This window comes from Agelaius tricolor, unplaced genomic scaffold (genome assembly GCF_023055355.1).
Source record: "Agelaius tricolor isolate 1412-34295 unplaced genomic scaffold, bAgeTri1.0.p SCAF_1, whole genome shotgun sequence".
Classification (NCBI taxonomy): domain Eukaryota; kingdom Metazoa; phylum Chordata; class Aves; order Passeriformes; family Icteridae; genus Agelaius; species Agelaius tricolor.
In genome coordinates, this window is record NW_027269261.1 from 22311612 (window position 1) to 22433507 (window position 121896).

Genomic DNA, 121896 nt, shown 5'->3' on the forward strand with positions numbered 1-121896 from the left:
CATTCATTTATGCAAATCTGCCACTGAGTGTGATTTCAGTAAAATACCATGTAATGCGCATAACGTCAGAATTTTGGTTACAATTGAAACGTCTGCAAAGCAAGTTCTCTTCCTAAATTTCAGGCACATGCACTGTAATTCTGTTGCATTATGGATTTAAAACTCAGATTGCTTTGTCTTCATTTAAAAATGATTAGCAGTTTACATCGGATTTATGTGCTGGCATAGCCTTTGTATCATTGAACAACTACAAGCTGATTTACAAAAGCCCAGATACACTATGTGTATATCTATGTAACTACAAAGTAATATGTGATGGCAGGCATAACCAGCAGACATAATTTATAATGAAGTGATTAGCAATATAAGCCACTATTATTAATTAATGTGTAATGCTGACATTGTGCTTGGGGCTGTATAAACTACAAGTGTAAGGCAATCTCTGCCTTGGAGTGGCAAGAGGCTAAAATGACAGGCGAGGTCCCCCAGTCCCACAGCTTCCGGAGAGCTGGGAGAAGGCAGGACCCGGCAGGAGTCCTGAAGCTGATTTGCCACAGCTGGAGTGGCTTAGCCAGACACAGGCCACTGCAGGCCCCACAGCCACCAATACCCCTGAAATTACAGCAGTGGCAAAAGCTGAGAGTCCTTCTCTCTAGTCCAAAAGCAATGAACACCAAATGCATAAAAGCTCTCCAGCTTTTATAACCCTAGGAAAAAATCAGTAAAAGTACAGAGAAAGGCAGACCTGGCGTCTTTGCCTCTTACTTGATGGGGAGCAAGTAGGGAGAAGTCTCTTTGGGAGCTGCACTGATGACCTTTTCGCCACTCTGTCACCCCAGAGCTGAGATTGACTCTTGAAAGCCAAAACCTAACCATGCTTCCTAAAAGATCAAGAAAGATTCACAGCATATAAAATCCCCTTAAAACCCCAACACCCAGTTCTCATGAAAAAGCACCTAATGCACATCTGCACAGAAAAATAGTAGTTCAGAAACACAGTCTGAAAAGTGAGATGCCACAACCAGAGAAGTTAATCAGGATATGTAGGAGCACAAGAACAGTCACTAAATATTTGAGGGAAACATGACTTTCCAGTTAGAGCACATATTTGGGGTTGATCCTTTCTTTCCAATTTAGATTGAGATTTTAACAGGAGCAGCACATAAGAGAGCTATTTCTAGTTCACAGCACTCACAATATTGCTCTGGGAGTAGTCACATTTCCTTGAATTCAGAAGGCCAAAAGATATGAAACTTCTTGCCACAAATCAGTACAGCTCCAACAATGGTAAACACCCAAGAAGGAATAAAAATCTCTTTCCATATAAAGAAGGGCAGAGAGAGATTTTAATACCTGCCCTACGAACTAGCCAGGTGAAGTTTTCAGTAACTAAAATTGGGGTCAACATCTTTTTTTGGGGGGTAATTAGCCTTTGAAAAATAGGTCTAACAGATACTGCCACTAGTTTTGAAAATCCTCTGCTTCTTTCATGCTCAGCATCTAAATGGGAAAAAAATCCAACTTGGAAGTGTCCTTCATCATTATTTACATAGAGCCTTACCTGCTCTTTTGTTGATAAATCGAAAAGCTGTATTTGCAGCAAAATAATGATAATATCCAGCTGCATGGGCAGATTACGAAAAGCCAAGCAGCCAGACAATTATTTACTGTGCTGCTATAAGATAGACACTAACTTTCTTTACATCAACAAGTTTTAAAACTGTCACGCAGCTTTTAATTGCCATTAATAAGGTAGAGATAAAGCCCTCTGGGTCTTAATCCCATCATCATGGTGTCGCAAGTTAATGATATGTTAGCCAGTGCTTTGTATCACCAGCTTACAGAAGGGTCAGGGGGAACATTTCATCCTAGGCCATCAAGACTGTATTCCATGGGTAACCTCTAACCTGTTGGGGCTGTCAATCAGTGAACACTACGCACAAACACCATGCTCCTGGTAAATCTCCTTTCACACCTAAGAGTTTTGTCAGTCATCATCCATTATTAACAGTTCTTTCAGTTGCTACACCTAGACTTCAGTTGCCAGATCTTTTTAGGATAGCAGCAGATGATGGGCTATTGATCTTATCTCAGAGAATTAGGGATCTACTCATGGGCTTGGCTAGCTGATGGCACTGTGAAAGGTAGAAGATTGTTTGGCTTGCTTTGAAGGACCTCAGAAGGTTCCAAGAATACAAGAACTGTAAGAAACCTGTAAAATATTGAAAGGGCTATCAAGGAAACAGCTTCAGATGAATTTAGCTAAGAGATGAACTGGGATCATAAATGTCAGGTCATGGAAAGTAGCTGGGCCCCAGTAATGAGCAGGACCTCTAAAAGGTATTGTCACACAGATAATAGAGATCTGCATCCAATCTACCACAAGATTCATTGGCACTTTGATCAGATCTATGTCTCCTGTATAGATAAGGGCAAACAAAGAATCCAAAGCAAAGGCCATTTTCCCTAGCTTGCTATTGAAGTCTTTTTACAGAAAAAAATACTCTGGAGACCAGGGGCTCTGTTGAATAGTTTTACATAGGAAATAGGACTGGAAGAGTCCTCCCAGGTCATCCCCTGCTACGTCTGACACATCATATCTCATTGATATCACAACATCACAATCTCATTGATAAATTTCTCAAGTTTTTTCTTGAAACCAGGTAGTTTTCTTGCCCCTGTGACTCCTATTGGAAAACTGCTCCAAAACTTCATGTTATTAAAACCTTCATCCCTTTTCCAAAGAACATTTATTCAGTTGGCTCCTATCAATTGTTCCTATGGCATTCAATACACCCTTAATTTAACCAGTTCTCTCTCACCACTTACCCTGATAATATATTTATAGGGAGAAATATATCTCTACTCAGTTTTAGTTTTGCTAAAATAAAGACACAGTCCTTTATCCCCCATTTCCTATCTCAATTTAATTTCCCTTCTTCTGGAGTCTGTCTTTTTTTGGACGTCCCCAGTGCCTTGTACAAAAGTAGTCAGGAATCCCACATGTTTCCTGGATATGCTTCCCCTGATGCAACATCCAGGAGAACATCTCAGGGAATACTTCCCTTCCCTGCTGTTGCAGAGCCCCAGCATTTGTCAATCATTGGGAGATTCAGCAAAACACTTCTCTCTTACTTCCAGCTGATGAGCTTCCTGCTCAGAGCAAAAAAACATCTGCATGACCTTGTGGTTTATTAGTACTTCATTTTATCCATTTTCCATTTCTCCTGTTGTCAGGGTCAGTCCTTCTCTGAACTGTCAAGGCCTCTCAGCTGTCTCTTTACAGACTTTGTATGTGCACAGATTTTCTGCTGCGAGTACAAATAAAAATGTTCAGATAGGTCAAAAGACTGATCACTAATAAACTTTGCTAGTTACTGCTCTTGTCCCTTGGCAGTTCTTTTAGTTCAGTTTTCAGCAATCTTTCCTTAGCCATTTCTTTACATTTATTGTGCCATATTTTCTCCAGCCCAAATAGTTTTATTCCGTATACCACTGTATTAAACGTTTTATAGAAATTTTGATGAACTAGAATTTCTACTATATTTCTCTTGGTCACAAACTCAGGGAAATCTATCACAGCAATGTAGCAAAATTTATCTTTAGTAGGTATGTATTGCTGTAGCATTTGTTAATCTTTCTTCCAACAGATCTACACAAAGTTCAGTGTCCATGTATTATACTGCCAAAAAAAGGTCAGTTGCCCCTAATCTCACTCTGCTAGAAACAAAGATCTTAAAAACTTAGTGACATTACTCTATGCAAAAAAAGATATAAGAACTGACCTGCCTTGGAACACGAGCCATTATGTAAACCCATAACAATAAAATAATTTGTAGAAATGGAAAGGATTTACCATCTCAAAATTATGACACTATTTATTTAGAATCAAAATAAGTTGAAATGTCCCACCAGCCTTTGATACGTTTTGAAGTTTATGACAGGGAGTATCATTGGTCACTGTTGTTAAGCTAAGAAAACACCATTTAATTGCATACAGCTACTTACCCTGGAGTGTGCAAACACAGTACAGCAAAATTTACTGTGTTGTCCTAAACCATCTCTAACTTTGCCTCAGCAAATCCCAGGTGCCAGCCCCTTTCTAGTTATGACCTTGTGTTCTGCAGGACAGTAACTTCAAAATTACAAACATGCACTGAGCCCATGCTGCTATGGGTCTTTTCAGTCTGCTACTCATGATGTTAATGGAAGCATAATAATATGGACAACTGGCTGAAAATTACATTCCTTTGTGAACTCCACTGTCTCACCAGGTCAATTTAATTATTCACACAAGATTGACAAAGAGAGGAAAAAGTCCCATCACTAGACCCCACACCATGTACCAACCACATCCTTCTGCCAGGAGAGAGGATGACTTTGACTAAAACAGAGCAGAGAGACTTCCAGTGGGACTCTGGATGTCCTTCATTACATTGGGTAAGTCATTTGAGCTCTTTGTGCCTCAGTTTCCCCACATGTAAAGTCTCCATCATGGCAGCACACATAATCATAGACTCATTCTGAGACTTTTAGATCCTTAGGTGAGAGCTGCTAGAAAGTATTATTGACTCAGTAAGTAAGTTAAGAAGCAACAATTCTGATCTTCAGCTGAGTCAATAAGGCTGCCGCTCATATAAAGCTCTCAGCATAGCAGTTCTTAAGGGTTTAAAGAGCCTGAGTTACAGCCTTGTTGAAGTAGCTTGGAAAAACAACAGCAATGTGCACAACATAGCAAGTGTTGACACACTTGTCACTAGAAGCCACTAGATGTAGGTGAACATGAAGGTGACAGCAGACAGGTACCTCAAACCCTGACAGAACTAAATGGTAGGAAATGTTTTAGCAAAGGTCTGGCATTTGCCTACACACCAAACACTACAAAATGCAGGGCACTGTTTCTATGACAGCCATTCACCTAACCCTCACTACTGATTCACTCAAAGCTGACTGAAAAGTCTAAAACATTTTCCTTACAGCTATACAATTTCTTTATTAAACTTCTCAGACCTGGGCTTGTATGAAATCCAAGAGACGCCACCAAAAACTCAGCATGTAACCTGCAGACCTGTGCAGTATGCTTGACTGTGTTCCTGCTAGGTGTGCATAACTCCTGTTGTCCAGCCTTCTCTAGAGAAAGAGGACAAGGGGAAAGTTCATTGTTTCCTCAACAATTTTCAAGAATATCTGAATCAAAAAATGAAGTTTTGTCATTTGCATGGCAAAGAGAGCAGGGAAAGAGAGGAAGTATTGTTAGGTATTGGTAATGTAAAAACATAAGTATGCTGTTATTTATGTAATTAGTTATTGCTTTCATTATGGGTACAGTCTTAATGGTTATAGTATTTATGTATAATTACCTTAATACTCACTGAAATTTCCAAGTAGCTCCCTAATTAACTGTCTCAAATATATAATTACATTGCATCTTTACGCAAGACTTGCCTAATTAATGTAGTTACACCACTTCTTTGTGAATGTGCATTATTAAATGCTCTTCGCATCATTCTTCTGACTTCTTGTAATTCACTCTTTACAAAAATTAAGGCCCTGAATTAGAAACCTTCACGAGCAACCAGCTCCAAAAGCAAGCGCCAGATGATCTTTTCTTAACAAAAAACAAATCTTACTAAGCCTCATTACCACTCCTTTCAACAAAAGCTTTCCATCTGGATCTGAAAGAAATCCCAGGTACAATTGTCTTTTAAGGGGGCATAGAAAACATGTTATACATACATTTAAAGAGGAGAAGACTTTGCTGCCATCAAGGGTCCAAACTCCTGGACTTCTAACTCATCCAACAAGCCCATCTAGCAGAGGGATCAGGTGACTGCTTGATAGCACCCCAATCACTTGACAGTGTCAGGTGACATTTTCAAAATACAAAAAAGTAACAAAAGATTTTGGGAGGCTGTCATTATACTCCAAAACCAGGCATGACTTGGTTTAAATCAAGAACTTTGAATTCCTTTTTCCCAAGTGTTCCACCTCTGTGCTTGGCACACTGCAAGCCACTCTCAAGTGCCTTGCATGTCACAAGTTCGCAGTGTCTCACAGCTTAGGGGCTCTTCTCTACAATTCAGCTCCCAGCTCCATGGGTAAAGGACTGAATGCCACCATCAACCAACAACACATGTGAAGGGAAAGTTTCTGCTGTGAAGAATTTAATTGCATTTATAGATTGAATTCCTCTGACCCTCAGCATCCTAGGCAACCCCTCTGGTAGTGACCAGAGAAGATTAAGAAGAAATTCTGGGACCTTTTTCTGTAGCAAGATTTTTCTCAGGGGTAATTTGTGCCCAGCTGAGGACATTACCAAGCTACTGAAGTGGCAGCAAGGTTAGGCCAGACACAGTTTCTCTAACCAGGAGTAGATGCACAGGGCAGTAGCAGAGCCATGGGTCAAACTTTGGATACATTGCACACAGAGAACCTAGCTGGCAATAAGAACATGACAAGCCTTACAATGTCCTCCAGTAGCAATGGACTCAACCATGTTCAGCTGGTTAAAAGGCAGCACATTTTTCACACCCTGTGTCTTTTGAAGAACAAGAGAGTATTCACCACAGACATTTTCCAAGCATGGATGTACTGGTTAGAGTTACTCCAACAGTTGGGATTTAGAGAAAATTTTCCCAAGTGTACTTGTAGACCCTACAAGTGCTTCAGCAAGTGACATCAGCTGTCAAGTGAGTGAAGTGGGGGAAGAAACATGCTTCAAGGACATTTACTCAGAAGATGTTCACCTGCAGAACTGAGGGGAAGGCTGACAGAACTATGACAAAGATAGCTGCTGTCAGTTCCAGATAACCTGGGTTTTACATTAGTTATCCCTTTCCAATGTGAAATTTGACTTGACACATATTCATGGCAACTGAATCTCAGAGGTAAACTGGCAAAACCTCTGGAGCTTAGGACCCAGGCTTATATGCACTTACCTTTGCAAAGTTTTCAGCAATGAGCTGTCAAATACAAGCACTACAGGTATGTAAAACTGAGCAGCTCATCCCATTTCAGCTCCAGGCGTAGTCTCTACATACTAGCACTAGGATACACCACCTATAAGCTACACCATGCAGGAAGAAAACCTGACCCTGATAAGTCTGCTTGGATACAGATATAATTACTTTGGTAAGCAAAGAGTTGGCATGGCTGAGCTTTATGAGGCAGGCTGATATTTTCAAGTGTAGAAATACACAGTTAGTCATCTTAATGGATAACTTGACTTTCAGAAGTCAGAATAAGACCTGCTGTGTACATCTTCAAATATCCTGCCCTAGGCCTGTGTATTTTGGCCATTTAATAAGTCCTAAACTACCTACATCAGACAAACCTGTGCCTAAACAGGTTCAAGCACTGAACAAATATTAAATCCATGATTGCCAGCAAATCATTGCTATTTTAAAAGAGCCTCTTGCTTTTCAAAATAGCAGATGCCAACTCATACCCTGAATGGATACAATAATTAGGCCCTTTGTATAGCAGTATTTTAGATAGATGTTTAACGTATCAGTTGAAAACGTTTCAGCCAGCGTGTGACACACGCATGGAAAATACGCTGTCATTCCAACGTGGGGTTTTTCCACTGGCCTTTTTTTTTTCAGTTTTGTAGGACGCAAAGAGTTACTGAAATAGCCAGCCATACAACATCTGGGAGAAAAAAAAAACACACACAGGAAAATGCAGCAGAAGGGCAAGATTCATGAAAACAGGAAACATTAAGAGGAGAGTGAAAATATGTCAAAACAAAGGAGGTAATAGAGTGTCAGAACGAATGAGTTCAGCAATCGGCAGAAGTTCCTCAAGAGCCTTCAGAGACCAGCCAGGTGACGTCTGCCACTCCTGACACAACAGGACAGCAACCTTTTTAACCTCCATTTTGAACATATATGAAGGATGGTGGTCTGCCCATAGACATGCTCATTCCACACAGAAAGGTCCATTTGCTAAGCCTGTGCCTCTGATAGGAAATGGTAGCATTTCAAGAGCACTGCTAACAGCAAACACAGATGGTCACAGGTGCCCAGCATAGGTGTTTGGACCTAGTTAAAGCATCATTTACAACATGCACATTGCAGAGGCCTTTTGCTTCCAACTGTGTCCATACCCTTTTCACCACTGTTGGCACAAATACCCTTTTATTTGCTCAAAGTTTTGCCAGTGCTTCTTCCCTTCCAGGCACACAAGAGTATTTATTTGCATTCTCCATCTTCCTTCATGTTTCCATTCAGAACAGTTTAGTCACTCACTCAGATGTTATTGGGCAGACAGAACATAATGTCTGTGCATAATATTCTGTGCATTGGGATAGTTTCACAACAGAAGAAGAAGTGGTAAATACCCAAAGTGAGCAGCCCTCATTCAGACTGAGAACTGTTCACCCAAGCTCAGGCAATGTTTCATTGACAAATACAAGTGTAGAAATCAGGACATGGTGCAACATGAGGAGCTGTGAAAGCAGAGGCCATTCTGCAAGAGATTACACAGACTTAAAAGCCTGTCAAAGCAAATCTCCCCCCGCCTTTCTGAGGGGACCCTCGGATAGAGGGAGCCTTTGTAAGACATCATCAGCTCTTGAATCTCTATAACTTTAGACAGAAAAGCAGCCAGGTATCATCTGTACAAAGAGAAGTTCCTTCTGTGGATTTTCTCAGTCTTCTTATCACAAAACTATCTAGGAGGATTTTGACTGAGGAGATGAGGTATCTCAATGCTTTGTAACAAACCAATTCCCAGCCTGTGAGAAATGAAGGATGGGAAGGCAATTTAAAAAACAAACAAACAAAAAAAAAAGACCAAAAAAACCCACAAAAAAACAGTTCAGTGTAGCCTCACCCATTGGCTTTCTTTATCACTTGCAACAGATATGTGGGCTCTACCCATTTCACAGTATTTCCCTCACACACAAAGGCCATTTAGATGTGTAACTCCTGTTGACTTTCAAAAGAAAGTAAGCACTTAAATGCATTTGTGCCTTCAAAAATCTCCCCCTAGTGACACAGCAGTAAAATTAAGCCTCCAAGACTTACAATAAAATGTGTTCACCAGTGCCCCATGAAACACCCCAAATAAAAATCACACTTGCTCATGGGAATGAAAGCAGTGCATGGAACAGAGCATTACTTTTGCTTTTCCAGCATATATAGCCCTCTGTCTTCACTGACAGGAAGGGGAAATTATCCTGGCACAGGATTTGCCCTGCCCAGGGCAAGGGGAGCAATCAGTTGGGCCCCACTTCTCCTTGGGGCATGATTCTCGTTGCCCTCTAGCACAGGGGGAAGAGTGGGGAAACCTTGGGACCAAAGCAACTGTGGGCCATGGGCACTGTGGAAGGGCTGAGGGGAGGACAAGGAGGACAAGATGGACACTGGCATCTGCGCAACAGAAGTTTTGGCCTAAAAATTCCATCAGCTTCAGTCCCAGACATTGTCATCTGTAGGGCACAACACCTCCATGAACCTGTATCAACACATGGCCTAAAAAAGGACTACAGGAGATAGGTTCTTTGGAATAGCTGCCCCCACAGGGGCAGTGCAAACAGTTGTTTGATGCCAGCCTTGGGAAGAAGTGTCTTCAGTTTATCTCCTTGGAAATTGTGAGCTTGAGTTCTCCCTCCAGCATTGCAGCTACACTGCCATTGCCATGGGTGTTTCACTTTACTTCAAGAAATGTTAAAGAGTTTCACAATCTCCAATTTTGGCTTCAAAGGTATCCAAAAATTCTGTGCTGTGCAGTCAAGATGCAAACACACTTGCAGAGTAAAGTATTGTTGCTGGGCATCTGTCAGGTTGCAGCAGATGTTGGGCCAAAAGATAAATGACTACAGACCCTGAAAGTTCATTGTAATCCAGGACCATGTCATATGACATAAAGACCTGCCCCTCTCTGCCCACAGATCCCCACAGTCATCAGGCAAACAAGGGATACCCCAACTGCCCCAGATGAAAGAGCAATAGCAGCTGCCAAGGCTGCCCTGTAAATGCACAGAGAGCAGCACACACTTCAGAGCCAGGCATCGGGACTTGGTGTGACCCCACTCCAGCCCCTGCGAGTGAGCAGTGCTGCGGAGCTGCACCGTGCTCAGCAGGACACGGGGAAGTGTGTCCCTAACCACACATCTCATTTTTACAAAGTTAATGCTAACCATTACCTGAAAGGCAGCTCTTCCACAAAGTGTTAATCATTCGCAACAACAATGAAATCAGGAAACATTCAGGGGGTTAGGAAAGAAAAAAAAAACAGAAAAAAAGCCTCTTAATTACATACAGTGCTGCATGACTTCACAGAGCAAAGCTTTTCTTTAAGATCTTAAGACCACCCACAAGCATAACACATGGCCTGGAACCTGAAGAGAATATCTGAACAGGGGTCTCAGCATAAGGATGGGAGGGGGCAGTTTTGCTTGGGCATATGCAAATGTTTGCTTCTATGGGATCAAATAAAAATTAACTATTTGTTGTGTCTGGTTATCATTTGTCAGAGCTGGGAGCTGCTTGGTAAAACAGGGAGAGATAAACCTTTAAAACCTGTGACACAGGAGGATTATTTGTCTGTGCAAGGCTTTAGTCATGGGTTTTGGTGGTTTATGTATGGATATTGTGCGGGAACAGGACAACAAGGGCTTTGTTCAACTTGATCATCTCATCAAACAAGGCTAAAAGAATAAAAGTTGGGATGCAGGACTAAATGGATATGATCTGAATGCATATTTGTGTTACATCTAATACAACTAGCATCATAGATGAACAAGATCAAATAAATGGTAAAACCTGACAAAGAGAAGAATAGATGGTGTGTGGAGCCATCTGTTTTGGAGGACACCCAAATCTGTCTGAATCAGGAAGGCCAAACTACCAGCTATTCTAAGATCCTCCATTCCAAGAGTGGCCTAATACGCAACTACACAATCAGCTTCTCTCACCATCACTTTGGCTGCAACTTTTTTGTGCAATTAAGTAATTTATTCCTTTCTTCATCCTCCTGATTCTAATGAATCCAAGCCACAAACAAGCCCCAGTTGCTCCTATTCAAGGAGTCTGATTGCATCTGGCAGTAATTGCTGAAAATCCTGAAGAGGAAACAGGGAAGGAAAGCATATTGTTTGTGGGGGTAATAGGTGAAGACCTGCCTCTCTTGACCTATAATACATTAGTGTCAGTGAACATTTGGCAGCCTTCAGATGATTAGCAATGAAGATGAATCAAGCAAAAAAAGAGGTAGAAATCTGCCTCATCTGAATCGCCAGAACTGCATAAATTTGCATGTTGATTAGCTGTTCTTTTGTCTGTGTTCCTAATTATTATGACACATTATGTCTTCATCATGCAAGATTCTGATCTGTCTTGTTCAAAATGCATGTAGAAAAAAGTGCTGTTTATTGATTCAACATGTAACTTTAATTTTTATGTTTGCTTTAATTAAATACATATTTGATTGCCTTTGACTGGTGCCTCCGATTTTTTTAACTCTTATTTACTTCATCCTGTTGACAAACAAACAGGTAACCTTTCTTTATTCTCAGATCACTTGCTGATTGAAAACCTCCCCACCCCCACCCTTGTCTTCACTCACAACAACCTTTGCTTCCTTGTTAGAGCAAAGATTACCAAAAATACTCCTTAGGTGGTGAAGTGTGATATCTACAGCACTGAGCGGGATTGCAAGGACCTTAAAAGCACTGACAATAGGAAAGAAGTGCACACACTACAGGGTCAAGGTAATTTTCTTATGCCCCAGATTCATCAGCAACAAGCCCAGGGAAGTACATCAGTCTGCAGACTTTTTTATTCCCAAGATTAGCTACAACAGGACAGATCCTGCACATACATTTTTCCACTGACTTTCATGGTAGCCAGCCCAAGCTCCAAAGGTCCTGAGCCCAGAGAAAGTGAAGCCCTCACCACTCCATTGACTCTCCTAACTGGTTCCAATAGTTGGAATATTTTATCTGTTTCTGGGAAGTGGGAAACTTGAAATTGACATTTCTTCCTTCAAGCTTTGTTCAAGGGGCTATAAGCAGCCAAATCTAATCAAAGCCAAATCAAAAGACAATATGTAATCATTAGTTGCTTTGACCTAAAATAAGTTTCCAGAAGTTTTCCTTTGTTTAAAAAAAAGCATTAGCAAAAAAAAAAAGCAGATTATACCATTCCAGCAAAAAATTTTATTCACTCAAAAAAGTTTAATTTCTATTTAACCTCTTTCATTTTACTTTTTTAAATAAACTGGAAGAAATTTTGAAAATGAAATAACATTTATAGTTGTAAAATCAAAGTGTTTCATTGTAGAACATATTGGAATGTTTAGAAATGCTGAAATGAAACAGGTTTTTGGCCTTTTTTTTTACTTTTTTTTCCCAGATTGAAACAACTCCCTACAAGCAGCAAAAATTCATTACTCTCTTTGTTTGATAGAAAACTGCATGTTTTAACCAAGAAATCAGTTTCAGATTAAACATTTGACCCTCTCTTCTGCTGGCTAATATTAGTTTACCTTCATTACATGTGTGCATATTGTGAGCTCTGACCTGTTTGTAATAGGGCAAACAATACTTTGCTGGAATTTTTGTTTGTTAAATATAAATAAACATAGTATTGTAATTTAGAAAACTAAATAGCTCACAGATTTTTTCAAATAATTCTTCAGATTCTGGGTCAAATATGAGGATCATCAGCATTGACTGACTTCCTCTAAATATAAACATTAGATAATTTTTAAATTTTTTTTTAAATTCCAAAATCCACCTATTGGACAAAAATAGTGAACAACCTACTAAATTTTCTCTAATGGCAATAGGAAAATGCCTGTCAGTGTACAGATATTAATCAAAGCTGTGCTGATAAAGATGCCTGAAGGTGAAAAACCCTGTATATTCAAGCAATTGATTTAGCTGTTATTTTTTAGCATCATACCCTTGCCAAACCAAATGAGATTTGAAACAACAGTGCCTGCCATTTTTCACTGTTAATGGCACAGGATTGGCTGCAAGTGTAATCAGTTGCTTGGTACCCACTAATCATCTTGAAACACAGGTAAATGTAAATCTGCATTTATAAGAATATAAACACGTAATTAACATGTAGCTGCAGAAAAAGCTACTCAGACATAAAGACTTAAAGGTTTTGACATTGATCCATAAGGTAGGAAGGGAAAAGTTGTTGCATATTCAGGCTCTCTGTGTTTATTTTTGTTCAGTGCCAAGTGCATTTGGTCCCAACCTGATGGTACACAGTAACCACCCCCATGGATTTCCATTAAATACTGACAGCCAGAAGGAACCAAAGAGCCAGAAGAAATCTTACACATAGACACAAATAATCACAGGGAGCTCAAATGAGACAGCTAATAGACTTTCTCCTTTCTGTAATTCTCTCCTTGAGGCACTTCAGCACACACTGATCTGCACAGAGGCACAAGAGCTCTGGGCTCACTCAGCTTCCACAGCAACCAAGCAAAGCCAGAACAACTCAGTGTGCTGCAAGCTGGGGCAAAGTGCAGTGGACAAGTAGCTTTTCTTTTACATATGGTCAAAGTTACCTTCATTTAAAAATCCTAGGAAGTGCTCTGACCCATTTGATCAGAGGGAAAAGTGTTTAGCAGTGGGCTGATAGGACAGGGCTTCTACCTGCAGCAACTACACCTCAGAACTCATTCTGAGTTCTCTCAGAACTCATTCTTGTCCTGGATTTAACCTGGCAGTGTTGTCGGGCTTCCTCATACTGCCATCTTCCCAAGATTGTTCTGGAGCCCAGCCCAGAAGGTCCAAGTCTTGAAGAGGAACAATGGGGAACACCAACTGGGGAATTACTAACACGTTGGGAATTGACTGTCACCTAGCCTTGAGAAAATCTACCCTGTGGATATGAGTTCTTCCAAATCAATATCCAAGAGTGTTCCCAACTACCAGGAAATTTCCTACAGTTTCTAGCCAAAGGGCAGCTTGAACTATACCTGCTAAATGTGAATCTTTTAAATCTGGGACAGTCTGGATTGAAGCCAGGACATGGAACTGGAGCTGTTCAAGTGGCATTGATGGATGACACCCTCCTGTCAGTGGAGAGAGGGCAGGCATCCATCCTCATCCTCCTTGACTTCAGCATTAACCATGAGATATTGCTGTCTCATCTGATGGGTGGCAGAAGTCCAGGGTAATGTACTAAAATTATTTTGAATCATTCCTGCTGGTAACACCTCCTGACTTGTGAAGAGGTGTTATCTCCAGCACTAGACGCCTCTCTCCTGTGGACTCCTGATCTGTATTTCTTGTGATGCCTCCCTGTTTCTACACGAAGATGCTGAGTGATACAGCATGGACTGAATTGCCAGGTGAAATACAGCTATACCTAAATTTCCCTGTATATACACACACTGCTACCACAACATGGCAGTGAAAGAAAAACAGCCGGTTAAATCCAAGCAAAACAGGGGTAAGACAGATGGGAGACAAGAAAGCTTCTCTAAGACCTTGTCACTTGTGTGCACTATGCGTGGCTGGATGGTGTATTTCCCCAAGTGGTGTGCTGGTTTCGCAATTTAGGTGTGCTCTTGGATTTGTTACTGGTGCCAAGTTTTCCCATGGCAACCTCTGCAAGAAACGCTTCTTTTCCATTGGTTAGGAGGCTCTGTGCCACTCTGGCAGGTGATGACCTTGTCTCTGTTATTCATGGCTATGTCACTTCTCAGCTGGACTATAGTCATTTGAAATACGCAAACACGCAGCATTCGTGCTTAGAAAAGTTCATTTACTGCTGCAATGCATCTCTTCAGTGACAAAGGTATATCAAACCTGGCATTGGGCCTGGGACCAGCTTCCTGTGGAATTCCTAATTGAGTTCATGGTCTTCATTCTTATAATCCTCATCACATCTAACACGGCATGAAGCTGCAGCGAAGGGAACATTTGACAGATTCACTCCACCAGCCCTATGAGCTCTCTGCAGAAAGAATCACACACATCTGTCCAGAGCCCTCAGCTTGAACACCTTCAGGGAATGCAAACCTTCACCAAACTTCCCCTCCATCATATGGCATATTTGACTTGCATAAATAATAACATCAGAAACACGATACTCCATTACATCCACTTCTCCCTTGGCAGGAAGGTGCGAGAGGGAATCAATGATGAATGGATACAAGGCTCACTGTATGGTTCAGAGAGCTGGCTGTTATGAGCATGACCCACATGAGTTCATTCCCCACCAGTACTACTGCCCTCAGCCACTAACAACACTTTCATAGGCCTCTCTCCCCGTAAAAGTCTCCTTGTTGTGCTGCATGGTTCCACCAGAAAAGCCTTTTCCATAGTGCCTGTTCCCCCTGAGACTCTGCCTGCAGGTAGCAGCAGTCCCACCAGCCATGCCAAAGCTTGGTGGCATGGTACAGCTGGCTTGGCATGACCCTGGCACCAGCTGTGCCACCTCTCCCAGGGAAGGGTAGGCACTCAGGGGGAACCAGTGTGCAGGGCACACCTTTGGGTCAGGAGTCCATGTCAGACCTATCGTGCCTGGGAGCTAGCCTAGATCTGACTGGAAAGAAACCAGATCTGTCCCACTCACATTGCATTCACCATTTCTATTTTTATTGGAAATATTGTTCTAGTTCAAATAAGGAGTTTGCATTAATTCTATACCTTGCCTGCTTCTTAGGATGGATATTATAATTGTTTAAACTGAGAGTTTATACATGCTTCTCAGCATATTAAACATGGTTTTAAAGGATGTTAGCAGGTCATCTGGCCTTTAAAATCATGTGTTTTTCTCTGAAGTATAAACTTCAATCCAAATAAGGCTTTTTAAAATTGATTTTTCAAGTGCTGCAGTATTTTTAAAGCATTATTGTAAATCCCATTTCAAATACTGAGTTATCTCTGAGTCCCAAAATCTGAAAAAATCGCAGCAGATGATGGTGAGATGGCAGTCACCCTACCAGGAAGCACATGGAAATTACTTACAATACAAGAACTTATAAATATAATGAAGACCTGCATAAGGGATGAAAGCATTTTGCTTAAAAGCACTTTTCACTGAAATTCACACTGATTAAATTATTGTGGCAACAGTCTCTTGTTCTTCCCCACAATCTTCTTCCCCACAGCTAACTTACAAGTCACTCATAATATAGTTCTTCCTAATATGTTTAGATCTGGGAAACTGAGTGCTGTATTGCACCTACTTTTTTGCTGTAAATAGTCTTTACCTTCAAGAAAGATTAATACTTGTTCCATACTCAGATTTCTATCAATGCAATGGTCAGTTAGACATATTAATTTTGCCAGTGTATTCAAACTGGTACAATTCCTAATGCACACCAAAAGAGAGTATTTACATAGTACAAATCTACTTGTGTTGTAAGTAAGAAATTACAACCATAAAGCATCTTTCTATCAACAAAATTGCACTCACACGATGGTGGTTGTGTCAATTTAACCAGGCTAACATGATCTGAGACAGATCATGCAAAGCTTGCTAAAGTCACTGCAGCTACCTGCTTGTGGTCTTCCTTGGGGAGAAGGTTCACCAAAGTTCACATTGGCTGAAGCGTTTTCAACTCTTTTTGTTAGTGTGGCTGGCCCAAATCTCAAAATCAAATGAGAGGGGGAAAACAAAAAGACCAAAGGACATTTTGTCTCAAAGGTGACAAGACCTGTGTTGAAATTTTGGAAAACAGGACTTGGCCAGAAAGTTTGCAGATATGGTCTATCCACTCAGTAGAAGGCAGCTCAGGGCCTAGTGGAGATGGCACTTCCTGACCTTCCTATATTCCTACATAAGGCCCTTACCTGGTTTTATCCATTTTTGTGCTGTCAGAATCCCACCATCTCCTGTTCCACTCCTCCCAAAACCTGGAACAGATCAAAGAGCAAGCAGCTGTTTCAGTCTCCTTATAATGTTGCTTTTATTTTTCCTGAGGAAAGATCTCCAAAAATCCACACCATAGTCCATGCCCTGCCACCCCTGGCCCTGAGGCAGAGGCCTTGGCCCCACCAGGGTGGGGACAACCCAACAGGCTCACCCACCCCCACCCTCCTTTTCTGAAGTTTTGGAACAAAAGGGAAAAACACAAACCTGAATCTGCTGAGGAGCCGGTGAGCACAATCACCACAGGCAGCTGTGCGGGGGTTGGCTCCAGGGCAGGGGCAGTTAAACACTCTGAGGGACAGACCCACAGACAGAAATATATGCCAAAAAGGGGTTGGCAAATTCCTTGAAGGTGAGGATTTGCAGGGCACTTCAGCTTTTCGGCTCTCATGGGTCCTGGGCAGCCCTGAAGTGAGGTCACTTCAGTGACCCACAGCCATGTCCCCAGGCAGGAAAGTGACAGTGGCATGGCTCTTGCCATCAGCAGCGGTGAGAGGAACACCACTTTAGGGTGCGGATTATTGTTCCTCGTATTCCTTTGTTTGCTATTGTAATCTCAGCAGTCATTCTCCTTGATAAACAAACAAGTGAAAAGATGCAATGAGGTGTAAGAATAGATTTGCACAGGGCAGACAACTGAACATTTAATTTATTTACCTCTCCTAACAGATACCTGGGGTGACATTTATTAATAAACGGCATTATCAGGTGTCTGATATGTAGCTCACAGAAATTAATTACCCAGCCCATGGTAAAACCATAACAAGCCTGCAGTGCTGTAACATTTGTGCTAATTGAAAATGAGATAAGTGCTGTGGGTGCAATTTGCATTCAATGCAGTGTATTAATTATCTTCAGTTCTCTTCATGATAAATATACCTGACTGAACCACTCTGCTAATTTACTGGGTAATAGAGTCATAAGTGGATTCCCTTAGGTGACCAGCTACAGGCATTGGGCTCTTTGGAACATCAAGGCCTTCCCCTTTCCTGAGCACTTATATGGGTTAGCAACCATGGATCACTTTTCTTGCAGGCTGGGCTGGAAATAAGTGGTAGGAAACGCTTCTTGTGACTACACGACCACTCAGTACAAAACTGGGAAACAACACCCCTCATCCCAAAACTTCTGCACTGAAGAGGAGGCAGTTTGCCTTTGTTGATAACACACCATGGTGTCTGATGGCAGCTCCATAAGGAAAGGATTTTCCCACCCTTCTCCTCACTTCCCCCCCCCTTCATTTCACAGTCAGGTTATCATGGGATTTAATTACATTTTGTGTGAAATATAAATTAATTGACTCTTGTAATACCCATAATGATCAGGAAAATTCAGATTTAAAGATACTGTGTAGTCCCAGTAGATTAAGGCACTAATTGTTCTGCTCTCACCAACTATGATTTATGTGGGGATCATGTTACAAAACCAATATGTGCTCAAGTTAAAGCTCTGTGGTACCATACAATTAGGGCTAAAGCTTTTTTAAATGGGCCCAATAATGCAAAAAAGCTCTTTGCTAATCCTGGTCTTTTAATTCAGAGGTCACGCATTGTCTAAGGCAACCGCTTATACTGTACACAACCACTGTCCTTTATTCACCCTCCCCGTGTAGCTTGGGTATCTGAATTTGCCACTAACCTTGGACGTGCTGTTACTAATTTCAGGGTAGGTGATGGCAATGCAAGAAGATCAGGGCCAGCGCTTTGCTGTGCTGCCCCCGGAGCAGGCTGGGCACGTTGTGACTGAGAGGTGATACTGCCTCCCCAGCTCCCCTTCAGTGCGCAGCCCGCCGATGGGGTCAGCCTCTGGGCTCTGCTGTCAGGCAAGCAGACATCCGGGGCAGCAGACGGATGGAGGTGACAGTCACTCCCACAGCTGAAGGGGGCAGGAGGTGGTGCAGGCAAGGAGAAGGGGCAGCAACAGAGGAGGGGGCAGCAACAGAGGAGGGGACACAGGCCCTGCTCCCCTTCAACCCGCCTACCCCATGGCCAGCAGCACTTTGTTATCTTCATGCAGACGAGTGCTTTTCCATCATTTTGTCCTTGTCCCTGGGGTGCTAAAATTCAGCTCAGTTTTCCCTGCTGAGCATTACTAGGACAGCTCTCCATCACTCTCCATCAAGTACTGGATTCCTCTGTAGTGAACGTGTGTGTGCTCACAGGGCAGGAGGTGGCACGGGACGAGCATGTGGTCAGCGTGCCAGAGGAACTAAAAGGTGAGAAAGATCAATTCAGTGCCACAAGAATCAGTCTGCTTTTTCAAAAAATCATCTAAGTAAGAGCAAAAGAACTGGAGATAAGGTGTGTTTCTGACAAAGACGGTTCACATGTTCCTCTTCAAGACAGAGGAAGCTCTCTCAGCTCTTACTCTGTTCATTTCTAAACACACCAACAACAAAAACCAGTTGTTTGGCTGCCCAAATACTCCTTGCTTCTGGGGTTTGGTCAATTTAATATGAAAGGAGCACTGTAACATTTTGAAACTATTTTTAAGGTGCTGATATTATCTATGCCAGAGACCTTAACAGTGACATCTACAAAGGAGGCATCAATTATATCTCCTCATCCCTTTCTTATTCTTTAGTAAGGAATTCTATGGAAAGATGCAATCAAAGAAATCTTACTTCTTAGAAAACTCTGTGTGTTAGCTTAGCATATCACTTGGTTCAAATGATAGGCCAAAACCAGATTTCTTATTTTTCCCTCCAGTGGGCAGAGAAAAGGAAAGCCTGGTGGAGTACTGGTTCTCCCAATCCAAATGCTTATCTCACTACAAGGACAAGGGATGAAGAGGGATCTTGTACGGGTGGAGTACTGGGGTAATCCTCAACCCAGAGCAAGGGCAGGGTAATCCCACTGACACCAGAGCTGTCTGACATCAGTGACTTGTGGAAACAAGCAGGCATGGGGCAACGTTCACTGCAACCACCACTGCTTTACCATCCACTCCTTTTTATCACCCAGGTCCAAAATGAGCTCTTCTCAGCTGTAACACCTCATATGGACTCCACATTCTTTTACTGGAGAAGAGAAAAAAGCTCTGAGGGGAAGGAGAGCCACAACACATCTGCAGTGCCTAAGGACCCCAGCACAGATGTCTGAGTGATGTCTGGCATCCCTGAATGAAATGTGCTGCAACACCTGCCTCTCTCAGCACCATGCAGCCCACCTGCATCTTTACCACCATGGAGTCCACCAGCAGCTTCAGCAGTGTCACAGCCCCTCCTGGGGCGAGCAGGATGGCTGCTGTGCTGTGCTGGGAGGGCGTCAGCATCCTCACCCCTTGGGCAAAGAGGACACAGAAGAGTGCAGGCACACAGCTTGCCCAGGGGTGCTTGGAAGGCTGCACCAGGGCTCAGGCAATGCCCTGCCCTGCTTCATCCTTGTTTTGCTCTCAACATGCCAGAGCTCACTGCCTTTGCACAGGTGCAGTGGGTAAACACTTTCCTGCTCTTTCAGGCAAGCCAGCACTGCACAGAATAGGATAGGAGATGCAATTGAAATCATGGCAGGGAAAACATGAACAAAAAAAGTCTTAACTTTTAGTGTGAAGCACACATTTGCTAAATACAATCCTAATGGCATTATTGTAGCTAAAAACAGAGACTTGAAAATGGTGTATACATTATTATGTTCATTATCTACCAACTGCAAGAATGCTGTACTAAAACTAACTCAAAACACCTCAGGTAAGGTAATTGCTACTAATGGATTTGAAGTGTGCAAAATTGAGCATTATTACACAGACATCACATTCTCAACTTGGTGAAGCCGTTGGATATTGTAGCTACCAGCTCACTCATCTCTCGATCAGGGAGAGATTTGAGGAAAAGGGCAAGCTCTCTTTCATGTGGCACTGGAAGGAAAATTCAACAACACGATATTGCAGCAGCCTGTTTGCACCTCTATGGTTAAGAGGGGGTCAGAGCTTGCTTTCTGAATCAATGCTTCAGAAAAACATCTACAAAAATTTGCTCCAGGATTCAATATCTTGGGAAGGACCTGAAAGTAGACTTTGCATTTATAAACTTTTACAACTTGTAGGTCAAAAGAAAAGAATGGCAGAGGAGCCTGCAAAACTATGAGGGGATCCATAGATCCTGTGTCATATTCTGATGCAAATTAAGGGCTGGCTCTTCAAGATATTCCACTCCACTATAAAGCCCTCCTGCCTAAAGCCAGAAAACAAATTTAATAGACTCCCTGCTATGCTAGGATATGTCTGTGGGTGAATCACAGCAAATCTAAACTTCAGCAAAGTCCAGGTGTGCTTGAAACAAGATACTCTATTCACCTGCTGGAAAAATCCCATATAACAATATAACTAATACATTTCGTTTGCTTGATATCTTGGTTTTAAGGGAGGGTATGATTAATTTTTTTAATTCATGACTCTGCATAAAAATCTATTATTCCAGTTTAGCTGTTTGTAGCTACATCAGTAGCCCCAAGGTTATCCTCAAAAGGCCCTCCCAGGAGTTTTGCTCTCTTTCATGAAAACAAAAATTGAACTCTACCAGAGCAGATGATTTTCTAATCTTTGAGAAATTAAGTTACTACCTTATAAATTATTTTAGTAGTAACACTAAAGCCATGAAATGGTGTTTGGATAAAATTATATAAAACATTGTCATTTCAGTTAATTTGTAGAAAATATATGTGGCCAGGAGCTAGTAAGCTTCAATTCCTTCTGATTATGTTGAGTAAAAGAAATTAAAAAGGCCATGTATGTTGAAGATTAAAGCAGTCTCTATCTGAGTACAGAAAGCACAAAGAAATTTGAACTCGCAGCTGCAACCGAAGGCAATGGGAGCTGTGCTTTGAACAAATAACAAACTAAGTCCTCTGAAAAATCAGACCATGCATCTCAGATAGGGAACTTAAAATTAGTGAATACTTTTGTACTTAATCTCTTTCTGCCTCAGTTCTTCATCATGAAATGGGGATAATACTACCACCCAATGCCTCACTGCAGTGCAGTGAAAATAAGTTCATTAATGTTTATGAAACATTCAGTTACCATAGTGATGAGTTCTATAGAAAAGCCCATGTGGAAATTAATATTTCTGTCTTCAGAGCAGGGTTTGAATAGAACACATTTAGTAAGGCCCGGGGCCACACAATGGGGAGAAAAGTAAACAGTAAATAACTTGCCATTGAAAGATAAAAACAATAATCAAATCAAAATGGCCTGTTAAACAAAATATTTTTTAAAGAAATCTTTTATTTCTATAAAGTGAAATTTTATTTTACAAATTTTTACCAGTTTCTTAGTAAAAAATCCCAGCTGTTTGCTTTTAGCTTTCACTACTCTAGTTTTCTGCTTTTGTTTTCCTAGCCTAGGAGAGTTTTTCTAAGGAGATTATTTAAATAATTTGGAAACAATTGTCTTCCACTTTTCAAAAATCAAAACTTTTACTGATTTGCTTTGGCAAAATACCGGAAAAATTAGTGACATTGGTGGCCTCAAGATTGCCAAGACAAGTTCCTGAACAATCCTGACCCCTTCAATCCAGCAATTCTTCTCACCAAGTTGGGTTGCAAAGTGGGGACTATAGGGTTTATATTTTGAATCATAAACCCAGGTACTTGGTTTGGATTGGTTGCAGGTATATCAGGTGCTGATTGGGCAATTAACACAATTATCTCTGAATTTGAGTCATTAACCTCTTGGCCATAAGTAAATCACAGACAAGCACAAACTGACTCTGCATAACCTGTGCAGATAAATGTGTAAATGAGAAGACACCCCATTTTAAGAAGAGAGCTGGTTCTGGCAGGAGAAGAGTCTTACCAAGAAACTGCCCCCATGGCCAATGGCAATTTCCTATGGCAGGTGCTGGGTGACCCACAGCAAGCACAGATCAGGGATAAATTTGCTCACTTTCCACCATTTCATAAGCTGCTTTTGAAACTAGATCCCCATTTTTTCCCTTCAAGCTGTTTTGCAGTCAAAGGCATTGCCTTTTCTTTATGAGAGAACTTTGCCAAAAAGCAAAGAAGAAAAATCTTAATACACCTACCTTTCATGGAAATAAATTATTTAAGTCTTTCTCCCACCTGTCTGCTTTAGTCATTGCTTTCTCACACATCTCTGCCATTGTGCCCAACAGAAATGTCACAGAATCATAGAATGCTTTGGGTCAGAAGGGGCCTTTGAAGGTCATCTAATCCAGCTGCCCTGCGATAAGCAGGGGCATTTTCAGCCAGAGCAGGTTACTCAGAGGTTGGAGGTTACTCATGTTACTCAGATCCAATGGGATCCTCAATATTCCCAGGGATGGGACACCCACCACCTCTCCAGGCAACCTGTTCCAGTATTTCATCTCTCTTGCTGTAAAGTCTTCCTTCTACCTAATCTGAAGCTCTTTTAGTTTAAAACCTCTACCCCTTGACCTATCACTACCTGTCTTTTTAGAAAGTTTGTCCCCAGTTCTCTTTTAGCCCCTTTAGGCACTGGAAGGTGCTATAAGGTCTTCCCAGAGCCTGCTCTTCTCCAGGCTGAACCCCAACTCTCTCAGGCTGTCTGCGCAGCAGAGATGTTGCAGCCCTGTGAAAATTTTCATTACCCTCCTCTGGACTACCTCCAACAGTTCCATGTTTTTCCTCTGCTGAATATAGTGGTGGAGCCTTCTACAGCAGCTTTATTTTCATTTAGCAACAATGTTTTTTTTCTGAAAAATGAAGTTTCAAAATGTTGTAGGTGACAAGATTGAGGCAGGGATAATAAACTGCTGGAATTATGTATTGTGCTCGTTTATTGAATTTGATACCAAGCTGGGTTGCTCATCTGCTTTTTTCTTTCTGATGAGTAACACTGTTGTCCTCTTAATTACCAGTTATTTTAAAGCTATGATTAATAGTTTTTAAATATATAATAACAGAATTAATATAATATATTTCTAATGTTCCTATGTAGGAAGCAAAGGAACCTGTTCACTCATGCAGAACTTCCACAAAGCTAAAACTTCAAGGTGTGTGGCTGCAACTGCTCTGAAACCCTTGTTGTCCTCAGCTGTGCTGGGTGGTGCTTCTGCTCCCTTCATTAGCATGGGGTGACTCTCCTACCATGCAGGAATTGCTTTGGAGCTGAGCCTGGGAGCCAGCACTCCAGGCAAAAGACAGCATTTCTAGTTAAGCACAGCATCAAATGGGCTTGTGCAATCCACTGTCACAAAATCCCCTTAAAACCAAGACATTAATGGGATTTTAAAAACAATAAATAAATATTTAAACCCCAATAAATTTTAACAACAGTTCAAGCAGATCTAGTTAAAGCTGTTCAAGTAAACAAAGGTATGACGGGTATAATCTTCCACATTTCAAAGCCAAGTCTGAAACTAATTGGACTTTGCAGGGAACTCCACCTACAGAAAATTATGTCATGGTTCTTTATTATAGAGATGCAATTCTCAGGCAGGCCTGGTACTGAAAAAGAATGAGGAGCAGGCACTCAGGGCAGTGAGCAGTGATTTTATTTCAGAATGCCTGTGTTTCTATGTGGCACCTAAAGCTGATGAGGCTGCAGCATCGCTGGTGCTGCGTGTTTGCTGGGACATGCAGGGGGAGAAAGAGCAGCTGTGCCCGGAGCCTTCAGTATCCTGTCACAGGAGTGGCCCTGCCTCACAGGCAAGGAGCAAACCAGCCCACAGTTCCAAACTTATCTTCTGAGACAGAGAATCATGCTGTCCTTTTTCACAAAGTTTAGGGAGCTGCACCAGGATAACATAGAAGCTTTCAGGTTTCCTTTAGGGAAAGCTCTTCTAAACCAAGCCTAATTATGAGACCTGAGTCTGCTACACAGAGCTCTTGTACCAGAAATGATGAGAGGGCCAATTGCCAGGAATAAACATTTACTGCATCAACAGGTGTTACATGTTATGCATCAATGAGGTGTACATCACCGAAACATAAAGACCCAGCAAGCCAACAGTACAGCTATCAACCAGAACAACACAGCTATAAAATCCTAATTAGCCTCATACACATGTTATGGACATTTTTATTTATTGACATGGTCAAATTAACAGGCAGCAGCATTTATTTTTAATGATAGCCTTGAAATCAGCCCAGGAAGAAAGTTAGCATTAATGTTCAGAATACTGCATGCCATCCACATTTTTCCAGATGAAGGTATATTTTAAAATAATAATTAAATATTGTCATCCTAATTAAGTTACCTTGAGCAGGTGAGAGAAATCCAGTTCACAGTCAATGCAAATCTTGTTTGTCCTATTCTCAAACTGTACAGGAAAACTACCCAGCAGGAGAGACTCAGCAAGCTCCATGGTTTTAAGTGTGCACTTAATTTAGGTGAATGATAAGCTGTGTCTGTAAAGATTTGTATTGGTCACCACGGAATGGAAGATTCCTGTGAAGCAGACAAGATGGAATTGCCAGTAAATATCAGTGCTAGCTTGGCCACACAACATTCACAGAGCAGGAGGGAGTATCTTGGTATATTTATTATTACAGCAGGGAATTTTGACAGTCACTCTAATCACTCTTTGAGACAGGTAAAGAGAAAGGAACTGGGCAGCAGCACAATTATCAGCTGGGTTAGAGAAAGCACACAGAGCAAAGGAGAATGAAGAGCATTCCACAAGGTATTTTAAACAGGTTTACATTTGGATGAAGATATTAGGAGGTTTTGGATATTAAGTACTTGTGGAAATTAAATCATTGCTTCAGGCATTTAAAATTTACTCACTAGAAGTGCTTCACAAACCAAACTGCCCACTTTAAAACTTCTGATCTACCCACCTTAAACAAGAATATTCCATAAATTGCAAAGAAAGACTGGGAAATGATCTGTGTGTAATAGCTGAACCAAGCAATTTGCATATTTTCATGAATTACTGTAATGTGTTCTGCTTGTAATTTCACTTGTGTACAAAGGATCACAGTTGCAAAAAGTACCAACATCTCATGTTCAAAAGTGATTCAAGAGTCTAATTTCATAGTCCAAAATGCTGAGACACTTAAAAATTAGAAATTGAAACCATGGTTCTCTTCATTGCACTGGAAAGTTTTGCACAAAATCCTTCTCAGTGGCTTAGATATGGGGTGAAAATTGGAGGAAGAGGAAAACCCTAAACCAGGACACACTATTAGAGGCTCCTTGGTTCTTTTGACTTGGCATTCACACATGTGCATGCAGATAAACCTGTCTCAATCTATTAAAAAAAAAGAAAGAAAAAGAAAAAAAAAAAAGAAAAAAAAAAGAAAATAAAAAGAACTAGAAAAATCAATTTTCATTGAAAGATTCTGGTTTGTTTCAGGGAAGAAAATGTCTGTAAGCTTACCTGAGAAAAAGTTTCCCCAGCAATTTTATTTTTGAAAAATGGTGATGAATGACCCACAGTGAAGGTAGGAGAAGGATCCAATTTCTACCCACAAGGGAGAAGAGTGAGGGCATGGTGGGCATCCTGGGCTGCACGAGCAGGCACAGGATAGGGCATGGGCATGCAGGGCAGGTGTCTGTAGCCCCTGGCCAGTCTCAGCCTCTGTGGAGTCTCTGAGTGGCTGAATTATTGTGCCCAGGGAGGTCCCCCCCATCCTGGCCAAGTCAGGATACATTTTTATAGCCTTTCCTCAAGTGATAGAAATATCAAGGGGAGGGCAAAAAATAGGGGAGGGGGGGAAAGGGAGGCAGTTTCCAGTATTTGTCATTATTATAGGTTATATATACAGGAAGAAAGTTAATTAAGCTTTAAAAAATCCATCACACATCAATGGGTGCATTTTAATGAGTACAAAAAGTTGAGATGTTTACTGCCAATTAAAGTGGTTTTTAAATAAGCATTAATTAACACGGAAATTCAGAAGAAAGTTATACCTTGTCAAAGAAAGGCCAGTGCAGTCTATGCCCACTTCTGCTCCCATTCATACTCAGATAGTAATTACCACCAACCCTATATTTTCCATAATAATGAGGAGAGGCTGTCATGGCTGTCAAACAAAAACAAAACAAAAAAAAAAAAGAAAAAAAGGTGCTGCACAAAAATACTCTCAATCTGAAGTAAACTTTTGTTTTTAAATATATAATAAAAAGCCACAGGAGACAGCAGTGTAGAGCAAGGCAGTGACTGGGGCAGTCAGGGAGCCATGCCAGGGGCAGCTGCACACACATGGCTCCTCCCTAGGGAGCAGAGACTTTGGAACTTGGGAGGAAGCCTCTCCAGACAGTCCAGCTGAAGAAAGACCCAAGAAAAGCCAAAACCAAGCAGTTGTTTCATCACTAGCACTGTAACTCATAGAGGAGCTGATTCCCCTGTTAAAGCTAGAGGAGCTGGTTTTTTCCACAACAAGTGCTGACAGACCAGCTCCATGCTTCCCAAAGTCAGATCAAAGCAACCACTGCCAATAAGTTCAGCTTGCATGTGCACTTCCAGCTGGTGCAACTGGTGACATGGAAAACAGTATGACCCTCAATTCTGTCACTTCTCCATTTTTAAGGATTTCTTAATAATTGTCAGGAGTTTCAGCTCTATTTCAGCTTGTGTCAAATCCTGAGGGGAGAGCAAAGGAAGTGATTTCTCCCATCATTAGTCAGGTGAATGTTTAAATATCTTAGGAAAACCTTCCCTCCCCCAAATGCATCTTAGGCACCAAGATTTTCAAACTGCCTTATTGAGAATGGCTTCTCTCCTCACTTCCTCAGCTGTGGAGAGATAAAAAACCCACTGCCTTTTCAGCCAACAGAAGAGGCAGGTCCCATTCCCAGTAGCCTAACAAATTTTAGACAAATCTTTGGTGTTGTGTTTTTTAACTTAATTTTAAAAAAAAACAACAAAAAACAGCAAAACACGGAAAAGAAGGCTGTAGATAGGCACAGACTCTTGTTCCTGCCCCTTGGCACGTCACTCAGACAATGTGCAGCCTCTCTGTAGCTTGTGTCTATTGGGGAGTATCTGGGAGCCTTTTTCCTACTCCATGTCCACAGAAAATATCTGCAGTGAAATAAAAAAGGAGAGCATTAAAAGCCATGGAAGTTTTGTTGAATTTAGCTGGACAGGGCCTTCAGATCTTGCACTAATCTTTCTAACATACCTGATGGCACTACAGAGGAATATTTTATTGCTAGAAATAGTTGAGCGATTACTTCAGAGAAAGGACGGACGTAACACAAAAGAGTTTCCAAGAGCCGACAGGAAGGAGTGTTGCTCATGCAAAATTCCACATTAGGTGTTACAAAAATAATAAAAAAACCACCGGCCCTTGTGATGTCTGAACTCCCTGACACTGATGTATGGACAGGGGAACAGAGGAGGAAAATGACAGGGAGAGCAAAGCAAATACACTGGGATGCTTATGAACTGAACACAGGAGCCAAGTGTCACAAGTTGACCCTCTGTGTTTGCACTGAAATTTGACCACTCCAGACAAAATTCCTTCAGTGGGTTTTACCTGGTTGGAGCTCGGTTGATAATGGCTATTTCTTACAGTATTGTGACATCAATGCTATTGAATCAAGACTTCAGAGGAGGAGTTACAACTTTAATTCCTAAAAAAACCATTGTAAGACCTTTATGTTTTCCTTAGAGGGAAGTGACCCAGCTCTGATTAAGGGCTGGAATAAATAAGCATTGTGCATAGAGTGGCACACCAGGAACACGGCTTGCTTTGTAACAAATGAGCTGCACACATCCAGGGCAAACGCTCTCTCCATGATGACTGCAGAAAAGCCTGTTGTATTCCATGCTAGAAAATCTCTGACTTCCTGCAGCAGAGCTGCCCAGTGCTCAGGGTATGTGCTGTATATCATCCTCTGGGACTCCCATGGCAGCAACACCTGGACACCAGCACAGGGGGTTCTTATCATTCAGGAGCAAGGAAAACAAGAGTGAAAGGTGTGGTGTGTGGATATAAGTCATTTACACCTTTGTTATTAGGGTGAGGGCAGCACTGGGCTGGGGGGCATCTGGGAAATATCAGGCACCTGAAGAGAGACTGAAGAGCTCAGTCCCAGCAGGATCAGTGGTACCAAACATTTTTTCAGCTTCAGCCCCATTTTTTCAGGCCCTCTGATGTGAGGCCATTAGAGCTGTCAGTTCTCTGGGGCTGAGAGTGTTCCCTCCTTCAGGCTTCCACATGGGTTGGGTGAGATTGCAGCATAAAGACAAAATAGTGCTACCTCACTGAAGACAGAACAGGATTCTTTCTCTTATCCATCAGACTTTTGGGTTGGTGTCCTACTCCAGCTGGTCCAATTCACACTTAGCTGGAATGGGGACTATACAAGCCCCACTACTGGCAGGAATTCTTGGTGCTTTGGGTTTTGCATAATAAAAAAAGTTAGCCTCCAGCCAAAAATCCTGTTCAAAAAAAACAGTGGGAACAACAGTCATACTATCAACAGCAGTGTTAAAAGATGGAAACCTGAAGAAACCCATTCTGCTTTCAGTCATCTTCTGGACGCTGTACTGACCCAGCTCTGAAGGTGGACTCTGAATTCAACTGACTGTCAGAGCTCTGCAGTTAGTCTCTTAAAATGATGAAAGATGAAGGACAGAAAGAAAGCTTTTGTTTAAAAAGGCCTAGCTGAAGGTTGAATTATGCTTTAAGCCAAAAGTGATTCTCATTCTTCCAAAGCTCCTAATCTCATTCAGAATATTGGGATGTTTTTAATATTTCACATTCATATAGAAATATTTTAATAGCCACATAAACTTGTACAGCTCTTGGGCCCCAACATACAAGATATAATGCTGTACTAAAAAGAAGGGAACATGCTTTTAAAATGTTAGAATGGAAAGAAAGCCAGCATTTCTGCAGAAAACCGCCCTTTTGGTGGCTAGGACCAAGTCCATCTAGAAAAAGACTAAAAAATAAATGAAAGTAAAAACTGTTGTCATGTGAATGATATAACCAACATTCAATGAATAACTTGGTTGCAAATGGAACCCTCTCAGGAGGCACATATATGGAGAGAAGAGGAGGAGATATTCCCTTGGAAGTAATGTAGGAGCTGTCCAGGCTCCTCAGGCTTCGAGTGAGGGTGCCTGGTCTAGCCAATAATCAAAGCTGCACCCTACTCCTACGACTGTATTTTATGCTGGGCTTTTTAGTTAAATCAATGAAAAAAAAACCTACCTGTACTCTCTGAAATCAGTGGAAACTTGATTTCTTTGCATGCTGATCTCTGCAGACTCATCAGACCCAGCTGGCCAGGTGAAGTGTCCTTCCATAGGGCACAATCATCATGACACAAGTGTAAATCTCAATATAACCAATGTCTTGCACCAACTCCAGGACTTAAAACTAAAACATCAGACAATGTTGGCTTGGCCTGGACTTGCCGGGAAACTGATAAAAAGTGTCAAAACCCAGCAGCACCACTGGGTTCAGCTCCATAAGTAGTTACAAATATAAGACAGACAGCTTGCCTGTACCAACCACTTCAAGCATGCACAGCTTTATTTGTGATCCTGAAAGAAATGCACATCTCCTTCACTGCCACATAAACATAGCAACCCATCTCTCTAAAAACCAACTTGACAGTTCTACATTTTTTGTACAACTGAGCAATAGGCTCCCATTTCAGTGAGGCCTTCTCTTTTGGTCCCCCCTCAATAATACACCTTTTGATTCAAAAATCACTTACGCACCAGAAACATTTTGAAAGGACTAAAGAGATGCCACACTGTAAAGAGGGTCCAAAGAAAATCTCCAAAGACATCTCTCTTTTTTCCCACTGACTGTGTGGCAGGAGCCCTGATTTACACCTCTCTACCTGTTCAAATGACAAAGGTCAACAGAAAATTTCCAAAACGGAAACAAATCTTTAATTTTAGATACTACATTTCCAGAGATGAGGCCAACAATGTGACAAGATAGTATGCTGCTATGAAGGTGGATATTATTGTGAAATGGGTGTGAGGTCAAAAAGCCACCCCTGAGCTACAGACAGGAGGTGACCAGTAGCACAGGTTCCATATCCCTGTGCCAGAAAAGCCAAACCAAAACATAAATCCTCACGTGCCTTTGCACACGTGCTGCAAACCAAGGTGTGGGACTCCTAAAGGGGCTGTGCAAGTGCTGGTGTCACATCGCAGACAGGACCTAAGGTCTGCCAAGAGAGCTGATACCTCCATTGTAAATTCAGCTTGCCAGATATTTTTTATTTGAAAACCAAAAATTATACACTTTCTAGAGGGAAAAAAAATGAGAGAGAAAAAGATTTTTTCTAAAACCTAATTGACCAAAAAAAAATAGAGTACTGTGTTTCCAAGAGGGTCTAAATAAAAACACACCCTGAAAACCTCAAGTGAAACAGCTCTGAGCATTTAAAGGTTTCTCATGCATTGTATTGTAAAACAGCAGCTCATTCTTTTCAGAGCAGCAGAGGTAAGAGCACACAAATGATTAAACAAGCAGGTTTAACTATCTTGCACTGACGAGGAATTTGTCAACATGAGCTCGGTATTTATGCAGCTCTGCAGCAAATACTGTGTGGCTGCAGGAGTCAAACAGCTGTCTGTCAATAAAGCTATTCTCCTCGCTGGAACATAATAGCACAGACTCAACATGACCCTCAGAGGCCTCTTTAAGCTGCCTGGCTGTCTCCTCCTTCCCCATCCCTCCAGAGTCCTTCACCAGCAAGCTCTGAATTAAAAGGGAGAGGGGGAAAAAAAAAAGAAAGAAAGAAAAAAGGTATTAGAATCTTTTCTATCTGTCTTAATATTAAAAGTGACTTAACCCTGGGCAAGTCAGTCTACACACACAAGCCTGAGCTAAAGCAAAGTTAGGGAAAGACAGCTTTGATTCACCGCACGTGAAGGGCTACTGACAATCCCTTTTAATAGAGCTTGCAACATTAATGTAGCCAGAGCCACATGTGACACCCATTAGGGCCAGGGAGAGCTCCCACGCATATATTTCAAGGAAGCAGTAGATTCCCCGGTCCCAGAAGCTGTCTTCATTACAAAAGTCTAATGCATTTTTTATTATTCAGCCTTCAGTGGAAATGTCACCTTTCTAAAGCAAGCTGTTATCGTGTGTTTCCCATGCCAAACACATGGCCTCTAAGGAGAGGGTTTTATCTCTACATTTTTAGTGATTTGTATTTCTCTTTCAAGGAGCTCCATGCCTTAAGGCACCTGAAACGCTCACAGCACAAGAAGGTGAGGTGACACGGGATGCTGCTGACGAGGACAAAAAAGCCCAGGGCCGGGGGCCGGCGCAGCTCCCAACAGCAGCCGCCCCAGCCGATAATTCACCTCCTTTAGCAGATTTAATTATTATCCCTGGTCTTGCTTGGGACCACATCCTCAAAGAAGCAGGGCGCCCACCAAGCGCCACCGCCGCCGCCTGACAGCGCGGCCAGCACCACTGCCCGGCGCCTGCCAACCAGCCAGATGCTGCCACATATTGGCATCTGGGGCCTGGAAAAGCAACTGCGGGCTCCGTTTGGCGGCCAATCCTGACCCCGACAACTGAAGGAGACAAAAGGAAGATAGACGGGAGCGGGGGGCGGAAATCTCTCCTGACAATTTCACTGGTAAAGATTTAGACAAAAACCTATTGTTTCATCGCCCTCCAAATGAATAAGTTTCGGAGAGGAGAAGAAAAAAAACCCGCCCGGCATATTCTAAATGCTGTCAGAGTGCAGGGTGCAAGGACAAGGGATTATTTATGAAAAGAAATAATGAGGAAACCAGATGCCTGCCTTTCTCAGCCCTCTGCGCTCCAGTCACCCTAACGGGGCTTGTGCAACCCTGCTCATCAAAGACTTCTCAGCCTTAAAACGCAGGGCAGGCTCTCAGTAACTCTTCCCTCTCTGCCACCAGGCAAAATGCCCTCCCTGTTTTATAGGGAGGCCCCCACAGTAAATCAGAGGCACATCAAAGGCTGAGGGAAGACTAGCAGACCTCACCCCGGCCAGGGAGAGTAACTGAACAGCCATATTAACTGCACCCACAAGAATAGCAAAGAAACCAAAACAACATTAAAAAAAAAAACCAAACCACAAAAAACCAAACAAAAAAAAATACACCATGCTTATTTCACTAACACCAGGACTGAAACTGCATGGGTGTGCTTAAAGTAGGAAAGCAAACAAGCTTTCTATACCTGTTTGCAATGAAATTGTCTTCTCTCTGTAATTGAAAGGTAAGCTCCTGACCCCAGAAAAGTCAATGGGAGAACTCCCAGTGATGTTAATGGGGCTGGGACTTCACACTGTGAGGTTACTTTACCCTGGGAAGGTGATTAACTCAGGATTCTGCAGTATCCCAGAGCACCTGTCAAGGGCCTGCAAGGAGCCAGAGCAGCCAGGGTCCTTCTCAGGGGAACTCACCTCTCACCTCACCCTATTGTGTTTGCTGGGCCTGGCAGGGGCTGGTCGCAGGGGAGTTCTCTGAGGCCAAAGAAGACATGATTCTGGAAAGGATGGAGACCAAGGCAGCAGAGTAGGAAATTTTAAAATCTGTAGAAAGGGTATGTGCCACTTGGCTCATGATCCATGCTGTTGAAGTAGCTCTTCTCCATGCCTGGTTTATAAAGGAAGATTAAGAGCTGGCAAGGACAGAGCACAAGCAAGACCCCAAGTGGAGCATGGCTGGCCAGAGCCATGCTCTAAATCATGGCACACCACCGGTCCCTCTCATGGAAGCTCCTTCCTCGTTATCCCAGCGCTGCGCGAGGTGCCGTAAAACTCTCGTTACTCACACACTGCTGGGGGAACCAATTTCCCAACGCTTTTACAATCCCTCTACTTTCATATTGTGGGAGTAATCATCTCTCTTTGCTTCACCAGTGCATGGGGATAACAGCTGCATTTAATAATCTGCTCCTGTGTCCCAGCATTTTGGGGCAGCATTTCAGAATCAAGGGCACAGAAAGGGCAAGAAAATCTATGACGAAGGCTGGAGTATGTAATACAGGACATGGATGGAGAGAGCTGAGGAAACCTAGAAAATACCCTGGAAATAAATGGCTCAGCTCATGGAAGGGGATGGGAGAAACTGGCACAAGTGAGGTTGTATCAAGGCAAAACATCTCTTCTCCAAGGCAAAGCAAAAAGAGGTTAGCAAGGCTCTGCTAAGGAAGACCGCTGACCTCAACAACTGCTTGTTCCCTGTCTGGTCCATCTTTACCCAGCTCCACCACTTGGCAACAGCCCAGTCTAGCTTATTACCCCCAAAAGACTTTTCTCAAACTTGCCACCCTTTGGATCTCAGCAGCAAAGCATTAAGGTGACCACCCACAGCCTACCCAAGACAACACCAATTCCTCACTGCCCAGAGCTGCACGTGTCCCCAGCCTTCCCATACATCACAGAGCCACTGCAGTCCTCTGGCAGCAGCACTAATCCCCCCTGATGGGTCCCTGGGCCAAGAAGATGGAGACAGAGCGGCCTTTGGAGAAGGAGAGCCTCTGATCTGCCAAGAGACAGTGAGGTCCTGTTGGGGCAGCACATCAAGCTGTCACCCGCTGCCAGGAGTCTGGAGCATCCTCTCTGCTGTGCCCTGATTAGCCTCCTCTGCCCCGCAGCAGGGGTGCAGGAGATTTCACTGCACAGCACCAGCAAGCGGTGGGATCACTTCCACCGCTTTGCCACTCACAAGTTGGGATTTTCTTGAGGACAATGCAACCTTTGGGCCAGGGCTGCCCAGCTCTGCTCATGCAGATGGCTCAGGCAGGAACCAGCCCTCCACCGGCCCTGAGGCACAGCAGCCAGCCCTGCGCTGCCAGTCTCAACCCCTGCTGCCAGCAGCAGCTGCTCGGCACCTTTTAAGCAAGTCCCATTCCCCCTCTGGGAGTTGGCTCTGCCACCCCTTCCCAAACGGCAGCTGGAGCCACGTGAAGCACCCTGTCCCGGGGGCTGCCAGCATCCCTGCTGCTGCCTGGCCCATCCCTCACTCCCCCCCGGCCCCAGACCCACTCCCCTAAGCAGGAGCTCACCCTTGCCACAGCCCTATCCCCATGCAGCGCCATGGTCTGACACCCACAGGGGGACCGGCCCTAGAGGCACAACCACACAGAAGGTCCTCAGGCAGCAAGGTGGCCAAAGCCCTAGATCTGGTCCTCACTACACCCCAAGCTACCTTTCATTGGGGGGCATGTGCCAAACAGCCACCATTAAAAATGTACGTGGTGCCACGAACCACCGCAGAGCAGGGCCTGTGGGAGGCTGCTGGGTGGGAGCGTGGCTGAGGGAAAGAACAGGCCCCGGCCATGCAAGGGCCTCTCCAGCGGCATCTCCCACAGTCCCCTCAGGACACCAGGCAGCAAGCATGGCAGTGCTCAGGGAACAAACCTCTGAGGGAGGGAACGGGCAACATTCAGCAGGGCGCTGCTGCAGCAAACCAATCCCACACACCAAACTTCTTGAGGCCTGCAAAGAGCTGTGGGGCTCTGATGTGAAAGCCACGGGTGGCTCAGCAGATGCATGGAGCTGAGGGCTAGCTGCCAGAGGTGCTGCTGACTGGAGGAAGGGGATGGTGCCCAGCCACAGGATGGCACGTGCCAGGGCCCAGGAAATGGCCCCTGACATGGAGCACAGGACCAGGCAGCAGCCAGGAGCCAGAGCACTCAGCTCACAGCACAGCCCTCACAGAAAGCAAAAACCCAAAGAAACCAACAATTGTACTTTTTCATTTTATTGCTAAAATCCCTACCATAAATCTCACTACAGAGGAAGTTTCTGTTTCTCCAGCTTCCTACTCAGCGTCCTTGAGAAAACAAATGATACCACACTCAAAAAAAAAAAATCCTATAGTGGTTTACTTCGCACTTCCCTGTACCTTGTTATGCTGAGTGCTTCATTTAGAGAGAGCTGACCTCCCCAGCCTTCTTCATCCCAGTGCCCTTCGCTGCGGGGACACACCAAGGAACAGGTTAGCACTGGCGAGAGGAGCCGGGTGGATGTTCCGGCACGGGTAACCCTGCCAACTCAGCATCCCAAAGGTGCGCCCGGAGTCAGCATGACAGTGACTGCTGTCTGCGAGGTGATTTTCACAGGAGACACAGGAGCTGTGCCACAAGAACAGAAGCTGTGAATACAGCCATTCAAAGTTATGTCCCTTCTATTTCATGAGATGCACTTTCTCCTATAGGTCTGGGTAGAGCCCAGGCTTACCTCACAGCAATTCTACCCAGGGCAAGCCTTTGAACATTTTGTATCCCAGTTTTTCTTAGTAGGACACAAAGAATATTACAGGGTTCAACAGGATGCAAAGAATTACCACTTTGAGATGCCCTAAGTGCGTAATCTGCTGTACCCGAACATCCAGAGGAGAATAGGAAAATCTATAGCTTTATTTTACCATGTTTTACATAGACTGTAGCTAATTCTTGTGGGGAAAAAAAGAAAGCACTGATTTGTTTTGCTGTTAGCTATTAGGTGTAACAGAAGAAAGCGGGAATGAACACTCATCCAAATGGAGGTGTGCATCACAGGGCTTTGTAACAGGCACCAAAAATAAGGTATCTAGAGCATTTCAACTCATTAAAGCAAAGGACAAAAAGCACCGATCCGGTAAGGTCAGTCTTCAAGAACTAAATATGAAGTTCAGAAAGCCAAGGTCTGAAATAGGTTTGAAAGGTTTTGTTTATTAAAGGAATACATGTAAACACCAATACAACATAATACATGTTCAAGGAAAAAATAAAAATAGAAGCAGGATTGGTTTTGTGCAATTAACTCCAGACCATGCTTCCCTTGACAAACAATTATCTGAGTCAGTGGTAATGTTACAAATACTTGTAGCATCTCAAAAGCTCATTTCTGGCAAGTCATACTGCCATTCCTTCTACTTTCCATGATCTAGATTTCCTCACTACTAACATACTTGAAAAAATATGTTGGTGTCATTAACTAAACCAAATGCTTTGCAATGAGAATGACTGATCATCTGGTTTCTGCCAGAACAGGGTTCTCCTGCTGCTGCTCACAGAAACCAGCCTGCGCTCCCGTGCTATCTTATCCTGCCTTTGCTTACAGCCAGCACACGAGCACAACCTGAACATGATAGCATTTCCAAGTAACATGGAAAATACTTTTTGTACAGTTATCACCAGGCAAATGCAATGGGACAGATCAACACAGGCAGGGGCATTATCTGGTGGCTGGGCTGGAGAGCCCCAGGGAAGGGGGGAGTCAGGTGGCCGAGGGGAGGGAGGCTTTCCTTGAGCGAGGAGCCCTCTCCAGAGTCCCAGCCAGGGCAGTGCTGGGAGGAAGCTGGGGATCAGCTTGCTCTCTGCATTAGAGATTTCCGACACAGGAAGTTGTTCCTGTGGCTCACCTGAGGGAGTTCCTGTTATGAAGCCAGAGGGTGGCGGGTTGAAACGCAGCTTCTGTGGGTGATGTAATCTTGGACAGCCCTGGCTAGGCAGTGATACTAGTGACCTGGTTACAACCTGCAGTGTTGTGACAGCCCCTCTGCTGGCCTGGTGATCACAAGAAAGGGAAGAAAAAAAAAATAGAGGGGAGTGGAATAATTTTAAAAGGAAAAAAAAAGTTTCCAGATTTCCTTTGTTTAAGTGAAGCATTTTCCTTTTCCACTTTATTTGAATACATCGACCTGGTGTCTAACAGATGGAGACTGTACAGATGCACTTTTGGGAGTGCCCATAAAATACACTGCTAAAATACAAATGGAAGGATACTTTTTTTTTTTTTTTTTGAGTTGTAAATTCAGTAATCGTTGCTGTCACCTCACTTTCCCAAAGGAATTTGCCCTTTGTTCTCCGGATAAAGCTGGGCAGAGGAAGAAAAGGGAGGAAAAAAGAGTGCAAGCAAAGGGAATATTTAGGAAAAAACCCACGGATACATAATCTGTACATTGCAGTGTACAGCGTTCGTACATCAGGAATCCATACAGGCATGGCTGCTTAGCAGCACTAGCAGCACTCAGCAAAATATTCTGCATGTCTTATATTCTTCTCCCATTCTCCAGACATTTCTAGCAAACAAACAGGTCAGCTAATTAGCTCCTGCCCAAGTCTTACCCACTAGGGTTTGCTCAGAGATGTCACTTAGTCATTTGGCATGAGCAAATCCCCGGCTTCTTCCTGTTCAAGCAGCAGAGTGGGTGAAGGCTTTCTTTGATTTATTAAGACTATTAACAAACAAACTGGGGAGTTCAGAAGCTTCCTCAAGCACAAGAACACGACCAGAAAGGTTTTTTTCCTGAAGTAGCAGCTAAAAATAGGACACTTAGAGGAAGTAAAGTTCATTAAGTGATAAAGCAGTGGCTGCAGCGATGAAAGAAGAGTTTTTCCTTTTTTATCTATATATTTATTTAGTGTTATGTGTTCTTGCTCCTTATTAGAGTGATAAAGCAGTGTTTATCCAGCTGAGGAAAAGAAGATTTCCCTTTCTGTAGTGACTTTAACATGTAGCTCATCAAATACAACAGTCAAGAGTTTTAAACAGACATTGCCAGCCAACAAAGTACAACACTTGACAGCATTATTTGCCTTTTATATGCTCTTTCCAGAATGGGAAATGATATGCTATTTTCAAGACACATTCCGCAGTATTATGCAACAGCTTTCTTAATTTTTAATGGATATATTATTTTTAATGTGTCAACTTTTGCATAAAGCATTTTAGTATTTTATTTAGTATTTTCTTTAGCATATACCGTTAATAAATTATTTGCTTTTTCCTTCCCTACCCCCCCAAGAGCTGCACTTAGCATAGGGAAATGGTCTATTGACACAATAAAAAAATACTTTCAACTGTCTATAGACACTTCCATCACAGGACAAAGTACCAGGACGACATTCCTGGCCCTGCTTATCTGGCAGAGCCCAACATGCTGCCCAGGAGTTGCCTCAAAAACCTTCCTTTGATGAAAGGACTCACACACACGTAGCAACCAGCTGTGGTAAAAATAAGCCAGCACCCTGTACAACCAGTGATTCCTGTTAAAAGTGTTCACTTCTGGCTCTGTTGCTCCAGCATCCCTTAGCCATTACGTCCAAGTGGTTTGAGACATCCAAAGGAAGCAAGTCAGGGTGCTCCTGTGCCAGAGAAACTTGTCCAGTTGACCTGAGTTTGTTCAGAGGGCACGTGTCTCTCATCTCTGCAGATCTGCCCATTCTATAAGGGCAAAAAATGGATGAGATTTGATGTCTTCAACACCAGCAACGCCAGCACCAAGACGCTCCGCAGGATTAAACTGCAAAAGCTTGACATAAAAGAAAAAAACACATGATTCAGTGAGTAAGAACAAAAACAACTGCTTAAAAGTTCCAGAAAGGTCTAAGGTAAGGGACATCCTACTGTTTTCCTGCTCTATGAATTACTTTCAAGAGTGCAAAAGCATACTTGAAATTCCTAAAATCCAGTAAATGGAAGAAGACTCTCCTTTCCTTGAGTATCAGTCTTACAGTCTTCAGAGACTACTGATCACAGCATGCAATTCCCTGAAGCACTGCACACTGGGACTTCATTTCAAGTGTAACCTCATTTTAAAAAGAGACAGCAGCAGCCAGAGCCTGCATCAGTAGAACTCTGGACGCTGCGTTTGCTTCATGTTAACCTTTGCTCACACCACTGTGGTATGGCTACATCAGGGATAGCAGTCTGTAACTTTCCGTTTCATAAATTTCGAGTTGGTCCTAAAATATCAGGATAACATAGCCAGCTCTCCATTTCCTAAAAAAAAAAAAAAAAAGTTTTGAAGAGTTCTACAAATGGCCTAAAACTGAAAAGTCAAAACCCCAGTGAAAGAAACAAAACAGCCTAATGGCTTCATGGAAATTTCCTGAAACTCAGCACCTCATTTGCTTTTTAGTTGTACATCACATGCTGAATTCATGTGAAAAGGAAATCACAATATTTACATCTGTTTAAAGATACCAATCCATATAAAAGGGAATGCATAGGTAAACTCCAAAGAGACTAATAAAGACACACAAACATATTTTGCAGTTTTCAAGTGTTTATACTCTATTCAATTACAGCCAGTACAAAGGCATGATCTCTTGCTTGCTTTTTCTGCAACAGCTAATAGGATAACTTCTCCCAGTTGTCACTTGGAAAAATGTGTATTCATATCTTGATGCAGTCAACATCTAAGTGAGCCTACATCCATAAACATAGGAATTTACACATTTTAAGATGGCTCTGCTATTTGCAGTCATAGTGTCACACAGTAAAAGTAGCTTGCTGACAGTGAATGGTGCTGCTCTGGTATCTCCCACAAGCCACAGATGCAGCCAGGGTGTATCAGTCTTCCCTGGAAATACAGGCAGCACCAGCACAGGAAAATCATGCATGGTCACTTATTTTCTGGAGTTTGTCCTTCCAGAATAACTTTAATCTCAGAAACAAATGTAAACTGAAACAGACACCTATTGAAAAGTCACACTGCATGTTTTGTTGGTAGTAGAACTTGAAGGTTCCCGAAAACAAAAGCCTGAGTGCAAAATTCCTAACCAACATCAAAAAACAACTTTATCTTTCAGCAGAAATAAACAGATCTCTGTTTTTCAGATGCTGGTTAAATGAAGAAGATGTTTACAATGAAGTCACCTGGACTGGAAGCCACAGCAGGAGACAACTCCTGACACAATTTTCTGTATAGCTGAACACTGATCCCAGAGAGTTACTCTGTGATGTTTTGACCTGTTTACCCTTGGCAGTGGGGGGAAGGAAAGTCACAATGACAAATTGCTATCCATGCCAAGAGAGCTCTCTTCCTTTTCCTGACAAGGCTTCCTCAACAATGAATGGCAGCTTCCTTGGATAGTCACACAACAAAAATGTGATTTACTGCTTCATATAACCAAACCTCCACCAGATAAGTCACCACCCTACACCAGACAGCTTGATCTAACAGGCACTGGGGAGACTGCTCTCTGAACAGACATGGCCTTGGAAAACAGCTGTGAGTGGCAGAAATACATTTGCCACTTAAACCCACCAGTGGCAAAAGAGACATTCTTTGGCATATGTGAAAATAAGCAATACATTAGAATTGTACTAATAGTAGTACTAATAACAGTATTATTATTAGTAGTATTACTACCAATTAGTATTAGTCTACAGCAAAAAAGAATCTTGCACTGGCAGGGACACATGGACTGGATGACTTCATTTGTCTTCTAGTCTTAATAGGAGAACTCCCTTCATTAAATGTGATTTTGCTTTCCTTCAGCTATTTGTCTTATGGCATCTGCGGGTGAACGTAAAAATTTGCTACCATCCAACTATATAGAAATGGGATTTTTCTTTAATCATTTCCCTTTCTACCTTTGCCAAATATGTACTTTCACCTTCAGTGACTTCATGTCACTTAGTCAAAATAGGTGGTGTCCAAACATACAGTTCCATTTCCACTAACCATTTCACCATAACAGCACAGAAATCAATCTGTCACTGGGTCTTCTCATTCACTGAATTTTCAAATTCTGTTTCCTTTGTTTTCTTCAAGAAATACTTTGTACACTCTGCTCTGCTCAAAACTACATCTAAGTCATGCCACTATTTATGCACCCGCTAGCAAGATCCTCTTCAAAGCTGAACAGCACAATTCGTCTATCTTGCTTATTCTTCTTAAGTGGAACAGGTCAGATCTAGGCACCACTTCCACAGCTATGTCAAAATTAATTAGCAGGAAGACTGCATTAATTGAATTTCAAGACCCTGTACTATATGTTCAGTTATGACTACGTAAAGCTAGAGTAAACTAAAACCATCAAACAGTACTATTCCCATTTATTTAAAAATGGTGTATCAGTCTGGAAGCTTGTCTATATATTACAATTTTGCCTTTTGTCCAACCTACCCACTTATCTTCTGACTACAAAAGTCATTGGATTCACCATTTAAAGTACTTTTCTTTAAAAATGGCATCCAGAATGTTTCCTGGAGGAGAGCTACACACTTTCAACCACAGCAAGGTCATAACTTCAAATCAGTGTGCTACAGGTTTCATAGCACTTTGAGCTATTCTGCTGAATTGGCATCAGTATTTTTTACTTTATTTCACTACAATGTTTCCATGAACATTTAGGGCAGAATTCCTAAAATGTTCGTGCATCACCAGCAGGTGTTTCCAAAGCATTTGCCAAACTTGTTCTTTGAAGAAATGGCAAAGCACTCCAGTTTTCTACAGACCCAGCTGGCAGCAGAAGTCAAAGTTTGCAAATGCAACAAGACAACTGGGCAAAATTCATCAGTGCTGATAAAAGGGCCATCCATGTTTCTACCAGCAGCTTTCTTGTTTTACATTTACTTCACCAGAACAAGTTAGGTACATAAGTATTTGTCCCAACCACACATGCACATAGAGAAAACAAATTCCCCCCTCACCTACCTGCTGAATCAGTGATCTGGCCTCCTTCGATACATGGTCTGGTATATTTAAAGAAGTATGAGTGTTTATTCCTGATGGATGACACTCAGCCAAAGACTGGAGGAGAAAAGGAAAAAGGGAAAAAATAAATCAAAGCAGGAAGGCATATTTATTGATTTCAAAACTGCAGTGTTGGATTATCTCCTACTGTCCATGCAAACTTAACACACAAAGCCAAAATTCAGTGCTTCCTAGTATGAAGTACTGGTTCTGGCAGGAATGCCTACAGGTGCTGAGGAGCTCCCTAAGTTAGAGCTTTAGAGCATTTACATCTTAGAGCTTCTGTTCTATTGCTCAAACTTGAAGAGCCTGGGAATTTGGTGGACTTTGCTTTCTTTGTGCAGAGCCGTCAACCAATCACCAGTTTGATTTGGTCGAGCACTCTTTGCCTCAAAATACTGAATTAATGTGTAACAACAATATATGGCTTCTACACAGTCTCAGGAAAGACTACTGGAAGTATTAGGGCAAAAGTTTTGTACATGTACAGATGGAATGTTAGAGAACTTGGATTTCACTGTAGCTAAGAGGGCAGCAGAGTTTTGGTTATTTTTTCAGTCCTTCATTTGGTACAGCTCTATTAAGCTGTTCTGCTGAAGGCTGAACATGTTTTGTTTCTCTGGTCCCATGCAGACTAAGCAAATTGAGAGTGCTCAGGTTGGCAAAGCTCATCAGAGAAATACAATCAAGGGAATCACACCTGGGCACACCACTGGTAAGAAATTACTGGCCAAGAAGTCACTTTTATGGAGTCACTTGCCCCCAGCCCTACCTTCCCAGTGAGGAGTTCAAAAAGAATGGCACCCAGGCTCCACCAGTCACAGGCTTCTGTCTCTTCTAGGATAGCACCAACCTCTAAACATGAGACATTTCAATTAATATTAAAAAGGTCAGTTGCACCTTCAAAATTAACATATATTTACAAGGTGACTGTTTAATGCTGACAGAACATATACTAAATACCACAGAGCTTTCATTATGCCTGCAATTTAGTTAGCCCTTTAGCCACCTACAGATTGCATTGTTCAAGCACAGCAACGCCATACATTTCATGCATAATTTGTATTTTCCATGCATACATAGGCACTTTCGAGACTTGTAGGCATTACAGTTATGATTTTTCTATTCTGGACAAAACTGAACAATGACAGACAGTAAAGCAAAGCATCTTTGAGATGAATTTTTGAGATGAATTCTCTCATCTTTGAGAGAATTTACGCTGAAGAGCTGGACATATCAGAGTGGCCTAATCCAGAAAAGCAGCACAAGGAGGGGTGCAGTAGTTTACTGCATGCCTTAGTTTTGCCTTTGAGGGTAGGATTTGTCTCATGGCTAACCCACACCATTTAATGGGATCCCCATGGGAGACCTCCATGAGCTTTTCACAATGGTCTCATAGAGAGATATCAAATCTGCTTCAAACAGCATAACCACAGCCAGTAACTGTGTATTGCTACAGCCCAGCCCAAACTGTACATTGGTATGAAAAGTTGCTTCCCCTTGCATCCAACCCAACAGTGTTATTGCTGCACAGGCACAAGGGAGAGCAGGGAGGGGAGAAGGAGGTGACAGTCCCTGGCCATACACAAACACCTATTCAGTGGCATGATGCATGCAGAAAACTTGGCCTTCACTGACTCAGGCTTTAAACGACAAAAATTATTAAATACAAACACACCACACTGTCTGCCCTAAAACAGGCAGAAAACCAGATTGCAATGAAGATGAAATCTTCATTTTGACTGTCAAAAAAATGCACAGGCTGCACTAAAATAGCTTTGGTGGCAAAAGCCACACCAGCTCCCCAGCAGAGGACAACAATTAGCATACAGTCACATAGCTGTTGCTGTGAAAAGCAGTGCAGCATGGGCAGAAAAATCCTGCTCATCATTTTATGGAGCTTAGCATGAGCATGGCCAAGAAGAGCTCCAGGTGAGTCCCAGCCCAGGGTCAGGGAGAGGGAGGCGTCACCCCAGAGCTCCCCAGAGGCAGGGAAGCACAGCCAGAGGCTGTGCTCAGGGATGTGCAGCTGCCACACAGCTGGAAAAGGCTCAGCCCCTCCCAGAACTAAGCTCAGGCTGCTGTTGCAAGAGCAACAAGGAAGGATGGCTCAGACATTGTCTCTTGAGGTAGCACATCCCTCACACTGAAAAGTTTACTACACTTAATGGCCTTGGAATGACCGATATGTCACTATAAGGGTGCCACACAGCAGAATTTGTTCCACTCCTTACAGATTAATGCTCCTATCAGCACCAAGAAACTTTTACAAAGATGTAACAGCAACTACATGAGGAACTGTATCAGGATAATTACATGCATTTTTAAAATGTTTTAAGATCCCATGCGAGCACCAGGATGAAGCTGAAGTTACAGTAAATTGAGAGAATTTGTGTAAAAATCAAAATGTGTTCTTGCAATTTAGTTTTAAAGTCCTTCAGAAAGTCCAACCTTCTAGGTAACTATCCTTTAAAGAAAGAAAAACAAAAAAAAAAACCCAAAGTTGGGCCTTTCCACACAAACCAGCTGGTGAAAGGTATTCAGAGCAATTCTTTGTGAAACCTACTAAATGGAAATGCCTTTTCAGTTCAAGGAAGCTTTCTTCCCAACAAGTGACGATTTTTATTTTTAAATTAAATTACACACTTATTACAGAATAAGGACAACAAAGCCAGGAATTAATAAGATTGACTACTACATTCTCAGTTCCACTAACTATCCCATATTGACACACCTTAAATTTTAGAAAAATGTCACAGAAGGAAATAATTCATTTTTCCCAAAGGTGTTTAGTGGGAATGGGCCTCATGAGTTACAGCCCAACTGAAAAAAAAAAAAAACCTAAATGTGAAAAAAATACACCAATTACCTAAATGTGAAAAAAATACATCATTCAGAGTACAGGGAAAAGAAATTCTACCAAAAAAAATCGGTTTTGCTGTTATTTCTCTTTATGCTGGCAATCAGAGATGCTGATCCAGTTCTCTAAAGAACCAAAGTTACAGTACCTCCTTTCACAGAACTGTTCATTACTAGGAGCACTGATGCAAATGGACATATATAGAATAAGAGTCAAAAAGCAAACCAGAGTCCACTTCCTCAAAATCCAAGCTCATGTTTTCAACTGGAAGAACACTTTCAATATATGCCAAGCCAAAACAAATGTCACTGCAGTTCTCTGACAAGAGCAGCACTGAACTGTTCCATCCACTTTTGGCCATGACCAAAATGACACGAGTGGAATAAATTAAGAACAGGCAAGTAACACGGATTTCTCCCAGGGCTGAAGGACTCTGCCTGGGCTCTCATGCACAAGCAGAAGCTGCATAACAAGTCATCTGAACCAACACAGAACACAAAATGGAAAACTCAGCTGAGGGCAACACCTGAGTCCCCTTCTTTACAAAAACTAAATTTTAGCTCAACGTTTTTCCTATTATGCAATGTCTGCCTTCCAGTTGCTTTCCCTATGTTCTAAAGTTTCCTTATTTAATGTTAAAATAAATGTTTTCCTTAAAAAAAAAAAGAAAATTTAAAATTCACTGTGTACACTACAAATAAACATATGTTGTTTACATTTCCTTCCTTTGAACAGGTCTCATGATTTCTGATGCAATACTGATCATAATAAGTCCAAGATTCCACATCAATATTACTGCATTTTATCTTGACTGAACATCATGGGAAAATTTAGAAACTGCAGATTATGAAGTGCTTTTGAGGGACACAGAGTAGCTGGCTAATGTAATATACCACACAGGGCATATGCTTTTTTTAAAGCTTCAATATTGCAATAAATCTGAACTACAATATCTGCCTTCACTAAGAAAACATTTTCATCTCAATCCATCAGCAAAGTAATTTAGACAATAAATGGTAGTGACACATAAGCTTAAGTGAATAACATGGGGATATTTGTGCCAAATCTTTCCTTCATGAACCTTGAAATCAAGGCCCTTACCCAGATTTGTACAAAAATAAACATGTGTACACATGTACACGGTGCTTCTAGGACTGGCAGAACAACATTTGCAGAAAAAAACATTCCTATCATCCTCAAATAGAAAATCAGAGAAATAATAAAGTAGGGTGAAAAAAAAAGTCAATAGCTCTTCCAACGTTACTGCAATTTCATTAAAGAGAGAGCTTTCCTCTTTCTCCCTTCCCAAAGCATGGCCATGTCATCCAGCACCATGAAGCACAAGTCAAGAGCAATGCTAAATTCCTGCACAAAGCAATTCCAATGGCAGCCACTGGGATAACTGAGGGGAAGGAGATTTGTAAAATGCTATCAGGTTTATACAGAGACAGATGGTGCAGGTAAACACCTTCACTACCCTGCACTGTCCTCCTTCCAGAGCAGCTGGTCTCAACTGAAAGGCCATTTCTTTATGGTTTCCATACTTATCTCAATATTTGCATTACACACAGCAATATCTTACTTCCTGATAAGGGAGACATAGCTGACAACATTTTGTATTTTAAACAGAAGTGCCAGTTCTGAAGAAAAAGCAGAACTTCACCTCTCCTGAACACACATTCTCAATAAAGCTATCAATGGCAAACCAAGGCTTTTCTCATTCTTTACACAGCAACTTGAAATATATACCCTATATATACCCTTCTTGCTGAAGGATTTTAAAGACTTTTGCTACAACACCTGCCACATTTTCTTCCAAACAGTTTCCTCCAGGGCTGACAATAATGCCTCATGACCAGCACAGGCAAACAGTAGTTAACATGGAAGAAGCCAGGCTTACAGGAGGCCTTAGACATTCTATGTGCAACTCAGGCCAGATGGCTCATGAAACACCAAGAAAAAAACTTCATCAAAAATTTTGTAGGACAAACAGTAATTTTAAAAAAAAAATAAATAAAAAAGCACCTCCAGTCAGCTCACAGAAAAACTGGCTCTAGGTGGATATAGTGCATCCCCAGACACCCAGGAATCAGGAAAGGCTTTCCCCTTACCCCACACTGCAAGCAGGAACAGCATACTCTCAAGTATCATTTATCAATTCTGCACTGATAGGAAAATAAGAAGACCCATCTGAACTACCATCAGGTATCTGAAAATGTTCATGAGAAATTGGACTTGTTCAACATCCTGAAAAGAAATACAATGTTTTCCCCTCCTGTGGCCATTAAGATAAACATTGCATGAAAAACCATTAGAGACTCTGGAAATTCTATTTACCTTACACTCACTTAATTTTAAAAGATTACTGTTTTATCATCTTTTGATATCTATATATGTAAAGAAACATTTGCAGAGAATCAACTAAAATAATTCCAACCTAATTCACTCGCAACAGACTCAGTCAGCCAAGATACCATAAGATACAGTCACTAAATAAAACATCCCACAAGCAATCTGGCTATAATGCTTTGCCTAAAATGCTTCAGCAATTTATAAAGCACAGTATTGAACCATCTATATTTAAGTATAAGAAGTTTATCATGGTCTTTAAACAATAAAGTAGTGAGGCAAGTCCAATGAACATTTGCTAAGATCAAATGGAGTATGAAAATAGGAAGTTTCATCTAAAAGTTATTCAAAAACATGAGCATCTATGTTCTTCTTTGGAAAAAAAAAAAGGAAAAATAGAGGGAACTGTGGTCTTTCTTTCTTTCTTTTAGCAGCCCAAGATGGAATCAAAACTTCCTCTAAAACAATCATGTGACGAAAGAGACAAAGTTTTATTACTGTTATCAAAACAAAGCAAACATTAATTAACCTCACAGCTAGCTCCGTTTATTTTCACAAGGCATCTTGTATGCTATCTTCAAGGTTTAGTCCCATCTGTAATGTTAGTACTACTAATAACAACAGACATAAATAAACACAGGTAAACTACAGTTCCTTCTGGAGTTAACAACTAGCTTTTATGACAGCCAGACTAAAACATCTGATTTTTACAAATCAACAGCTTGGGTACATCTTACTGCTTATTCTAGTTACAGAGTCTAAGAAAAACCACAAGACCATGTGCTTCACCTGAAACACACTGTGTACTTACAACAAGGCTGAGATCAGACTTTTTTCAGAAAGTACCTGATGCTCTCCCAAAACCTATGCCTTCAATTACCAGCTCCAAGTTTATGATATTTTGCTATTCAGGGAGCAGTCAGTTGTCACTGTTTTCTGTGGGACACTCTGGGGTCTCTAGAGAGCTGTCCCACTCCAAATGGTTGCTGAAAAACTGCTACTCCCAGCCTCAAAGGAATCAGTACTTTTTCTGTACATCCAGACCTTATTCACACCAGCCATATATTTTTCATGTTTGTGTTTGATCCTGTTTCCTATTGCCAGGGTTTTTCAAATCAAGCTAGCTCATTCATCTGATTTTGATGCCCAAAGCTCCTTCACCTATCCAGATATTTCCATTTCTTTTTTGGATAATCCGGAGACATTAATGTCACACAAAAATCTAGGACAGAGTCAGAGGTAAAAAGCAGGAAGTCCAGTCTTACACTATAACCATGAGACCAGCCCACCCCTCGACACATCTCAGGGTCAATGGCACTTTAATCCACCACAGTTATTTTGCTTCTTAAACAATCTACTCAAATTAAATTACTATAATACAGAATAGCAAATTTAATGAGTGCCTGCAAACTCCTACTGAAAAACACATACACAAATAATATGCAGTTTTTCTGCATCAAATGCCTATTTGGTAAACAGAGGCAAATAATCTTTTTCCTTATTCAGTAAATAAAAATTATAGCATGCAGGCTAATGATATCAACTAGCAATTTTTATTTTCATGCCATCTATTTTAGGTGACCAGCTGCACTTTGCATCTGTATTTTCAATTGTTTAAGAGCAAAAGTGATATCTTTATTTGGGAGTACAAAAATCAGGTTGCACGTTGAAACATTTTTGTCTTTTTTTTTTGGAACAAAATTCTTTACACACAATGCCTTCTTTTTGCTTAGGTTTTGCACTGTGCACAAGTAACAGCAGGTTACATAAAACCAAATTTACCATATATTTATTTGTAGGCTTCTGTGAATGCTACTTTGTGTAAATAAGACTTGATTATAGCACACAGTTTATGAAAGCCTCAGAATAATACGATGCATTACTGATGGCCAGTTTCCTACTTACATTTTCTAGGAAGCTAAGCTCCCTTTGGCTGTAGGATCTCAAGTAGCAAATCTCCAGTTTTTAGTAAACACAGTCTGGTGAAAACTTGTTTAAACAAGAAAGAAAAAAGATTCTAAAGGCAGCCCAGTTCTGAAACCTCGTCCTCCAAAAACACTACAGGGATGCAACAGAAAGCATCCCCGCTGCTGGAACAAGAACTCGGGGAGTGTAAATAAAACATCTCATTCACACATCATATTTACACAAGATGTCAGACCAGCAAGCTGCTTCTACAACATGACACTTCACAGGTTAGACTGAAAAAGTACCTTAATTCTCTTCATGAGAAAATCCTCAACTTAAATCTGCTTTACCCGAAGACAGCCTTGACTAGGCAACGGCTGTAGACAATTCTGTCTTTCTCACAGGTATTCTCATACTGAGAATGGCTTTTTACAAAAAAAGTTACCAATTTTGTTTTTTGAATTGTGACTGTCAACAATGGAATACAATTATTACTGTATTTAAAAGTTAACAACTCTTTATATTTAAGATCACAATGTTGGCAAAACCAATACTTAAAATAACAGAAGGTGATAATTTGCATTTCAAAATTCATCTATCTTGCTTTTCTCTCAATTAGACCAAAACATGTTGATTCACAGGTTTGTGTGTGTGTGTGTGTGTTTCTTTTTTAAACTTATTTATAGAGCAGAATAATGGCCCCCCTGCTAGGCTGGCATTTGCTCAAGTTTCTGTCCATGTAAATTGAATCTGTTACTGGAATTTTCCCCCCTTCAGAATACCAAGGCACATTAACCAAGAGATAAAGAGATACATTGCTGATACTATCAGCCACCAGGCAGGTGGATAAAGCAAGGGATTTTTTGTTAGTTTTCGTGGGGATTTTTTGGACAAATATGTGATAAGAGTTCTCAGGGGGCATGGAGAGCAAAGGGCTGTTTAAACAGAAGTGAATCATTCTCATCTGATCTGCTAATAACTTTGTATTCAGACATCAGCTGCTCAGCACACTTTAAAATGTTCAGAAAACAAAATTACTATGAAGAGAGGGAAAGTTAAAGGAAACAAAACACATAAACCTCACTATAGTCACCTTAGCCATATTAACACAGCACAAATTCTCAGTTACAAGCGCTAATTTCTTCTTTAAAAGCAAATAGGTCATTCTTAGCCAAACCTCCCGCAGTTTTACTAGAAGTGGCGTTGAGTTTATACGGTATGATTTATAATCCAACGTTTCCCTTGTGAATTAGAGAAACAACATTTGACTTATCATAGGTGAACAGCGAAGATTTAGTTTAGGCATTAATCAAAATATAGCACAGACACTACTTTAAAGCATCTGCAGACAGCTTTGTTGGTGCCAGAGCTGGTTCAGGAACTTTTGGTTTGTTTTTTTTAATTGAGCAGAACTGTACAGCAGTAAAGAGTAACCCAGCCACACCAACAGATCCAGCAGCACCGTAACACACCACGAGCTTACGAGCACAATTCTTGATATGCAAATAATTACAAATGAGCGGCATCTTCTGTCTCCAGTTCTTAGGAGAAGTTAAGCAAATGAGGGGCAGCCAGTGCAACAGCACCATCCATTAATGGTACAATGCCACCTCCCGTCGGCAGCGGGGAAGTGCCACTCCTGCAACACATGCAGCCCTGCTCGAACTCATGCACGATGCAAAACGACCATTGCTATTTCACACAGAACGAATTATACTGCTCACAGGGAGCGCGATGCAGCTTTTCAGACTGCTCCCTTTCCTTGTCTTTTTGACACTTCTGCATTTATAGGCATTGCAGTTGTTATTTTATATAGGCACTGCATAATGTCTTTTTGCTTCTCCACCTCTCCTAGGACAACAGGAGCTGAACAAATCCCTGCGCTTCACCAGGGCAGGGATCTGATCACTGCTGCTGTACCCACTCTGCCTTGCTTTACCTCAATGCAAGGTTACACTCTGGTGCACAGAAAGCCCTAAAGACAAAATCCTACATCCCACAAGCAAGTTTCGCACAGGTGGACCTCTATTCTCCCTTGGCCCTGCAAAGCTTCCACACTAATATATTACTATCCCCAGCCCATCCAGCAATTAGTTTACAATATATAAATTGTAGAATTTAGACTTCATGTTTTTCTTCAACAAATAAAACAGCTTAAGATTTAAATATATCTTCATGCACTTCACTGCAAATCACTTTATAACTTACACTATAGAAAAGCAACATCTGAAACCTCAACAACTGAAAAGTCGCAACTGTTTCAAATGCGTTTAAAATTTTCGTGTAACTCCGCAATAAAATTTCCTACCTGTTTTAAACAGAAGATATCCTGCAATGTGTTTAAATTTCACATTCATCCTCCCCTTTTTCTGCCTCCAAAATTTGCTCCTCAAAAATCAATGCAGAAAAAAAAATGCAGCCCTAAACTCATCTGTTCTCAGTCTCCAACAGCAGACCCTAAAAAGCAATGTTTATTGATAGACACCTTCCCTTTCTTGCATATGTTGAAAGTGGGCACTAAATTGTTGAAGTCAGGTAGAATACAAGTTATCATATCCAAACCTATTCTGTCTCAAACTCTGTTAAAAGCACACAGCAAGCCAAACACAAAATTTTTACAAGCCAAGTTTCACTGCATCCTTCAGCAGAAGAGAAAAGAAGAAGAAAGGCTCACTATCCAGAGACAGCACATACTCCTGAAAACACCAGGAAAATTCAAAATGAGATAAAGACTCACTTTGAGTCACTTATTTTAGACACTGTGTTTTATTACAGTAAGAAATCATAAGACCTGATAAAATTTTGTGAAGATAATTTTTCACCTCTACAAAAATATAGCATTTCCCTCAGAAAAAAAAAAGCAAAACCAAGTTGTGAGAAATACTTTATATTATATTAACAAGAAACTTAAAAATTAATTTTAAAACCTCAAAACTTGTTCCTAGTGTACTGAACTGAAGGACAAATATAATTTCAAAATCCTTATTCAAAGAAGCAGCTTGAGAAGCAATGCTTTCATGATAAAAGGGTTCTGGGACATGGTACACTCCTCAAAATGAAAAAAAAATTATCATCCAAATTAAGTTTTTTTGCCCCTGTAATATTGGAACCTAGAGAAAGCTTACTAATGTGATTATTGCTTTTAACACTGGTCAAAAGTTCTAAAACAACATTTACCAGCAGCAGTAGCCCTAAGAAAGCTGATGTGGACACAGCTTATACACCATTACTGAATCATTCCTCATAAAAGAATGACACTTGAATCCAAAATATATTTTGTGCTGCTAAATTATACCAAGTATTACTCTCCTACTAAAAATTAACATACAACAGCTACGCTAAAGTACAAGCATGCTTCACAGAGGTAACATTAAGATCAAGAAATCTGAAAGGTAGGAATCACGGAGCAGTACCAATTCATCCACCTTGAATACACCTAATACTTGCATTTGCAAATCCTCACCTTGCAGCCACACAAAGAAAATGCAGCCTGGGTAGGGCAGAGAGGGCAGAGAGGGGAGGGCAACTTCAGCAAAAAAAAGCCTGGATGGGTACCACACCTGTGCTGTGAGGTGGAAATAATGACGGTGTGCAAAACTTAATTCTTGTATTCGGGGACTTCTAAATATTATTTCAACTGCTCCCTAAACACTTAATTACTGTAGGAGTTGGCTGGTTGGGGCTTAGGGGGCAAAAAGCACCTCTCTTTGGATCCTCATTAAGGTACAGAAAAATTAAGCTTTGACTTTCACAGCTCATTAATGATGACAGGGTGGGAAAGGCTGCACTTCCATCTTTGCTAGAGCTCGACTGGGGAGCGCTCTGTTCGAGGCTGTGTTAAGGAGGCAGGAAAACACCTCTCTTAACAGGTTGTCACACATGTTGGCAACCAGGACAGCCATCTATTTAACAAACACAGTAATTGCTGGGATTCCCCAATTATCTTGTTCTTGAATAAAAGTGCCCTGAGGGTAGAACGAAGGTGTTGGATTTACTTTGATAGATGAAAAGAATTATTTTCTGTGATACCTGCCCTTTTGACTTGCATAGAAAAGATTTTATTTTTCATTTATCTCAAGAAGCTGACATTCAAAGTTTGTTGAGACCCTAACACCTTTATTCGCAGAGGCAGTTCCTTGCTGCATTTCACTTGAAGAACAAAAACACAGAAGAAACACCTGATGCCAAACTAAATTCAGAACTTCCATGGCTGGTAACTCTTATTTTAAATTTTCCTAAGCACATTTGCAGACCCTGAGCTTGAGGACTACCTGCGTGCCAAGTTGCAATGCCTGGCCAGACCATGCACTCTGCAGAAAGTTATGTTGGCATTTCAAGGTTGGAATGAAAATGTAGTAATTTCAACTCTTAGCATAGTTTTTATAAGTTAACGATGAAATTTTTAAACTATGAAGCTGTACATGAAACACCTGATTTTTGGTAGCGACAGCCAAATCACAGCCCACTATATTTGCAGAAAATAAACTGGAAAAAGGAAAAGAGGGAGATCTCAGTTTCAAGTGCCATCCTTCTGTAAGATCCCAAGAGATATTGATTTTATCACCCTCATGATTGATGAAAGCGGTTCTAAGGAAAGAGCTCTCTAAACTATTTCAAAGCCCACTGTAGCTCATCAAAAATGTCAGAGGCATCTCTGAGCCTATTAGGGTTGTATTTTTCAAACCTCTGTGGTGTTCTCCCCCCACCTCTAACAACCCCCATGTCCTTTGCATGTATAAATTTTTATATTTTTAAGGGTCTTAGTGCAACTTTTTCAGCCTAATTTGCTCTTTTCATTTACCAAGATGTACTTACACACAGGAAATAACTGGAAGAAAACAGAACATTTCTAACTTGCTTAAACAAGACATTCAGTACAATTACATGTTATGGAAATGACATAACAAACACCACCACAGTTCAACAATAAAGCAGTTATGAGCCCTGTAGCTTTTTAAGACATTAAGGAAAAGAAGCAAAGAAAACTCAGATATTGCATGATCTCAAACTGTATGCTACAGAGACAACATGAGAAAATGAAAGCTGCTAATCTACTTTCCAAGTGAAACATTGTAGGTGATTGCTCTAACCTGGGGCACAGTACATTCTCTCTATGGCATCGTTGTCACAGGAATCTTCAACCTCCCTCCACCTGCTAAAATACGTTAGCTGAATGTGTCCTAAAAACAAAACGACAGGAGAAATCAAAACATTTTTCCCTTCCATTTTCTGCAGAAGTGAACTGTAATTACTCCTTTTGTAGCTAAAAACAGTATCATTAAGAATAATGGCATCATTAAGTACTAGAAGCTATTACTGGGGGTGAATTTGCTGCACTGATAATGAAGCTCTAGACAGGAAATGAAGATACTAATTACAAGATAAAACGCCTACTCAGTTAATTGGAAGCAACAGCGAATAAAAAGAAATGCATTTGCAAAAGTTCCTGACCTCTATCATTCAATAAGATGTTGTTTGGGTTCAAATCGCGGCACACAATTCCTTCTCTATGTAAAGCATCAAGGGCTACCACCATTTCAGCTGCCCATCTTTGAATGCAATCCTCTGGGATATTAAACCTGGAGGTTAGCGCTAATCTTTCATCGAGGTCCTGAAAAATTTGATGTATTTCCTTCTGCCCTGCTCCTGCTGTTTTGTCTTCCTTCTTTGGTGCAGTCTTTTTACTTTCAGCTGCTGGTGATATAGCTGAGTCTGCCTCCTCTTTCCTGCTGTCTTCAGTTTCATTGGAAAACAGCGACACTCCTTCATTCCTTAGCACGTCTGTGTCCAAGCTAACCTCTGGAGCACCTGAGAGCGGGCTGGAAACACATGAACTTTCTTCTTTGCTTGCCATGCTTAAGGAGCAGGCCCCAAGCTCTTGGAACAGAGCCCCATCTTCTGAAGCACCTACCTCTTGGTCAGATGAAAAGAGGGTCCCAAGAGCTCCCTGAGTGACACCACTTTGCTCATTTGCTTCCTTGTGGGCAGGATCGCCCACTTCTGGTGCCACATGATTTGGCTCTTGATCAAATGTTTTGCATGGCTCTGTAGAATTATTTAATTGCAAGACATCAGGTGTTTCTAACAACTTTACTTCTGACATGTCCCTATCAGATTTTGTAAACTTTGTGGGCTTTGACACAGCTGGCTCCTCCATTTCATCAGACATGCCTGGTAAGTTTATTAGGAGATCAGGCCTTCCTTCATCAATGCTATTCACATCATCAAAAGCAGCATCCTTAAAGGAGATGACTGGCACAGAGTCATTTGAACCCCTGCTCACAGTGTCATGAGCTTTCACTCCCATCTTGCTCTCCAGGGCATCCAAGCTTCTGTCATGATCCGGGACAGAAAACAATGGCTTTAAAGGCTCTGATTTCAGATTATACAACTTTTCTCCAAACTCAAGCCCCAGGAGCTCACTAGTGCTATCTTTGCTGTCTATCCTGAAGAGCTCCATGGGGCTGTTCTTGGATCTAGTTAACGAGTCCAGTATCCTAGTAGGGCTGGCTATTTCTGACTCAGCATCGTCGATGAACAGCTTTCGTTCCTGAGGTGCAATCTGGGAGGTGAAGCTGTCACTGCCAACAACACTGCACCTCTGCAAGGAACTCCTCTCTTTGGTGTGCAGCCCTTCACTCTCTGCTTTAGCCACTGGTTCCTCACTTAGGGAGCCAGAGTCAATTTTTTCCTGCCCGTATTCATTGCACAACGTTAAATAACTAGTGGTGCACTCTTCTTCTGAGCTGGATGCTGAGTCCATCCACTTGGAACTCTCCTGACCATCTTCCTGGATACTGCTGTCATCCTGAGAGCTTGGTGTCAGGCTGCTCCTCAGTGGGACCACCTTCAGCATGCTCTCCCCATAGCTTTCTCTGGAATCGGTGCTGCTACCAGTTTCTTTAGGAGTTGGTGTTGGTTGCTCCAGGTAAATTTTAGTTGAACTGGATGTTCTGGATTCAGGAATTTCAAAGCTCTCTTCAGGACTTCTGTTTAGGAACTTACTGACATAAGACCACAGTTTCCCTCCTGAAAAAAAAAGAAAAAAGGAGGGGACCTCTTAATTTCACTCAAAATAGAATTTTTTTTTATGAAACAGGAAAATATCCTCACTGTCACTATACCCTTATGTCCACGGAGTTATTTGGATCCGCTACCCTAGCAGGAAAAATTACAGGGACCACAACTTGCTTTTCGTGTAGATTTGTATTATTACATAAATATTTAAAGAGCTGCATCTGAGATTAAACTGCTGCTTTTTTATTTCTAAACTTCAGTAAAGTCTCATTACAGAGCATGTCTCAAGTTGCAAAGTAGTCACTACTCTCCACCTGCTGCCTCAAAAGAAGGAAAAACAAAGGAAGATCAAATTGTTTAGTGCTCATCACCACCTCTATCTACCCTGAATAATTCTGTACCACAGCTCTAAACTCATCAGCAGCATTAGTGAAAATGGACTGAAAACTAAACAGCAAGTTCAATAAGGGAAATTACCATAGTAGCTGGATATTTTAAGGGTCCATGTCTGTCTTTGAAGAAGTTGGGGATTTTAGTTAAATATTGATATACTTCTTCTATTTACTTTAGAATTCAAAAAAAGGTTTTTATGCTTTGCTGCACCACACAAGGATTTATCAATACTTTAAGTTACACAGGCAAACAGCTCCTTCACAGCATCTAAGAAAGTGGGATCTCCAAAAATAAGTTACATTTAAAAAATACAAACCAGGACTCTTCATGTTTCCAAATGCTGCACATATTAAAAAAGCTCACAGACTTGAGCTTGTGATTTGCTAAAATCACAAACGTAATTTTAGCAAAATAAATCAGGAAGTTACCTTACCTCTTGTATGTGCCAAAGAATTTGGCTTAAAGCTAACAAGTCTCCTTTGATAACTTAGGGAGAAATGCCATGTCAAGACATTTCAACTTCAAAGACTGTACAGAAATTCTGGAAAATGCAGGAGTTTGAACAAAATCTTTGTAAAAGAAAAGATAAGTATCCATCCGACAGGGCATCTGCAAAGTTGGTGGGTTTTTTGTTGGGTTTTTGTTACTTATTTGGATAAAATAGAATTTTATATTTTTCCAAAATACATGCTTTAATAGTTTGGGGTTTTTTAACACTCTTTATCAGGCAAAATTCCTTTAAAAAGTACAATAAAAGAAGAAACTATTTATCATTGCCTAGGAACAGATTTTCTATACTCCCAGGTATTTCAAATAAAACTTATCAAAGACAGAAAAACCTTGACACTTTAAAAAATTAATTTGAATAATATAATGTGAAGTTTTCCTGCCCTCCATCCCCCTGGCTAAGACAAGACTTGTTTTTCAAGGGGAAAAAAATATCTTACTGGTTGTGGTGAAAGTAAGTATATTAAAAACACTAAAAGGGAATTCTAACAGCTTGAGTCCAATGGTAAAAATGAAAATTTAGGTCTGTTAATCACCCTGGTTTCTGCCCTAAGTACAAACAGAGCTAGCACCAGGTCAGGATGACCCTTGCCACCTTCTAGAATGCAGTGAGAAAGGATGCCAGGTAAAGCAACAGGAGCAAAGGGGAGCAATGCTCACAGAGAAAGGAGCAAGAACTGCTATACTGACCACTGCAAACATAAGCACTTTAAATTCTTACCCAGAGGTGCATTTAAAATATGCACTCAAATTGTGCCCTGCCACAGCAGCGAGGCACAGCCCCTGGGTCCCTCCGAGGAGAGCTGAAGGGCAGGGACTGACTCCGAGCCTGCCTGGGCACAAGTGACCCCAGGCCCTGTGCTGGTGACACAGAGGGCCCTGGCCCTGCCAGAGCTGCCTCACAGGAGGATTTCAGCCCTGTGAGAAGCAGGGAGCCCCTGCAGGCTCTTCAGGTGAGGCCACTTGCTTTAAACACAACAGGTCACACAGCAGCGCAAAGGCAGCCTGCCTTCGGAGCCCTGCAGCTTGCACAGCACTTCACGATTACTGCAGCTGATTTGGTGAAAATAAGAGTTGTCCATCCCATAATCACCAGCAGTTCTTTTCTAATGTTATACTTCTACATTTATTCATATTTTTGCTATAAAATGGCAGGGAGATTAAAAAACCAGAAAAGTGAATGAGAAAGAGAGTGAAAAAATACATAATTTTTACATATGTGAGAGTTTATCCTCTTTTCACACTTTTATCCATAAGAATTAATTTCCTTTAAAATTTCAATTAAATTACTTCAAGTACTTTACCCAATTTAATAAAATAATTATTTTTATTATAATTTATTTTTTAATAAAATAAATTTGCCCAGTTTATTAACTAGGCATGGAATGATTCATGTCCATTTCATACCAAACAATAAAATCTAATTTGAGAACCATCTATTGCATTTAATAAAACACACTATTTAATAAAAAAATTATATAGTCTCCCCATCCCACCTGCATTAATGATTAATTAGTACAAGCTAAATATTTTCATCTACATATTACTAGTGTTTAGTCACAAATTTATTCTGAAAACACAACCCTCAGGTGTCAAAGCGTGTTCACAGACCATGACCCATGAAGACTCACAGAAGATTTTTGGAGCTTTGGGAAGTGCCTGGCACAACACCACCTCAGCCTCCAGGTATGGCTTTAATGCAACTATGAGCACCATCAGTGCTTCCTCTGAAGGAAGTTGTAAGAAAAGGTCTTTCTAACAGAGGCCTGCCTTGAGCTTTGACCCAGGGAGACAAAGCTCAAAACCTTCTTCCTGTGCTCTTTTGTCACATCTTTTTCCTGTGTCATTATTGGACACCAGGTGGGTTTTTACATGTGACACCTGAATGGCTCTCACTGACCCGAATGTTTTGTACCCCTATACTGGTAGGGGATACAAAATAAGATAAGAAGGGGCTGGGCTGCCTACAATAGGAAGAATGCAAGAATTATCCTTGCACAACTGAAGTTTTTCACCTATTGACAAGTTCAGCTGCTCTTAGGACAACTCCTGCTCCCTCTGCCTCACTTCATGCAAGATTTCATGCAGCCTCCACTAGATTTGGGCTTCTACTTGGATTACTGCAGCTTAAAGGAGACCCAAGAAAGATTAAGGAAGGAAAAAGAGACATATTGGGATCAATACTTCAAAAATCCACGGAAAAATCACTGGCAGATTTGAGAGGTTCAGTAAACACAGAAGTTGCAAAAGACAAAAAAGAAATCTCTTTATTTTTACAGTGCTCAAGAATTCACCACTGTCCACTTGTGAAAACAGGGAGAACTGCAACAATTCATTTGTTTTTGCAAATCTATTATCTTAGGTTTTCAAAAAGAAGTTGTTCATTATTCATGACTTGTATTTAAAAACCACACTGGAAATGACTACTTACTGCAACTTCAACTTAAGAGTTAAACACAAGTAAACAAAACAAAACAAAAATTATGTCCAAATATGCTAAAATACAAATATTTCAAGACTGGCCTCCTGGTCAAGTGGAAATACGTAAATAAATGCCATGCAATAATTGTGTTCTATAGTGAAAAACAACAATTTCATTCCTTTTTGAAAACATTCAATCCAGGGTCAAACAAAAGTGATATTTGTATCTGCGTATGTAATTATGCCTTTATGAATGACATACTAATAATCTTTCCCCCTCTCCCCATGTGTTGTGTAAGATCAAGAAAACCCATTAGCAAACCATGCTAATATAGTATCAGGAATCTATAAAAACTAAAATTACAGAAATCAATCCAAACAAGTAAGCTTCAGTCACTGTCAGACAGTCCAACAGACTAAATACTATAAAAGCTACAGTATTAAGCTAAAGTTTATTAGTGTTTAATGCAATTTCAGAACTCTATTATTAACATAACTAATTATTACGTTTGTTTTCTTCCACCATGAACTGATTCTACAACCAGCCTAGTTCAGTCTTTCTGGTTTTATAAGCACATGAAAATCATCAAGTTCCACATTCTTCTGCAGTTATTCAGTGAAAAATTTCTTATAAGCAGTGCCATACTTTACCACATTTCCAATATTCTGGAGCTTATACCTTTGCTTCCAAAGGCAGAATCTAAAAAGTTAGTGTTCAAAATAATCAACAGGAAATTCAGCATAAAGTGACCAAGTGATGAAGCTGACTAGAAATCTTTTCTATTCTTTCAAACATTTCTGCAGCTTTTTTAATAGCACTTGATGTAGGAACACCAAAAAGAAAATACAGAGACTATATAGTACATAAGACAGAATAAAACAAAACCTAACAGATCAGCAAATTTGTCTCCTAAACATGTTTTTTGTTCCAGCTGAAAAATTCATGACCAGTTGGATTCTTCCTTACCCAGTTATCAAACACTTCCCATTTCAGTTTCACATCCTGAAAGACTGGCTAAGGAGACATATTTCAAAATAAATCAATAGCTTTTGCTAGCTTGGCCCATGAGATTATTCCCAAGGATGAAGTACTGCAATTCTCGCAGAACTGGAATGCAGCTCAGAATGCAGCAGTCACTGTATTTAGGAAATCCCAAACAAAGTCAAAGTGAACAACCCAGGCTTACAAATAATTGTAACCTGATAGGGAAGAAAAACACAGTAATGAAAGACATATGCTTGAATTATTCTCCAAAACTGGGCCCAACTCTCTACATCACTGCATAAGGATTTGTGTACGGCCAGGACTTCCAATCCTAAACCATGCACCTCGTGAGAATTAATAACCTTCCTTGCTGGAAAAGGAACAATTCCATGGTTTTCAAAGAATCATTGCCTCCTCTAGGCAACAGAGACATGCCTACTGGTAAACTTCACCATGCTAATGCAACGGCTACAAAAAGTGGGGCTTGCACAGTTCCTAGGCCAAAAGCAAAGCAGACACACAGGCACTGCCATGGCACAGCAATATTCCACAGCATCCCAAAGGCAGGCACAGTGGAGCTGCAGCTCCACACGAACAGGAAGCTGAGCTCCTGCCTAATCTCCAACATGACAGTAGTTACAAGCACCAGAGTCCTGCATCTGCAGTCCTGTATTTCCAGTGCTGCTGGTGAATCTCTGCTGCAAGGTTTGCTAGTTTAGGCAAAGCTCCAATGCACTTTGAGCAAAAGCTACTATTCCAAAGCAGCCTCCTGAAAAAGTCACTTGCCAAGGAGCATATCACCTTCCCTACATTTTCTGATTGCTGTCAAATATTTACAGCTAGCATTATCTCCTCTCCTAACAACAAATCCCCAGCTTTGCAAGCCAGAGCGCTGCCATGGTGTTGTCTATCAATTGCTGCGTGCAGCAAGCCTCTTCAGCAGGAAGTTTCTTGAGTGCTCTCCAGATTGATAGGAACTCCAGCTTGTTTATGCTTAAAGAGATTTGACAGCTTCTAACAGCCACTTAAACTTTGATGTCCCATGGAAGCCCCCCAGCCTATTTTGAAGCATCTGTTTCTAAAATTTCAGTTGTTAATAGTGCCAGGAAGAAGCGAGGCCTTATTAACATCAGATTGGCTCTCTCCCACACTAGAACTTGGCAAGTGCTTTCCAAAAAAGCTAGAAGATAACTTTATGGACTTTTGTGCTTCTGATGCATCCTTGAAGCCTGTCACTGTGGAGGGGAGAAAAATCTCTAAAAGAACCCAAGACCTCACTCACCAACTCTAGGCATGTTACACCATCATGATTTACCTCTGGAGTCAGTGGTCAAGCTTGCAAAATTCCACACAAAACCTAACAGTGCTGCTCTTAATAATGTAGTTAAAATCTACCATGAACAGGAAACAGTGAGCAGCTTAGCAAACAAATATTGTCCATTCATAACATCAAAACCTCTGAATTTGCTACAATACGAGCCACTACCCATTTAAATTAGTATTTTACCCTTCAAACTCACAGTGGTGTAGCTAACATACCTAACATCATAAATCAGCACCACTTACAAATTTGACTGGCACAATCTTATTGCTTACTAGAATTACTTGGAGTAGGAATATTTAGATCATTTATAAGTTATTAAATAAAATTTCAAGAGACTATTACTTAAGAAGCACAAATTTTTATCCTTTCCCAACATCAACTACAAGCACCTTCTCTATTCATATCTAGTCTGAGATGGACAACATTTTAAGATAGGTTTGTCTATAGGGATTCCTGGTGTTATTATCATTGTAATTTAAAGAATGAGTACTACTAACATAAGACTGATCTGATCAAGACCATCATCAGTGGGGTGAGCAAGACTACTCTGCAAATAGTGCAGCATAACTTCAGTCCTATTTTTATTTATCCTTTATTCACGCAGAGTTAAAAGCCTTTCTCCTGAATCCCTTTCCAGCATCAGTGTAACAGCAGGGTGAGGAGCAGTGGCCATTGCCCCAGTTTGGGATTTGCAATCAGGCCCTACATCTGCAATACACTTATTGAATACATTCTCAGGCAATTTACTCGTCACTGTGTACCCCAGCTACCCCTCTTTACAACAGAATATATCACTCTTCCTTTCCCTTTTGTGTCTTCTGAGCCCAGACAGTACGTTCATGAAAATGAAAGAGCTCTGTTCATGCAATGTCTCTATTTTTCTTACTGTTATCACAAAAAAATTAACACTTCCAGAGGATTGTCTTTGTCAGCTGCTCACATTAGGCCTTCCTTAGAACTTTTGTTCTTACATCTGACCGCTTCTCCCACAAAATTCCACTACTACTCCACTCACTTTTCCAGCTGTCTCAAGGAAGAACGTTCTTCCTAAAGAGAAGAGCAAAACTGTAGGACTTCAGAAACTTCAGAAATATGTATTTTAAATTATAATTATGTAATTATGCTAGTCTTAAGAGCAGCTGGTATCTGACAAGGGTTGTGGGTGAGATTTTTTGTTTGGTTTGGAGCTTCTTTGGTTGTGGGTTTTTAAAAATACTTTTTCTCTAAACAAAATATAACAGCTTATATGGAGACTGCAGCCCAGGTGAGAATTTCCCAATTATTGTGTCTATTATTATATACACACCTCAAAAAAAGTGCTGCACTGTACAGAGCAGCACTGTAAATTCCCAAGATCACCATCAGGCACTACTGCAATGTGAGGCTTTTCTTCCCGCATCAGTGCTCATGACAAAACCAAGTCACACATTGCAGAAACATTCATTCCTGTTGTAAAGCTAACTTTAGCTGGCCTCATATGACAAATTGTTCATGAAAAAGCCAAAATCTAAGTTATTAGGGGGAAAAAGAAATAATATTCAATGTAATAAAATTATCTTCTCTATCAGCCAGCTTAGTTTCTTCACATCATCCATTCTGTCTGAGTTATTAACATTTCCTAAAAAAATAACTATTAGCAACCCCAAAATTTATATTCTGCACTCATTCTAAACAAATATGGGTAATTACATTTAGGGAATATTTAAATCCAGGTGTTAGACAAAAAAATCAAAATGTAATTATTTTGTGCCACCTGTTCCCTGTACATTTAACAGGAATTTTATAAATAGTTTGAAGGCACAACTCTGTGGTTCTGCTTTGAACTCCTGTGTGATGCCACTAGCTATTTTCTTAAAAATCCAGATCAGAGCAATATTAATCAACAGGAAAATGTTCATGGTTTTTAGCAGAGCTATTAAATTCTTGTGCAAATACTTGTCATTTTAACTAGAAGATGCTAAAAAGATTTACTAGTTAAAGTTTATGAAAGCAGCCAAAGACTTCACCTCTGAAAGCTAACTGTAAATAATGCAGATAGTTGTTGCAGCCAAAGCACTCCCTCTCCTGTAGAAAATAAACAGTTGGAAGCCTTCAATACTGCTACAATTCAAGGATTTGAGGCCATTTGAAGCAGGAATCAGATCCACTGCAGAATGAGAGGTGAAAAGGGAGGGACAGAGGAACGGAGTGGGGTGTCTTACCTGACACCTCTCTGCCACACTAAAATATTTTAACCGGATGTATGAGAGATTCATTTGACAATGAAGTGCACCATTGATTAAAACTAAAAACCTTTGATTCTTTTCAACAATATGCTTAAAGGAGAGACAAACCTTCTGCATGCTGCAGCACAAGGAAGACAGACTCCTCAGAGATGATGTACTTGTGCAGACACACCATGTTGGGCACGCAGCGGGGGATGATGGTCGTTCTGCTCCTGCTGCACTCACTACTTTTCCTTAGACCCTGACAGAGAACAAAAAGGTCAGTTGTACCCTCAGTTGCCTTTGGAGCCTGCTGTGCTCTGTGTTTATCAACCAAACTAATCTATCCGAGTTACTCTGGGCTTCAGAGAAACCACTCATCTGCTGCTCTATGCCCCTCGGTCCCCCGAGGCTGTGCTGATGGCATCTGGCGCGTTTCCAGAGAACAGAAGATGGCACAAAGCTGCCATTAAAATCAATTACATGGGTCAATGTTTTTATTAGAATCTCTCTCAAACTAAGTCATCAGGATGACACTCAGTTATTTCCCTGTGACCTTTTTTTAAAATTTTATTTTTGCGCGTGACCAAAAGACACTATTAAAAAAATTCAATTCGAGTCTTAAAGACAAAAGAATGCCTTAGCCTCACAGGTAATCCTCACATTTCCATTTTACTTTACTAAAGACAGCAACCACCTCAATAAAAAAGGAAAGGAAAGGATTAGTCTCCTTGAGAGGCAATGATTTTTGGGAGGTAGTGCAGGGATGAAGTTGCCAGAAGTGAAAAAATTGATGTGGGAGGGTGGAAGGGAGGGGAGAGAGAAAGAGAAAAAAAATTATGTCAATAGTGTGACCTATTACAATATTGATAAACATAGGCAGTTACATGGGAAATTCAATGTTACCCTATCTGCCAGCAGATAATGTGAGGTTCTAATATAAAATATTCACAAACGAACCTTTATGAGAAACAAACAGGTTTGCTGTATCCTGCACATACAATTTCAAAGGCCGATGCACAAAGTTAAGGTGGGTTGTAAGCCAGATCTGAAGCAAAATGTTAACAAGTAATTAAAGCTTCATGTTTGGGACACAGCTTTTTTTCCATCCTTCCTGCCATTAGCAGTGGAATTCATGTCAAGGGGAGCCTGAAGTAAATGGCCACAAAAACAATACTCATAACTAAACCAATTGTCAGCATCACAAATGCTCTGAGTACATTGGGGTCTTGATCTGAACACTTACTGAAACATCAAAGAGTAATGCAAAAATTTTATTCTGACCAAATAACTGTACAGAAATGTAGTGGGTTATCTCAGTTATCTCAGACTACTGATGTAAAACATAAGGAAACAAATTTAAAGAAGGTCAGTTGTACATTTCATCCAGAACCCACTTAGGCCAGCAGGATATTCCTCAGTTAAAAAAGACCAAACACAAAGTGCGGTCAATGTGCTTAGATTAAGGAGAATTTTCACCTTTGTCAGAAGTCCTGAGCTACCAAGGCTTTAGAGATGTTTTAAAGCAGCACATGAAATGTGTGATTTTTTACCAAAGCCTGCAAAGGTGTTGGCCTCAATAACCAGAAGCATCTCAGGTGACTAAACCAGCACATCTGAGCACTAGGGATGTTAGAGAGAAAGGAAAGAAAAGGAATGCAACCAAACACCAACAAAAAGAATTCCAGGGCAGTTAACATATATTACCATAACAACAATATATTGCAGGGATACCTCTATAAATTACATACAAACTGATCTTTGTGTGCTGGTGTAATTTCAGAGGCCATAAAATAAAAGATTTTACTCACCTTCAATATAAAAGTCTGCTGTGTTCTAGTGTCCATTACAAGCAAAACCTAAGCAAAAAGTAATCAGAATTTATTTAGGATTCACAGGAGTAAGCGAACAAAACTTCTAGTTATAGTTCCTAAATCTAATGCTGAACACTCTTAAAAAGAAATTATATAATCAATTTAAAAATTAAACCCCTGCAGCATACAGACTTGACAACCAGTCTTTTTTTTTAGCAAAAAAAAATGACTGAGGATATAGATCTCTAAAATTAGAGTAACAACAACAAAAAAGAGGATTTATTTAAAGAGAAAAGTGTGGATGGGTTTGCTGCAGAGGCAAGAACACCTACAGCTGCAAAGAGCATCTCTGCTAGCAGTGCATCACCTCTACTGAAAGCACTTTAAACACAACAATGAGAGAAGCACTAAATAGCACCTACACTCCTAGCAAGCTCCATTTGGTTACGTGTTGAAAACAAACCAAACAAAAAGATACATGTGTATATACATTTAGGAAACTGCATCCTTAGAAAGCTGGAACCCTCTGCCTTCAAGTCACCCTGCCCAGGAATTAAGTGTTTTCAAACCCTAAGAACACAGATGTGCTTGAAAAGCACCAGCTGCAAGACAGCCACACAAGCAGCACAAGCTCAACCCTCCTCTAGGAACAAGAGTGTGCCCTCATTGTTTATTTACAGCAGACATTGTAAGCTTCCAGTATAAATATTCACATACAGTTATAGCAAAATATTTAGGCTGCAAAATCAAACTCCTAAAGGGCGTCTCTCCCTTGCTGGCACTGGGGTTACCTAACACTGGGTTGAACAGACAAGGAGCAGTGAAGATCAAGTCAGAGAGTCAAAGACTTCTTGCAGAGGAATGATGCATCAGGAGCAACAAGGCGTCATCAGGTGGCAGAAGGAGAACAGCACCCAGCCTCCCTGGGCTCCCTGCTGCCAGGGGCAGCAATGCAGCCATGCTCTGCTGTCTCTGGATGGCAGCATCCAAAACCTACTTCTCTCCCCATTGCATCTCAAACATCAGAAGGAGAACTGAAGTATATTCTAATCATTTCTCACTCACAATATTTCACCAAAATAAACGAAGTCACAGACTCGTCCCCATTTCAAAGACCTCCTCTTTTACTAGGGTTGCAGACAATTTTAAAAGCTTTCTGTATCTTTGAGGGGGAAAAAATATCAACAGAAGTTGGTGCTACTGAGATTCTTTTAACAAAGGAATGACACAGTTTCCATTTCAAGGGCATGGTAAGGAAAGGCAAATATTCCCAGTCTTTTGAGTTGGCCAACAACTTTTTAGGCCTCTTACATAGGGCTTCCAGAAACAGTGGAAACCAACTCAATAAATAGCAACTGCAAAACTGGTTTTGTTATCCTTGCTTAACCAATAGGTGTAAAATTAAAATTAAAGAAAAACACAAAACCACACCAACCAACCAAAGAAAATCAACAGAACAAGAGAAAAAATAAAAGCCACTTTACAAGAAGATGCCAAAAGAAGATATAAAAGGTTTGGAAACATGTATGTGTTTACAATCACTCTCCTTCCTCTTCTCCCAAGTTTGTTTGCAACTAGACACTGTTCACATTGAGGCAATAAATACGAGAACATATGTGATTTTTTTTTAAAATGTGCCCTTTGACTGTCAATATCTCCCAAACAGGTGTTGGCTAAATGATTATAAATTGGCCTCTGGATACACCTCTTCAACTGAGCCGTACAGGACTGGCGATAATATAATTAGACCTAAAAACATCAGGCTGGTGAATGCTTTCCATCTGTTTGGCAATAATGTTTAGTTAACAATAGTCTTTAAAAGAAGCACCTTCAACTTCAGTTCTTAAAGTTATTTATAGGGCCATTCTTAACACACCAGCACTCTTGCTAACAAGAGCTTTAGCCACTTGGAAATTATTAGCCATACAGCTGTATATGAAAAGGAATGGCAGCATTTAACATCTGTATCTCTCCAGATTTACAAGCATCAACCTCATTTAAAGTCATTTCTTAATGAACAGTTCCGTGGTCTGTATTAATATTATAGTTGCATGCACAAAGATCATAAGGAGCCAAACATTTTTTTAATACCAACAGTAGGCCAATCAGTAATGAAGCTGTCAGCATAAAGGACAGAATAATAGCTTCTTTAACCCTCAAACAGGATTTGTTCATTTGTAGAGTAGAAGACACCAATTTAAAAACTGCTCATGGGTTTGCTCACCTTTATAAAGACAAAAATCTAATTTGGTACTAATTTGATACAATTGTCTTTCCAATAAAAGGCTCCTAAAGCCATCTTTTATTCCATGATAAAACAACTGCTATAACTAAAACTGTCATGAAATAATTACCTTTGATAGCATACCTTATTGCACAAATACAATTAATGTATTCCTCCCTTTCATTTTTCACACTTGCTTATCAGCACTGTATTAGCATATGGTGCAACAGAAGAGATTACTGAGCCCTCTCCCCCTAAGTTGAGGTACAGAACCACCACCACCAAGGCCAATAAAGCAGGCAGCAGCTCCCTGTAGGGTAACTTCATCTGCTGCTATATTGCAGCATCAACACGAAACCAGCAGCTACACTTTTATACCTGCAATAACAACAACTAATATCCCTGTGCCTTTGAGGTTAACTACCTGCATGGACTATCCAGTGCAACTGACCAGCTCCTTTCTTTTTGCTTTCTATCAAGCATCCTCCCTTCCCAGAGTGACTAACTAACACCTCATTTACAGCTCCACTTCCTTTTAGGGACAATTATTTCTTTGTTGATTCAGTACCAGTCTTTGGCAAGACTGTTTACTTCAAAAGGGACTTCAAGAAGCCCAGGAAGAGCCTTGGAAGTAACTTCAGAAATTCATGTAGTGATGGTCCATTTGGCCCTGGCAGACTGCAGACTTTACAAATCAAAACTTGTTGCAAGGGAAAGCAGCCCACATGCATTATTACAAAGATGTGGTTTAACCAGTTTCTCCCAAATAATTAAAGGACAACATGAATGGGGAAGTCACCATCAGAAAGCTATTTCAGGAAGGGGTAAATCCAGGAAAGAGAGGGTCACAAGTATATTTGCTTGAATGTTTATCACTCACCCAGAGCAGAGAAAGGTCAGCAGCTCTTGGATGCATTACAACACTGCTGCAGAAGGGCACAACTGACCCAAGTGCCAACTTACTCTCCTCACCTCATGTTTTACAGCCAATTTATAGACAGCAGTGCACCAAGCCTCCTGTTTGCATTCCTTCACACTTCCCTCCAGCGGCAAAAGTGGTTTTGTAATTCTAAGATTCCTTTTTAAAATGCAAAGTGACAAGTCTTCACCTTAAAGGCAGGATGGGACAAAAGATTCCACAGAGCATCCCCTGGGACAGAGCTCTGCTATTCTCCAGAGCAATCACACAGAGATGCTGGCATTAGCCAAGGTTGCTTCATAGCTCACAGAGCTGACAGAACCTCTTTCACCATGTAAGTTGTAATATTTAACTTCTCCTAACAACAAACTGCCAGCTGTAACAATCACCATCCTGTCTCAGAGAGCAGGGAGAAGAAGGCACAGCAGGGCATTCCTGGGCACTGAGCAACTAGACTGTGACACAAAAGGAGACAAGGCAAAATCCTATTTGTAATACTAATGGATGAACAGAGTCAAGGTCCACATATCATGCTGGCTCTTACAGCTCTGTTGCTTACTCATTCTTTCTCTATTTTTTGCACTGATGACAACCTCAACACGGCCAAAAACACTGACACACAAATAGCAATCACCACAAATAAATATCTAATGTAAATAAGTGTCTTCAGCACAGACATCCTAATTTTGTACAAGCACTGGAGCTCTCAGGAACCTCCCAAAAAACAAGTGAACACAGCAGCGCTGCATGACAGCATCTCAGTAAAGTGCAGACAGCAATACCCCTCCATGATGCCAAATAGGATTTCCTACTTGTGAATTTTTTTTCCTGTCCTAAGTCAAGAGTTAATTCTGATGCTGACAGCAGCTACTTAAAAAAATTAGCTTCTTATATTTGATTTACAGTGTACCCAACAGCTTAGAGGAAAATAAATTCAATTCCATTCAATATAGTAGGTCCAATTAATTGGAGAAAAATAAAATAAAACCTGCTTGGTAAATAACCATAGTCTAGCTTTAAGAAAATTGTTCATTTTAAGATCCTTTAAATGCACAGAAATTAGCAAATGTTTCGGTATGCTAATTTTTTTTAATTAAAAGATATTTCTGCAGTAAAAGCTCTTTCATATGCACTACTGATTCTTCATCAAACGTTAAGTTTCCAACTTAACACCAGTATAGCCGGTGGCAGCCTGAAGGTTTACCATCTGCTGCCACCCAAAGTCACGGTGGCCACCTTCAGAACATATGCATCAAAGCCCTGAGATAAGAGACTGAAGGAATACTGCAGAAGTCAGCATAAGGGGGAGCACAGAGCCAGGGGCAGGCAACAGGCAAGGCACCAGGAAAAGAGAACATGGTGAACCAGCAGTCACCCCAGCGAGCAGCCAGCCAAGGTCACGGGGGACAGCTCTGCAGAAGGAAGGGCTGCTCTGAGCGCGGCTCTCCCGCCGGTGGCTTTAACACCAGCGCACAAATCCTGACACACATTTGTTTCCCCAGTTCCCCTTCCTTTTCTGGGATTTTCCCCCCCTCCCTTCTTCCCTTCCCTGCCTGATTGTTTTCCTAGTTTCTGTTCTTCCATAGCACAGAACATACCTGTGCTTTTTATTTACTGGAGCAGCTTTTAACGGTAATCAAAACAAACACGTCAACACACTTGCTTACAAAAATGTGACTTTAAGTTCACTAACAGAAGTGAAAAATAACTTGTGCCCGATCAAAGAAAATTGAATAAGATCTCTTACTGCAGAATCAGACAGCAGAAAGGTTTCCAAGACAAACCACAGCTAAGGGATTACTTTAAAACCAGCTCCATTTTGTTATTAAATTGCTGCTTTACACTGAAAACACATCATGTAAATATTGCCACCAGTGGGCCACCTATTAACTCTGGTCCTTATCTGCTAAACAAATGTACCCTTATCATAGGATAGACACTCTAGCAAAAGTCCTACAAACTTGAATATGCATCAGATGATAATCTAGGATTTTTTCTCTTGTGTTTACCCCACCAGCTGGAAAATGCTGTAGTGAGAGATGACAAGGAATGAGCCAAGTCATCCACCTGATCCCTGGCAGGAGTATTTGGGACTGCAAGAAAACCTCAGCCGGGGCTGGAGCTCAGCTGGGTGCTGCACCCAGGACACAGCTCTGTTGATGGGCAGGAGCAGGGGTGCAATTCCTCCTGCTCTCCTCAGCTGTGCCGGCTGTCACAAGGCTACCAGGATTAAAAGATCTACTTAACACAGATTTATTCTTGTCACTTTTCAGATTACACCACCCAGACTCTCACTCATCTCCCTCTGTCGTTACAGAAAGAGATTACATTTGGCTAATATGTACGAAAAATGTGATTATTCCTTATCCTTGTACCTGTGCAATATGAATTATCTTCAGTTTGCAATTATTCCTCCTTTCAAACCATTATTCTAAGGAACTTACAGCCTGTATATTCTATGACTTGGAATAATAGTGTACTTACAAGACAAATGGTGCAGCTTTAAATAATGAAAATGCTAAGAAAGCAGCATATATTCAAATTCGAATTTTTAAATACTTTGAGTCAGTTGGTAACAGAGAGGAAAGTCCATTTTCCTAAAGTAAACTAAAAACTGGCCAATAAATTACAAATGGTGAAATATTAACCTAGAAAATATAACTGGCAGGTTTTACTAATGAAAGCATTTTACAATATGAAATGCCACTGGCATCCCAGAGTAATTGCCTGGCACAAATTATGTATTAAGCAACTTAGTAACAATTAGGAAGACAAACTTATATAATCTTGGTTTAAAAGAAAATATCTCAATAATTTATTTCTTTCTGAAGGCCAGAAGACATATAGTATAGCCTACAGAAGAACATTCAACAATGTAATTTCTTTTTTCTAAAGGCAAGGGCAAAATTTGCATTACTCTACCAAATCTCACTCAAGTCAAAAGAAATTTTAGTGAGACAAACAGGAAAGAAGCTAGAGAGAAACAAGGGTTACAACAAACCCTGAGAAATGCTCAGATTTGTGTAAATGGAAAGATTTCAGGAAAACAAGTGGCAGGTGTTTGGGGGCAGGGAAGAAGGGACAGGACCCTTTCTAGCTGGCAGAGAGATTAGGTTTTAAAGTTGAGCAAGCTTTATTACTTGGGGCTTGAAACCTGACAGTAGCTTAGGAATAATCCCACAGCAGTAGGGAAAGGAAGTGGTGAGCCAAGAAATCACTTTCGACAATAACTCTGTAGTTGGTTTGATTTTGTAGGACTTGGCAAGCCACTTAAGAAACTAAAAGGTTATCAAAACATCAAACCAGCTCTTAAAAGTTTATTTGTATGAATAGTTACTATTATTACTCAGTTTCAGATTTTCAACGTTTTTCTACTGTTATTTTCCATTCTGCCCGGTTTGTATGTACATTCCAGCTCCCTTTCCCCCACACCTCTTAGGCACACACAGCCACTCAGTCAAATCTGTAAGATGATCTAAAGGTGCTCACAGAGTGCACCTGAGAGCCAGGGGAGAGAAAACATCTGCTACAGTCAACTCAGTTTCACAGCTGCAACAGTCTTTAATCTCACCTGACAATAAAAGGCTGAATATTTAAGTTCCTAACAAACACTAACAGGACATAGTTAGCTATGTCTGTTACTCAGGCACAACACCACACATGCTGCCATAAGTAGGGACTATTCCTACTACCCCTCTGATTAAATTTCAGTAGAACTAGCCATAACCTGTTTGAATTCAACCCTGCGTCTGCAGATCATGCATGTGAAGTTGACATATATTCTACCTATTTCTGTCTTTTGGCACTTTCACTCATTAAGCAGACAAGTAGTGATCACACTTTATAAATAATTAATAATATTAATTTGATTCTCCTGCGTATTTTTAAAGTCACTTCACCAAAATGTACAGTCACCAGAATTAGGAGTTCTCAGGACAGCATGGAAGACACAAAAACCCCCTACATTCACAATTAACAGAATTGCTTCCATTTTCTAAAAAACATTATCTATCTCAGAAACTCCAAAAATAATTTTACCACAAGGCCCTGATGAGAGTATGTGATTTTATTAGGTTTCACAATAAAGCTTAACAGTGTATTGAACAACAAGCTCAAATGCATGGACAGCTGTGGAAGAACTGAACACAGCCAGTGCCAGTACCGACAGTGTGCCTTGATGGGGTACTGGGGAGGGGATAGAAGAGACATAAAAGACAGCCATTGGTTACAGAGGCATAGTTATTACTTAATGCACTCTGCTTTCAAGGTGAATCTTTAAATTGAACGAATCTAAATAACAGAGGGTTCTAAAGAATAAGAAATTGGGTTTGAAGCAGCATTGTGAAGGTATCCAGCAGCACCATAACAAAGTCGTTTCTTCAGGGGCCGGTTGTAGCTTCAAAGGAAAGATTTGCCTAGGGCAGAAACTCAGCACAGAACCTGCAACCTTGATTTTTAATTAGGCAAATTTTGAAAGCAAAACTCTTCCCTACTCCAAAAAAAGAAGTTTCTTACTTTAAGGTACATGAGATGATAAAATAATTGATCATTTGTAGTTGGTGATAACAACAGCTACAATATTTAGCTATTTGTTTCCAATGCAGTACCTCTGGTAACATTAATAAGAGCCTTGCTGCCCAAACAGCAGCACCTCACATTTCACAAGGTTTGCAGGACAAAAGCCACCTTTACAATTAGATTACACCTCCATTTTCAGAAACCTACTCACGGGCAGGCTCTTTACATATTAAACATATAAAATACCTGCAAACACCACCTTGTTACCTTTTGACACCATGAAGTGAGCAAACACAGCAGCAGCAGAACTCAAAAAAAAACGAATGGCTTCCTCAAGGAAAATATAAGTCCTCTTTGGTCTACTAAAATAGTTAGATTTATACTACAGCCTTTGCATGAGAGCAAAAGCAGAAGGATGGGAGGCAAGGCACATATGGGCATACTTCCCTGAATTTTCACAATAATTTAGGGAGCATAATAATGCTAAGATGTCTAACTCTCAGTTTTAGCAGAAAAGGGTCAAAGCAACAAAAAGGTGGCAAGGAAGGTGAAAGGGCAGACAGGGAAAGAAGGATTGCACATTGGGAATAAACTAGCCTAAAATTAAGTATCTAATCATTCTGCCTAGTCTAAAACAGTTTGAAAAACCCAGAGTTTCAGGTAGCAACAAGCATTTTGTCCATGAAAATGAAGCCAATTCAAAACACTTGAAGAGGCTTCAAAAGAAGAACAAAGAGTGACATTACTCTAAGGGAAAGCACTGAACCTTTCAGCATTTGAATGAGGGAAGGTTAACAGCTGGTTTTCTCGAGGCAGCACTGTAGCAGGCAGACACCACTCTGGGCTTCAGCAGTGGGAGAACGAGTCTGCAAACCAACCAACACCATTTTAAGTCAGTGTGTTTAAGCCAGTCTTGCACAGGATTAGTCAAGCCAGCAGTTACAATGCCAGTGGCCCATTACTATCCACACCTATTTTCTGCTGAAACCAAAGCAGCTACCTTAGGGTTAGAATGGAAGATTATTTTCAGGCAAAACTCTGCATGGTGCTGAATCAGTTACAGCCTTGTGCCCAAAAGCATAGCATCTTCAATGCTGGCCCTGAAAACCAAAACCCATTTTAGGAACAAGCATGCTATGTCATCTACTTAGCTGCACCAAGGATACTTACACATTGACTGGATTTCTCCATGATGAGAGCTTTAGGGCATATGGAAGCAGAGAAGGAGGGAAATGACAGTGATGGTGAGGAAGGAAGGGAGATGGTGCTTTAAACCAAAGGCAGGGACATCATCTCCAGCTCACAGATACATCTACACACTTTTGTCTCATATTCATATGCATTTTGTGTATGCATTATAAAACCAAATAAAATATTCTCTGGGCTTAGAGCAGGTTTTCATTTGCCTCCCAATTTTACAGACCCCTAAAAATATATGCTAAAAAGCAGCATACTCAGGATAAGGCTAAGATTGTGACGTGAGAATCTGGAAGAAGGAATGCAGAGTACAAAGACACCTGAAAGAATCTGGCTCCCTTTTCTACACAATAATTAAACATGAACTCTGAGCCCTGTGATACTGCTTACACAGGAGCATTGCAGCTGTGTGCAGCTACTCCCTGCATACATCTTCAGCTCAGAGAATCCTGTGGTTTTGTCATCATTAGAACCCTGATTCTCCCCAATTCTGCTTCAAAGATCTGGACATGTTCAGCTCACACCTGGGATGCTTACTGAAACTGCTCAGAGAGAGCTAAGGAGACCTGGTACCACCAAGGGCTGCAAAAGCTTCATTCTGGTCAAGCATCTTTTCCAGTAGCTGTTCATTAGCACTACACTAGAATGGAGATATTGAGAAAATCTTTCTTGATCCATTTTCAACATCTCTGCAGGCTCACTCTGTCAGAATAATTCACAAAATCCATGCACACTGCATCCATTTAGTGGCTACTAACTTAGTTAGCACCTACTAACAGGTGCTACAGATAGGTGGTCTTTCCAACATGTCTCTCTGATATGTATACAGAGTGGAATACAGGCTAAATTCTGTACTTACAACTGAGGAAAGAAGATACAATGAATATGAAGTCAGAGCTTAGAAAACCTTGTGTGCTATAAAAACAACCATAATACCTAATGTATACAGCCCCCTAAGGAGAAGTTATCAACTTATGCACACAATTACAATGAAACAGGCAAAGAAAAACAAAAACCAGTCCCAATAGCTAGGTTCAGTCCAACAAGAAAAAGCAACCAAGAAATACAGACCTCAAGGGATGAGCCACAGGTTTTTGATGCACGTTACAAATGCATAAATTGACCATGCATCAGTAGCTCATGCACAAACTAGGGACTACATAAGGAACTATCAAAAGGCACAAGGGATTTGGCACAGCAAAAAGGAAACGAGCCGTTACAGTCTGCATTAGCCACTGTCACACTGCTGAATAATGCATCATCTTAAAAGTATTTGGTAAGGTGGTAACTAATCAGCATTATCAAAACAACCCAACAATTCTTCTGGTCTCTTAATTAGGCTTGCAAAAAAATCCGTATGGTCCTTTACTGTTTACAGACGGGTATTATCCTGGGATTCTGGAAGACATTATTTGCATGACTCCAAAATAAGCTTGGCTTCATTGCTGCTTCTCTGTCTTGGCAAGGGATTTCAATTCTGAATTCTCAGGGAAGGAGAACAGTCGTGTGTGTCCCCAGCTCCCATTTCAAGTAAGAGTTCAAAAGTAAGAATTTCTACCATTCTATATTTTCAGTATCCACCAGACTGTTCAACTGAAAACACATCAACTTGTCCTTACCCCAGAACAGCAACCATGATTTCATTTTTGAAAAACAGGCCCCCATCCTATTGAATGCTACCAAACATGTACCTTATCCTTTAGCTCAAATACATTTTGCATGACCTTACATGAATTGCTTAGATAAAAGCCTTTTTTTCTTCTACTTTTGTTATTTTAAAGCGCAGATGCATTTGAGTCATTTTCCCCTTTTGTTTCATATCCTTAAGATCCGCAGCTTCAAAGACAAAATGTCAGCATGCAGTCGATTTATGACTGAATTCTTGAAGAGACACTGAAGAATTACCTTGTCAATCACCCCAAGGACTCTGAAGGTCTTCAGTTCCTCGGCAGGGCTCCTTAGGTTCCAAGAGGGCCTTGAACTTAGTGATCCTGGAGGCTAATGGAAGATATCAAAGATTATACATCAATCAGGGTGGTACTTGAAGGAAGACTGCCTGCTGAAGCAAATGCCAGGCCGAAGGAAACTAAATTTATCATAAATCAGAGAGACTGAAGATGAAAGGAGAAGTTTTCTGTTTGTCCTTAGTGGGGGGAAAAAAAACAACTTGCAAGTAAATAAAAGTCAAGATAACACTGAAAACAAAAATTTAAAAAAGAAAAGAGCAATGAATTTTTATATTTTCTATGCTTAATGGAACCCAGAAATTGATTACTTAGTTCTTACCACATAATAATAATCAATCAAAGCCTTACAGGTATTCTGGGTACAAAATAATTCAGAGATCACTGAGGAGGAGAAAGCAAATTAGAGGCTTTTTAAGCCTGAAGAACATAAAATATAGAATTATAAATGGGGTTCTCTTGCTCTCTGGTGAGCTGTATGAAATCTTTTTAATAATAAGGTGCACAACAGAAATTATTCCTAAAGCTGCCTTAGAAAAAAGTAACTAGCTATGTATCATCAATCTAGAAATTACCACCACACCAAGAAAATTGGCAGGTGCTAACTATTCAAGTAGTTAATATGCTAATATACATAGATATTTGTCCATACTATGTTTTGTAGTTTCTCAGAGCAAATTCAAAGCTTGCATGCCAGAGGGGGAAACAACATTTCAATTGGAAGTCTTTTGGGACAAAGATCAACATTTTAAGCATCCCATATACCTCTGGCATGTGAACAAATATTTTCAGCAGTTTCTAGTTGCCAACTGAGAGAATTTATTAGATCTTCCTCCAAAAATTCAACATGTAGCTTCTAGTAGAACCACAGACCTGTATCTCTTCCTCACAAATAAGGCAACTTCATTTGCAGAGCTGCTGAATGCCAAACTCCTTTGAAACATAACCTGGCCTCCCCAAGCAGATTTCTGTCACACAAAGGTGCAAAGAAAGAGGGAGGTCAGAATTCTGAGGCAATATTTAACTGCTATGTCACAAAGGAAAATGGTTGGTAAGCAAATACACTGTGGATTAAATGCTTAAGTATCAGGAAAAATCAAAAATTTCTCCCTTGTGATGAGAAACTCCAAGATCCTGGCAATTTCCTGCCACCCTATTTTTCCCCCCTCAGACATCCTTACTGTGCTTTAGCCTCCAAGGCTAAAGCAACTCCTTGAAGCCTTCCCCATTCACTCAACAACACTCTCTCCTTCCAAATTCCTTCCTAAATATCAGTATGTATTTAAGTACTTATTGCCCACAAAATCCAAAAGAAAGGACCATAGACACATGTTCAAAAAGCTTGGAGAAAAGTGTGCTTTTCTGGGCTCAGTGTTTGGGAATTTCTTAGTTATTTTCATTTTTTTTGTATGGATCTAATAATTGTTTTGTCACATAAACCCTGCCAAGCAGGAATACCAACAGCAGTTAAGAGAAAACAGCCCAGATTCTACAATCTAAAACTAAAGGCTTTAACAGGAAGAATAAAAAAAAGAAAACTCTACTTGAACTTTTTTTCTCCAAACCTAATTTCAGTTCCACATTTCAGTGAGCTGTTGAAAGTATTTTGAGAGTAGGCAATTTTTCTGCAATAATGAAAAACTTCCTTTGAAACAAAGAGTTGTGCTAACACAGTTTATTCATGACAAGATTTCAAAAGCATTCTAAGGAAGACATTTAAAGGAAGAGAACATTTCCTAATCCTCTAGACTACTATAAAAGACTTTCACTTCTATCTGCTTGCTATTACATTTTATAACCATTCCTCAATAATCACACTTTTAATATTTTCTCTTATGAATAACATTTCAACCATGAATTAAGTTCATACATCTCTGCAGAAGTTAATAGTTGTCTAATAATGCTATACAATCAGATTTCTGCACCCATCCTGTCCAAAGAGCCAAAAAGACCCAGTACATATATTTTAGGTCTTTCTCTAAATGTGATCAGTGGTGGCAGAGTCGGTAATAGTGTGTATACACACTGATTTTTATATGTGTGCTCTACAGTCACTTCTTACCTTAAAGGGATTTACAATGACATCCACAGCTCCCAGCAGACTCTCCATTTTTATCAGTTTTGCTCTTTACAGTACTTTGGTTTCACTGTTTCAAAAGTCTAATAGAAGAGCCCAATGATGGGAAGGCACCACATTCTGTTGTGAAGCAGGCTGGAAGCAAACTCTAAATTCCCAGAACAATTCCCAAAACTACAGCAATTAAGCACTCTATGAAACAGCCTGCTCCTCTGAATAGAGTAAAAATCCAAGCTCAGCATCTAGGCAGCAAGAAGAAAAATAACTAAAAACCCTCACTCTCATCAAAAAACAGAGGAACAAAAAAATACAGGAAGGAGGATAACAAAAAAAAAAAGCTTCATTTGCCTTTAGAAATGAGACAAATATTCTGAACAAACTGTCAGGCTACCTCTGTCTGCAGAAGGCCTTCAGCAGCCTGTCCAAATGTTCAGCATGCTGCTCAGGTACCCCTGGATCTTCTCTGTTGTGGTCATGCCCTCTCTATTTCCAGACTACACTCTGAGCAGCACAGCTGGATTTATCCAGAGTTAGGACAGGCATCACCAGATCCTCTCCCACCATCACCTTTAACCATGTGTAGATTTCCAGAGGAAAAGGCTGATGCTGATTGTGATGCTCCTGCAAGGACACCCAGCAGCCTGTGGCCACTGCTTGCCTTTGGAAAGCTCTGGTTCTGTAAGCTACACGAGGAACATGGGCAGAGCCCTTGCCTCACTTTGGCATCACTGCCAGCAGGGAGAAGAGCAGAGGGAGACAGAGAATTCCACCAGTCAAGTAAGAGAAAGGGCATTCCATGTTAACCTCACTTAAGGCAAGAGCACTATCCCTAGCCCAGTGACACAAACACCATTTGATGGGAAATCATGGAATATCCTGAGTTGGAAGGGACTCACAAGGATCCAGCTCCTGGGCTCGCACAGGGAAACCCCAAAAACCACACCATGTGTACATCCCAGGCTGGGGGCACCCCAGCATCTGTGGTGGGGTTCCTTGCACCCTTTTCCTCCTGGAATGCAGTGAAACGTGAGGAAGGGTGGAGTCCTGGTCCTTCCTTGGTTGCTCAAAGCAATCCACGTGCTCAAGCAGTGATGCCCCTTGCACTGGTCTCTCAAAGCTTTCCCAACACAACTGCTGTTTTCCCTGGATTTCCCTCTAATTAAATATTTGATCTTTATTTTCCCCTCTTCATCCTTTCACCCAGAAAGCTCTGCTAATTTAGCTGCTAATGCTGCCACCTTTGACATCAGTCACCACAGATCCTCAGGATAAGAAAAGAGAACTTTCATGTACACCACCAGTGCAGATCTGCACATCAAAATCCAATCTCCCCTTGCCACTCAGAGATCTGAGTCTGATATTTCAATATCTGTCTACCAGTAGCATAGCCAGATCTTCACTTGCAGCAAGGAGATGCCTTGTTTTGATGCAGATACACTAGAATCTGCCTCATGGCTGTGACAGTGCTTCCAGCTCTCCTGGTATGGCAAACTTCCTGGCCTCTTCCTCCTTCTGCACCAGGAGAAAACCAGGTTGGTTTTCTGCCTGCATCTGAACCAGACAGAACTACAGTGTGCTTCAGGAGGCCCTCAGTGAGCACCAGCTGGGGAATGCACTTTTCCTGAAGCTGGGACACACCTTGGATGTGATCCTAGAAGTTGAGACTGAATCTCTTATGTTAAATTTATATCTCACAGAACTACAGCAGTGCATTTTCTTTACACTTCATGTAATTTTCATGCACATTTAATGAGAATTTTAGGAAGATATATTATGGAAACCACAATGACTGCTTCTTCTGTTCAGGCATCAGGCTTGCATGTACCTCTTGTTACTAAATTGCTTTGAAAAATCAAAAATAATTGACATTGAGAAAAAGACAACAGCTTTCATTATGGTGCAAAAAGAAACAACTCTGAATATGCGAAGTTAAGCGTAAGTAGAATCAGAACTTATTTCAAAGAGGGAATAAAAATACGCTTTATAAGAACGACCAAAGTTAAAACTGCCCCACAGCCTGTACAAGCAGCTGTGCTGGGCTTTGCAGCTGACAGCTATGCAAGACTCCAGCTTTCTGATGGTCAGGCCAGTGGGATTTAGAGGCTGTTGCTGCAGCTCCCACTCAGGCTTGGAGATGGCTCCCCAGAAACACTACTAATAAAGGGGGCAGAGGAGAAAATGCAGCTCGAGAATCTGCAAAATGACCCAGTGCTGCTCTTACACAGTGCTCTGCAGCACTTGTCCAAGACACAGCCCTTGAGGCTGCTGTGCTGCACCAAAGGAAGAAGAAGAGGACAGCATTTGCTGCAGGTTGTTTTTCCAGAAGGTTCACTTGCCTGTTTAAAAGCTCCAGAAGCTGTCTCCACATCTACTCTTATGGGTCACACAAGGCTTTTCTCAATGTTTACAAGACACTCAGATGAGTCCCCAGCTCAAGGGCACATCTGAGTCAGTTCCCTATCTTTCTTTTAAGCCCTCTACCCAAAACCTTTCTTTAACAATGCCAAGGATTCTCCAAATACCATCTTCTTGTGCTCCTCTCTCGACCACTTGAACTTGCAAGCAGCAGGGTGGTTGCTAAGGAGGCTATCCTTGAGAGCTGCACTGCTGAAAAGTAACAAAGTAGTTGTTCTTCATTCAGTTTCCATGACATCAAAGACAATTTTGCTTCTCAGCTCTAAAATACCAGACTTTTGCCTCTTTAGGGAGGTTTGGAAGAGGCGAGGGCCTGGCATTTCCAGCCACGAAAGAATGGCTCACTTCCTCCTTGCCTGGGCTCCCAGAGAAAAGCCAGGCTCTGTGCCTTATCTTCACCTGGTGTTCAGATGGCAAAGGGCACATTTAGTGGGCACAGTCTTTTGAGACTGCTGCAGGTAGCTCAGCACATGGCTGGCATCCCAGGCCTTTGGGAGATCTGACAGGCTGAGCAGTGCAGGACAATAACTGAACCTGCACTTCTGAGCTTACCCCTTCCCTTGATGGACAGTTCTCTGGCCTGATGGAGGAGAAGGAGGTAAATTTCCATGTTTAGGGCACCACAGGAAACACAAAACCACCTCCGGCAGACAGAGGCGACAAAGCAGTTCTGCCCCGTGACACAGGTCATGAACAAGAGCACTTTGCCCTAAATGCCCATGCCCACTCACTAGCCAGATCTCTTCCTCCAAGGTGCAAATGGTCTCAGCACCCCCACTCCCATGGCATTCCCTGCAGTGAACCATGCTTTCCATAACAAAACTGCACTCTGCCACTCCTAACAGGGGTCCAGGTACTGCACTAACTGTGCCCATCATGCACGGAATGTCTTTAGGAGACGGACACAAAGTATCTGCAAGTTGCCACTGGTATCTCCCAAGAATCACACTGCCTATAGATGGAGGTTCTTCCAATGCACTTATCACTGTCCATATGGAGTGGAATAATTCATGCAAACTCCAATATATACTATCTTGGGAAGTAAAAATAATAAGCAGTAACTTAAGTGCAAGAATTCAGGCCTGCTCAGCAACCAACACGTGGGAACAGTCACATTCCTCATTTTCCTTAGACATTCAGCAAAAGCACAGAGCATGCCAATTCTTTGTGGTCTCTACCACTACCTTCACAATAATTTTGGGAGTTAAGTCCTTCTCCCAAGTAACTTTCAGCTATGAACAAGAAACAAGCTGGTCCTCAACACAACCATCATGACCCATAAGCATGACCCATCCGCCCTCAATATCAGCAAATTCCAAAATTCTAAGATAAAAGTAAAGTTTATGCATTATGAAGAGCAGCAAATAAAGGACATTAGAACACATGTACAAACTTTTGGAAAAAACAAGGCTAACTCATGGCTGCATGGCCTTTTTTGTAAACAGGAGAATCAGCCAGGTGCAACATTTTGTAGAAAACAAGATTTGCCATGATTTGTCAATTTTGAGTTTCAACACAGAAGGAGAATGGTTTTTTATTCTATCTGCTTTTTTTTTATTGTCTTATCCCAATTAAATCTGCTTTTCTTTGGATCTGCAAAGAAGGCATGTGTCTTATTCAGTACAGCATAAAAGAGGAAATACTTTACCTCTCAAGCTCACACAGAAAAATGCAACCTATTTCTTCCTCCTTCTCAACCACAGTTAGTTTTTAAACTTATAAAAGGCAAAAATAGGTTGTTCGTGGATTTTTTTCTCTTGTTCTTCAGTTTCCAAACACACTGAGGATTCCATTCAATATAGCTTCTTCCCCATTTTCAGGGGTGTTTGACCCAAAGAAAGAATACCTAGTAGGAGTTCGTATCTGTCCAAAATATTAAATTGTTCAAAGTACAGTTCATAGCAACAGCAAGACTCCAAGCCTCACAAAATATATCCCATTTGGAACATCCTCAAAATTGTACTTGTGGGCTCTCAACATGAAATAATCTACCCTTAAAAAATCAGTGTCTTTGCTTTTTAAATTTACTTATTAGATAGACAGCTTTTAGAAGGCTTCCAATTTTTGCAGCAGTTGTCTCCTTAAAGCATTTTTAGATCTGTGCAAAGTAAGAAGCAATAATCTTCTATCCCTTTTGTTATCCCTTGATATTAGAGAGTCAGGAAGTTTGCAGCTTTTATACTTACTGCAATAGGGCAGTCATTGACAATAACACAGTTTAACATGACTGCAGTAAAAGTCTAAAGTAGAAATAGATAAATCCTAAAGGAACTGTTTAAGGAAGGGCAAGTTAGATATTTATGGAGGGTGTCTTAGAACAAGCTTTGTTTGTCTGTTGTACAAGCACAGATGAAGGTGTTCTGTTCAAGAAATTAGCACAGAAACTTCTCAAAAATCAAAAAGGAACTGATCCCACAAGCATATCCAAGAGAGACATTTCAAAGGATCAGGAAGAACCTTTGCTCTGTTTCAGACTTGTTCTGTGGAAAATTAATCTGATCCCCACTACCCTGTGCTTGACTCACTTGTGATACTTCACTATGTGCTAGGCTAAAGAAACCAACAGGATTCTCACTCCCCACAGGACCACCCAGCATTCTCATGGAAAAGTCAAATGAAATGTTACACTCTAGAGTGGTTTTTTCCTTTACCTTTAGATTCTTCAGCATGATGAAAAATGTCTACATCATCAACCGTGAGCAGTAGGAAAGCATATGAAAAGCAGTCCTGTGTTAAACCAAGCACTCCTCGTAAAATTATGAAGAATCAGAAAGAATGGCAACTTAACAGAAACACAAAATACTCCTCCAGCCTCCCAAAAGAGAAATTCTAGACAGCTTTTGAACCTTAAGCTAGAATATGCTTTGCTACTTAATTATAACAAATTCTGAAAAAAATTAATTCAGAAAAAAATTAATTAAAGCCTACCATAGAAACAGATGCATCTTCAGAGGTTTTATGGTAGAGACTGGAAATTTTTTCAGCACGCATGAGGTATTCTGCAGTCTTCCTTTTCACTGCTTCTCGACGAGTTGGACTTGATTCACCTCAATGGAGAAAAAAAAAGTCATGTTTTCTATAAAGAGAGAGGTACTAAGTAATCAAAGCACATGACTACTTTGAGTCTACCTTTTTGATTTCCTTTGGGTTATTCATAATCAAACCTAAAGATACACATCTTCTAAAAATCCAGTACTGTGATCTCAGAGTTCTACAAAAATAACAAATTAAGCCTTGCTATAGACTACAGTAAATCAAAAGCCTTTCCTAAAATTTCTGTTATTTGGTATATGTTCCTATAGTAACATAGATAAGAACTGAAACAAACCACTGATCCAAACCCTGCATTCCAAAATGCGAAATCAATTAGGAAAGACAGAATAAGATCATTACAACAAAACAACAAACTTATTTTTTCCTCAGGCTGTCGCCCTGTTCTTCTAAGCCTTCTGATGTTTGCATTTTTTAATGGAGTTTCTCACGCACTTTTCATGTAAATAATAACTATTTTGCACTACTTTCTAGAAGAGGAGAGAATTAATAGACTCTTAGTTTGACCAGTGTGGTCGGAGAAGTAGCAATTTCGTCCTCCAATCCATAGTTACTTTTAGAATTCTATAAATATCAAAGTCCAAAAATAAACGTGCTTTTTTGCCTTAGACATCTCAGCATGTGAGTGTTGTTCATTTCATGTCATATTGAGACATCAGGTGTCCAGTATGGACTCTCCTAATTATACATGAAGTCTAGAAATGCTATTGAAAGCAAGAAGGCAACTGAGGAGAGGCAGTAAGAACTCCTGCTCTCAGCTTTTCTATGCTAGACATTCCTTGACTCTTGTCTTGGGGTAACACGGGAAGAGAGCAATAAGCACTTGCACCAACTACTTCACTTTCCAGATGGCTAAACAACCAATGTATTATTTCTGATCTACCCTAACTCTTAGTGAGAACCACATGGCACCACACAAACACTGAATTCACTCTGAAGCTTTCAGTTTGGTTTAGGCGTTCACATCCTGAGCGGTGTATTGCTGTAACTGACTCAACCTGTGATGGCAACACCCAACCAACCTCAACCACCCAACAAAGATAAGAGACTGTGAGACACAACTGTTATAACAGAGAAATGAGATTATTATGCTGAAAAAAGACAGGGACAACTGTCCCAGAAGAAGACTGAAGGACCGTAGAGACTTGATATGGCCCTGAAAGTCTCTCCCAGCCCTAACTGAGGCCATCCAAGACTTGCAGAAACAAAGCCTTGACTGTGACAGGCTCTGCACTGCCAGGTGCAAGCCAGCACCTCTCAAACTGATGCTCAACAGGGCAAGGAACTGCAAGGATATCTGCCCAACAGCTACTCCACATGAAAGACAAGGCAAGGAACTGGAGAGGCAATAAATTAAACACACAAATACACAAACCCCAACCAACGGCAGATAACAGATATTAACAAAGACTGGAGCTCGTAAGACACTGATCACCTGGCCATGAAAGGAACCGAGTGTAACCTTGAAGGAGTTCAACCAGAAACTTTGTAACTGATAAGAAAAAAAACAGGATTATTGTGGGTTATCAAGAATGAGTCTCATAAAAAAGGGCAAGCTTATTATGGAACTTCTGATAGAGAACTTACTGTGTGAATGCCTGCATTCAGAAATTACTGCAGGAGGTTTTCAGGGGGCAATTGTGGCAATGTGTAAGACATTGTGAGATTTTCAAGGACAGAATTAAAGATAGGGGTCAAGGTGGATTGTTTTAAAATAGAGACTCCCATTCCTTTCATATCACGACTAGAGACTACCCAAACACACAGAACCATCACACCCAGACTCCATCAAGAGTAAGCAGAAGAGACTTTGGGTCTACTCCAAGTTCTGAGATAAGTGGTCGCTTGTAAATTTTACCATCCACCTCACAGCAGGAGGAAAAAGTGATTGTTCCCTCCTTGAATATAGACACAAGACTGCTCTGCAAAAACCTTTGTCTACACTTCGTTTGAGACAGACAGAAATTCAGTGCACTTTCAGCATACAATATTATGGATATTTATCAATATCTCAGTAATTTCTCTCATTCTAAAGGCCTAGGGAAATCTTGGTAGAAAGTTCCCTTCATAAGACTGTCAGTCTTATGCCCACCTAGGATAAAAAAAAAAAAAAATAGCATCACTCAACTCTTTGAAGTTGAAGTTGGCATTATCAAAAGAGAGTAGATACACAGTATTTTTTTCAATAAGCCTGTGTTGCAATTTCCTAAAACAGGACTAACTCTGGCTTTCATCTCTGCAGGTAGTGTGAAAGCACCACGAAACTTCTTCGTGCTGATGCACTGGTGAGCACCCACGTTCTCTCAGACACACCAAGTGGCAGCTGCTCGGGGAAAGCAAGACATCTGCACAGCAACAATAAACTCTGCAGCCAGCATTTCCTTCAAGCTGCTAAAAAACTGCTAGGTCAGTGTCTAAGGCTATCATAAAAGTCAAGCTTACTGCTTAATTGTTAGTTATGTGCATTTAGTTTGGATGTTTCTTGCTTTTCTCCAATGCTTCAGTAATTTTACAGTAATTAAGGCAAACCAGCTAGGATGTCCCCTCAGAGCTGTCTTTGTTCTCCCTACTTTCACAAGACATTAATTCCAGTTTTCCTTCTACTTTTCCTTCCCGAGTAATTTGTTAAATAACCTTTGCAAGCTGTTCCTCTCATTAAAATCTTCAGCCATAAAAAAGGGTGTGAATTCAAAAAAATAACATTTATTCAACAAGTTCTCACATTGTATTTGTGGATAAGATCATTGACAGTTCAGTCTCTGAATACTTTAACAGGTGGATGATTGAGAATTAGGTTCATGGAAATAGGATTTTGGCTTTTTATTTTTTTGCATTAGTTTAACCAAGAAAATGTAAAAAAATACATTGCAATACAAATTCCCATTTAAACAGCCAATATCTCACAAAAATCTGTAAATAAATACAGGATATAAATTTAATAAACAAGTAAATGCTACTTAAAAAGCCTCAAATACAGACAGTAACAGTAAAGACCCCATTAAGCTAAAAATAATCTTTAGCATTTATGCCAAATTCGCGGTCATAGAACTGTTCACTTAAAACCAAATAAATCACTAAAACACAGTACTAGAACAAATCCTTATATCTGACAGATGTCAAAGCTGTGATTCAGACTCCATGGGTTTTTTAATGCAATGTTACATTTTGCCATGAAATATTGGTTTTGGTTAAGCAAAATGTATTTTCAAAAGCATCAATTTAATTTTATAATAAGTCAGGAATAATCATTTATTCCTAGTTAAGAACTTTTGATTTAAATATTGTGGGAGCATACTGAGCTCCTATTTCCATTCTGTGGTTAGCTCACAATAATCTAAAGAGGTATCTCTCTAATTACAATTTAAACTTGAAAGGCATTTTTCTTAAAATGCCAGCAAACAGGAAATGTTTAAACTGTGTCAAAGCCTTTGATGAATCTTTACAACTGCTCATAAAAGCTCATCCTGCTTAAAATAATATTGATTTTTCATTTATTTTCCTAGATACTAGAAGATTTATGTTTCATCTGATCAGGATCAAAGCTTCTCCCCCCTCCTGATCACTGGGATTAAATCAGCAATGTCATTTTACACTTTTAAAAACTACACTGCTAAAGCAAGATATAAAAGTGCAGCAAGGCTGATCATAGGGACCTTAGAATAAAGACCCCTCAAGATTCCCCATTTCTCTCTCTCTGCTTTTGCTACAGAGCAGCTGTGCCTCACACAGATTCACATGAATGAAAATATTAAGGCGAGAAACCACCCACTTAGTTTATTTTCCATATGACTTTCCTGTAATTATTTTGTAAACTGTTCACACAACAATATATAAAAACATCTGCAAAAACAGGTAATTAATGTGTCAAGCCAAACTAATGCATTTTTTATGGTGTCCATGCTTCGTCAACTGTAATTATAACTCTTTTTAAGCAAATGATGATGTGTTTGTTGCAATGTGCAAGTGGTTATTTTAGATGCTCTGTTTACTATTACTGCAAACAGAATATAAAAACTCTACAGCTACTTTGTTGCACATATAAGCCTTCATCCACACACACAAGCACAAGCAGGCTGCTCCCTCATTTTCCAAAGGCTTTGCCTATTACAAAGAAGTAAAAATATCCTAAAATGAAAATTGGCTTTGGAAAGGCTGACCAGGCCACCCACTGACCAAAGTAACAGTAAGCCAGGATATCAGGACAGCAGCCAATGATTTAAAATTTGTTCTTTAATTTATATTTCTAAAGACAGCTCAGCTACAATATATTTACAAACATAGATATTCCTAACAACATTCAAATGATTTTGAGGGTTTGACAGAGGAAAACCACAAATATTGGAATAATTGTGCCACTGAGTTCTATGACTTGTCTGATTGTTTGCCCATAGTGCACTGATTTGAATAAAAAACACAAAGAAGAAGTACTTCCACAATGTATAGCAGAGGCATCTGGAAAACTAGCAATATTTATGTTTGTCTTCTGCTCAGAGTCTTCACTCACACTTCACAGTACCTCAGAAGAGGACATACCTTGGAGAGATCAGCTAACTCAATGCTGAAGTGTTCAGCTCAGTTAACTGCTCATTCACATATCAAATCTTCTGTAATTCTATCATATAGTAAAATTACCAATGCTTAGGTCGTAACAGCAAAAAGCTATTGAAAGGGGGCCACATTCAATAAACTTAGACAAATAAAAAAAATTGGGTCAGTAAAGACCATGGACAAAAATCTGTCCTTTTTCCTCAAATAATCTGGGATACTACAAGGAGAACACATCTCAGATGCATAGAAGTGCTGTCAAAATTGGTCTGGTGTGTAACTGTTCTCTTCCAAGGATCCAGGATGAAGTCATGGGGAAGATCTGTTTCTCTCTGGATGATAAAGATAGTTCTACTTGCCACTTGCTACTAACATGTACAAAAAAAAAAAATCATTAAATCATTATATGTAGCACCCACCCAGGAATTCTAGATATCCCTTCCTTTCTTTGTGCCTGACCAGTTCCAAATCACCCCCCTCAAGGTGTTAAGAGGTTTTCCTCAGCAAGAGTTAATCTGTCAGGGCAACACAGGTGCACTCCCTACTTGAGTAGGTGGGTGACCAGGACAGGAATATTTTCACAAAAAAAGTAAGGCCATAAAGTTAGTATTACCTGTCCCAATCCTCTGTGACCTCCTCTTCCTGCTTTTCTCTCAGACTTACTAAAAATATATGTGGGCTGCCTTCCTTTAAAGAAGATATCAGAAGAGATTTGCTCCAGGAAGGAATATCCTCTTGCAGAACAAGCTACAAGGAACTTGTACGAGACTGCCTGTTGTGCCAGCCCCAAACTCCACGTTCTTAACAATTTAAACAGTAAAACTTTCTCTAAATACTGAAATCTTCAATGAAACATTTATAATTGCCAAATCTAACAGCTATAATACCATTTTTTATTTTTAAAAGTTTCTTTATCTTCTTCACAGTCTTCCTGCACATATCACCCAGCTGGATTGCTGAATTTTTCAAAGAATTGCTCTCTATAAAAATGCAAGGGAGTAAGCCTTAAAAGATTTATTTCTTCTCACAATGAAAAGAGGTTTAGCAGCACCTTCCTTATTAGTGGGTAGCCCAGCTGTTATTTTTGCCTAATTGGTTCAAGAGGACCTCTGTTCTTCTTAGGGCAAACACTTCTTACATCATGTGAAGCAGACTCCTTTGTCCATATTAGCCAAACAAAAGCTCAGGCACACCGTAAGTGACAATGCGACTCATAATCCAGCACGGGTTTGTGATGACTTTGGACACTGTTTTATAACCCCAAAATTTATTTCAGGAAGGGGAAAAGCTGCTGATTTTGGAACGAGTCTCCACCAACTTTCACAGGAGGGAGGGTAACCTTTAATTTTCAAACAATTACTTAAGTGAAATGTGGCAGGTGCTGGGGTAGACGGATACTGCAGCATCAAGGAAAGAGCTATAGATTTGAGCAGCAGGTGGGGCTTGGAATTGTGAAATAAGACCACTACCTCATCAGCTCTAGTATGCTTTACATTATATTAACAGCGAGTTACTTTGAGGTGCTGATCAAATTCTGAAGCTGAAAAAAAACCTGTAAATATTAAATAATAAGACAAAGGTTAAGCCCATTATGATAAAACAGCTTGAAGTGATCTTTTTTCCTCTTTTTATTTTTTCTCAACGTTTTGAGAGAGACAGAATTTAAGATGCAACACATTTATGAGAACCATTCTTTCTTGCTTTTCTGAAGATTCAGGACAGTACTGCGCTCTATCAACCAAGAAGAAAAGCCACTTAAAAGTTACACCTTTCACACTAAAGCACAAATTTGTGACAGTGAGTGAATGCCTACAAATTCTTCTTCCAACTTTCCAGTGTGCTGGTAACTATTATGTCCATATGTTACTTACATCATCTTCACTGCAGGTTGCCTGAGACTCTTAGAGATCTATATTTCCTATGAAGTTACCAGTTCTGCATCCTGTAGAAAACCTATGGCTACACACCTGTCATGTAAATGTCTAGGTAAACATCTCTCTAGGAGAAAAAAAATTGTTGGCACATTTGCCAAAGTTAAGAGTACACAGAAGAATGATGTGGGTGAAATGTGTTTGAGTGACCAGTAAAGAAGGAGTCAGTAACACTGAAGATAAGAAATGTAACTAGCCAGAAATATTAACCAACAAACATCTGCTTCTAGATAAACTCTCATGTTAAATCCAGAAGGTGGTGGTAGCTTTTCATGTACCTGGGAAAAATAAAATGAATGGTCACAGCACCCAGCATTTCAGGGAGGAAAGTCTTAACTTCCCATCTATCTGCTAATACTTATAGTCTTAACTGTAGGGTATTTCACCCAAATAAGACTTAATATGACAAATATTCTTGAATGTTCTTCTGCAGAACTACACTATAAGTGTTTCAAGACAGAAGAACAAGCAGTGACATCCTAGCACAGAGGAGGGAACAAAATGGTGACAGCAGCAGCAAGTGCTCCAACACAAGCACCATTGGAACAGGGGAAGAACACTGACAGTCAGAGCAAGGAAAGACGTTATACAGGCCACCACCACGAGAGAGAGGAAATTTCCAACTTCTCTGCACTTCTTGCCTAAAAGGCCAAGTTCAAATTAGAATTAGCATCCACAAACATCCCTTGCTTCAGAGCAGAGGGAATCCAGGCACAGAGACACCTACCCCTTCAAGTAAGAACAGTATACTGCAGGGGAAAAAAAAGAAAAAGGCAGATTAAAAAAATGCAATTATGAGATTCACAAATCCTGACAATCTAATAGTACTCATATTTATGTATTAAATGCAATTCATATGTACTTTTATATACTCCTATGGGAAATGGTATCTTTCCCCAAGCACTCACAAGAATCTCTAAAACAGACGAGCCAGCAGCAGGCCTTGAAGAGATCAAACCCATACTAGTCCTAGACAGCTCTGAAGCTAAGGAGGCTATTTTAAGATACTGGAAGAGTTAAGAGGAAAAGAGGACAGGAAAAGAGAAAAGGAGGATGTAAAAAGAGAGAAGCTGTATATGCAAGAACTGTTTGGGAGAGAACCAGAGCACTGATTATCATGCAGCATCATGCCCTTAAACCTATCTATGCAATTTTTCTATTCCAGTAATTTGCCTCAATTCACCTACAGTGCCTAAGGCATTGAATTCTGCAGCCAGAAACTTCAAATTTCTCACCTGCGGACAGCAGCGGCACTGTACCCTAATCAGTCTGCCCTGTCTACCCTGCATGCTGCAAGAACTGTGGCAGCCCTACTGGGTCTTCTGATGGGAGGCAGAAACCCCACACAGCTACAGTCAAAAAAAGGTTCCTGCACTTTGCAGCTAAGTGTTGTGGCTAACAACAGCTGAGATAAAAGGCAGTGCAGGCTGGAAGAGATGTCTGTCAAAGAGGCCAGGCACAGACAGCAGCCTGGCAAGGAACTGCTATGAGGAAGGACTCAAATCTTGGAAAGGTCAGAACAGCACCAAGTCAATGGAGCTAGCTGTGACCCAAGAGGGAAGGAAAATGAGATTTCTAAGGCTCACTTGGTCATGTATTTATTAATTCTTTAACAGTGAATTAATGTTCACTGCTAAGTAACCACATTCAGAGTCATCTCTGCATCACACCCTACACACTGGCTTGCAGGTATTGCTACAATTCACTTTTACATGTATTGCAAGGCCCTAAGCTCTGCAGCATGTACTAAACCTCACACCTTTATCAGCCTCCTGGTGGAGAGAAGTCCTGCAGTTTAAATGGAACTCTGCCTAAGGTCAGGGCAGGGGGAATGACACTTGCATTGGTCATCCCATCACCAACCTTCCCTGTGGAGTTCAGCACAACTCTGAGGGTTTCCCTGCAGACATCAGCTCACACCCCAATTCACCTTCTCAGAAAACAGGTCTGTTGTTTCCTTAGAGACAGTGCCACAACCAGACACATCTGCTGGATAGCTCAGAAACTGTTAACATCAATGAGGAACACTACTCAGAGGCCTTCACGAGCGAAAGGAATTTAAAATAGCTACTATGTGGTAACAGAAGTTGTCTTCACAAGTGCCATTCAACAAACAAGCAAAAGGAAGCCAGAAATGCGCTGGTGGAATGCCATGGCTGTTTCCCTTTTCATAAAGTACTGTCTTCTTGGCATTCTGTCAAGCATGCTCCTGTTTGCATCCCTGGCTCCATCACAAGTTCAAATCATAGCCCATCATAATCCCAGTAATTAGACACAAGTTGGTTTGTTTTCAGTATATCCAAAAATATCGTCTAGTTGTCCAAAGTATTCCCAGCATTTCATTGTATATGCATTTCTGGGTTAAAAGTCAAAGTCATTTTAGCAAGGTTCCAGTAATTTGTGTAATTTTTGTTCCAGCTCTGTTTACTGGATAAACATTAAAATAGCACAGAGCAGCGCAAAACTGACATTCACAGCCTGCTTTCAAAGACACCCGCAGCTTAGTCAGAACTTGTGGATCCCTAACACAAAACAGAGGTACCTGGAAAACAGCTTGTGGCTGCTGACACTCCAGAGGCATCACATACTTCATGCAACAAGGTTCATGCTGCCTAAACTAAATCAATGTTCATTCTGCCCAGCCACAGCTGCTACACATGTGAAAATAAACATCCCAAAACTCCGACGGAGTAAATGGGTCGCCTCCCTTCAGATGTTAATGTGCAACATGGACAGACCAGCAATGAACACATTTGGTTTCTAAAACACATGGAAGAGATCTTGTACTTTTCTACATGAATTAGGCTGGCCAGGTTGTGCAGAATTCTTGCTTCTTCACATGCCTGAAGTTCTTGAAACACAGCAATAAGCAGCAGTGTTAACTCTGTTCATCACACACCTCAGACTGCCCAGACCCATAATGGATGTAACTAAAGAAAGGCTGCTGTTGTAAAAAGAGGAGCAGGACTCTCCTTCTTTATTACAAAAAAAACCTCTCCATAATTTCAGCCTCGTGATCTGCTTCTTCCTAACATAAACTATGCCCCATACCAAAGACAGGGAATGCACTACTTTGCATAAAACAGAGTTAACTTCCAGCTAGAAGTCGGTGGCTTGCTATTGATTAGTGCATTTTTTTCCATCTCTAGGCCTGAAGCAATGCACTGACCTCAAAGTGCTCTGACATGCTAACAAAACAAAGGAACAGCTATAATTGTGAGCCAAAGTTTCTATCAGTTAGCATACTCAGTATGCTTAAAAAGGCACAAAACCTTGAATTCTAGAAGGTTTCAGCTCCTAGAGAATTGTTGAACCATCCTACACAACCTGTCTTCCAAAAGCTTCCAAACCCTGCATGCAGCAATGCCCAAAAAAGACAGAGGAGCAGCAGCATTGGTACATATTCAGAAGGAAAAGGAAATTATGGCAGCTACTCCCTGTCACTGCAAGCAAGGCAGCTCTGGTATACACAAAATAGGAAGATGCAAAAGGTGCAGTTCCAGGGCTACACTGCCAGTCCAAGATTTTATTCTTCTTCCCACTGACAACTGGTTAATACTAAAGATGAGTATGAGCAGAAGTAGGCCAGACATGTATAAGGAGCAGATGCCCAGAGTCCAAGGTATATACCAGTCTCTGAGCACGCAGGCTTTCCCCAAGGGACACAAATTGGGTCTCCTGGCAGGACTATAAACAGGACATGAAAGGATTTAGTACTAAACTCTGGAAGAGACTAGCAAAAGAAAATACATGTGCACCTTGCCCAGAATAATTAACACCACTGTACATCTGAGAGCATGTGCACAGAGCAGAAAACAAAGTCAAGATGGCCATTTCTCAAATATACAACACCTGCCTTGCCCAACACTGGTGCCAGCAGCTCAGAGAGCTGGAAAATCATCAGGAATATAACAGGCTCAAGTGTGCTCAAATGCCTGTAGGGAAGCTACCTACCTCAAACTAACCAGCACAGGTCTATAAACCTGCAGCACTGAACTTTCCCGGGCACGGTTTTGTCGAGCAGATCTTGTGCTGAGCCTAAAGGAGCGACTGGTGCCAGACACAGCCTCACCCCCCAGACCCAGCGAAGCAGCTCACAGAGGCGCTGCACCTGAGCGAGTGCTCTGCCTCAAAAGCCAAGCTGGAAGCACAGAGGATGGGCGGCATTCCTTCCCCCATCTCCGTGCGCTGCTACAACGGCCCGATTCCAAGTCTCGGATAGCAATTTCTATTTCCTTGCCGCCACCTCGTGGCCAAGGTCTGTATTCCCGTGTCCCTGCATTTTCCAGGGAAAAAGCCACCTGCGGCCCACCCTGCAGAGGCTGTACACAGAGACAACGGCACTGCACAGGTGGGTAAGGCTCGATGAACACTGTGTTTCACTCTCAGCTGTTACAAAGTCTTATTTACACTGAAGAGGTGCAAAAGAATCAGTGGCAGACGACCAGAAGCGTTTTGTAATAATTGCACCATCCTTATCTTTGAAAGGAGTATGTTATTATCCATGTGAAATACATAACTAGGGGTGTTTAAATAACAAGTGATTAGGTAGAAGATTTGCGGGTTTTTACTGCAATATACATTAAATGTTCACATATTTATGCTAAACACACTGCCTTCACAAAGCAGCTAGATTAGAAAGTTTTGTTTGCGTTTTTTTTGTTTGTTTGTTTGTTTTTACTGTCCTCATAGATCAGGAGATGGCACATTTTTAAGACATTTGGACCAGCCCTGCCATCATGAAGAGGGCAACAGTGTCTCTCTGCCAGCTTTCATAAGCTTCAAGGAGAATGGGACAAAATGAGCTGGACCTACCCAAATCTAGTGTGAACGCCCAAAAGAGAAGGAATATTCCTTCACAGCCATGCAGGGTAACACAGAGAAATGAAAAAAAACAGCTGGCTGCTAGGAACCACCCTGTGTACAATTATCCCAAGGGATAAGATGCCACCTAAAATGCAACTCGTTCCCATTAATCCCTCTTGTGTGCAATACAGATACAATGTCAGGGACTGCAAAGAAAAAGGTGCTGGTGTTGGTTACATGTTTCTTCATCCATCAGGAATGCTGACACACATCACACAAGTAACCATCACCAAAAATTTATTAATAACTCCCACTGCACTGAGTGACATCAAGAAAATCAGGCAGAATATCACAATTTTCTAAAATTCCTTTAATTTCTTCCTAGCCTGAAAAGCAGGGATAAGTGGATGACAGAAAAGGATTAACAGTTTTCTGAGGCAGCTGGAAGAGTGGCTAGACAACAGCAAAGAAGAAAAAAATCCTTGGAGGAAATTTTGGTACATATAAAGAAGAAATTCAGCCTGCTCTGGCTGAACAAGTCCATATGCATGAGTTGAGCAAGTCACCTACATGCAAAAAAGTCTTTCACAACTTTAAAGCAAACATATTACCCTAAAGATTACCATGAATTCAAAGCCAACATGTTTAACCACTGCCACAACTCAAGTATACACGGTAATTACCACAGCAAAACTGATGGGTAATAGACTGACTTGTTTTCATGCCCTAACGGTTTGAAACTGTTTAATAAAGAAAGCTTTTGAAGTTGAAGTTTGAACTGTCAGTTCAAAACAGCATCATGGCAGCCTTGCATCATGGCTGGCAGACAGAAGTGTTTATGACAAAATCGGATATCCTTCAGAAGATCACAACTGAAAGGCCCACAGGTCTATGAAAAAGTGTACTTGCAAAGAAAGAATAGCTGGGCTCTCCAAAAGAAGACTGCCAGCATATTCAACACTAAGAATGAAAAACATTTTGACAACACAGGCAAGGAAAGGAAGGATGCTATTGAAAAGCCACAACAAGCAGCAAAGCAGCAACCCTACTGACATCACTGAGACTTGAAAAGAGGTGGATTTACTTTTGCCAAAAAGTATAAGACACTTTAAGCAAAGGCTATGCACATATCTTGGCTCACACCTCTAGTTCCCATCAGTAACCTACCCATTATTTTTTGCCAGGCCCTATTAAATCAGCTCAGCAGGTAATTTCCATTGCTAGAACTGTTCAGAAGGTCTGGACCACTGCTGTGCATCCCACTGGGATGCAGCAAAGGCTTCTTGCTTGTGTGTGTTTGGTACATTCATGTCTAAGTCCAGATCTGGAGCAGCAGAATGCACCTGTGCTGTACGCTGTCAAACAAAGGCACAATTCTAATCTCACTCATTTGATCTGTGTGGGACAGAAGCACAATATACAGACCCTGAATTCACTCCAGGAAAGAACAAATCTTTCCCTGTACTTTATAGTTTTAAGCCACTGTTGGACAAAACACAGATTACATGAGGTTATACTTGAGATTCTCAAGAGAGAGAAAGGAAAAAATTTTCTTCCTTACTGACAAAGTGCAAGGAGGCAGAAATTTGTATGTAGTTGCAACCAGTCTATTAACAACAGCTTTTGCAGACATATATTGACAGACCAAAGTCTTTTGAAAAGGTAAAAAAAAACCCCTGTTCTCCTCTAGCAATGCAAGCATATAAGTTTCTATGCATCCTTTAGCTAGAAAAGGAGAACAGTTTAATGAAAGAAGCAAGAGGCTGTGAGACAAGAGCAATTCTAATCCTTTTGTGATTGGGAAGTTAACCTGAGTCTGCCTCTTCCCAAGCGTAAAATGGGGATAAGTAATCCTCACTTAACCATGTAAATTAAATAATGTTTCAACAGTGCTGCAAGTGCCACATATTAATTAATGGCTAGGCAATAAAAAGGAAAGAGGCAAAAGTGGAGCACTTTGCTACTTACCTGCAAGTTGAAGGTTGTGCTGCAATTCTAACAGAGGAGATACTGGGCACTTGGAAGATGAGACCCTAAATTATCATTCAGTCTTAGAGAGAAAAGTTTCTCTCTCTCTCACATGCACATAGCTATCAAGTACATGAAAGCCAAGCACATGTAACTCTGCATTTCAGATCACTTCTCTACAATGCAGTAAGCTGCTGTTAGCCATGGAAATGTCATAAACATAACCAAGGAGAAGACAAACATCATGAGAAGATCCATACCTTGAACACCTTCCAGAAGCAGATCAACCCCCTTCCTATAAAAGCTTAAGGCAGTTTCATAATCTTCCTCTTCCTCCTTCTTCAAGGCCAGTTTTATTAACTCGCCTGCTTTCTCCAAGTAATCTTGTTTGCCTGGCTTGGATTTTAAGCTTCCAGTAAATAAACCATGGCTTTCCTTTTCTCCTTCAGGTTTGCTCCACTCCTGCTCAGATGCCAGCGTGCTTTGGACTAGGGGCTCAGAAGTAACACAAAGGCCAGCAGCTCTACTGGGAGAACTTTGGTTGGATGCCATTCCATCATCCACCTCAGCGAGAGAATCTACATCGACTGTCAGAGAGATCAGGTCACTGTCACTGGAGAAGCCTGGAAGTCAGAAAGGCATCCATTACTCTGGATTGCTCATATACCTTAGAAGCCTTCAAAATTCCTTAGCCCATTCAAAGATTTAGCTCTTTTCACTTATGCAGTTTCCTCAGAATACCCACAGAAACTCCCTGATTGCAATGCTGCTCTAAAAAAATTTTTTGTACCTACAGAAACATATTTTTAAAAATTAATGACAAACTCTGCAAAACAACCAGTCTTCATTTCAGTACTGGGAATTAAGAGACCAACATCTAACACCCAACTTAAACTTCCAAAGCAGCTTACCATTGGGCTCCAGGAAATTACAAAACTAAACCTGTGTGACAGGAGCCAAATTACTGTTGCAAGAAATCCCAACACACTGTTTATAATCAGCAAGATGAAGTATCCTCAAAACAGTAAATTAGGAGTTTGAATTAACACAGAGTTACTGTCAGCTTATGCATCATGCAGTACTCAGATCACATGTAATACATATAATCTTCCTTCATTGCTAACACATGGTAAAATAAATTACTTAGCACCTCTTTCATCACTCAGATCTGAGCTAACACATTTTATTTTACATTTGCTGTAAGTCACTACACCCATACTGCAAACTGACCTTCAGTATCTAAACCACAGGTACTTGTCATGGTTATTTGGGAATAAATGGCAACAAAGCTATTTTACATATATACCATCTCATTCTGTAAGGATTATCATCCATAAAAGGCATTCATTCAATTAGGGTTTTCTGATGATTTAATTCCCACAAATGTAATGGAGACAACTTCCAGATCTCACCTCCACATTCCGATTGGCTCGTAAGCGTCACATCATCAAGCCCACTTAAATCCTTTCGAACTGAAAAGAAGGACAAAAATGTTTCTGACACCCATATGTACAACAGATTACTTTTGCCATCAGAATGAAAATACATGACCCTCCTATAAGTAAAAGTATATAATATGAAACTGCTCTTTGACTGGCTATCAGAGATACCCATTTGTTAACACACCATTAAAAATAGGTATTAGGTTTGCCATTTCTCACTGCTTCCAAGATTCAAAAAACAAAACACAGCTCCTTGCTTGGATAGGGGATTATTCGAACCTCACACTCCACCTCATTTCACCAACAGCAAGACCATAGTCCCTATCTCTCTCTGCTCTGACAATTTACAGCTAAGGAGATGTAAAACAGGAAAGTTTTCAAAGCTGGGACCTACACACAAGGGAAAAAAAAAAAAGTCAGCTTTCAGTCTCAAAAACGTCATTCCAGAATAGTACTCTGCATGAGACATATGGAGCAAGCCACAAATTTGGCAGTGCCACCTGGATATCAAGTAGCAGTTTGTTTTATCACCTTGGCACATGTACCCACTGAGGCAATAAAACAGGCAACAAGGTCAAGACATTTAGCTGTTTGCATGCACAGAGAAAGTAAATTCTGAGCTAAAACCTGCTGTCTGCTTTCTCCTATATTATTGTCAGATTGATGAGTTTAACCACGTTTCCAAGTAACATATTCTGACTTATTTTCAAAAAGTATATAGCAGCAGCTAGAAGCTGACTCAAAGGCAACTAACTCCACCTTTCTTTTACATTTTGCAGCTGTAAAGTTACAGGAGTTTACAATTCATGGAAGAGAAGTAAGAAGGCACTGTAGAAATACTGCTTTTCCAAAAGCCAGCAGTTCCTTAACATGAGTGAGAGGAAAAAGACATGAAGGACAACAAATTACCAGCCACTCTTTGTCTGAAAAGCAAGGGACAGTGATACTTATGACACTATACTATACTACTTGAGAGGAAGGGACAGGGTGCAGAGGAGACAATGTTCCTGATCTTCTCATGGAAGGGCCATAAAGGGAAGTGTACAGGCAGAGAAGAAAACTGTGTAGCCCCCAGTCCTGCAAGAAAGAAGAAAAACAACAGAAAAGCTGGAGGAGGGCAGAGGATTCATTAACTAGCATAATAATAATGGGCCATTCACCTGCTCAATTTAGGGGCAGCAATATCAAATTTGGGGGTGGAGAACTGAGCATTTATTAAACATCATTTAGAGGTACCAGGTGATGAAAGCAGATCTGATTGATGGAAGAAGAGTGCAGAGAGAAACCATGAATGGAAAAGCTGTGGGTTTTGGAAGGCTGCTCTGGCCACTCAGATGAGATGAATTAGAGCCCATCCACAGAGCAGATTTCACAGAGACTCAAGTTCCCCTCCCTACAGGCCAAACAAAACCACGTTTGCTCTTGTCTTGTAGCCAAGTGGACCAAAAGCTCTATGAACACAGCTAGCATGGCACAGAGCCTGAGCTAATAAACTTTTCTTTAGGTCAGGTTTAGAGCCCAGAGCTGGCACCACACAACTATAGTCATGGGGTTTCCAGTCAGCTTATGGGGTAGGAAACATCTCAAGCACACAAGATTATTTCTGGGAAGATAATGTGTACATGGTAAAACAGAAGGAGAGAGGAAAAAAGAGAATGAAAAAAAATATATACTTCCTGATGAAGTTCTCAAAAGAATCTGGTAAGTTAATTAATATAGAAAGATTTATGATGAGCAAGTGGGACATCTGAACATCATTCAGTGTACACAGAGAAGACAAAATGACTGTTTATCAGGAATATAAGATGAGAATAATGATGCTGAAATTGAACACAAATCTCTGTACTCGTCTGAAAAAGGTATCTGAAAAGTAAACACAGTTTCCAAAAACTGGTGGAAAGCCTGGGTAACCTGGCCTCTTGAAAAGCAGATTCCTACAAAAGCATGAACTGCCAAACTCCTTTTACAAGCAAGAAAATTGTTGCTTATTTTGGTACAAAAACATTCCTACTACTGTCAATTTGCATCTTCCACCATTAATGTGAACACCTTCTGCAAAATGAACTTTGTCTGGAAAGAACAGATAAAAGTGAGAAAACACAACCCACCCTTAAAAGCAAACAGCAGCACCTGTTAAGGGATGGATTTGCTACTTCTAAGTACAACAGCTTGAAGGAGCAGTGCCCACGTGGAGGCCCTTGCATACCCACAGAAGGTGACAGAGTGAACCAGCCACAGTTAACTGCCATAATCAGACTGGGAAAAATCAGCTGCAGGCAGGAGGCTGTGAGGAGAGTCAGGGAGAGGACTCAGGGCCGAGTATTGCCACTGCCATCTAGAGGTTTTACAGACAGACGTTCCTTCTGTCCACAGCCTCCTGCCCACCAAAATCTGCTTTCAAACATAAGACAATGTGAGCTGGAAGACACATAGGTTTTTAGAAAATGTAACTCCACAAAATTCACATTCAGCATGTTCAACTCCTGTGCTCATGGCTGTTCCAAGGATCCCGTAAAAGCCCTCCAGCCGATTCAGAAGGGTATCAAAGAATTTTTCTACTTTACAGCATTTTTTCTTTTCAGTATTTTATCTGACATAAAGGAAGTGGTTTTCTTCTGCTAAAAATGAGGCCCTTGTGAATAATGAATAGAAATGTTCACATTAAGCACTTTTAGAAGCAGTCTATTTTATAGGGCACAGTGTAAAGTGAGTGCATTGTCAGAATCTGAAATGTTAAATTTCACAGAAATCATTAAAACCCTTTAACACTAGTTAGTGCTATTTATCATAGCTGCCCTCTTCAACTAAACAATTACATATAAACACACATATATTTATATATAAACATATGTTTTATATATAAACATAAACCTATATGGTTTTATATATAAACAACAACAACTTCTATACTTTTCCCTTCACAGAACAAAATATTGTGGGGACATTAGTTCATTAACATCATAGAAGGTACTACAAAATAAAATGCAAAGCTCATTTCCTATGTAGAATATATTGTACGACTAAGAACAAAGTTATTGACACAGAGAGATCCCAGGGACAAGTCATACAACCTGAAGTGAAAAAAATTAACCAACCACTGTCAGAAGACAAAACCCATGTTTTGTTCTGCAAGGATTGCTTTATCAAAGCAAATTCTATGCCAGAATGATCAGATCCCCTCCTAAAGAAGCTTAACAAGTGTTTGTATAATAATGTGGATTTATACATGAGTGCTAAGCAATTCCAAAGGAAAACTTAAGAATTGAAGAAGAATTTCATAGAAATCACAAGGACCAAGCATAACTCAGAAACACATAAATATCTAAAAGATTGCAGGGTACACAGAAATGCTTAACTGACTCAGCCTAGAGGCAGGCAAGAAGCTCCAGTACAGTATTTATTTGGGCTGACTGACCCTTCCTTACAGCTCTACTATTATTTAGTGCAAGTGAACTGCCCCTAAAAGTGTCACTAAAATTACTCTACACGTGCTATCCAAGTCAGCATTACACCTTTAGAATGAAACTTCAGCTCTGCTGACCCAAATTTCTCTCTTGCCAATCCCAGCTCAGCATTTTTGCCATAACAAGCAAACACAAACTGGAGGCCAATGCTCCATGAAGAAATCTGTCACTTGCCATTTACGAGCTGCTTTAAAACAGATCATGCCATGAGGTTATGTGGGAAGAGAAAGCAAACCTTCAGAGCTGCAGTCAGACAGATTGTCAGTCAGAGAGTCAGACAGAGGCTCAACAGGACCAATCAACTCAGAGCCATCATGCACCTCTCCACCCTGAAAAAAAAAAGAGGCAAAGGAATTACTCAGCTGCTGTGCTCTTTGGAAATTCTCATTGTATAGAAGTGATAGCCAAAATGATAATTCCTAATCAGTGAGTGCTCCATTACTTCAGAGTTAATGAATTGAATTAAACCATATAAGCCTGCAAAATTTAGCAAGGACTTACAGTTAAGCCATGTTTGGTTGCCACAGACTGACTAGGTATCTAAATATTTAACCTACTGCAGGTTGAGAATTTTGAACCACACAGACCTGCACACCCAAGTCTAACAGAGAGAGAATAACAGTGCTCCTGATCTCTTGTGTCACATGTAGTCTGTGCCCTTCAGTGGTGCTCCCAAGCACAGGACTGTCTATCAGACTAATGTCCCACTCATGACCCACTATCTTGACTTCAGTCATAGCTGAGACTTCACAAAGATACAAGGAGGACATTCCTCTCCAAGCCTGAAAGGAATTAAAGCTAAGAGAAGTAACAATAGCATTAGAAACCACCTAAATATTTCAGTGCTTCCTTAAATTTCTGCTTCACATCACAGGTGCACACTTTCCATGCCACTTTAACCAAAAGTGCACCATTTTCAAAATCATATTACAAACAGGCATTGCTAATCTGTCTTGAACCAGCCCAGCACATTTTCACACAAGCCAGCTCATTCTTCTGGAGTTTATAGCACATAGATGAACAGAACACTCCCTTCAGATGTTTCTAAGAATTCATTGTCCAAGTCTCTCTCTCCACAGCCACAAAAATCTGAAAAGGAACAAAACCACCCATGGGTAGAGCTAAAAGCACACAGGCTGAGCTGGTGACAGACCAAACCTAAGGCTCTCTTACAGGAAAGCATGACACAACATCAGCTAACAAATGAGCCTAAATTATTGCATTTGCATAACCCCCCTTGAAGACATAGTTTGTCCTAAAAAAACATTGGTTTTCTAGTTTTATTCATTTCCCTGCAAAGCCAGAAAAGGTCCATTGGGAGACTAAAACTAACACTTTTATTAAGCAAAGGAAGGAAAGAGAGGTCTGAAAAACTACCCAAAACCACAGAAGTATTTCCAAAGAACTGAAAAAATGCAAATGCAAATAAACCAAAAAGTAAAATAGTCTAACTCGGTCTCCCAGTCATTTATTGACACCAAAGCTTAAAGAACATTATTTTAAGTATTTTAAAGAACACTGCAATAACTTCATCATGAAAACAAGTGAAGAATCTTAAGCTTTGATAAAATTTTGCTCTTGCATATAGATATCATTTAAATATACTAAACACATTAATATGCTTAAGTCTCATCTCAGCCAGATGAACATTTCCTTAATTCTAGAGAGTTACTATCACGGGTACATGTAAATTTATGCTTATGAGTTTGCAGTACATTAGGCTAAGCTACTGAAAATAAAGAGGTTTGAAGGAACTATTGAACAGAAACTGCTTCAGCTGTAATAAAGAGCAAGTCCATATCAATGTACTGTCCTAAAATTTGTTTTGGAGACTGGTTCTCACAGCACTGTACAAGCAGCAGGTTGGACTAGTTACACGCTGAATTTGTTGCTGTGGACCTAAGTCCACAAAGACCATAAGGAACCAGTGTAAACAGTCTTCACTCCTTTGGTTTGAAACTATAAACACCTACTGAAAATATAGGAACAGTGACAATATTTGTATTACTTCCCACTGGAATTTATCATCACAAGTTCTGCTCAGCATTCAATAAAAAAAAATTCAAATCTCTTCACCTGAAGTTCCTGTAAAACTTTCCACCTTGCAGAGGTGTGGCATGGGATTTTTTTAAAGCCACATTTCCAGGGTGAGCGGAAAAGCCCCAGTCCCTTCACAAAGCATGTCAGAGCAGCTCACTGCCATTCCGTGGTTTATAAAGTAAAGCAGAATCAGCACTACACTTCAGTCATGTCAGTAAGAAGCAAATACTTCTGCAAATACCAACCAACCTTAAAAAACTCTTCCAGCTGTTTGCTGTTATAGAGAGCAGGGATATTGGCAGAAAACTGCAAGAGATCTTCAGCACATTGCCTTCTTTCTTCAATCACAGTTTCATCAAATCGCCCTGGAACAGACACACAGATTGACAGCTTTAGAAATAACCACACATTTATTTTGCAATAACAACTACAACGAAAGAAAACAAACGAGACAAAAGCAACCTTCTGGAGACAATGCCCTGAGTCTATGAAAGTCACTCCAATGCTTCAGGAGAACATAGCAAATCTTCAAACTTCCTATTCTCAATTGTCCCTAGAGTCCCGTCTTCTGCAATCCGCTCGGATGATGAAAGCTGGCAGCTACGACAAGAATCCTTCGCCCTCTCATCGTAAGAATATGTGAGGCAACACTCTTGATTAGCCAAGAGACACTAACGGATGTCCAGTGTTATCTGACAATAAATGATACATGCACAATTTGACAATATGCCAGTCAGTGTCAGCCTTGATTATGGCCCAAATCCTGTAAGGAGCTGAGCAATCTTCACGTATTCTCAAGAACAACGCACAATATGAGCGGGTAGTAAACAAAGTATTGCTAAAAGCCCCCAAACAGATCTTCAATTCCAAGGTGCCATTTATGGAGGAGACAAAGTGTAGGGGAGATGGTGAAGCCCTGCTACCAGACACTGAAGCTTTCCTCTGAAGTAACTCCATGCAGACAGGGTCTCATCTCCTTCTGGATTCAAGAGGTAAACAGAGCTGGAAGCAGCTCATTTACTAAAACGTATGATCATTCCTTTTTCTCTACTCAGCACCCAAAACATTCCAATTAGAAAAAACATACTTAAAAACAATCCCACAGTTCACCTGAAGAGATTTGCTTCTCAGGAGAAAACCCTTGGGTTGCTACCTTAAATTCACATCCTTCACAATTGCACGCAACTTATTTTAGCTTTTTATATCAACATCACTTTGTTGTTGAAATAGTTACAAGTTTACAAAAGAAAAAGGGCAGAGGTTAACAGTAATAATTGGAGGAGAATAGAACAGATATTGCAACAGCTATACAGAGGGGGAAAAAAGGACTGGGAAGACAAGTTCAAGAAACAGTACTGCTATAACAGCATGACCAGAAAAATAAGAACCACCTGTGACAGCTCTGTGGCATTAACCTTTGAAGAGGACAAAAGAAACATTGAATACAAAAGCAAAATTCATTTATACTTAGAGCAAGCAAAAAAATAATCCCAGAAGAAAGTATCAAAGCAGGATTCTTTCCAGAAATTCTTCAAGTAAATAGCTCCTGCCCATGCGGTATCAGAAAAAAGAAAATAAAACTAAAAAGACACACACATACTCACAAGATCACAAACAAAGCTTTTAGAGCTTATTTTTCCCATGAAAGAAAAGAAAAGACATCATTGGGCTAATTTTCAGCTGGACTGGTTCCGTGCCTTGCCCACCCTGCCGTTTCAGTTGTACAAACAGGAGCAGCTGCACAAAAGAGTGAGCAACAAGCAAGCAGAAAGAAGGCAAAAGCAATGCTACCACCGTGAGTGGGAACATTGAAATCAGGCCCTATTAAACTGCTCACCAAACTTCCTAAGTCTTCAGAGCAACACTGGGGGTGCATTAGGGCTCTTGGCTCATTACATGCAAAATTGGACGTCATGGAAAGAAAACAACTTCCCTCAGCAAAGCACAGCAGCATGGGCCAGCTAAATGAATCTACAAATTCACACAAACGCTGTTACAATGCAGTAGAAAATCAATGGTGAAGAAGTAAACACCTAACAATACCAGAAACAGAAAACTTCTGCAAGAAAAAAATTCTGTAAGATATTTTTCCTTGTTTCTCAAGAATCTCTCCCTTTCATTTAATCAAGCTCAATAAAAACGAATCTTGCTTATTTACATCTTCTCAGTATCTCCACTGGGCACCAGTGTGAGTATCTCCACTGAGCACCAGTGTGACAGCAGGCTGGCCAGTGTGCATTCACTGATTGCCAGGCAGCTGCAAACCCCACAGGTATGAGCTGAGCCTGCCTGGCCCTCAGCAGCACCAAAACACATGCTCTCTTCTTACTCAGCTGCCATTTCACAGACTTTGCAGAAGTATAACTACATTTGCAACCACTTTCACTCTCAAATTTATCTGATATTAGCCACATCAGTAAGGGGTTCGACTTTTTAAAGGCACAATTACACAAGCCTTAGTTTCTTAGGACGCTGAGCTAAAAAATAGAAATAGATGTTAGAACAGAGCTGTTGAAACATTAGTCACTGTCGCATTTTCCAGCCCATTAGCATCATGATAGCATCAGAAAAACTGCTTCTAGAACTAGAGGGCTTTAGGGGAAGGAAGAACATTATTCAGTACTGGTTCAGTTCACAGACCTCCTGGCATCTTGCTGGCAGTTTAATTCCCAGGCAGCCCTGCCCACCTCCTTCCTCCTTTTCCTTTTTTTTGTACTTTCAAGCAATGTTGTATTGCTCAACACTTTCATTGTCACTCTTCTCAAGGAAATGCTCAAAGGTGCTTACGCAGCCAGCTGACTCTTCCAACATTTCTATCAGGATGTCATTCTGCATCTAAATCAACATTATTTCTGCTAGTCTTTACAATTCTCAGACATACACACACTTCATTATAGGAATCACATCTTTCTGATATTTGTAAGAAGTGTCAACTACAACTTCAGCATATAACATCGTTCTTACTCCTCCAGCAAGGATCCATTCAACATTTCCTATTTACATAAAAACCAAATGTAAGTTCCTGTTAAAAGAATCCACAATTAATTTTGTGGAGCAGACCTGAACAACTAAACACCCAGCAAAGTGTGTGTTCATGTTTCAGTCAGCTTCTCACAAGACTTCCTACTGTACATGGCACAAAATTCATAAACACATTACCTCATTCAGTGTCTTCAAATACAAAGAGCAGCCTTATGTGAGCTTTATAACGAAAATCATCTTTCTGACTCACTGCTAGCAAGTTATCAATATCTGGGGAGGTTTTGTTTCTTTTTTGGTGGGTTGGGGGGTGTAGTATTATTTTTATACTAGAGTACATTTCTGCGATTGCTAGATACAATACATGCAGATTTACCCATATGTTGGTAAAATGCCATGTATGGTCAACATATGGAAATACTTCCAATGTCCAACAACAACAAAAAAGAAGTAGCTTGAAAGTACTGAAAAACATTATGTTAAGGATAGGATAGAACAGTATATAACTCGGATAGAATAGTAATTATGTCCCAGATAGAGGTATCATAATTTTAGCAGCTGGATATGTTAGAACATTTTAGATTTCCATGATCAAGTTCACTGAGGTTTTTCTTATAAAACAAGTGGAAAATGTTCAAGTGAAGTACAGAGAAAGTCAGATGATTTCTTTCTCCCATCCAGAGCAATTTTTCTGCTTTGATACAAGCAGCTCTACTACAACAACATAAAAACACACACACTTTGTAGCAAGTCTTTAGTTGCATGAAATATGGAAGCACAGCATGACACATTTGTTTTTAAATACATCTCAGTTCTCCACACCATCTCCTGAAACTCTGAATGCTGAACTGGAGATGCTCCTCAGCTTCAACAACTCTACTACAACTAAATTCAACTGTCAGAGCCACCATTGCCCATTTTGCAAACTGCACCTCTGCAAACAATAGGTACATACATTATTTAAAGCACAGGCATCCAAAAAAAAAACCAACCAATCAAAACAAAACAAAACAAACAAAAAAAAAAAAAAAAAAAAAAAGCCAAAAACCCCCCACCAGTTGCCAACAATTCCACTCACAAGTTTAATTAGAAACTAGTCTAAAAGCTGCAACAATTGTAACATTGCCACAGGGAAGCAATACTACAGAAATGGTCCATCAAAGCAGCATGGAAACAAAAGATCTTGAGAGAGATGGACCTTGCAGGTCACCACTAACAGAAGGAGACTGAAAACGAGTTTTTCAAAACCTTGTTATCTATGAAGATTGTATTTTTCCTCTAGTACAAAAAACCCCTTAGGATTTTTATTTTAAATTAAAATAAATCATATGGCAGTTACTATGTGCAGAATTGCAATGGAAGGATACACAGTAAAATTTTATATTGTAAATACAAAAATAATTCTTAAATTGGAGAGTCACATAGGGCTGTTCCTTTCAGTTATGTACCAATCATTTAAAATTTGTTTTTACATTACTCCAATTTTCTGTATTTTTCTGTGTCTAAGTTTCATTTAAATGTAGGGGGGTTTGTTTTCATTTAGTTTTAATTTCAAAGAGCTTTTTAATAAATAACTGCATTGAATGTTTCTGTGTATTTCCTTCTCTCACAAAGTACATTTCAGTCACTTTTGTTTACTAAATACAATAGAAGAAGGATGTTTTTCAGAAGGGATTTCACTCAATTCTTCCCTTGCTTACAGAGCTAGTGTAAAAACAGCTAATTTGCATTTATAGCAACTTTAAATTATTTAAGACATTATTTAAGATACCTATACTCTCTTCCACCCTGATTTCGTTTTACCCCTCCCCTATTCTCCCCTATATGAATAGCTATCATATCTTCTACCTGAAGTTAAATTATGCTCTGCAAATACTAGCTTTGTAAATAATTTGTCCAATGAGAACTCTACTCTGTAAATCAGATTTAAAATAATCTCAGAATGAAACAAACACTATATGCTTTATTTAACAATTATTCCCCATGCTCTGGCATAGCACCAAAACTTACCCCACTTCCAACTTCTTAAATAACCAAAAAAAAAATTACATGAAACTTGGATACAATTTGGCTGATGTGAAATACAATTTAAACCAGGAAATTCACCTAGCAGAGAGCCACAAAATCTACATCAGAATTCAGCTTCATAGATGCAGGCCAACAAATGTGAAACATATTGGATGCTAAAACATACAATCTAAGCCACGCAAAAAATTTGGGAAAATAGCCTCTAGATGACTGCCCAACACTGCTAAAAAACGCCACACAAAGAAAACCTGCAAAAAGCAGCACTAGATATGCACAAAAAAACACCAAATACTGTCTGGGTGCTGAAACGTGCACAATACATCCAAACCATGCAAAAAACATGTATGGCAATAAACACAAAAACCAGACACAACACATGGAAACTGCAAATACACATAAAGCATGCCCTAGAGGTGTGGTAAAAAAATGCCAAACAAGCTCAACACTAAAAATGCTAAAAATATGGGGAAGGGAAAAATAAGGATGTGGTAGCAGAATGCAAAAGAAAAAAAAAGGCAAATCCATGCTGAAGTGTGCTGTGTGTTTAAAAAAACATATTCAAAACACATGGCAATGGAAAGCAACACTGCAGCAATGCCCAAAAAACAAAAGGCATTTTTTTTAATAGTTCAAGAAGCTTAGCAAAAAAAGAGCACATTGGAAATTCATGCCAAAAGATGCCAAACATACTGGACACCCGAAATACCACTGCAGTAATGCCAAACATACTGGGACAACACTGTAAGAACCAAAATCCACACCAAAAACCACACAGAAATCCCAGACCAGAAACAAGAGCATATGGCAGATGCATTTTAAAAAATGCCAAACATCCTGGACACTAAACCCCATGCAAGGTGCATAGAGAAGCCATGAACACAAATGAATGCTGATTAAAAAAACAAAACAAAGGAAAAAACCACCAAACTAAACCAACTTGTAAACATCATAAAAAAGATTTCATAAGCCCAAAATGCCTTAGGTTCTGAAAAAGATTTAATAAACCCAAAACACACCTCAGAAACTGAAAACCTCACCAAAAAGGATCTGGTGGGTGCACGCCAAAAAAAATCACCAAACATGTTCAAAGATTAAAAACCATTAAAATGCCCAATGATAAATTGCACGTGGTAAATTCATGCTAAAAAGGCCCAGCAAATATACTGGATACACAGAAAAAATTCCACTGGATAACTCATAAAATAATACACTGAAAAATCATACCGTGTATGTATGCAAAAAGAATCCACTAAAGAAATCCTGGACAGAAATAACATCTTAGCCATGCCCTAGGGACCAAAACCACACCTAAAAACAGTCCACACTGGAAACCTTTAACCCCAAAAGCACATTAGAAACCAAAAAGCTCATGCAAAACCAAACCAAATGTGCATGACAGATGCAAGTAAACAAATCTCAAACACTTGTTGGACACTTTCAAAATACAGCTTTAAAATTCTTGGGAAAAAGGTTTCAAAAGCAGATGGTAAATGTATACCAAAAGCAACAGTCAGCAACACTTTAGAAATGCCTCAGATACACTCACAGAGCATGCAGTATATGCATGCAAAAAAGATACCAAACATGCTGAACACACTAAAAAATTGTTGAAAAACACTTAAAAACACAGTGGATATTGTGTGATATATAAACATAGCTCCAGTTTGTGCTGAACATGAAGAACATACACTAAAAAAAGGCGATTTTATAAAAACAACACTGCTAAAAAAAGTGTGGTAGGTGGAATTTTGTACACTCACACCACTTCACTGGAAGTCCACCTATAGCTCATTGATAAGGACATACACATCAGGATGAAGTTAAGACCTATAAGAGCTAATTCCTTTTTGTCACTTGTTTCTCTGGCAGATTGTTTTGATGAAATATGTAAAACTGATCTCAACAGCCTAGCTAGATAAAACTGACAATTGCAATCACATTGCCACAATATTTTTTTCTGTAACAACCATTTAATACTTTAATACAGCTCATCACTAAAAATCAGACAGCTCATACATAAAATGGTTTTTTTGCTGTTCAAGTGCTGTTCACAAAGCTAATATAGACTTTATGCTCCTGAAAACAGGGAATGTATGTTGTAAAGATACAGAACATATACATCAATAAATATCTCAGCTACTATGTCTAACGTGGAGGGGAGGACATAAACTCTTATATATTACAAAAATAAATAAAAGCATACACATACAGGTCAAGTAGAAAAAGCACAAGGAAATTTTTCATCCAGCTACAAAACAAGATGTATTTATAGATATTGAGTTATCAAAGAATTTCAGCAGGTCAGGAAGAAATTATGCTTACCAAACACTATTGCTTTGGCAAAAGGTGGAAAGAGCTCTGTGTGTCTGCATAGGTTTTTATGAATTTGCCAAAGATCTTTGTGCAGTTTCTTAAAGTCACTGTATCTCTTCCAAACGATTATCTGAAGCAGAGAAACCAGAGAGAAGCATTAGTGAGTTTCATTGTTCATATTACATCATACCACAAATCCACTGGGTTAATCACATCAGACCACTAACTCCAGCAAATTTATTTAACAAAAATATACAGTCTGAACTGCCAAGTGTAACAAGCATAAAAAAAGGCCATTATCTGTCCCCAACCCACACTGTGGCTAACAACACCTCAGTGCATAGAGAAAAACTGAGTAAAAGCTGAAAGGAGGGCAAAGGCAGCACTGCTTCAGTCATTCTGAGATCCAGACCTACACAGGGAGCCAGTAAGAGAGGAAAAAATGCTGAACAGGAGTGTTGTACTATCCAAAATTCAACAGCACACTGTGCCTGGTGCAGCTGCAGGTGTGGGGAAGAGACACAACAGCAAAAGAGAAAACCAGGGAAGAGAAATCCCAACACAAGCAAGGGATTTTTAGGGACAATATATTAAGCACCCAGGACTAGAAAACAGCTCCTAAATTGTGTATGCAAAGTGTGGATCAGATGTAAGTGCTAGCCTCCATCTTAAATGTTTTTTTGTAATAACACACCAAAAAAAATTATGTTCCTTTTGTAATCTAGACAAAAACTCTATCTTAGGAATATAAAGATGTCACTCCCTTTCCAGAAAGTAGTCATCTCTCAGTCAGGTATCTACTTTATCCTTCTTCCATCCCATTCTTTCTCTTCAAGAAAGGAGGAGAAGTCCAGTAGGAAAATCAAACCAATGAAAGAATTAAACAATAACACTAACACTTGACTGCTACTGGATTTGTTATCAGGATGAAAAGATATTAACACAGATTTTTTTTTATATCCTGACCTCCTTTTTGTTCAGATTCCCTAAGCCATCACAATAAACCTCAACACTAATGTAAAGTGATTAAAGTAGAACAGAAGGGAAAAAACCAAGGAGAGTGCATGCATTCAGCAGTTGATTCCACAGTTGCACCAGTCAAATGTCTCAATTAACTTAATACAACTAACCACAACTTTAAATATTCCCCATATTTCTGAATGATTTAGAAGGTTGCCTTCTCATGAACAATCATATTTGAAAAAGTTGATTTTTTTTTCAAGCAAACCAGATTCAGAGCTAAGCAAAAGGTTTCGATTTAGAGCATTTTTGTACTGTTGTTTTTGGGGTTTTTTTTAATACTGCAGTGAGAGGCCTTCTAAGTTTCAGCAGATGCAAGTCCTACCTCCAGAGCAATGTAGATATAAGGTAAGAGGATTCTCAACAGTGGACATGCAAAGCTTTAGTGTGGCAACACACTATCCACCTTATAAATTTAGCTATACTGGAACCAGCAGTCCTGATTCTAACTCCCTTATTGGCACATTTTCATTACTTAATTACAGCTAGTACTCCTCACACACAAGTGAGGAATCTCAAGAAGGCAAACTAGTCATTTTGCTATCAGAAATAATAATTTTTCAATGCTATACTTTTATCAAATCCAATAACCAGAGAGTGCATGATTCGCACTTCTTGAGCAGTGTGCATATAGAACACAAAATTGCTTAAGATGGTGAATTCTTTAAACACTGAGTTACTGTATCGTCAGTACTTGGAAACAACATGAAAAGCTGCCAAAAAATAAGAGCATGAGATTTCATTCCACTAAAAAAGCATCATTTTTCACTGCTACAAGTGATCACTCAACAGTCAAGAGGAAAAATAAATGTCCCTAAGTAACTTGCATAGCAAAAGCAGTCAAGGTTATCCTAAAACCTTCCAGAAGCTCATAGAAAACATGCCTTTGCATGCATGTGGCCCAGCAAAGTTAGCAAAGTTCTAACATCCTCATTAGAAATTAGAGTTGGAGGAAGGACACATTGTACTTTGAGGCCCAATGAAGCACAGCAAGTATATCATAAAACATATGTTAGACTTGTAATGCAATAAGGTGCTTGTCATGGCGAGAGCCAGTAGATCTCTATTAACTCATGCAACTCATCTGTTCCACAATGAATAAGCCTTTCTCCTAAATGAAAAGGAAAAAAAACACCACAGGACTACCCTAGATGCAATTGCCTTACACACCACATTGCTACCATCAAGAAGCAAGGACATTAAAGTTAGGTCCAGTGGCCTTTCTGTATCTGCTATGCCCACACAAAACTTCACATTGATCTATTTCATCCTTTCTAGAGGAAAGCCCTTACAAGGTTCTCTTCCTTCCTGGCCCAACAACAACAGCCAGGATTACACTGAGCTCTAACTGGCTGCAGTAGTAAAGATTTGTATCCCAAAGAGCAGCCAAAAGATGTGACAGAAAACTGGCAAGTGGAGTTGAGGTCACAGCACTCAGCCTTACGAGCAGCTGTACATATGAAGAACGCATTCACATCACAGCAGTGGCATTAAGGGACACCTGGAGGAGGAGGCAGGCACAGCTCACTGGTCCTACATGGACATGGGAAGCAGGTTGCATGAGACATATCTTAAAGCCATGAGGTGGTCTTGTGCACAAAATTTCCCATTTAATTCCTCATTGAGCATTCTGGAAAACTGAGGTAAATTTATTTTCAGTGGGAGCAGGTTAAGGGCATATTCTTTTTCTTCCAAAGGCTGCCCACAGTTCTTTTTTTTACTGTAAGAGACCATGTAACAGAAAAGCTCTCAACATATGAGGGTTTCTGACTACAATTCCCCCTTATGTCAACTAGCATTTAGGATATTCCTTGCAATAACCAACTATTTTCAGATAATGCTTGTAACAGATTCACCCTGCATCTAACATGCTATCACATGCAGAATAATTAATAAGGTACAATGCAGGGTGGAAAAGGACAACTATTAAGAAGTTCATCTCATATTTATGTCCTATTATTGTCGAGAGCACGTGAAACTCTGCATGGGTAACCTATAGCCACAAATCAAAGCAACAACTAAAAGATATGGTTTTGCTATTGTGTCAAAACTACTTAACACATATTCATGCAATACTCTAGCTGAAAGACACTTACAATATATTTTTCTGATGAATGGACTCATCAACAGCTCTTATAAAGTGCTTTTCCTCACAAATGAAGATTAAGGTAATGGCAGAATGTGCTCATGGATAGGTTCAATTCAGGAGTCTCCCTGGAAAAGGTGAACATCAAGCTACAAACTACAGTAATGCAGTTCTAAACTAGATCCATGATCATCTCTGATTCTGATAAGTTATTTTAATCTCCTAGAGATTAAAAAAAATGCAAAAAGTACCAATGCTCATGCTTGCCTGATTCTCAAGATTTCAAAGAAAGATGCAGTAAAGGGGTGTTAGATGTATTAGCCAATTCAATGATGCAATGAATTCAGTTATGAACTCATCTTTCATCAGCTATGTAGGTTCTCCTCAGTCTTAGTAAGAGACTGCACCAGAAACTGAACATATGCATGTGTTACACAATGTCTGAAAAACCATAACGTTGTGCTTTTGAGGGAAGATTTTGCAGGTACATAGTATAATAGTAACCATGTCAAGTCACTAGTCCAGGAAAAAAATCAAGGGCGGGGAGGGGGAAGATTTCTTAATTAAAAAGAAAAAAAATCTACAATGCACACACATGTGGTGTATTTTTCTCTCTCAACAAATGACTCCTGTGACAGAATTTTGAGGTATTTAAGATGCACAAGAATAGGTCAGACCCTTATTCATAGACTTGTCAGAAGAGGCAAATAATAAGTAATTTTAAAGTTTTGTCAAAGTATATCACTGGGAAATACTAAAGGAGCCTCAGAGAGATAGGCATAACATATATAACTTGCAGTCTAATCTCTCTCAACAACTCCTAGACTCCTCCATTCTCCTTCTTCACTAACAGACAGTAATGGTGTAGGCTTTTCAGTGAAGCAAGCATTGGTTAAAGAGGAAAAGAGTACCTACAGCTGAGACCTAAGACTTGAATTGTGGACTGATCTCTAATTTTACCAGTAGGAGTTAAGTAACCATCAATTTGCCAATTCCAGTCTCAAGAAAAGAGCTTGTAAAGTTATCAAAGCAGTTTTGTTATCAAAAGACACTTTAGTCCTTAAGACTTTGTTTCAAGTCACCATTCATCACTGAGGGATGAAATGCATCATGTTACACTAGCTACTGTTTTTAACTATGAAAGCTAAAGACAAATGGAAACATACGAAAATTGTTGGCTCAATTACAAGGACAAAACACACAGAAACTGCTAAATTACATCAAAGATGCTTCAAAAGCCATAGTGTGATTCATAAAGACATTTGCACAAGTTTAAAATGTTACCTCCTGGACATCCTCTGGATTTTTTCTTGAAACAATCTGAAAGGCAAAACAAAAATGAAACCACGTAAGTCCTTGGATTTTCAGTTTGGAGGTTAAAGAGTAACATACAACGATTTGTTGCTGAAGAGAAAAGTCTGGAAAAAGGCAAACAGCTGCATGGTCCTGTGCACTCAGGAAGTTTTGATTTTGTTTTAGAGAAGTCAAATACCCAAAGACAACACAGTGAGGGATTTCAGCAGCAGTCAGTTCTGATCACACATAAAGACAGACGTACATTCTAGGCAGAATGGCACAAAAGGCATCTCTCAAAACAAAGCTACACTGAGCACATCTATCATCTTTCCAGTCTCTTCCTATTAATTCATATTATGGCCACATTATTCCCAATAAGAAGAGCTCACTAAGGCTACTTGGCTTAATATAAGCTGCAAACAACCTCACTGAGAATGTGAGGATTTGTATTTAGTAAGACAGTATTTCCACTTTACTTACAATCACCAGAGTGCAGACACGTCTGACTATCCTGGTGTATTTGTTTCTCCTTAAAAACTCTTGGCCTAATTAATTATAAATTACTTAGTCCAGGGGAAAATTGCAGTGAAAATCAGGCTTGGCTGCACACCATAAAGAAGCCTGTATTTCATGAAGATTTTTTTTCTTCTTTAAATAAATATTGATCACAAAAGCCTTTGTAATCCAAGTTTTGTTCTGGTCCTATAAAGAGCAGTAAGAGCGTATCCCCACAAACACACAAACCAAACAGACACATCTTTAATTCATAACTGCAATTATCTTGTGCAAGTCAGTATATCCTCCATCATAAGAGCCAAAGCTGTTTAACAAAATAATTAGTCTATTGTTAGCTAAAGCAAAATAGGGCATTCTTAATGCAACTGGGACTGTCCTCAGCGCCACACCCCGGAATAATTGATGCCCTGAAGAGGTGACGCGTGCAGGGAAGCGCAGGGAGCCCAGAGCACTGGCACCCCAGAGACTCACACGCCGTCCCCCCGCTCCGCAAGCACCACGCAGCTGCTGCTGAGATGGAAGCCACTGAATCCACACTTTCCTCTTGCTAAGTGACAACACCACACCTCTTATATCTCCCACAAACTCAGTTCTCTTCCTCACTTCCATTTTGCAAGAATCCTTGCCAAAGCCTCCCAGATTTTGTACCATCCGTTTACTACAGCCCAGCCGCTCACCTCTCACACATTTTGGAGGAGACAAGATGGAAAAGAGAAGTGTTTCCTTCTCTAACAATCTCCCAAAAGACATGAAACATTTTCCTTCACAGCTCCTTGTTCTCTCTCTCACCTTGCACACCAAAGTCCTCTTCTTCCAGCGTAGTCTACATTGACAAAACCCTTCTCCACTTTTCCTCACTCTTGAGTAATCTAACATTTGGCAACTTCACCAAATGTTAACCTTGGTGGCTGTTGCTCTTTCATTCACTACCAGGCAGTTTATAAGAACAATTGGTGAAATAATCCTAACCTCCTTTTCTAATAGCTGGCGTACTTGATGCAAGGAGTCTGTAGAGCTGGGGGAAGAAAATATCACAGGCATGGCTACACATCACAGAGAACACCAAAGGGCAGACACCAACTGCTTTGCTTTGCAGTTCACCTTTAGTTAAAGCCTTGCAACAGTTTTGGCAGCTAGGGAAGTTACCAGATGGGCAGAAGGAGACCCAGAGAGATGAGTAATTACCCAGCCAGTTAGTAAGAATCTGGAATAAAACCCAGAGGCCCTGTTTCACACTTGTTCTTATGTTACACCGCCTTCTATATCTCCCAGCCATGCCAACTTTAAGTCAGTATGTAATAATTTATGTGTTGTCCTACTTTGTTCCTCATATCCTTTTCTGAAGGTCAATCTCACAAGAGGTCTGCCCCTTCCTCCCAATCTATAGTCAACCTAGAGACTTGGCAAAGATGACCCAACCCCCTAAATTTTCCATGTACTTTTTTTAATCCTTCCCCAAGGATCAAAGCAGTCAGATCCTTCTGCAAATCTGTAACACAAGCAACTATAACCTATTTTCAAAAATATCATTAGGATACCCACCAATGAGCTAAGCAATGTGTAATTACTGACCAGACTCTGAAAACAGAGATCCTACAAGGACCCTCAACATGGAGAAAAGTACTTCAGATTACCCCATTCTTCATCTGACCTGCAGATATCCAACATAACTCATTAGAACTTTAATTATCATTAATGATTTTAATCTTCCAAATTCTCTAAACTTTCATTAGTGGCTAATATTTTCAGGTATTGTTAAAGAACACTCCTCATCACCACTTGCTAATATCTATCTATTTCTTTGCATTTGGAAATGGGTATTAAAAAGCCAATATTAATTTAAACTTGTCCGCATTTAAAATTATGCTACAGTTTACGAGAAAATACATATTCTTTGCTATACAAACAAAACCTTTAAGAAAAAAGCTGAAATAATGATATTAGCACTCAGAGGAGACTGCATGGGTAGTTATGCCTTGGGCCAGATGTTTAGGACACACTAATACAAGTGCTTTCTTATCCATGATTATTTATCTATATTACTTTGAAACAGAAAGTTCCTTTAACTTCATTTCACAAAGGATTCACTCTCATACTGCACTAAGGAGCCACAAATCTCCACTCACACATACTGACTATCCTGGATCTCAGCTAGAATGATATTCAACACAACAGGAAGGCCCACCTCACTTTTTTCCTGGCGGTCCCCCAAAGTTGCTGAGCTGATGCTCAGCAAATACAGCTGGAGTGCTGTGATATCAACCATGGAGCCAGATCACCACAGGAACAGGAGGGAGGAATAGGAGGAAAGAAACAGAAAGGGTACTTGATATGTACACTGAATCCTTTTTAAATCATATTATTCAATTTCCCAAATCCTCACTTCAAGTACTATACAACCTATTACCAGAGCCCTGCTGAAAAAAAAAGTTATTCATATTTCTGCACTTGGGAGTCCAAAGTATCCTTTACTGCAAAAAAAGGGAATAATTTTTCCCTTTGGTGATTTTAGGTATCAAAACACTATAAAAAACTAATGATCTCTGGTTAGGTCAGTTGAATTTAGACAGCTCACAGACTGACCAGCTCCTTGCTCTGAGCTAAATGAAGCACACCACCTAATTCTGCACTGCCTTGCTTGGAAAGGCACCAGAGCACCCTCAGTTTGGGGGACAAGGAGAGAGAATGACATCCCCAACTAGTCAGCCACAACTCAATTTTGAACAATTCTACAGAAACCAAAACATCACAGAGAAATTTAACTGGCTTTAGCCAGTAAGAACAAAACCAGAGCAAAATAAGCAGCAGAAGTCTTGGCTCATTCCTATTAGTCCTTATTTCACTGACAAAACTTTTTAGTACACACACATATGCTTGGGCCATCAAGAACAACTGCAGAAGATGTGATAGTATTGTCTTCTCTGCATCCATTTCAGGAGAGTCTTTTTAAATTGCAGCATCATAGGAAAAAGCAACTCTTTTTTTCCTATTCACAAATACTACATTGTATTGGACAAAAAAGAATAGTTTAAACATATTTGTGTTTGGTGAACTTGGAGAGATAGGTAGGTAGGTAGGTAGGTAGGTAGGTAGTTGACCAAAAATTTTTTATTTTTAATTTTACAAGTCATACAAACTGATCATATGCTAACAAACTGACATTACAACCTCTATACATATACAGAATGTTGTATTTGAATTAAGAGGAGGGTGCTTATAAGCATGCCTTGCTCTCACAGGCAGGATGAGTACAGCTGCACTAACTACAGGACCACGGGTCATTTAAGGAAACTCTGTCTCTCTGTGACACCTCCTCTGATGCTCTCAATCTATCCCACCACACCTGTGAGCTAAACTGCCACTCCTCTTGAACCCATCTCCACATATTTACTTACTCGCCTCCCTTTTTTGGTTTAATAGGAAAGTGGAAAAGAAAGCAAGGAATTTCCCTGGGAGAATACACGGAGCTTTCATCAAAGTCAGTAGCACCACAGCAGCTCTCCCAACATCTGCAGCAGCTTCCCTGCCTCCCGTGCTAGGCCTGAGTGACCCAGAGCGCTCTGCCCGCCGGGCTGGCCCCTCCTGGGCAGGCCGAGCCTCCGTGCGCGGCTGGGGCCGCTCGGTGCTGCCGGCGTGGGCGCGCAGAGCCCCCGCACCCCGCTCGCTCCCGGCTCCTTCCTGGCTCCTCCCGGGAGCGCTGCTGCGCTGTGGGACTGCAGCAACGTTGGGCAACCCCACCACAATCCACCCACCACATCTGGGCCGGAAGAACGGGGGAAAAAGAGAAGGAGATGTTTGTTTTTAAGCTGCTCTCGCACGCCCTGCTACGCACAGCGAGGCAACCGAGAGTTAATTGCAAAGCGCGTCTGAGGCCATTACAACGTTGCGAGGCTACAAGTTTGCAGGAGGCGAGCGGGGCTCGGCTCGGAAGGGGCCGCCGTGTTCCACCTGCCCTCCCTCCCACCCGTGTCCCTCACAGGGGCTTCCACGTCGCGGCCGGGCACGGCAGCCGCGGGCGCTGCTCCGCACCCAGCGGCGGCTTTGCAGGCCGGGCGCGGGGAGCGGCGGGGGCGAGGGGCTGGGCGGCGGCCGCCGACTCACCCGCGCCGTGACCTTGTAGACGGTGTGGCCGCGGGGGTGGCGGCGCGGCTCCGTCACGGTGTAGAAGCGGGCCAGGTCGGCGCCGCGCTCCCGCGGGCTCAGCATCCTGCTGCTGCCCCCGCCGCGCCGCCCGCCCGGCACAGGCGGAAGCGGCGCCCGGGAACGCCCCGCCCCGCCCCGCCCGGGCGGTGCCGGGGGCCCGGCCCGGGGAGCCCCGCCCGGCTCCGCGGGATGCTCGGATCCCCGCTCGCGGTGCTTCCCCGAGGCTGGGAGTCCGCGCCGCAGGGATGAGGCCGAGGTGTCGCGGCCCAGACGTGGCAGTCACGGCCCGGCGGCGGCGCGGCCCCGTTCCAGGTGTTCGGCAAGGGCACGGCCGTGGGGGATTTACACTCGGCGGGGACTGACCGCCGAGGCCCGCGCTCACACAGGCGCCCGTGGCCTCTACAAATCCATAATGAGCCCCCGGTACGCCGCTTCCAGCGTCTGCCGTGGGCTATTTTAGGCTATGCTGCCCTAAATCCATAGGCCTGTAACGCAGAAATGACTCACGGATTTTAAAGAGGAATGCTACCAGAAAGGCGAGTTTGATGGTTACCGAGTCACCATGTTTTGTGGGTCGTGTCTCCTCCGGGTTCTGTAAGCTGCACCTGCACTTCTCCCTGCGGAGGGGCTCTCTGCGTGCCCAGGTCAGCGGAACACTTTGGTGTTCGGAACCCGCCAGGGTTTGAGGGGCATTGCTGCAGTGCTGAGGAGCTTAACTCTGTGCCACAGGACCTCGTCCCTTTTGTAAGATTACCTTCAATTTCTTGCCTGTAGTGGAGTCTGTACCAATGTAGATCTCACATCTCAGATCATAGAAACTCGATTTTTTTTAATCACTGTGCATTCATTCATTTAATTGCAGATGTTAAAAAAACAGCTTTTCCTTACCAAGTTATTATTATCTCTGCTCTCATACAGGTTTTTGACATAAAGTGTACTCAACCGTGTGTCTTTGTGAAAGGTAAGAGTCTCTTGTACTGAAGTTCATAGTAAGCACGTGC

The 121896-nt window shown here is 40.7% G+C and overlaps 1 protein-coding gene across 3 annotated transcripts; it reads right to left on the reverse strand.

Annotated features, from left to right (window-relative positions):
* Positions 1-36392: 36392 nt before the first annotated feature.
* On the reverse strand, positions 36393-121039 carry RPS6KC1 (ribosomal protein S6 kinase C1). Of its 3 annotated transcripts, XM_071426259.1 has the most exons (17): positions 120854-121039; positions 118938-119002; positions 116225-116260; positions 111844-111964; positions 104764-104879; positions 102710-102803; positions 98981-99040; positions 97829-98191; positions 84196-84314; positions 76717-76809; positions 65951-65998; positions 64269-64401; positions 54740-56317; positions 54379-54468; positions 42944-43026; positions 42133-42228; positions 36393-38997 (listed from the first exon to the last, which is right to left on the reverse strand). In XM_071426259.1, exons 8-17 carry the CDS (start codon positions 98118-98120, stop codon positions 38887-38889), a joined length of 2643 nt encoding a protein of 880 aa, XP_071282360.1. In that variant the 5' UTR covers positions 98121-98191; positions 98981-99040; positions 102710-102803; positions 104764-104879; positions 111844-111964; positions 116225-116260; positions 118938-119002; positions 120854-121039; the 3' UTR covers positions 36393-38886. The 3 variants fall into 3 exon arrangements, with proteins under 3 accessions (XP_071282360.1, XP_071282352.1, XP_071282370.1); XM_071426251.1 differs by lacking the exon at positions 118938-119002 and having other exon boundaries at positions 120854-121028; XM_071426269.1 differs by lacking the exons at positions 116225-116260; positions 118938-119002; positions 120854-121039 and adding an exon at positions 114951-114969.
* Positions 121040-121896: the final 857 nt, after the last annotated feature.

Coding starts and splice junctions, on each gene's coding strand:
- RPS6KC1 (XM_071426251.1), bottom strand. CDS start 120,958: ATGCTGAGCCCGCGGGAGCGCGGCGCCGACCTGGCCCGCTTCTACACC. Junction 104,880..111,843: donor TGCCAAAGCAATAGTGTTTG/GTAAGCATAATT, acceptor TGTCTGTTCCAG/GGCGATTTGATGAAACTGTG. Junction 65,999..76,716: donor TCCTTGGGGTGATTGACAAG/GTAATTCTTCAG, acceptor CTTTTTGCTTAG/GTTTTGCTTGTAATGGACAC.